The sequence below is a fragment of the Oncorhynchus mykiss genome, chromosome 17 (genome assembly GCF_013265735.2).
Source record: "Oncorhynchus mykiss isolate Arlee chromosome 17, USDA_OmykA_1.1, whole genome shotgun sequence".
NCBI classification, from domain to species: Eukaryota; Metazoa; Chordata; class Actinopteri; order Salmoniformes; family Salmonidae; genus Oncorhynchus; species Oncorhynchus mykiss.
Genome location: NC_048581.1, coordinates 84,043,705 through 84,187,883, shown reverse-complemented (window position 1 = coordinate 84,187,883; position 144,179 = coordinate 84,043,705). Strand labels below are relative to the sequence as shown.

Sequence of the window (144,179 nt, the reverse complement as noted above, 5' to 3'; positions counted from 1 at the left end):
AGCTATACGTCAAATAAGAACACTAGAGTGGCTCTTCAACCCCCCTCCCCCATTGCTTCCCTCCGTCTCTTTCTGATACACACACAAATCCTAGAGCCCAGCCACGTCCATCACACTGGGTTATTCTAGCTACACCTGCAGGATAAAAGCTGTGTCTGCCATCATCATTGTTGTCTCAGCCTCCAGTATTTATGCTGCAGTAGTTTATGTGTCGGGGGGCTAGGGTCAGTTTGTTATATCTGGAGTACTTCTCCTGTCCTATTCGGTGTCCTGTGTGAATCTAAGTGTGCGTTATCTAATTCTCTCCTTCTCTCTTTCTCTCTCTCGGAGGACCTGAGCCCTAGGACCATGCCCCAGGACTACCTGACATGATGACTCCTTGCTGTCCCCAGTCCACCTGGCTGTGCTGCTGCTCCAGTTTCAACTGTTCTGCCTTATTATTATTCGACCATGCTGATCATTTATGAACATTTGAACATCTTGGCCATGTTCTGTTATAATCTCCACCCGGCACAGCCAGAAGAGGACTGGCCATCCCACATATGCTCTCTCTAATTCTCTCTTTCTTTCTCTCTCTCGGAGGACCTGAGCCCTAGGACCATGCCCCAGGAATACCTGACATGATGACTCCTTGCTGTCCCCAGTCCACCTGACTGTGCTGCTGCTCCAGTTTCAACTATTCTGCCTTATTATTATTCGACCATGCTGGTCATTTATGAACATTTGAACATCTTGACCATGTTTTGTTATAATCTCCACCCAGCACAGCCAGAAGAGGACTGGCCACCCCACATAGCCTGGTTCCTCTCTAGGTTTCTTCCTAGGTTTTGGCCTTTCTAGGGAGTTTTTCCTAGCCACCGTGCTTCTTCACCTGCATTGCTTGCTGTTTGGGGTTTTAGGCTGGGTTTCTGTACAGCACTTTGAGATATCAGCTGATGTACGAAGGGCTATATAAAATAAATTTGATTGATTGATTGATTACCTGAGTCTGTCCAATTTGTCAGCCACGTCCATCAGAGAGGCCAGCCACGTCCATCAAAGAGAGCCCAGCCACGTCCATCAGAGAGCCCAGCCACGTCCATCAAAGAGAGCCCAGCCACCTCCATCAAAGAGAGCCCAGCCACCTCCATCAAAGAGAGCCCAGCCACGTCCATCAAAGAGAGCCCAGCCACGTCCATCAAAGAGAGCCCAGCCACCTCCATCAAAGAGAGCCCAGCCACGTCCATCAAAGAGAGCCCAGCCACGTCCACCAAAGAGAGCCCAGCCACGTCCACCAAAGAGAGCCCAGACACGTCCACCAGAGAGAGCCCAGACACGTCCACCAGAGAGAGCCCAGCCACGTCCATCAAAGAGAGCCCAGCCACGTCCATCAGAGAGAGCCCAGCCACGTCCATCAAAGAGAGACCAGACACGTCCACCAGAAAGAGCCCAGACACGTCCATCAAAGAGAGCCCAGCCACGTCCATCAGAGAGAGGCCAGCCACGTCCATCAGAGAGAGCCCAGCCACGTCCATCAGAGAGCCCAGCCACGTCTATCAGAGAGCCAAGCCACGTCCATCAGAGAGAGCCCAGCCACGTCCATCAGAGAGCCCAGCTACGTCCATCAAAGAGAGCCCAGCCACGTCCATCAAAGAGAGCCCAGCCACATCCATCAAAGAGAGCCCAGCCACGTCCATCAGAGAGCCCAGCCACGTCCATCAAAGAGAGCCCAGCCACGTCCATCAAAGAGAGCCAAGCCACGTCCATCAGAGAGCCCAGCCACGTCCATCAAAGAGAGCCCAGCCAAGTCCAGAGAGCCCAGCCCCGTCTATCAAAGAGAGCCCAGCCAAGTCCATCAAAGAGAGCCCAGCCACGTCCATCAAAGAGAGCCAAGCCACATCCATCAAAGAGAGCCCAGCCACGTCCACCAGAGAGCCCAGCCACGTCCACCAGAGAGCCCAGCCACGTCCACCAGAGAGCCCAGCCACGTCCACCATAGAGCCCAGCCACGTCCACCAGAGAGCCCAGCCACGTCCATCAGAGAGAGCCCAGCCACGTCCATCAGAGAGAGCCCAGCCACGTCCAACAGAGAGCCCAGCCACATCCATCAGAGAGCCAGGCCACGTCCATCAAAGAGAGCCCAGCTACGTCCATCAGAGAGCCCAGCCACGTCCATCAGAGAGCCCAGCCACGTCCATCAGAGAGAGCCAAGCCACGTCCATCAGAGAGAGCCCAGCCACGTCCATCAGAGAGCCCAGGCACATCCATCAGAGAGCCCGGCCACCTCCATCAGAGAGCCAGGCCACGTCCATCAAAGAGAGCCCAGCTACGTCCATCAAAGAGAGTCCAGCCACGTCAATCAGAGAGCCCAGCCACGTCCATCAGAGAGCCCAGCCATGTCCATCAGAGAGAGCCCAGCTACGTCCATCAGAGAACCCAGCCACGTCCATCAGAGAGCCCAGCCACATCCAGAGAGCCCAGCCACATCCATCAGAGAGCCCAGCTACATCCATCAGAGATCCCAGCTAAGTCCATCAGAGAGCCCAGCCACGTCCATCAAAGAGAGCCCAGCTACGTCAATCAGAGAGCCCAGCCACATCCATCAGAGAGCCCAGTCACGTCCATCAGAGAGCCCAGCCACATCCATCAAAGAGAGCCCAGCCACATCCATCAAAGAGAGCCCAGCCACATCCATCAAGGAGAGCCCAGCCACGTCCATCAGAGAGCCCAGCTACGTCCATCAGAGAGCCCAGCTACGTCCATCAGAGAGCCCAGCTACGTCCATCAGAGAGCGCCCAGCCACGTCCATCAGAGAGCCCAGCCACGTCCATCAGAGAGCCCAGCCACGTCCATCAGAGAGCCCAGCTACGTCCATCAGAGAGCTCAGCCACGTCCATCAAAGAGAGCCCAGCCACGTCCATCAGAGAGCCCAGCCACGTCCATCAAAGAGAGCCCAGCCACGTCCATCAAAGAGAGCCCAGCCACGTCCATCAGAGAGCCCAGCCACATCCATCAAAGAGAGCCCAGCCAAGTCCATCAAAGAGAGCCAAGCCACGTCCATCAGAGAGCCCAGCTACGTCCATCAGAGAGCCCAGCCACGTCCATCAAAGAGAGCCCAGCCAAGTCCATCAGAGAGCCCAGCCCCGTCTATCAAAGAGAGCCCAGCCACGTCCATCAAAGAGAGCCCAGCCACGTCCATCAAAGAGAGCCCAGCCACATCCATCAAAGAGAGCCCAGCCACGTCCACCAGAGAGCCCAGCCACGTCCACCAGAGAGCCCAGCCACGTCCACCAGAGAGCCCAGCCACGTCCATCAGAGAGCCATGCCACGTCCATCAAAGAGAGCCCAGCTACGTCCATCAGAGAGCCCAGCCACGTCCATCAGAGAGCCCAGCCACGTCCATCAGAGAGAGCCCAGCCACGTCCATCAGAGAGCCCAGGCACATCCATCAGAGAGCCCGGCCACCTCCATCAGAGAGCCAGGCCACGTCCATCAAAGAGAGCCCAGCTACGTCCATCAGAGAGCCATGCCACGTCCATCAAAGAGAGCCCAGCTACGTCCATCAGAGAGCCCAGCCACGTCCATCAGAGAGCCCAGCCACATCCATCAGAGAGAGCCCAGCTACGTCCATCAGAGAACCCAGCTACGTCCATCAGAGAGCCCAGCCACATCCAGAGAGCCCAGCCACATCCAGAGAGCCCTGCCACATCCATCAGAGAGCCCAGCTACATCCATCAGAGATCCCAGCTACATCCATCAGAGATCCCAGCTAAGTCCATCAGAGAGCCAGCCACATCCATCAAGGAGAGCCCAGCTACGTCCATCAGAGAGCCCAGCCACGTCCATCAAAGAGAGCCCAGCCACATCCAAAGAGAGCCCAGCCACATCCATCAAGGAGAGCCCAGCTACGTCCATCAGAGAGCCCAGCTACGTCCATCAAAGAGAGCCCAGCCACATCCATCAAGGAGAGCCCAGCTCCGTCCATCAGAGAGCCCAGCTACGTCCATCAGAGAACCCAGCTACGTCCATCAGAGAGCGCCCAGCCACGTCCATCAGAGAGCCCAGCCACGTCCATCAGAGAGCCCAACCACGTCCATCAGAGAGCCCAGCTACGTCCATCAGAGAGCCCAGCTACGTCCATCAAGGAGAGCCCAGCTACGTCCATCAGAGAGCCCAGCCACGTCCATCAAAGAGAGCCCAGCCACATCCAAAGAGAGCCCAGCCACATCCATCAAGGAGAGCCCAGCTACGTCCATCAGAGAGCCCAGCTACGTCCATCAAAGAGAGCCCAGCCACATCCATCAAGGAGAGCCCAGCTCCGTCCATCAGAGAGCCCAGCTACGTCCATCAGAGAACCCAGCTACGTCCATCAGAAAGCGCCCAGCCACGTCCATCAGAGAGCCCAACCACGTCCATCAGAGAGCCCAGCTACGTCCATCAGAGAGCCCAGCTACGTCCATCAGAGAGCCCAGCCACGTCCATCAGAGAGCCCAGCCAAGTCCAGCAGAGAGCCCAGCCACGTCCATCAGAGAGCCCAGCCACGTCCATCAGAGAGCCCAGCCACGTCCATCAGAGAGCCCAGCCACGTCCATCAAAGAGAGCCCAGCCATGTCCATCAGAGAGAGCCCAGCCACGTCCATCAGAGAGCCCAGTCACGTCCATCAGAGAGACAAGCCACGTCCATCAGAGAGACAAGCCACGTCCATCAGAGAGACAAGCCACGTCCATCAGAGAGCCCAGCTACGTCCATCAGAGAGACAAGCCACGTCCATCAGAGAGACAAGCCACGTCCATCAGAGAGACAAGCCACGTCCATCAGAGAGACAAGCCACGTCCATCAGAGAGACAAGCCACGTCCATCAGAGAGACAAGCCACGTCCATCAGAGAGACAAGCCACGTCCATCAGAGAGACAAGCCACGTCCATCAGAGAGACAAGCCACGTCCATCAGAGAGAGCCCAGCTACGTGCATCAGAGAATAAGTGAATCCACATGTAGTAGCTGAACAGAGACGGGAGACAGACAACACAGAGTCGGGAGGGTAGAGGTCAGGATAGATCTGGAGGTCTGGTCCAGCAGATACAGATACTGTGTGTTTGTGTGTGTGTGTCACTAATCTATCACACTGGGTTATTCTAGCTACACCTGCAGGATAAAAACTGTGTCTGCCATCATTCATTGTTACCCGAGTCTGTCCAATTTGTCATTTTTCAATGATGACCAGAACATATTGACAAATAAACTAAAATATTGTGTAACTAACATTGGAATGAGAACAGTATTTGGCAGAAGGCGTGTCAAATGGTGAAGTTAGACAGAGAGCCCGGCTACATGGTGAAGTTAGACAGAGAGCCCAGCTACATGGTGACAGTTAGACAGAGAGCCCAGCTACATGGTGAAGTTAGACAGAGAGCCCAGCTACATGGTGAAGTTAGACAGAGAGCCCAGCTACATGGTGACAGTTAGACAGAGAGCCCAGCTACATGGTGAAGTTAGACAGAGAGCCCAGCTACATGGTGAAGTTAGACAGAGAGCCCAGCTACATGGTGAAGTTAGACAGAGAGCCCAGCTACATGGTGACAGTTAGACAGAGAGCCCAGCTACATGGTGAAGTTAGACAGAGAGCCCAGCTACATGGTGACAGTTAGACAGAGAGCCCAGCTACATGGTGAAGTTAGACAGAGAGCCCAGCTACATGGTGAAGTTAGACAGAGAGCCCAGCTACATGGTGACAGTTAGACAGAGAGCCCAGCTACATGGTGAAGTTAGACAGAGAGCCCAGCTACATGGTGACAGTTAGACAGAGAGCCCAGCTACATGGTGAAGTTAGACAGAGAGCCCAGCTACATGGTGACAGTTAGACAGTCTCAGTATCTGAAGCAGACTAGCGATGATTTGAACATCTCTCTTTCTCAGATTTACTTAGGCATCCTGCACCTTGTTTCTATGGAAACAGACTAAAAAAAGGGCAGAGAAAGCGAGAGAGAGGAGGGGGGTGCTGAGAAGACACAAAAACGCTCTTAGGACAGAGTTAACACACATACACACACACACCTGGAAGAGTGCAGCATCAATGAATCACATGACTCTGGTCTGTCTGTCTCTACACCCCAGAGCCCAGGACACCAGCAGACCTAAACCCATTTATATATGCAGATAGATCTCTGTCTATACAGACCTAAACCCAGGTAGATATCTCTGTCTGTACAGACCTAAACCCATTTATATATGCAGATAGATATCTCTGTCTGTACAAACCTAAACCCATTTATATATGCAGATAGATATCTCTGTCTGTACAGACCTAAACCCATTTATACAGACAAACAGATATCTCTGTCCGTACAGACCCAAACCCATTTATATAGACAAACAGATATCTCTGTCCGTACAGACCCAAACCCATTTATATAGACAGACAGATATCTCTGTCCGTACAGACCTAAACCCATTTATACAGACAGACAGATATCTCTGTCCATACAGACCTAAACCCATTTATATAGACAGACAGATATCTCTGTCCATACAGACCTAAACCCATTTATATAGACAGGTAGATATCTCTGTCCGTACAGACCCAAACCCATTTATATAGACAGACAGATATCTCTGTCCGTACAGACCTAAACCCATTTATATAGACAGACAGATATCTCTGTCCGTACAGACCTAAACCCATTTATATAGACAGACAGATATCTCTGTCCGTACAGACCTAAACCCATTTATATAGACAGACAGATATCTCTGTCTCTACAGCGCAGGAGGCTGATCCTCATCAATAAGCCATATGACCTGACAGACCAGAATAGCACTCACTAACTCATCACAGGACAGACTTAAGTAAGGCCCATGCAACGGTGGAGACTGGGCTCAGGGGTCACTCAGGGTCAGATCAGTAGAACTGACTGTTGGTTGGTTGGGAACCCGTGGATATATCATGATCTGCCCTCAATACTGTCAATGCTGCAAGCTCATTACACTCGATGACAGCTCTATCTGAGACTGTGGTGGCAGAGAGCATTGGCCTGCACAGCACACACTCATGAATATACTCACAACACATCCACATCAAACACACACACACACACCAATAAACACACACACACACACAGGACGGACAAACACACACACACAGACACTCTGCCGCTCTCCATTCTGTGGATGGAAATTAGATTGTTGTGGAATAACTTAATTATAAACGGCCAACCTGAAGTGCTGAGCAATATCACTTAATAAAGCTGAGCGCATTGACACTAGGGAGAACACACAGTATACACACACACACACACACACACACACAGAGTGCACACACACAGTGCACACACACACACACACAGAGTGCACACACACACGACACACACACACACACAGAGTGCACACACACACACACACAGAGTACACACACACACACACACAGAGTACACACACACACAGAGTACACACACACACAGTACACACACACACACACACAGAGTGCCAAACACACACACACACACACACACAGAGTGCACACACACAGAGTGCACACACACACACACACACACACAGAGCACACACACAGAGTACATTCACACACACACAGAGTACACTCACACACACACACACACACAGAGTACACACACACACAGAGTACACACACACACAGTACACACACACACACACACAGAGTGCCAAACACACACACACACACACACACAGAGTGCACACACACAGAGTGCACACACACACACACACACACACAGAGCACACACACAGAGTGCATACACGCACACACACACACAGAGTACACACACACACACAGAGAGAGTACACGCACACGCACACACACACACACAGAGTACACACACACACACACACACAGAGTACACACACACACACACAGAGTACACACACACACACACAGAGTGCACACACACACACAGAGTACACACACACACACACAGTGCACACACACACACACAGAGTGCACACACACACAGAGTACACACACACAGAGTGCACACACACACAGAGTGCACACACACACAGAGTGCACACACACACACACAGAGTGCACACACACACACACACACAGAGTGCACACACACACACACACACAGAGTGCACACACACACACAGAGTACACACACACACACACAGAGTACACACAGAGTACACACAGAGTACACACTCACAGAGTACACACTCACAGAGTACACACTCACAGAGTACACACTCACAGAGTACACACTCACAGAGTACACACAGAGTACACACAGAGTACACACAGACACTGAGTACACACACACACACACAGAGTACACACACACACAGAGTACACAAAGAGTACACACACAGTACACACACAGTACACACACAGAGTACACACAGTACACACAGTACACACACAGAGTACACACAGTACACACACAGAGTACACACACACACACACAGAGTGCACACACACACACACAGAGTGCACACACACACAGAGTACACACACACACACACACACAGAGTACACACACACAGAGTACACACAGAGTACACACAGAGTACACAGTACACACCCACAGAGTACACACTCACAGAGTACACACTCACAGAGTACACACTCACAGAGTACACACAGAGTACACACAGAGTACACACAGACACTGAGTACACACAGACACTGAGTACACACACACACACACACACACACAGAGTACACAAAGAGTACACACACAGTACACAAAGAGTACACACACAGTACACACACAGTACACACACAGAGTACACACAGTACACACAGTACACACACAGAGTACACACAGTACACACACAGAGTACACACTACAGCTATAAAATGCAGGGATGCAAGACATTCTACTGGGTTGTGTTTCTCCTTCATGCTCAATACCGATTGGGTAGAGAATGAACACACCGGGTGTCCCAGGTCTATCGAATCAAATGAATCCCTGTATCAAACAGTTCCACTGAGCCTGTCGATTAACTACAAGTCAGCTTTGTTTGTGACCTGTTGATAACTGAGGGGTTATCTGATACACTGGATCACACTTAGTAAACAGGCTACTCCTCTCCAATCACAGGACACCCTCTTGTCCTTAGTTGACACAACAAACTTTTCCCTGGGGGAGAGAAGGACAGTTGCTGATGACAACTGCTGATGGCTATCATTGATTTATGTGGATAGGTCTTTCCCTTGTACTCTCTCTCTCCATCTCTCTCTATGCATGTCTCTCTCTCTATGCATGTCTCTCTCTCTCTATGCATGTCTCTCTCTCTCTATGCATGTCTCTCTCTCTCTATGCATGTCTCTCTCTCTCTCCCGCCATCTCTCTATGCATGTCTCTCTATGCATGTCTCTCTCTCTCTATGCATGTCTCTCTCTCGCTATGCATGTCTCTCTCTCTCTATGCATGTCTCTCTCTCTCTATGCATGTCTCTCTCTCTCTATGCATGTCTCTCTCTCTCTATGCATGTCTCTCTCTCTCTATGCATGTCTCTCTCTATGCATGTCTCTCTCTCTCTATGCATGTCTCTCTCTCCCGCCATCTCTCTATGCATGTCTCTCTCTCTCTATGCATGTCTCTCTCTCTCTATGCATGTCTCTCTCTCTCTATACATGTCTCTCTCTCTCTCCCGCCATCTCTCTACGCATGTCTCTCTCTCTCTGCCTAAACAGTGAGAAATATTACTATGAAAGTTGTTGTTATAGTTCCATAGTCTTCTGGTAGACTATGTGTATAGCTAGAATGGATAAGTTGTCATAGTTCCATAGTCTTCTGGTAGACTATGTGTATAGCTAGAATGGATAAGTTGTTATAGTTCCATAGTCTTCTGGTAGACTATGTGTATAGCTAGAATGGATAAGTTGTCATAGTTCCATAGTCTTCTGGTAGACTATGTGTATAGCTAGAATGGATAAGTTGTTATAGTTCCATAGTCTTCTGGTAGACTATGTGTATAGCTAGAATGGATAAGTTGTTATAGTTCCATAGTCTTCTGGTAGACTATGTGTATAGCTAGAATGGATAAGTTGTTGCTGTAGAATTATCCCAGTGTTCATAGAGTTATCACATTTAATCATTTTATCGCATATTAGTTGGCCCATTTCCTAAACATTAAAATTACATTTGTATGACATTTAACGTCTATTCTATTCTAAAAAAAAAAGGCCTTCATTATCAGTGGAAGCAGATGGACACTTCCCTCAGAGAGGAAGAGGAGAAGCAGATGGACACTTCCCTCAGAGAGGAAGAGGAGAAGCAGATGGACACTTCCCTCAGAGAGGAAGAGTAGTAGCAGATGGTCACTTCCCTCAGAGAGGAAGAGGAGAAGCAGATGGACACTTCCCACAGAGAGGAAGAGGAGAAGCAGATGGACACTTCCCTCAGCGAGGAAGAGGAGAAGCAGATGGACACTTCCCTCAGAGAGGAAGAGGAGAAGCAGATGGTCACTTCCCTCAGAGAGGAAGAGGAGAAGCAGATGGACACTTCCCTCAGAGAGGAAGAGTAGTAGCAGATGGTCACTTCCCTCAGAGAGGAAGAGGAGTAGCAGATGGTCACTTCCCTCAGAGAGGAAGAATAGAAGCAGATGGTCACTTCCCTCAGAGAGGAAGAGGAGAAGCAGATGGTCACTTCCCTCAGAGAGGAAGAGGAGAAGCAGATGGTCACTTCCCTCAGAGAGGAAGAATAGAAGCAGATGGTCACTTCCCTCAGAGAGGAAGAGGAGAAGCAGATGGTCACTTCCCTCAGAGAGGAAGAGGAGAAGCAGATGGTCACTTCCCTCAGAGAGGAAGAGGAGAAGCAGATGGACACTTCCCTCAGAGAGGAAGAGTAGTAGCAGATGGTCACTTCCCTCAGAGAGGAAGAGGAGAAGCAGATGGATGCTTCCCTCAGAGAGGAAGAGGAGTAGCAGATGGACACTTCCCTCAGAGAGGAAGAGTAGTAGCAGATGGTCACTTCCCTCAGAGAGGTAAAGGAGAAGCAGATGGACACTTCCGTCAGAGAGGAAGAGGAGAAGCAGATGGACACTTCCCTCAGAGAGAAAGAGGAGAAGCAGATGGACACTTCCCTCAGAGAGGAAGAGGAGAAGCAGATGGACACTTCCCTCAGAGAGGAAGAATAGAAGCAGATGGTCACTTCCCTCAGAGGAAGAATAGAAGCAGATGGTCACTTCCCTCAGAGAGGAAGAATAGAAGCAGATGGTCACTTCCCTCAGAGAGGAAGAATAGAAGCAGATGGTCACTTCCCTCAGAGAGGAAGAGGAGTAGCAGATGGACACTTCCCTCAGAGAGGAAGAGTAGTAGCAGATGGTCACTTCCCTCAGAGAGAAAGAAGAGAAGCAGATGGACACTTCCCTCAGAGAGGAAGAGGAGAAGCAGATGGACACTTCCCTCAGAGAGGAAGAATAGAAGCAGATGGTCACTTCCCTCAGAGAGGAAGAATAGAAGCAGATGGTCACTTCCCTCAGAGAGGAAGAATAGAAGCAGATGGTCACTTCCCTCAGAGAGGAAGAATAGAAGCAGATGGTCACTTCCCTCAGAGAGGGAAAAGGAGAAGCTAGTAGCCTTTTTTTTTGTTTCGCTCACCAAGCCAGGAGTTTTTGCATGGATGTCAACGAGATTGTGTTGAATTTGACAAAACATGTAATGACTTACTTGCTACGTGTGGCTTATTTGATTGATCGAATATAAGTTTTGTAATGATTAGGTTGGTACTATAAATATAGGACACGTGACATCCCGGGAAACTTTGACAAAAAAACACTTAATAAAGGAGTTGACAGGTCGTGTTTAGTTACCACAGCCACAAAGTCATAAACTCCGCATGCTTCTATAATTTATATTGTTTTAAAATGTCAATTTGAAATTGAACCATAACATTAACCACACTTCTAACCTTATACTATCCCTACTCATAACCTTAAATAAAAACCAAAAAGCACATTTTTGTTTCATACATTTTTAGGACATAGACAATTTTGACTTTGTGTCTGTGATAACTAGTGGAAACCGTTGTGCCTGTTGTTCACACGCGTATCTGTCCTCTCATTGGCTAGTATGGTCCCACCTGCTCTTGCCTCCTCCCGAATACCATCCATTTTTTAAAGACATTTATTTTCATTGTTAGAACAATATAATGAATCAGCTGTGTTTCCGTTCGTCACGAGACGCGTGTCTTCCGTCTGGTGTTCTATCCATGAGAGGTGGCGCGCGGCGGCGGAGATTGATGCAGGAGCAGATGAGCGGTTATGGGTTTTTATTGATTTACCGGCGCTCCCACGAGACCGAAGCATTGTTCGTTTTTCTCACGGCCTGTTAATTCGTTTCAATAATCCTGACATATTGTGAAATTATGCGACAAGGCAGACGCCGGTTACTATGCTTTGCCTATAATTCTCCTTTAATGTCATGATCATCTTGCACATGTCATTGTTGAGAGTTGACAGTGATAATGCAAAAAGAATGTAATATGCAAATGAGGGTAATTTCATGGGCACTGGGCCAAATAAATGTTGGGGTGGACAGATGGATCTCTGTTTAAAAATAGTCAAAAGAAAAGCACATCTGTTTCTGTTTGTATGACCGTTAACATTTTAGATGTACCCATAGCCTCTTACCAAATTCGTGAATAGACCTGGGTTTTCTGATTTCAGTCTGACTGTTCATGTGTGTGACGACCCTTTAAAGAGAACTGCAGCTATTTCAATTATAAAGCTATAGCGACACCTACTGGTGAACATGGTTCTGAACTGAACCTCCAATTGGAATTAAATCATAAAATAGCCCAACATGGCCATCGACCTTTTCACATCCTATTGTTGTAACATCGTCATGACATTGTCATGCATGATAGGCCTTCATATAGGCTATAAGACCACACCATTCTGTATACGTCTGGCCCTTCTTTGGACACTGTGTTAAACTAACCTCCAGACGAGCTTCAATGCCATACAACACTCCTTCCGTGGCCTCCAACTGCTCTTAAATGCAAGTAAAACTAAATGCATGCTCTTCAACCGATCGCTGCCCGCACCTGCCTGCCTGTCCAACATCACTACTCTGGACGGTTCTGACTTAGAATATGTGGACAACTATGGTTAGACTGTAAACTCTCCTTCCAGGTCTCTGCTGCTGGAACGAATGACAGGAACGAACTGCGAAAATCACTGAAGCTGGAGACTCATATGTCCCTCACTAACTTTAAGCATCAGCTGTCAGAGCAGCTTACAGATCATTGCACCTGTACAGAGCCCATCTGTAAATACCACACCCAACTACCTACCTCATCCCCATATTGTTATTATTTTGCTCCTTTGCACACCACATTCATCTTCTGCACATCTATCACTCCAGTGTTTAATTGCTAAATTGTAATTATTTCGCCATTATGGCCTATTTATTGCCTTACCTCCATAATCTTACCTCATTTGCACACACTGTACATATACTTTTCTATTGTGTTATTGACTGTACGTTTGTTTATTCCATGTGTAACTCTGTGTTGTTGTTTTTGTCGCACTACTTTGCTTTGTCTTGGCCAGGTCGCAGTTGTAAATGAGAACTTGTTCTCAACTGGCCTACCTGGTGAAATAAAAAAATAAATACAAATAAACTCACTAACTCGACTAACCAATGCCCCCGCACATTGACTCTGTACTGGTACCCCCTGTATATAGCCTCCACATTGACTCTGTACCAGTACCCCCTGTATATAGCCTCCACATTGACTCTGTACCAGTACCCCCTGTATATAGCCTCCACATTGACTCTGTACCGGTACCCCCTGTATATAGTCTCCACATTGACTCTGTACCGGTACTCCCTGTTTATAGCCTCCACATTGACTCTGTACCAGTACCCCCTGTATATAGCCTCCACATTGACTCTGTACCGGTACCCCCTGTATATAGCCTCCACATTGACTCTGTACCGGTACCCCCTGTATATAGCCTCCACATTGACTCTGTACCGGTACCCCCTGTATATAGCCTCCACATTGACTCTGTACCGGTACCCCCTGTTTATAGCCTCCACATTGACTCTGTACTGGTACCCCCTGTATATAGCCTCCACATTGACTCTGTACCAGTACCCCCTGTATATAGCCTCCACATTGACTCTGTACCGGTACCCCCTGTTTATAGCCTCCACAGTGACTCTGTACCGGTACCCCCTGTTTATAGCCTCCACATTGACTCTGTACCAGTACCCCCTGTATATAGCCTCCACATTGACTCTGTACTGGTACCCCCTGTTTATAGCCTCCACATTGACTCTGTACCGGTACCCCCTATTTATAGCCTCCACATTGACTCTGTACCGGTACCCCCTGTATATAGCCTCCACATTGACTCTGTACCGGTACCCCCTGTTTATAGCCTCCACATTGACTCTGTACCAGTACCCCCTGTATATAGCCTCCACATTGACTCTGTACCGGTACCCCCTGTTTATAGCCTCCACATTGACTCTGTACCGGTACCCCCTGTATATAGCCTCCACATTGACTCTGTACCAGTACCCCCTGTATATAGCCTCCACATTGACTCTGTACCGGTACCCCCTGTATATAGCCTCCACATTGACTCTGTACCGGTACCCCCTGTTTATAGCCTCCACATTGACTCTGTACCGGTACCCCCTGTATATAGTCTCCACATTGACTCTGTACTGGTACCCCCTGTTTATAGTCTCCACATTGACTCTGTACCAGTACCCCCTGTAGATAGCCTCCACATTGACTCTGTACCGGTACCCCTGTATATAACCTCCACATTGACTCTGTACCAGTACCCCCTGTATATAGCCTCCACATTGACTCTGTACCGGTACCCCCTGTATATAGCCTCCACATTGACTCTGTACCGGTACCCCCTGTATATAGCCTCCACATTGACTCTGTACCGGTACCCCCTGTATATAGCCTCCACATTGACTCTGTACTGGTACTCCCTGTATATAGCCTCCACATTGACTCTGTACCGGTACCCCCTGTTTATAGCCTCGCTATTGTTATTTTACTGCTGCTCTTTAATTATTTGTTACTGTTATTTTTATTTTCTACTTATCTATTCATTACTTAAAACTTATGTTTTCTTAAAACTACATTGTTGGTTAAGGCCTTGTAAGTAAGCAGTTGTATTCAACACAGGTGACAAATAACATTTCATTTGATTTGAAGTGTCTGAAACTCACCTGTGTGACATGGATGTTTTCAGATGCCTGAGTAGAGATGCCTGAGTAGAGATGTCGGAGTAGAGATGCCTGAGTAGGGATGCCTGAGTAGAGATGCCTGAGTAGAGATGCCTGAGTAGAGATGCCTGAGTAGGGATGCCTGAGTAGGGATGCCTGAGTAGAGATGTCGGAGTAGAGATGCCTGAGTAGGGATGCCTGAGTAGAGATGCCTGAGTAGAGATGCCTGAGTAGAGATGCCTGAGTAGAGATGCCTGAGTAGAGATGCCTGAGTAGGGATGCCTGAGTAGGGATGCCTGAGTAGGGATGCCGGAGTAGAGATGCCTGAGTAGGGATGCCTGAGTAGAGATGCCGGAGTAGAGATGCCTGAGTAGAGATGCCTGAGTAGGGATGCCTGAGTAGAGATGCCTGAGTAGGGATGCCTGAGTAGAGATGCCTGAGTAGGGATGCCTGAGTAGGGATGCCTGAGTAGGGATGCCTGAGTAGGGATGCCTGAGTAGAGATGCCTGAGTAGAGATGCCTGAGTAGAGATGCCTGAGTAGAGATGCCTGAGTAGGGATGCCTGAGTAGGGATGCCTGAGTAGGGATGCCTGAGTAGGGATGCCTGAGTAGGGATGCCTGAGTAGAGATGCCTGAGTAGAGATGCCTGAGTAGGGATGCCTAGGCTACTTTGCCTTTTCTCTGTAGACAACAAAATGATCAGTGTCATCGTCACCAAATGACTCTCACTATCAATATCCATGTCAACTGTACGAGTCTGCCTTTTATCCGTCCATGATCAATAAGTGAAAGTAGCCAAGCGTTTTCCCCGCTCCCCATCTGGTAGCCAGGGGGCGCGATGTCATTCTATTCCAAGGATCTGTTTCCCGCCATCAATTAATAATGATGACATTCTGAGAAATAATAGAGGCATTACCCACTAGGCCCATTTATTATGAGTGAGTTTTTTTACCTTTATTTAACTAGGCCAGTCAGTTAAGAACAAATTCTTATTTTCAATGACGGCCTAGGAACAGTGGGTTAACTGCCTGTTCAGGGGCAGAACGACAGATTTGTACCTTGTCAGGTGGGGGGGGTTTGAACTTGCAACCTTCCAATTACTAGTCCAACGCTCTAACCACTAGGCTACCACTAGGCAACCCTGCTGCCCCAATGAGTGAGTGAGTGAGTGAGTGAGTGAGTGAGTGAGTGAGTGAGTGAGTGAGTGAGTGAGTGAGTGAGTGAGTGAGTGAGTGAGTGAGATGAGAGAGTGAGATGAGAGAGTGAGATGAGAGAGTGAGTGAGTGAGTGAGATGAGAGAGTGAGAGGGTGTGTGAAACAGCGAAGGGACTCAGGGGGTATGCTAATGTTGTATAGAGCAGTCCTAACTCACTCATTTAAATTAATCAAAACAGGAACATTTAACATTTGGCTAGAAATTCAAAAGGAAATTATCTTAACAGAGAAAAATGTCCTGGAGGGGAAAATCAATCATTTCCAGGACCAGGGACATGTACTAGTCTGTGGTAACCTAAATGCCAGAACCGGACAAGAACCTGACACCTTCAGCACACATGGGGACAAACACCTGCCTGGAGGTGACAGCATTCCCTCCCCCATATGCCCCCCTAGGCACAACTATGACAACATAACCAACAAAAACGGGTCACAACTCCTGCAGCTCTGTCGCACGCTGAGTATGTACATGGTCAATGGTAGGCTTCGAGGGGACTCCTGTGGTAGGTACACCTATAGCTCATCTCTTGGCAGTAGTACTGTAGACTACTTTATCACTGACCTCAACCCAGAGTCTCTCAGAGCATTCACAGTCAGTCCACTGACACCCCTGTCAGATCACAGTCTACTTGAACAGAGCAGTACTCAATCTTGAGGCATCAAATCCAAAGGAACTGAGTAATATTAAATAAACTAAAATAACATTTATTCATGAAGCCCTTCTTACATCAGCTGATATCTCAAAGTGCTGTACAGAAACCCAGCCTAAAACCCCAAACAGCAAACAATACAGGTGTAGAAGCACGGTGGCTAGGAAAATATCCCTAGAAACTAAAGCTATAAGAAATGCTATAGATGGAAGGAATGTAGTGTGGAAACCTACCAAAAAACAATTAGGCAACAACAAATTGAATTTCTTTGAGCCAACATCCTGGGTAAAACGTTCCACTGTGATAGCGAAGGTGTAAACTGGGCAGGAGAAAGTCTAAACAGTTTATTTGACCTCTCAGCTTCCATAACAAATCTAAACATTTCAAACAGAAAACCAAAAGAAAATGAGCAACAAAAGGTGACAAATGGTTTGATGAAGAATGCAAAAACCTAAGAAAGAAATTGAGAAACCTGTCCAACCAAAAACATAGAGACCCAGAAAACCTGAGTCTACGCCTTCACTAATGGTAATAAAAAAAAATCTAATCAAATCAAAGTTTATTTGTCACGTGCGCCGAATACAACAGGTACAGCCTTACCTGTGAAAATGCTTACTCTAACCAATAGTGCAAAAAGGTGTTAGGTAAGTAAAGAAATAAAACAACAGTAAAAAGACTACTATATAGAGACTACTATATACAGTAGCGAGGCTATAAAAGACACCGGTTAGTTGGGCTGATTGAGGTAGTATGTACATGAATGTATAGTTAAAGTGACTATACATATATGATAAACAGAGAGTAGCAGTAGCGTAAAAGAGGGGTTGGCGTGTGGTGGGTGGGACACAATGCAGATATTCCGGTTAGCCAATGTGCCGGTTCACTGGCTGGTCGTCCCAATTGAGGTAGTATGTACATGAATGTATAGTTAAAGTGACTTTGCATATATGATAAACAGAGAGCAGCAGCGTAAAAAGAGGGGTTGGGGGGCACACGATGCAAATAGTCTGGGCAGCCATTTGATTACCTGTTCAGGAGTCTTATGGCTTGGGGGTAAAAACTGTTGAGAATCCTTTTTGTCCTAGACTTGGCACTCCGGTACCGCTTGCCATGCGGTAGTAGAGAGAACAGTCTATGACAGGGGTGGCTGGGGTCTTTGACAATTTTTTGGGCCTTCCTCTGACACCACCTGGTGTAGAGGTCCTGGATGGCAGGAAGCTTAGCCCCAATGATGTACTGGGCCGTACGCACTACCCTCTGTGGTGCCTTGCGGTTGGAGGCCGAGCAATTGCCATACCATGCAGTGATTCTCGATGTTGCAGCTGTAGAACCTTTTGAGGATCTCAGGACCCATGCCAAATCTTTTCAGTCTCCTGAGGGGGAATAGGCTTTGTCGTGCCCTCTTCACGACTGTCTTGGTGTGTTTGGACCATTCTAGTTTGTTGGTGATGTGGACACTAAGGAACTTAAAGCTCTCAACCTGCTCCACTACAGCCCCATTGATGAGAATGAGGGCGTGCTCGGTCCTCCTTTTCCTGTAGTCCACAACCATCTCCTTAGTCTTGGTTACGTTGAGGGATAGGTTGTTATTCTGGCACCACCCGGCCAGGTGTCTGACCTCGTCCCTGTAGGCTGTCTCGTCGTTGTCTGTGATCAGGCCTACCACTGTTGTGTCGTCTGCAAACTTAATGATGGTGTTGGAGTCGTGCCTGGCCATGCAGTCATTAGTGAACAGGGAGTACAGGAGGAGACTGACCACGCACCAGTATTGAGGATCAGCGTGGCAGATGTGTTGCTACCTACCTTCACCACCTGGGGGCGGCCCGTCAGGAAGTCCAGGATCCAGTTGCAGAGGGAGGTGTTTAGTCCCAGAATCCTTAGGTTAGTGATGAGCTTTGAGGGTACTATGGTGTTGAACGCTGAGCTGTAGTCAATGAATAGCATTCTCACATAAGTGTTCATTTTGTCCAGGTGGGAAAGGGCAGTGTGGAGTGCAATAGAGATTGCATCATCTGTGGATCTGTTTAGGCGGTATGCAAATTGGAGTGGGTCGAGGGCTTCTGAGATAATGGTGTTGATGTGAGCCATTACCAACCTTTCAAAGCACTTCAGGCTACGTATGTGAGTGCTACGGGTCTGTAGTCATTTAGGCAGGTTGCCTTAGTGTTCTTGGGCACAGGGACTATGGTGGTTTGCTTGAAACATGATGCTATTACAGACGCAATCAGGGACATGCTGAAAATGTCAGTGAAGACACCTGCCAGTTGGTCAGCACATGCCCGGAGCACACGTCCTGGTAATCCATCTGGCCCTGCAGCCTTGTGAATATTGACCTGTTTAAAGGTCTTAGGAATCACTGAAACAACACAGAAATACACTACAGAAAAAGAAGGAACAGCACGTCAGAAATCAGCTCAATGTAACTGAAGAATCCATTCAATCGAACCACTTCAGGGAACATCGGAAAACACTAAACAAACAACAACACGAAGAATTATCTTTCCAAGTGGAGATGTATGGATAAACCACTTCTCCAATCTTTTGGCTCTATAACAAAGAAAAAACAGCAAAAACATATAGATGATCAAATACAAATCTTAGAATCAACTATTAAAGACTACCAGAACCCACTGGATTATCCAATTACATTGAATGAACTACAGGACAAAATAAAAAACCAAAAAGGCCTGTGGTGTTGATGGTATCCTCAATGAAATGATCAAATATACAGACAACAAATTCCAATTGGCCATACTAAAACTCTCTAACATCATCCTTAGCTCTGGCATCTTCGCCAATATTTGGAACCAAGGACTGATTACCCCAATCCACAAAAGTGGAGACAAATTTGACCCCAATAACTACTGTGGGATATGCGTCAACAGAAAATCCTCTGCATTATCATTACATTTCCTCAGTGAAAAATGTACTGAGCAAATGTCAAATTGGCTTTTTACCAAATTATCTTACGACCGACCACATTTTCACCCTGCACACCCTAATTGACAAACAAACAAACCAAAACAAAGGCAAAGTCTTCTCATGCTTTGATGATTTAAAAAAAGCCTTAGACTTAATTTGGCATGAGGGTCTACTATACAAATGAATGGAAAGGGGTGTTGGGGGAAAAACATGATATTTTAAAATCCATGTACACAAACAACAAGTCTGCGGTTAAAATTGGCAGAAAACACACACACCTCTCTTTCCACAGGGCCGTGGGGTGAGACAGGGATGCAGCTTAAGCCCCACCCTCTTTAACAAATATATTGACGAATTGGCGCGGGCACTAGAACAGTCTGCAGCACCCGGTCTCACCCTACTAGAACCTGAAGTCAAATATCTACCATTTGCTGATGATCTGATGCCCAAGGAGTGTATACAGCAGCATCTAGATCTTCTGCACAGATTCTGCCAGACCTGGGCCCTGACAGTAAGACAAAAAATAATGGTGTTCCGAATAGGTCCAGTTGACAGGACCACAAGTACAAATTCCATCTAGACACCGTTGCCCTAGAGCACACAAAAAACTATACATACCTTGGCCTAAACATCAGCACCACTGGTAACTTCCACAAAGCTGGAAGGGCCTTCTATGCCATCAAAAGGAACATAAAATTTGACATACCAATTAGAATCTGGCTAAAAATACTTTAATCAGTCAAAGAGCCCATTGCCCTTTATGGTTGTGAGGTCTGGGGTCCGCTGACCAACCAAGAATTCACAAAATGGGACAAACACACTCTGCATGCATAATTCTGCAGAAATATCCGCAGTGTACAACGTAAAACACCAAATTATGCACGCAGAGCAGAATTAGGCCGATAACCACTAATTATCAAAATCAAGAAAAGAGCCGTTAAATTCTACAACCTCCTAAAAGGAAGCGATTCCCAAACCTTCCACAACAAAGCCATCACCTACAGAGAGATGAACCTGGAGAAGAGTCCCCTAAGCAAGCTGGTCCTGGGGCTCTGTTCACAAACACAAACACACCCCACAGAGCCCCAGGACAGCAGCACAATTAGACCCAACCAAATCATGAGAAAACAAAACGATAATTACTTGACACATTGGAAATAATTAACAAAAACGCTGAGCAAACTAGAATGCTATTTGGCCCTAAACAGAGAGTACACAGTGGCAGAATACCTGAACACGGTGACTGACCCAAAATTACGGAAATGTTTGACTATGTACAGACTCAGTGAGCATAGCCTTGCTATTGAGAAAGGCCGCCGTAGGCAGACATGGCTCTCAAGAGAAGACCGGCCATGTGCACACTGCCCAAAAAATGAGGTGGAAACTGAGCTGCACTTCCTAACCTCCTGCCCAATGTATGACCATATTAGAGACACGTATTTCCCTCAGATTACACAGATCCAATTTTGATAAACTCTCATATCTACAGGGTGAAATACCACAGTGTGCCATCACAGCAGCAAGATTTGTGACCTGTTGCCACAAGAAAAGGGCAACCAGTGAAGAACAAACACCATTGTAAATACAACCCATATTTATGATTATTTATTTTCCCTTTTGTATTTTAACCATTTGCACATCGTTACAACAGTATATATATATATATATATATATATATATATATATATATATATATATATATACATATACACATACATACATACATACTATGACAATTGAAAGTCCTCATTATTTTTGAACTTCTGTGAGTGTAATGTTTACTGTTAATTTCTATTGTTTATTTATCTTTTGTTTATTATCTACTTCACTTGCTTTGGCAACGTTAACTTATGTTTTCCATGCAAATAAAGTCCCTTGAATTGAATTGAGAGGTCAACCAGAAACGCGTTCAGCACTGGGAGCTGTCCATGGCCTTGAGTTTTCCCGAGCAGCAGCCGCTGAGCCACCTCAGGACTGGCAACGCATATACAACTCTCTCTAGTTACCTGTGCTTCTCTCCAATATTCTAAACGGAGGAATAGCCTACATCTATAAGTGATGGTTCGAGGGAGTGTAGGTTGAAAGAATCAAACTTTTCCAAAACCGGCTGCGTTTTCTCTCTCTCTGTCAGTCACTTGTAAACCTTCACAGAAACGCAATCCTCCCGCTCACTCTACTCACTCTCCTTCAGCATAGACGATATCTAGACAGCCATTATAGATATCTAGCAATAGTTTCTCCAAACGTCGCCATGCTCCCCGCACAGGAAGCAGACAAAATATACCACACCAACTACGTACGAAACGCAAGCGCAGTGGGCGTCCTGTGGACCATTTTTACTACCTGCTTTGCCACCTTGGTGATGGTGGTGTTCATACAGGTCAGTAGACAGATCTAGGATCAGATTCCCCTCCCCAATTCTAACTTTAAGCATTAGTGCGGTAAATGCACAGCTGACCAAAGATAAGGTTCTAGGGGCAACTTGACCCTAATCCGTTATGCTCCTACAGGTCAGCAGCCTAGACATTCATACATTTATCTTGAGGATTTTGACATTCAGGCAGCGGTATTTCAGTGTGAAAAAAATGTGTCCAAAGGCTGGGCACAGGCTTTTCCCCATGGCAACAAGGTCTATTTGTGCACGTCGTGAACATAACTTCACTCTCAGTCTTTTATCTACTTCTGAAAAGATGCCTTTGACATCACTGAGTGCACAACTTTTCCAGGGTTGTTCAAGAAATTAACCGAATGAGCTGTTCAGTTGAGCATTTCAGCACCAAGGACAGCTACATAGATGAAGAGGGTAGCTAGTTTTGTCACAAACTCTTAGTCTGGATAGCTATGTCCCCAAAAAAATTTTGAACTAACCCAAGATAGACCACAGCCTGTCGTTTCCAATGGGAACACATTGGTCAATAGTGGGCAGAACAAACAAGGAGGTGAGCAGAGCCAAACACAAGCTAGCAAGATCCTATTGGCACGTTCTTGCAAATATTAGCATGTTTTAGTTTTAGGAATGCCTACTCAGTGCAGTGTGCATGTGCAATACCTAAATTCGCCTTTGCATTCCTTCTAAACAATACCATTTTTAAAAACAAAGGGTAAAGTCTACAAAACTTAGTCCACACTGTTCATAATATATTCTAGTTTTAAGAACAGAAAACTGTATTTAGATCAAATGTTAAATTGATGAGTAAAGGTGCAGAATGTTGGCCAAAATCCATCTGGTTTCATCTTCCCCACTGCCGTCCACTGGGCTTCCTCTCACTACCATATTTGGTAGTGAGTGGAAACACCAAGCATGTCCAGTGTCAGGGTAGAGTGAGAGTGTGTTTCCAGTGTCAGGGTAGAGTGAGAGTGTGTTTCCAGTGTCAGGGTAGAGAGAGAGTGTGTTTCCAGTGCGAGGGTAGAGTGAGTGTGTTTCCAGTGCGAGGGTAGAGAGAAAGTGTAATTCCAGTGTCAGGGTAGAGAGAGAGTGTGTTTCCAGTGAGATGGCTGAGGTCTGGTGAGATGGCTGATGGCTGAGGTCTGGTGAGATGGCTGATGGCTGAGGTCTGGTGAGATGGCTGATGGCTGAGGTCTGGTGAGATGGGTGATGGCTGAGGTCTGGTGAGATGGCTGATGGCTGAGGTATGGTGAGATGGCTGAGGGCTGGTGAGATGGCTGATGGCTGGTGAGATGGCTGATGGCTGAGGTATGGTGAGATGGCTGAGGGCTGGTGAGATGGCTGAGGGCTGGTGAGATGGCTGATGGCTGGTGAGATGGCTGAGGGCTGGTGAGACGGCTGGTGAGATGGCTGAGGGCTGATGAGATGGCTGAGGGCTGGAGAGATGGCTGAGGGCTGATGAGATGGCTGAGGGATGGGGAGATGGCTGAGGGCTAGGGAGATGGCTGAGGGCTGGTGAGATGGCTGAGCTCAGGTGTGAATAATAGATTACGTTTATTTTTCTCATCAGACTTAAATTGTCAAGCAACCCCTTTCACTCCTGCATGTTGGTGTCTGTTGGTCTTGTTCAACTGTCTGTCTGTCCCTCCCCGTCCTCCGCCACCTGCAAGGTGATAAGCTATATAACCTGTCAATCTTTCTGCCCCGCTCCCTCACCAGCTACCTGCATGGTGATTGGCTGTATGATCTACCCGGACAGAGAGGAGGTGAAGAGTATGTGTGGACAGAGAACAGATAAGTACACCCTGGGTAACTGCACTGTGCGCTGGGCCTACATCCTGGCTATCATCAGCAGCATGGACTCTCTCATCCTCTCCTTCCTAGCTTTCTCACTGGGGAACAAACAGGACTAACTACTGCCTGACAACTTTCAGGTGGAGGGAAAAGAAAAATACTAAATGTATGGAGAGATGAGGAGGAAAGGTATGGAGGCAAGAGATTGTCCTGTCTCCCAAAGAGAAGGCATGGCCAACTACTGCCTGAAACCTTTTGGGTTGGAAGGGAAACAAAAAGGTATGGAAGGACTGGGAAGGTGTGAGAGGGTGAGATGGAGACACGTTGAAAAATGTAATTCTAAAATGGTACCTCAACCCTCTTCAGACTTTAAAAAAACTAGAAAGCAGAACAGTGGTGTAGAAAGAGAGAATAGAGAGAGAGAAGAGAGAGAGAGAAGAGAGAGAGAATAGAGAGAGAAGAGAGAGAAGAGAGAGAATATAGAGAGAGAGAGAATAGCGAGGAGAGAATATATATATATAGAGAGAGAGAGGAGAGAGAGAGGAGAGAGAGAGGAGAGAGAGAATAGAGAATAGAGAGAGAAGAGAAGAGAAAAGAGAGAGAGAGAATAGTGAGGAGAGAATATATAGAGAGAGAATAGAGAGAGAGAGTAAAGATGAAGTCTATTATAACCTCAATTCCAGAAGTGATGTTGATGGTGTGTGAGCAGAATGTTCCTCAAAAACAAGGCGTTCACAACATTAGTCTCTAGCTGTTGTCTCCATCATTAGTACTGGGTTCAGATCACCAGAGGGCCTATCACTGAGTGCCTAACGAGAGACTGGGACCACTTCAAACACGCCTCTATTAAAAATACATTTAAGCAAAGCAACTTTCCAAAACACCATGAGTTGTTGAGAGGTACAGTGCCTTCAGAAATAATTCATACCACTTGAATTATTGCACATTGTTGTGTCACGGCCCAAATTCAAAATGGATTACTTTTTTTTCTCACCCATCGACACACAATACCCTCTAACGACAAAGTGAAAACATGTTTTTAGACATTTTAGCAAATTGATAAAAATGTCCATAAGTATTCATACCCCCGAGTCAATACATTCATACCCCCGAGTCAATACATTCATACCCCCGAGTCAATACATTCATACCCCCGAGTCAATACATTCATACCCCTGAGTCAATACATTCATACCCCTGAGTCAATACATTCATACCCCCGAGTCAATACATTCATACCCCCGAGTCAATACATTCATACCCCCGAGTCAATACATTCATACCCCCGAGTCAATACATTCATACCCCCGAGTCAATACATTCATACCCCCGAGTCAATACATTCATACCCCCGAGTCAATACATTCATACCCCCCCGAGTCAATACATTCATACCCCCCGAGTCAATACATTCATACCCCCGAGTCAATACATTCATACCCCCGAGTCAATACATTCATACCCCCGAGTCAATACATTCATCCCCCCGAGTCAATACATTCATACCCCCCGAGTCAATACATTCATACCCCCCGAGTCAATACATTCATACCCCCGAGTCAATACATTCATACCCCCGAGTCAATACATTCATACCCCTGAGTCAATACATTCATACCCCCGAGTCAATACATTCATACCCCCGAGTCAATACATTCATACCCCCGAGTCAATACATTCATACCCCCGAGTCAATACATTCATACCCCCGAGTCAATACATTCATACCCCCGAGTCAATACATTCATACCCCCGAGTCAATACATTCATACCCCCGAGTCAATACATTCATACCCCTGAGTCAATACATTCATACCACCGAGTCAATACATTCATACCCCCCGAGTCAATACATTCATACCCCTGAGTCAATACATTCATACCCCCGAGTCAATACATTCATACCCCCGAGTCAAGACATGTTAAAATCACCTTTGGCAGCGATTACAGCTATGAGTCTTTCTGGGTAAGTCTAAGAGCTTTGCACACCTGGATTGTACAATATTTACACATTATTTTTTTAATTCTTCAAGTTCTGTTAAGTTGTTTGCTGATCATTGCAAGACATTGCCATAGATTTAAGCCGATTTAAGTCAAAACTGTAACTAGGCCACTCACAAACATTCAATGTTGTCTTGGTAAGAAACTCCAGTGTATATTTGGCATTGTGTTCAAATCAAATCACATTTCATTTGTCACATGAGCCGAATGCAACAGGTGTAAGTAGACCTTACAGTGAAATGCTTACTTACAAGCCGTTAAGCCGTTACTGTTAAGAAAATATTTATTAAATAAACTAAAGTAAAAAAAAAAAACAAGAATAAAAACAATAAAGAGGCTATATACAGGGTGTTACGGTACCCAGTCAATGTGGAGGCTATATACAGGGTGTTACGGTACCCAGTCAATGTGGAGGCTATATACAGGGTGTTACGGTACCCAGTCAATGTGGAGGCTATATACAGGGTGTTACGGTACCCAGTCAATGTGGAGGCTATATACAGGGTGTTACGGTACAGAGTCAATGTGGAGGCTATATACAGGGTGTTACGGTACCCAGTCAATGTGGAGACTATATACAGGGTGTTACGGTACCCAGTCAATGTGGAGGCTATATACAGGGTGTTACGGTACCCAGTCAATGTGGAGGCTATATACAGGGTGTTACGGTACCCAGTCAATGTGGAGGCTATATACAGGGGGTACCGAGTCAATGTGGAGGCTATATACAGGGGGTACCGAGTCAATGTGGAGGCTATATACAGGGGGTACCGAGTCAATGTGGAGGCTATATACAGGGGGTACCGAGTCAACGTGGAGGCTATATACAGGGGGTACCCAGTCAATGTGGAGGCTCTATACAGGGGGTACCGAGTCAATGTGGAGGCTATATACAGGGTGTTACAGTACCCAGTCAATGTGGAGAATATATACAGGGGTACAGAGTCAATGTGGAGGCTATATACAGGGGGTACCGAGTCAATGTGGAGGCTATATACAGGGGGTACCGAGTCAATGTGGAGGCTATATACAGGGGGTACCGAGTCAATGTGGAGGCTATATACAGGGGGTACCCAGTCAATGTGGAGGCTCTATACAGGGGGTACCGAGTCAATGTGGAGGCTATATACAGGGGGTACAGATACCGAGTCAATGTGGAGGCTACACTCTCCTGCAATCCCTTTCACCAATTTATATTTATATAAAAAGGTATTATTTACCTCAGATCTGTGATCCTCCGAGAGGCTAGCCAGAAATTAGCCAGAAGCTAGCCGGGAGCTAGCCAGAAGCTGGTCCAGAAGCTACTCTGAAGCTGGTTCAGGGGCTAGTTCAGAAGCTAGTTAGCTTATTTACTGGCTAATCGTTGGTACTCAGCTGACCACGGTTTGTGGTCATCGGCTGTCCTTTGGCTCGAGAATCTATCGCCAGTTTTGTACGGCGCGGTGCAGCGCGGCTCGGAGCGGAACATATCGGACCAATTTTTCTCTCCATGTCCCTGGATTTCGGCCGCTGGCTCTGGACGTCCATGCCTGGATCTCGCAGCTAGCTAGCTATCGGCTTTCGTCGATTCCGGAGCTAACATCAATTGTTCCGGAGCTAGCCAGCTGATGAGTTCCATCAATCACTCCTGGGCTGCAGTCATCTATCCGGACCCATTTTGCTGCCTACGCGGAGCCCCACCGGGCCTTCACGGCTAGACTGCCGACGTTGTCTACCCGAGGGAACTGTCCGGCTGGCTCCTCCGGCACAACGTTGCCTGAGCGCCCATCTGCGGCCTGCTAGCCGTTGGCTATCTTATCGGCTGCTATCTGAATAGACAAATCGGACAATTTTTATTTTATTTTTATTTATTTATTTTTCTTCTTGGGCCTCTATAACTATATATATTGTTTTTATTTTTGTTGTTGTTGTGTGATTTGGATTCATCCCCTCTACCACACGGAAACCCACTAATCTACTGACGGAACGCAAGAGTTGGCTAATAACAGACCTCCATCTTATGCTAGCTTGCTCCTATGCTAGCTTGCTACCGATTTAGCTGTCTAAATCGCCGTGACCCCCAACCAACCTCTCCACTCACTGGACCCTTTTGATCACTCGACTGAGCATGCCTCTCCTTCATGTCAATATGCCTTGTCCATTGCTGTTCTGGTTAGTGTTTATTGGCTTATTTCACTGTAGAGCCTCTAGTCCTGCTCATTATACCTTATCCAACCTATTAGTTCCACCACCCACACATGCAATGACATCTCCTGGTTTCAATGATGTTTCTAGAGACAATATCTCTCTCTTCATCAATCAATACCTAGGTTTACCTCCACTGTATTCACATCCTACCTTACCTTTGTCTGTACATTATACCTTGATGCTATTTTATCGCCCCCAGAAACCTCCTTTTACTCTCTGTTCCAGACGTTCTAAACGACCAATTCTTATTGCTTTTAGCCGCACCCTTATTCTACTCCTACTCTGTTCATCTGGCGATGTAGAGGTGAATCCAGGCCCTGCAGTGCCTAGCTCCACTCCTATTCCCCAGGCGCTCTCTTTTGACGACTTCTGTAACCGTAATAGCCTTGGTTTCATGCATGTTAACATTAGAAGCCTCCTCCCTAAGTTTGTTCTATTCACTGCTTTAGCACACTCTGCCAACCCGGATGTTCTAGCTGTGTCTGAATCCTGGCTTAGGAAGACCACCAAAAATTCAGACATTTTAATTCCAAACTACAACATTTTCAGACAAGATAGAACTGCCAAAGGGGGCGGTGTTGCAATCTACTGCAAAGATAGCCTGCAGAGTTCTGTCCTACTATCCAGGTCTGTACCCAAACAATTTGAACTTCTACTTTTAAAAATCCACCTCTCTAAAAACAAGTCTCTCACCGTTGCCGCCTGCTATAGACCACCCTCTGCCCCCAGCTGTGCTCTGGACACCATATGTGAACTGATTGCCCCCCATCTATCTTCAGAGCTTGTGCTGCTAGGCGACCTAAACTGGAACATGCTTAACACCCCAGCCATCCTACAATCTAAACTTGATGCCCTCAACCTCACACAAATTATCAATGAACCTACCAGGTACCTCCCCAAAGCCTTAAACACGGGCACCCTCATAGATATCATCCTAACCAACTTGCCCTCTAAATACACCTCTGCTGTTTTCAACCAAGATCTCAGCGATCACTGCCTCATTGCCTGCATCCGTAATGGGTCAGCGGTCAAACGACCTCCACTCATCACTCATCTTAAATAAACATGCCCCATTCAAGAAATTTTAGAACCAGGAATAGATATAGCCCTTGGTTCTCCCCAGACCTGACTGCCCTTAACCAACAAAAAAACATCCTATGGCATTCTGCATTAGCATCGAACAGCCCCCGTGATATGCAGCTGTTCAGGGAAGCTAGAAACCATTATACACAGGCAGTTAGAAAAGCCAAGGCTAGCTTTTTCAAACTGAAATTTGCTTCCTGCAACACTAACTCAAAAAAGTTCTGGGACACTGTAAAGTCCATGGAGAATAAGAACCCCTCCTCCCAGCTGCCCACTGCACTGAAGATCGGAAACACTGTCACCACTGATAAATCCACCATAATTGAGAATTTCAATAAGCATTTTTCTACGGCTGGCCATGCTTTCCACCTGGCTACTCCTACCCCGGTCAACAGCACTGCACCCCCCACAACAACTCGCCCAAGCCTTCCCCATTTCTCCTTCTCCCAAATCTGCTCAGCTGATGTTCTGAATGAGCTGCAAAATCTGGACCCCTACAAATCAGCCGGGCTAGACAATCTGGACCCTTTCTTTCTAAAATTATTTGCCAAAATTGTTGCCACCCCTATTACTAGCCTGTTCAACCTCTCTTTCGTGTCGTCTGAGATTCCCAAAGATTGGAAAGCAGCTGCGGTCATCCCCCTCTTCAAAGGGGGTGACACTCTTGACCCAAACTGCTACAGACCTATATCTATCCTACCATGCCTTTCTAAGGTCTTCGAAAGCCAAGTCAACAAACAGATTACCGACCATTTCGAATCTCACCATACCTTCTCTGCTATGCAATCTGGTTTCAGAGCTGGTCATGGGTGCACCTCAGCCACGCTCAAGGTCCTAAATGATATCTTAACCGCCATCGATAAGAAACATTACTGTGCAGCCGTATTCATTGATCTGGCCAAAGCTTTCGACTCTGTCAATCACCACATCCTCATCGGCAGACTCGACAGCTTTGGTTTCTCAAATGATTGCCTCGCCTGGTTCACCAACTACTTCTCTGATAGAGTTCAGTGTGTCAAATCGGAGGGTCTGCTGTCCGGACCTCTGGCAGTCTCTAAGGGCTCTTCAACCGATCGCTACCTGTACCTACCCGCCTGTCCAACATTACTACTCTGGACGGCTCTGACTTAGAATACGTGGACAACTACAAATACTTAGGTGTCTGGTTAGACTGTAAACTCTCCTTCCAGACCCATATCAAACATCTCCAATCCAAAGTTAAATCTAGAATTGGCTTCCTATTTCGCAACAAAGCATCCTTCACTCATGCTGCCAAACATACCCTTGTAAAACTGACCATCCTACCAATCCTCGACTTTGGCGATGTCATTTACAAAATAGCCTCCAATACCCTACTCAACAAATTGGATGCAGTCTATCACAGTGCAATCCGTTTTGTCACCAAAGCTCCATATACTACCCACCATTGCGACCTGTACGCTCTCGTTGGCTGGCCCTCGCTTCATACTCGTCGCCAAACCCACTGGCTCCATGTCATCTACAAGACCCTGCTAGGTAAAGTCCCCCCTTATCTCAGCTCGCTGGTCACCATTGCATCTCCCACCTGTAGCACACGCTCCAGCAGGTATATCTCTCTAGTCACCCCCAAAACCAATTCTTTCTTTGGCCGCCTCTCCTTCCAGTTCTCTGCTGCCAATGACTGGAATGAACTACAAAAATCTCTGAAACTGGAAACACTTATCTCCCTCACTAGCTTTAAGCACCAACTGTCAGAGCAGCTCACAGATTACTGCACCTGTACATAGCCCACCTATAATTTAGCCCAAACAACTACCTCTTTCCCTACTGTATTTAATTTATTTATTTATTTTGCACCCCCATTATTTTTATTTCTACTTTGCACATTCTCCCATTGCAAATCTTCCATTCCAGTGTTTTACTTGCTATATTGTATCTACTTTGCCACCATGGCCTTTTTGCCTTTACCTCCCTTATCTCACCTCATTTGCTCACATCGTATATAGACTTGTTTATACTGTATTATTGACTGTATGTTTGTTTTACTCCATGTGTAACTCTGTGTCGTTGTATGTGTCGAACTGCTTTGCTTTATCTTGGCCAGGTCGCAGTTGTAAATGAGAACTTGTTCTCAACTTGCCTACCTGGTTAAATAAAGGTGAAATAAAAAATAAAATAAATAAAATATACAGGGGGTACAGGTACAGAGTCAATGTGGAGGCTATATACAGGGGGTACAGGTACAGAGTCAATGTGGAGGCTATATACAGGGGGTACCGGTACAGAGTCAATGTGGAGACTATAAACAGGGGGTACTGGTACAGAGTCAATGTGGAGACTATATACAGGGGGTACAGGTACAGAGTCAATGTGGAGGCTATATACAGGGGGTACCGGTACAGAGTCAATGTGGAGACTATAAACAGGGGGTACTGGTACAGAGTCAATGTGGAGACTATATACAGGGGGTACCGGTACAGAGTCAATGTGGAGGCTATATACAGGGAGTACCGGTACAGAGTCAATGTGGAGACTATAAACAGGGGGTACCGGTACAGAGTCAATGTGGAGACTATATACAGGGGGTACCAGTACAGAGTCAATGTGGAGGCTCTATACAGGGGGTACCGGTACAGAGTCAATGTGGAGGCTATATACAGGGAGTACCGGTACCGAGTCAATGTGGAGGCTATATACAGGGGGTACCAGTACAGAGTCAATGTGGAGGCTCTATACAGGGGGTACCGGTACAGAGTCAATGTGGAGGCTATATACAGGGAGTACCGGTACAGAGTCAATGTGGAGACTATAAACAGGGGGTACCGGTACAGAGTCAATGTGGAGACTATATACAGGGGGTACCAGTACAGAGTCAATGTGGAGGCTCTATACAGGGGGTACCGGTACAGAGTCAATGTGGAGGCTATATACAGGGAGTACCGGTACCGAGTCAATGTGGAGGCTATATACAGGGGGTACCAGTACAGAGTCAATGTGGAGGCTCTATACAGGGGGTACCGGTACAGAGTCAATGTGGAGGCTATATATAGGGAGTACCGGTACCGAGTCAATGTGGAGGCTATATACAGGGGGTACCAGTACCGAGTCAATGTGGAGGCTATATACAGGGAGTACCGGTACAGAGTCAATGTGGAGGCTATATACAGGGGGTACCAGTACCGAGTCAATGTGGAGGCTATATACAGGGAGTACCGGTACAGAGTCAATGTGGAGGCTATATACAGGGGGTACCAGTACAGAGTCAATGTGGAGGCTATATACAGGGGGTACCGGTACCGAGTCAATGTGGAGGCTATATACAGGGGGTACAGGTACCGAGTCAATGTGGAGACTATATACAGGGGGTACCGGTACAGAGTCAATGTGTGGGGGCTATATACAGGGGGTACCGGTACAGAGTCAATGTGGAGGCTATATACAGGGGGTACAGGTACAGAGTCAATGTGGAGGCTATATACAGGGGGTACTGGTACAGAGTCAATGTGGAGGCTATATACAGGGGGTACCGGTACAGAGTCAATGTGGAGGCTATATACAGGGGGTACCGGTACACAGTCAATGTGGAGGCTATATACAGGGGGTTCCAGTACCGAGTCAATGTGGAGGCTATATACAGGGGGTTCCAGTACCGAGTCAATGTGGAGGCTATATACAGGGGGTACTGGTACAGAGTCAATGTGGAGGCTATATACAGGGGGTTCCAGTACCGAGTCAATGTGGAGGCTATCTACAGGGGGTTCCAGTACCGAGTCAATGTGGAGGCTATATACAGGGGGTACTGGTACAGAGTCAATGTGGAGGCTATATACAGGGGTTTCCAGTACCGAGTCAATGTGGAGGCTATCTACAGGGGGTTCCAGTACAGAGTCAATGTGGAGGCTGTATACAGGGGGTACTGGTACCGAGTCAATGTGGAGGCTATATACAGGGGGTTCCAGTACCGAGTCAATGTGGAGGCTATATACAGGGGGTTCCAGTACCGAGTCAATGTGGAGACTATATACAGGGGGTACTGGTACAGAGTCAATGTGGAGGCTATATACAGGGGGTTCCAGTACCGAGTCAATGTGGAGACTATATACAGGGGGTACTGGTACAGAGTCAATGTGGAGGCTATATACAGGGGGTTCCAGTACCGAGTCAATGTGGAGGCTATATACAGGGGGTACTGGTACAGAGTCAATGTGGAGGCTATATACAGGGGGTACAGGTACCGAGTCAATGTGGAGGCTATATACAGGGGGTACAGGTACCGAGTCAATGTGGAGGCTATATACAGGGGGTTCCAGTACCGAGTCAATGTGGAGGCTATATACAGGGGGTGCAGGTACCGAGTCAATGTGGAGATTATATACAGGGGGTCCCGGTACCGAGTCAATGTGGAGGCTATATACAGGGGGTACAGGTACCGAGTCAATGTGGAGGCTATATACAGGGGGTCCCGGTACCGAGTCAATGTGGAGTCTATTTACAGGGGGTCCCGGTACCAAGTCAATGTGCAGGGGTACAGGTTAGTTGAGGTTAGTGTTTTTGGTTATTTTCCTGCTGAAAGGTGAAATCATCTCCCAGTGTGGTGGAAAGCAGACTGAACCAGGTTTTCCTCTAGGATTTTTACTGTGCTTAACTTAACTATTCAGTATCTTTTTTCATCCTGAAAAACTCCCGGTCTTTAACGACTACAAGCATATCCATAACATGATGCAGCCACAACTATGCTTGAAAAGAAGGAGAGTGGTACTCAGTAATGTGTTGTATTACATTTGCCCCAAAAATAACACAATGTGTTTAGGACAAAAAGTTAATCGCTTTGCCACATTCTTTAAAGTATTACTTTAGTGCCTTGATGCAAGCAGCATGCATATTTTTTAAATATTCGTTATGTACAGGCTTCCTTCTTTTCACCGTCAATTAGATTAGTATTGTGGAGTAACTACAGTGTTGATCCATCCTCAGTTTTGTCCTATCATAACCATTAAACTCTGTAACTGTTTTGAAGTCACCATTGGCCTCATGGTGAAATCCCTGAGCGGTTTCATCCCTCTCCGGCAACTGAGTTATAAAGGACGCCTGTATCTTTGTGGTGACTGGGTGTTTTGATACACCATGCTCAAAGGGATATTCAATGTCTGAGCTCCCTGGTCTTTGTGGTGGAAAAGGTGTTTGAAATGTACTGCTCGACTGAGGGACTCCACATATTATTGAATGTCTGGGGTACAGAGACAAGGTCGTCATTCAAAAACCAGGTTATTAACCAAGTTACTATTATTGCACACATACAACTTGTGAAGCACATCTTTACTCCTGAACTTAATTATGCCTGTTGTAAATAAGTGGTTAAATACTAATTGACAATTCAGCTTTTCATTTTTAATTAATTTGTTAACAATTGTAATATATATAATTCCACTTTGCCATTATGGTGCATTGTGTTAAGGCCGGAGACGCAAAATCATCAATTTTACATTCAGGCTGTAACAACAACATGTTGGTGTGAACACAGGGCTCTGCATTAACTGGGAGAATATAACGTAGTATTGGCCTTATAGAAATGTGACAACATATTAGGAACACCTTCCTAATACTGAGTTGCACCCCCTTTGCCCTCAGCACAGCCTCAATTCGTCAGGGCACGGACTTTACAAGGTGTTGAAAGCATTCCACAGGGATGCTGGCTCCCATGCTTCCCACAGTTGTCAAGGTGCTTCTACACCTGCATTGCTTGCTGTTTGGGGTTTTAGGCTGGGTTTCTGTACAGCACTTTGAGATATCAGCTGATGTACGAAGGGCTATATAAATAAATTTGATTTGATGTCCTTTGGGTAGTAGATCATTCTTGATACACACAGGAAACTGTTGAGTGTGAAAAACCCAGCAGTGTTGCAGTTCTTGACACAAACCGGTGCGCTTGGCACCTACTACCACACCCTGTTCAAAGGCACTTACATCTTTTGTTCCTTGTCCATTCACCCTGTGAATGGCACACATACACAATCCATGTCTCAATTGTCTCAAGGCTTAAACATAATGAACCAGTCTCCTCCCCTTTATCTACACCAGGTATGAGCAACTGATGGTGGGGGACACAAAAAAACTAAACTCATCATGAGGGGCCGCAGTGGCTCCTGGGTCTGTGTATCCACATCCATAACGCCCTACACATTTTGTCCTAGGGTGTCGATTAATTTTACACAATGGACCCCATTCTGGTCAGTAATTCAACCAGGCTTTACTACAGGTTTAGATAGCTGGCCACTAGACTAACTTATCACTAGACTAAGTTACCACTAGACTAAGTTACCACTAGACTAAGTTACCACTAGACTAAGTTACCACTAGACTAACTTGCCACTAGACTAACTTGCCACTAGACTAAGTTACCACTAGACTAAGTTACCACTAGACTAAGTTACCACTAGACTAAGTTGCCACTAGACTAAGTTACCACTAGACTAAGTTGCCACTAGACTAACTTACCACTAGACTAACTTACCAATCTAAAACATGTTAGCTGACATGGGCTAATTGAGTGACTGTGTACAACCAACATTTCTAATTTGTGCAATATCCTATTCTTCTAAATCTCAACAGGAAGTTCCCAAAAAATACCAATCGTTTACTTCTTTTTGTTGTATTTGACCTTTTTCTTCCCAATTACGATCTTGTCTCATCGCTGCAACTCCCCAACGGGCTCTGGAGAGGCGAAGGTAGAGTCATGCGCCCTCCGAAACATGACCCGCCTGTCCCCGCTTCTTAACACCTGCCTGCTTAACCTGGAAGCCAGCCGCACCAATGTGTTGGACGGAGGAAAGAACGTGCAATCTGATGACCAAAGCCCGGCCCGCCACAACGAGTCGCTAGAGCGCTATGAGCCAAGTAACCCTCCCCTAACCGGGACAACACAGGGCCACGCCGCCCTATTGGATACCGCCTGGGATCAAACCCGGGTCTGTAGTGATTCCTCAATCACTGTGATGCAGTTCCTTAGACTGCTGTGCCACTCGGGAAGCCCAAACTTAATTTTGCATTTAAATGTTTTTTTTTACTCATTGGTACGCAGGCCACCAGCTGCCCATCCCTGATCTAGAGTGAAGTGGATTTAACAAGTGACATCAATAAGGGATCATAGCTGTCACCTGGTCAGTCTGTCATAGAAAGAGCAAGTGTTCCTAATGTTTTGTACACTCAGTGTATGTTCCATTCAGAAGAGAACGAGGCTAGTCTAGCAGAGGATGTAATAGAGAAATCATATTTTTTGTCATAGAAAGAGCAGGTGTTCCTAATGTTTTGTACACTCAGTTCCATTCAGAAGAGAACGAGGCGTGTCTAGCCCACACAGGATGTAATAGAGAACTGCCCCCTGCAGTTCTAGTCAGTAGGATACTCATCCAAACCACTAATGACTACTTATCTTCCTCCAAGTCTTCAACATGACCAAACTTTAGTCATGTAGTTTCTTCAGTGCAGTAGTTACTGTAGAATGTCCGTGGTGTACTAACAGATACCAGTGTGTAAAATGTTGTGAATACCACTAACTAGTGTGTAATAACCACAAATACCACTCCAATAGTATTGTCTTGCATCAGATCGCATGACAGCCTGCCCTCACTGTCGGCTGAGGAACGAGCGTCGCACACAAGTGAGGCCACCTGTCTGGAAGAGAATGCCCTCCTGATGTAACAGTCAGAGAGAACTGTTTCAGAGGCAGCCTGAGGTCATCGACCCCAGACTTACTACATACAACATTAACATGAGTGAAGGCTCAGAAGTGGTGTTGATTGAGTAAAGCCCAGCTAGTTGATAGGCAATATAAACCCCCGATACAAGGACCACAATAATTCATGTAGACCGGTGATAATAAAACATAGTAATAAGAATAATGTTCCAGACTAATATTTGCCGATCGTGTGTAATCACGTTTCTTCAGTGCTTTTCCTTTCCCCCAACCTGGGCTCGAACCATGGACCCTCTGAACATAGACAACTTTCACCCACCAAGCACCGGTACCTCGCAAGCACTTGACACATCGGCAACAGATGTTTTACTGGAATCTAGAAAATACTATACAGCATCCTAACAATTACAAGTCAGCCATTTTCAAAATGTTTTATTTTTTATTAAGTACAGAAAAGAGGCTCGATTTAGCAGTAAACAATCAAAGGCAGAGGAGGAGGAAGAGGCAAGGGGCGGTCAGGGAAAGAGAGAAGGGAGAGAGGCTTGTAGAAAAAGAGCAACAGGGGAGAGAGGGGGGGGGGGAGCCTTCAAAGCCTTATTCTAGCCTCATTATTATTACAATCCATGATTTAGTTTCTCTTTGATGCAGTTAAAACAGCAGACCACTGCAAGCGGGGCAACATCAGTATGAAAATATGCTTTAAAATGCAGCAAAAAAAACTAGCAAATGCGTCTCAAGGCATCAGTTGACATCCGAAACGACGCAGACATGTTCCGTTCCAAGTGGCACCCTATTCCCTATATAGTGCACCACTTTTGAACTGGGCCCTTAAGAATCTGGTCAAAAGTAGTGCACTATGTAGGGAATGGGTTGTCATTTGGGACGTAGGCAGTGTAAACGTACACCGTTGAAACAGCAGCTGTTCTGTAGAGGGAACGCAGAGAACCAAGGTCAACGTTTTGAGCACAGATATGTACAACACAGGGGTCCGTTCAAAATGGCACCCTGTTCCTAACTTTATAGGGAACAGGGTGGACATTTTTTGGAAGGCAACCACGACCTTCTGATTGGAAAATAAAAATCGGATGTTCTTGAATCAGATACAGTAGTACTCCCATTCTGATCATATTGTGAAAGTGGAACATTCTCATGATATTGTATCACACCATCTAGCTAACACCCAAATCATTTTTTTCCCTTTTCTTTCTGAGGCAAACCTTGTCTGGAACGTTAAACACCACAGGAGAGAACATATGAAACATGGTTATTCAGTAGCATTAGTCATGGTCTGTGGACCCATGCAGGTAACAGAAAGTAGTAAATTACATTTGGTTCATGGTACTATCCCCACGTTGTGCGAAGTGCTATTACAAAGCTGCTACCTGGAGTGTGACACCGAAGGACAGGGACGATCTTACGGAACCAGACGGTTCCATTCCGTTCAGGAAGTTTCAGTTCATTCACATCGGTTCCCAGTTCAGGAAGATTTCATGGAGAATCCTTAGAATCTATGACAGTCCAAACCTTCTTTATCGTATTCTAGGCAGCTATTCTTCCCCACAAACACAAAATAAAGATCCAAACTAACCTCTATCAATACTGTACATGAAAAAAAAAAACAATTCTGATGTGCTAGTCTAGTGGTACAGACAGTTGGTGTTCTGGAGATATGATCCATTGGAGGTCTGTAAGGTTTGATCTTAACTCTGACAGGTGTGTATATTCAATCAAACAAGACAAAAAACTGAAAAAAGACAGGATATTCTCAGAACAAAAAGAGTTACCTGGGTGTCATCGTTGGTACAGAGAGAAAAGACATTGATACTCAAGTGATATTCAGTCAGTTGAAACAAAGGAACCAAATAACAGACGAACAGATAAGAGTTCTACTGGATTATACCTAGGACACGAGGGTGTTCAGCCGTGTGGGTGTGTGTGTTGAACCACTAGGTGGAGATGCAGTCATAGTGAAAGCCCTGGCTCTCCGTTGAGGTGTGTGTTTACGTATGTTTGAATGTGTGTTTATGTACATGTCTGTCTGTATGTACTGCAATATGTGCTGCTTGTGGCTGTGGTAGCGCCGGGGATCCTCTAGGGGGCGATCCATGCGTGTCGGAGGCACTCCGCAGCCGTGGCTCTCTTCTCTGGTACCAGGTCTAACATCGGGAGCAGGAAGCTGGAGAAGGTAGCTGCCTCCTCTTTAGACCACTCATACTTCTCTACCAACACCTCCAACAGACCCCACGGCTTCAGCTTGGTGATGTGCCGGAGGTCCCCTACAAAGAGAGAGGGAGTTAACTCCACACATACCGCGGAAAGACATACACCGTCACACGTAGACACGGCTCAACTTTAAATCAAATCAAACTGGATTTGTCACATGCGTCGAATACAACGCAGTTAAGGAAATATTTACAAAAATATAGTAAAAAAAATAAATGTGAAAAAGAACAAACACTTTAAAGAGCAACATTAAAATAACAATAGCAAGATACAGGGGGGTACCAACCAGTACAGTGTCAATGTGCAGGGGCACTGGTTAGTTGAGGTAAAATGTCGGTAGAGTAATTAAAGTGACTATAGATAATAAACAGAGTAGCTGCAGCGTAACAATGGGAGAGGGGGGAGGGGGGGTTAGCTGTTCAGGAGTCTTATGGCTTAGGGGTAGAAGCTGTTAAAAAGCCTTCTGGACCTAGACTTGGCACTCTGTTAACGCTTGCCATGCGGTAGTAGAGAGAACAGTCTATGACTGGGGTGGCTGGAGTCGTTGACGATTTTTAGGGCCTTCCTCTGACACCGCCTGGTATAGAGGTCCTGGATGGCAGGAAGTTTGGCACCAGTGATGTACTGGGCCATACGCACTACCCTCTGTAGCGCCTTGCGGTCGGAGGCCAAGCAGTTGTCATAGTAGGCAGCAAACTTAATGGTGCTGGAGTCGTGCCTGGCCATGCAGTCGTGAGTGAACAGGGAGTAAAGTGGGGGACTGAGCAAGAAAGTTACCTATGCAAAGACCTTGTATAGGAAAGAGCAAAAAGACAGAAAAACATCACACACACTAACAGACACACACAAACACAGTAAGAAACAGCAGATGTAACTTTTGTTTACCTTTCTTGGTGAAGAATTCCTTGGAGTATTTTCCTGCTAGGATCAGCTTCCTAGGAACTTTACCCAGCAGCTCAATGATCAGCGCGATGTGGTCTACACACAGGATGAAGAGAGGAAGAGGAGGAGTGAATAAGACAACACAAGACATCCAGAATCCTCCTCGGGGAGACAGCAGCAGGATGACATGGGATGCCAGTGTCTAAAGTAGGGCCCTGTGTTTTGTGCAAACATGACATAGTTGGATTTATTTAAAAATCTATTTTTTTATTATCAAACTGACCCCTTTTCTTTTAATGTCAGACTGTCCTGCACCTCAGACAATTGCTTTTCGTTTTGGGGTAATTTTCACTTCTTGATTAAGCTTAAAATACAGGATAAAATCTTGCTATGTCACATAATCGCTCAAAACACACGGTCCCTAACTCTTAAAGGCGCAATCTGTAAGATTTAAATAAGAAGGGGAGGGGTGGAACATACCTTCATCTCTGGTGTAGTCCTGTCCGGAGTGAGGCTCAAACAGGTAGTCCCCTGTAGCCAGCTCAAAGGCCTGGTTAAAACACACAGTCACAACGGTTCATATAAAACACACAGTCACAACGGTTCACATAAAACACACAGTCACAACGGTTCACATAAAACACACAGTCACAACGGTTCACATAAAACACACAGTCACAACGGTTCACATAAAACACACAGTCACAATGGTTCACATAAAACACACAGTCACAACGGTTCACATAAAACACACAGTCACAACGGTTCACATAAAACACACAGTCACAACGGTTCACATAAAACACACAGTCACAACGGTTCACATAAAACACACAGTCACAACGGTTCACATAAAACACACTGTATAAACACAGTCAAAAGAACTTGTCCTTGTACCATTACTGTCCTGTCCTCTGTGTTTTCTCTCCATAACATCTCACATTCCTTTGTGGTTTAACTGCCTTCTGAATGTCAGCACACTCCTCCTGCCCTTCAAGGACGGCTGATCTCCTGTGTGTGTGTGTGTCCTTCAGGGAACGCTCTCCTTTATGCGTCTGTGTATGTAACTAATGAACTAGACCATAGCCAGCCCTTATTGTTGTTTTGAAACGCTCAGTCATACCGACAGGGTAGACTGATGACTAGCCAGCCGGGCAGCTCAATACAAGCCCATATCAAAGTACTGTCTGCTAGGCTAGTTAGACTTACTGAGGCTATACATTTACTGAGGTGTTTCAAGTTCCTGGGGGACCTCCTTAGGAAACTAACCCGTCTATTAAAACATGCTTGTATTTGTAAGTTGTAACAGGCATTCATTTTTTGTGGTGCAGTGAAATGACTTAGTCAACATCATACAGCCCTTCTGACCTACGGTATTTCTAACAGATGAAAAACACAGAAACATTCCACATTCATTTCAACTGACAGGAACACAGAAACAACTGACAGGAACACAGAAACAACTGACAGGAACACAGAAACAACTGACAGGAACACAGAAACATTCCACGTTCATTTCAACTGACAGGAACACAGAAACAACTGACAGGAACACAGAAACAACTGACAGGAACACAGAAACAACTGACAGGAACACAGAAGCAACTGACAGGAACACAGAAACAACTGACAGGAACACAGAAACAAGTGACAGGAACACAGAAACAACTGACAGGAACACAGAAACATTCCACGTTCATTTCAACTGACAGGAACACAGAAACAACTGACAGGAACACAGAAACAACTGACAGGAACACAGAAGCAACTGACAGGAACACAGAAACAACTGACAGGAACACAGAAACAACTGACAGGAACACAGAAACAACTGACAGGAACACAGAAACAACTGACAGGAACACAGAAACAACTGACAGGAACACAGAAACAACTGACAGGAACACAGAAACATTCCACGTTCATTTCAACTGACAGGAACACAGAAACAACTGACAGGAACACAGAAACAACTGACAGGAACACAGAAACAACTGACAGGAACACAGAAACAACTGACAGGAACACAAACATTCCACGTTCATTTCAACTGACAGGAACACAGAAACAACTGACAGGAACACAGAAACATTCCACATTCATTTCAACTGACAGGAACACAGAAACAACTGACAGGAACACAGAAACATTCCACGTTCATTTCAACTGACAGGAACACAGAAACAACTGACAGGAACACAGAAACAACTGACAGGAACACAGAAACAACTGACAGGAACACAGAAACATTCCACGTTCATTTCAACTGACAGGAACACAGAAACATTCCACGTTCATTTCAAATGACAGGAACACAGAAATATTCCACGTTCATTTCAACTGACAGGAACACAGAAACATTCCACGTTAATTTCAACTGACAGGAACACAGAAACATTCCACATTAATTTCAACTGACAGGAACACAGAAACAACTGACAGGAACACAGAAACAACTGACAGGAACACAGAAACATTCCACATTCATTTCAACTGACAAGAACACAGAAACATTCCACGTTCATTTCAACTGACAGGAACACAGAAACAACTGACAGGAACACAGAAACATTCCACGTTCATTTCAACTGACAGGAACACAGAAACAACTGACAGGAACACAGAAACATTCCACATTCATTTCAACTGACAGGAACACAGAAACAACTGACAGGAACACAGAAACATTCCACGTTCATTTCAACTGACAGGAACACAGAAACAACTGACAGGAACACAGAAACAACTGACAGGAACACAGAAACAACTGACAGGAACACAGAAACATTCCACGTTCATTTCAACTGACAGGAACACAGAAACATTCCACGTTCATTTCAAATGACAGGAACACAGAAATATTCCACGTTCATTTCAACTGACAGGAACACAGAAACATTCCACGTTAATTTCAACTGACAGGAACACAGAAACATTCCACATTAATTTCAACTGACAGGAACACAGAAACAACTGACAGGAACACAGAAACAACTGACAGGAACACAGAAACATTCCACATTCATTTCAACTGACAAGAACACAGAAACATTCCACGTTCATTTCAACTGACAGGAACACAGAAACAACTGACAGGAACACAGAAACAACTGACAGGAACACAGAAACATTCCACATTCATTTCAACTGACAGGAACACAGAAACATTCCACGTTAATTTCAACTGACAGGAACACAGAAACATTCCACATTCATTTCAACTGACAGGAACACAGAAACATTCCACATTCATTTCAACTGACAAGAACACAGAAACATTCCACATTCATTTCAACTGACAAGAACACAGAAACAACTGACAGGAACACAGAAACATTCCACGTTCATTTCAACTGACAGGAACACAGAAATATTCCACGTTCATTTCAACTGACAGGAACACAGAAACATTCCACGTTAATTTCAACTGACAGGAACACAGAAACAACTGACAGGAACACAGAAACAACTGACAGGAACACAGAAACATTCCACGTTCATTTCAACTGACAGGAACACAGAAACATTCCACATTCATTTCAACTGACAGGAACACAGAAACATTCCACGTTAATGTCAACTGACAGGAACACAGAAACATTCCACATTAATTTCAACTGACAGGAACACAGAAACAACTGACAGGAACACAGAAACAACTGACAGGAACACAGAAACATTCCACATTCATTTCAACTGACAAGAACACAGAAACATTCCACGTTCATTTCAACTGACAGGAACACAGAAACAACTGACAAGAACACAGAAACATTCCACGTTAATTTCAACTGACAGGAACACAGAAACATTCCACGTTAATTTCAACTGACAGGAACACAGAAACATTCCACGTTCATTTCAACTGACAGGAACACAGAAACATTCCACATTAATTTCAACTGACAGGAACACAGAAACATTCCACATTCATTTCAACTGACAAGAACACAGAAACAACTGATAGGAACACAGAAACATTCCACGTTCATTTCAACTGACAGGAACACAGAAACATTCCACATTCATTTCAACTGACAGGAACACAGAAACATTCCACGTTCATTTCAACTGACAGGAACACAGAAACATTTTGGGTTGATATTACATGCAGGAGGAGTGTGTGTGTGTGTTCACCCACCATAGCAGCAGTACTCCAGATATCAGCAGGCGTCCCGTAGCCCGCTCCCATCAACACCTCCAGAGAACGGTACTGGCGAGTTTGTATGTCATCTGTAAAGTGTTTGTGCTGAGGGATGGAGAGAGAGAAAAGGACAGAAAGATAAAGGGTTCACTGATCTGAAATGACTGGCATTAATAAAACTGTTGCTAATTCAGTCATTAGTTTCATCATCTGGAGTTGATGAGAAGTGAATCTTCCTGATTAATAATTAAAACCTCTTGAGGATCAAAACCTTTTTTCTTTTCAATTTTGGCCTAAAAACAACATACCCAAATCTAAGTGCCTGTAGCTCACGATCTGAGGCAAGGATATGCTGATTCATGATACCACTTGAAAGGAAACACTTTGAAGTTTGTGGAAATGTGAAACTAATGTAGGTAGGAAGTATTGAAGGATGCATTTAAATGTTTCTAAACAGTCTGGTCTAGGGTGGTCCAGTGGCCTAGGGTGGTCCAGTGGTCCAGGGTGGTCCAGTGGTCCAGGGTGGTCCAGTGGCCTAGGGTGGTCCAGTGGCCTAGGGTGGTCCAGTGGCCTAGGGTGGTCCAGTGGCCTAGGGTGGTCCAGTGGCCTAGGGTGGTCCAGTGGCCTAGGGTGGTCCAGTGGTCTAGGGTGGTCCAGTGGCCTAGGGTGGTCCAGTGGTCTAGGGTGGTCCAGTGGCCTAGGGTGGTCCAGTGGTCAAGGACCATCTTTCAGAATGTCTGATGTACTCACCACCCAGCAGGCGTTCCCCAGGTCAGCGATTTTGATCTGGATCTTGTCTGCATTGAGAGGTTCCAGAGGGTTGACCAACAGACTACCTGCTGCTACTTTATCTAGAGACGAGAGAGAGAGAGAACGAGAGATGGACAAGGAGAGAGGAACACAATGCATTAGCCAAGAGAACATACCTACATGACCAAAAGTAAGTGGACAGCTGCTCGTCAAACATCTCATTCCAAAATCCTGGGCATTAATATGGAGTTGTTCCCCCCTTTGCTGCTATAACAGCCTCCGCTCTTCTGGGAAGGCTTTCCACTAGATGTTAGAACATTCCTGCTATAACAGCCTCCGCTCTTCTGGGAAGGCTTTCCACTAGATATTAGAACATTCCTGCTATAACAGCCTCCGCTCTTCTGGGAAGGCTTTCTACTAGATGTTGGAACATGGCTGCAGGGACTTTCTTCCATTCAGCCACAAGAGCATTAGTGAGGTTGGGCCCTGATGTTGGGCGATTCGGCCTGGCTTGCAGTCGGCGAGCCAATTCCTCCCAAAGCTGTTTGATGGGGTTGAGGTCAGGGCTCTGTGCAGGCCAGTCAAGTTACTCCACACCAATCTTGACAAAACATTTCTCTACGGACCTCGCTTTGTGCACGGGGCGGCAGGTAGCCTAGTGGTTAGAGCATTGGACTAGTAACCGAAAGGTTGCAAGATCGAATCCCCGACAAGGTAAAAATCTGCCCTTCTGCCCCTGAACAAGGCAGTTAACCCACTGTTCCTAGGCTGTCATTGAGAAAAAAAAATGTGTTCTTAACTGACTTGCCTAGTCAAATAAAAGGTAAAATAAAAAAATGAATTCTCATTCTGAAACAGGAAAGGGCCTTTCCCAAACTTGCAACAAAGTTGGAAGCACAGAGTCGTCTAGAATGTCAATATTTCCCTTCACTGGAACTAAGGGGCCTAGCCCGAACCATGAAAATCCCCAGACCATTATTACTCCTCCATCTAACTTTACAGTTGGCACTATGCATTCGGTCAGGTAGCGTTCTCCATCATCCGCCAAACCCAGATTAGTCCGTAGGACTTCCAGATGGTGAAGCGTGATTTATCACTCCTGAGAACGCGTTTCCATGTAGCTCACAACGAACAGTTCTTGTGCTGACGTTGCTTCCAGAGGCAGTTTGGAACTCGGTGGTGAGTATTGCAACAGAGTACAGACGATTTTTACTCGCTTTCAGCACTCGGTGGTTCTGTTCTGTGAGCTTGTGTGGCCTACCACTTCATGACAGAGCCGTTGTTGCTCCCAGACGTTTCCACTTCACAACAGCACTTACAGTTGGCCGGGGAAGCGCTACCAGGGCAGAAATGTGACGAACTGACTTGTTGGAAAGGTGGCATCCTACAACGGCGCCACGTTGAAAGTCTCTGAGCTCTTCAGTAAAGGCCATTCTACTGCAATGTTTGTCAGTGGAGATTGCATGGCTGTTTGCTTGACTTTATACACCTGTCAGCAGCGGGTGTGGCTGAAATAGCAGAATCCACTCATTTGAAGGGGTGTCCACAAACTTTTGTATCACAGGAGGTTGGTGGCATCTGAATTGGGGAGGACAAGCTTGTAATAATGACTGGAGAGGAATCAGTGGAATGGTATCAAATACATCAAACACATGGTCTCCAGGTGTGAGACATGCCATTTGTCCTGTTCTGGCCATTATTATGAGCCGTCCTCCTCTCAGCAGCCTCCACTGTTATATATATACAGTGCCTTGCGAAAGTATTCGCCCCCCTTAAACTTTGCGACCTTTTGCCACATTTCAGGCTTCAAACATAAAGATATAAAACTGTATTTTTTTGTGAAGAATCAACAACAAGTGGGACACAATCATGAAGTGGAACAACATTTATTGGATATTTCAAACTTTTTTAACAAATAAAAAACTGAAAAATTGGGCGTGAAAAATTATTCAGCCCCTTTACTTTCAGTGCAGCAAACTCTCTCCAGAAGTTCAGTGAGGATCTCTGAATGATCCAATGTTGACCTAAATGACTAATGAGGATAAATACAATCCACCTGTGTGTAATCAAGTCTCCGTATAAATGCACCTGCACTGTAATAGTCTCAGAGGTCCGTTAAAAGCACAGAGAGCATCATGAAGAACAAGGAACACACCAGGCAGGTCCGAGATACTGTTGTGAAGAAGTTTAAAGCCGGATTTGGATACAAAAATATTTCCCAAGCTTTAAACATCCCAAGGAGCACTGTGCAAGCGATAATATTGAAATGGAAGGAGTATCAGACCACTGCAAATCTACCAAGACCTGGCCGTCCCTCTAAACTTTCAGCTCATACAAGGAGAAGACTGATCAGAGATGCAGCCAAGAGGCCCATGATCACTCTGGATGAACTGCAGAGATCTACAGCTGAGGTGGGAGACTCTGTCCATAGGACAACAATCAGTCGTATATTGCACAAATCTGGCCTTTATGGAAGAGTGGCAAGAAGAAAGCCATTTCTTAAAGAAATCCATAAAAAGTGTCGTTTAAAGTTTGCCACAAGCCACCTGGGAGACACACCAAACATGTGGAAGAAGGTGCTCTGGTCAGATGAAACCAAAATTGAACTTTTTGGCAACAATGCAAAACGTTATGTTTGGCGTAAAAGCAACACAGCTGAACACACCATCCCCACTGTCAAACATGGTGGTGGCAGCATCATGGTTTGGGCCTGCTTTTCTTCAGCAGGGACAGGGAAGATGGTTAAAATTGATGGGAAGATGGATGGAGCCAAATACAGGACATTTCTGGAAGAAAACCAAATAACAACTAAGACTTGTCTTCCAACAAGACAATGATCCAAAACATAAAGCAAAATCTACAATGGAATGGTTCAAAAATAAACATATCCAGGTGTTATAATGGCCAAGTCAAAGTCCAGACCTGAATCCAATCGAGAATCTGTGGAAAGAACTGAAAACTGCTGTTCACAAATGCTCTCCATCCAACCTCACTGAGCTCGAGCTGTTTTGCAAGAAGGAATGGAAAAAAATTCAGTCTCTCAATGTGCAAAACTGATAGAGACATACCCCAAGCGACTTACAGCTGTAATCGCAGCAAAAGGTGGCGCTACAAAGTATTAACTTAAGGGGGCTGAAAAATTTTGCACGCCCAATTTTTCAGTTTTTGATTTGTTAAAAAAGTTTGAAATATCCAATAAATGTCGTTCCACTTCATGATTGTGTCCCACTTGTTGTTGATTCTTCACAAAAAAATACAGTTTTATATCTTTATGTTTGAAGCCTGAAATGTGGCAAAAGGTCGCAAAGTTCAAGGGGGCCGAATACTTTCGCAAGGCACTGTATATATATAGAGTTTATTGTGCTGTCCACAAAAAGTCCCTGCGAAGAGAGGAAAGAGAGGGGGAAAACGAAGGAGATTGAAAGAGTACCGAAGAGGTGATATTAGAAGCACTTAAGGAGGTTAGTGGGGAGACTAACATACCACCTCGCCTACAGATAACGCTACAGATACCACCACAGACAACACTACAGATACCACCACAGATAACACTACAAATATTGCCACGCCCACAGATAACACTACAGATACCACTACAGATACCACCGCGCTTACAGACTACACTAGACAACACTACAGATACCACCACGCCTACAGACAACACTACAGATACCACCACGCCTACAGACAACTCTACAGATAACACTACAGACACCACCACGCCTCCAGACAACACTACAGACACCACCACGCCTACAGACAACACCACAGATACCACCACAGATACCACCACAGATACCACCACAGATACCACCACAGATACCTCCACAGATACCACTACAGACAACACTACAGATACCACTACAGACAACACTACAGATACCACTACAGACAACACTACAGATACCACTACAGACAACACTACAGATACCACTACAGACAACACTACAGATACCACCACAGATACCACTACAGATACCACCACGCCTACAGACAACACTACAGATACCACCACAGATAACACTACAGATACCACCACGCCTACAGATAACACTACAGATACCACCACGCCTACAGACAACTCTACAGATAACACCACGCCTACAGACAACACCACAGATACCACCACAGATACCACCACAGATACCACTACAGACAACACTACAGATACCACTACAGACAACACTACAGATACCACTACAGACAACTCTACAGATACCACTACAGACACCACCACGCCTACAGACAACACTACAGACACCACCACGCCTACAGACAACACCACAGATACCACCACAGATACCACCACAGATACCACCACAGATACCTCCACAGATACCACTACAGACAACACTACAGATACCACTACAGACAACACTACAGATACCACTACAGACAACACTACAGATACCACTACAGACAACACTACAGATACCACTACAGACAACACTACAGATACCACCACAGATACCACTACAGATACCACTACAGACAACACTACAGATACCACTACAGACAACACTACAGATACCACTACAGACAACACTACAGATACCACTACAGACAACACTACAGATACCACTACAGACAACACTACAGATACCACTACAGACAACACTACAGATACCACTACAGACAACACTACAGATACCACTACAGACAACACTACAGATACCACTACAGACAACACTACAGATACCACCACAGATACCACTACAGATACCACCACGCCTACAGACAACACTACAGATACCACCACAGATAACACTACAGATACCACCACGCCTACAGATAACACTACAGATACCACCACGCCTACAGACAACTCTACAGATAACACTACAGACACCACCACGCCTACAGACAACACTACAGACACCACCACGCCTACAGACAACACCACAGATACCACCACAGATACCACCACAGATACCACCACAGATACCACCACAGATACCTCCACAGATACCACCACAGATACCTCCACAGATACCACCACAGATACCTCCACAGATACCACTACAGACAACACTACAGATACCACTACAGACAACACTACAGATACCACTACAGACAACACTACAGATACCACTACAGACAACACTACAGATACCACTACAGACAACACTACAGATACCACCACAGATACCACTACAGATACCACCACGCCTACAGACAACACTACAGATACCACCACAGATAACACTACAGATACCACCACGCCTACAGATAACACTACAGATACCACCACGCCTACAGACAACTCTACAGATAACACTACAGACACCACCACGCCTACAGACAACACTACAGACACCACCACGCCTACAGACAACACCACAGATACCACCACAGATACCACCACAGATACCACTACAGATACCACTACAGATACCTCCACAGATACCACTACAGATACCACTACAGATACCACCACAGATACCACTACAGATACCACTACAGATACCACCACAGATACCACCACAGATACCACCACAGATACCACCACAGATACCACCACAGATACCACTACAGATACCACCACAGATACCACTACAGATACCACTACAGATACCACCACAGATACCTCCACGGATACCTCCACGGATACCACTACAGATACCACTACAGATACCACTACAGATACCACCACAGATACCACTACAGATACCACTACAGATACCACTACAGATACCACTACAGATACCACCACAGATACCACCACAGATACCACTACAGATACCACTACAGATACCACTACAGATACCACTACAGATACCACTACAGATACCACTACAGATACCACCAGATACCACTACAGATACCTCCACAGATACCACTACAGATACCTCCACAGATACCACTACAGATACCTCCACAGATACCACTACAGATACCTCCACAGATACCACTACAGATACCACTACAGATACCACTACAGATACCACTACAGATACCACTACAGATACCACTACAGATACCACCAGATACCACCACAGATACCACCACAGATACCACTACAGATACCACCACAGATACCACCACAGATACCACCACAGATACCACTACAGATACCACTACAGATACCACCACAGATACCACTACAGATACCACTACACATATCGGCGCACCGTCAGCTGGAGTGTATTCAGTGAGGTGAAACATTCAGAATGTTGCAGAAAGACACGTAAGGAGTAGATCTGACGATCATTTAATCTACATGTTAGAGACACGTGTGATCTACATGACACCTCTGTTCCATCTGAATGTTCTGGAACGCTGTGGCTTCCTGATGAAGTACCCAGCACAGTGCCACTTCTCCACCACTAACCGTTCCTCTCCTCCTCCTCCTCTTCATCCTCTATTCCAGGCATCACCTTAGTCTCCATCTCGCTCTCCTTCCCTTGCTCTCTCCCTTGTTTACCATCTGTACCAGGATCGTGTGGGTCACCGGGACCTTTGCCGTTGTACTCTGGGTAAGTTGCATTGACCGGCAGGTCACGACCCTCCGTGCTGGCGTTGAGTTTGTTGGCTTTCTGTTGGTCCTCTTCGTCTTTCTCCTCTTCTTCCTCAGTCCTCTGTACCTCCTGGCTTGCAGTGTCTTCCTCTCTGTGGCCATTGCAGGTCACCTCCATCCTGCTCTCCTCCTCCTCCTCTTTCTCTTCCGGTTTATCTGGACCTGGGTCAATGCAACAGATCAGTCAGTCAGTCACACGAATAGCAATCGATACACTGCCGTGATCGCCAAACGGAAGAAAACGGCCTGAAACAGGGAAGGTACTACGTCAACTTATGCAAGAACTGGCCGAAATGTTTTGCTGTAGCATGTCCTAATGTACACGATCCAGGTCACCAACTCTGGTCCCATGATATATGGTTAAAATAAACATATGCCTTTCAGTTCCTTTAAAAAAGGAAACAGAATCTAAGAGAGGTCCGCAGCATCGTTCTGAACTAGATTAAAGGTGAAGCACAGTCCCCGGGTGGGTTTACCTGCTGTGAAATCATTAGCTATGTCCTGTAGTGTGTCAGACAAGGGCGGGGGGGTGTCTGCAGTGGTCTCTTCCTCCCCCTCCTCCTCTTCCTCTCCTCCTTCCGGCGCTCCCTCCATCTCCTGAATCCTCTTCTCTAACATCTCTGCCTGCTTCTTCTGTTTCTTCTTCATCTTCTTCTTCTTGTTCTTAGACATCTTCACCGTCTGAGGGGCGAGGAGAGAGACGACGAGAGGGGCAAGGATGAGAGGAGAGGGACGACGAGAGGAGAGGGGCAAGGACGAGAGGAGAGGGACGACGAGAGGAGAGGGACGACGAGAGGAGAGGGACGACGAGAGGAGAGGGACGACGAGAGGAGAGGGACGACGAGAGGAGAGGGGCAAGGACGAGAGGAGAGAGGCAAGGACGAGAGGAGAGGGATGACGAGGAGAAGAGGGACGAGGAGGAGAGGGACGAGGAGGAGAGGGACGAGGAGGAGAGGGACGAGGAGAGGGATGACGAGGAGGAGAGGGACGAGGAGAGGGATGACGAGGAGAAGAGGGACGAGGCGAGGAACGAGGAGAGTTAAGGAGAGGGGTGATGAGAAGAGGGGGGAGAGAGGGGATGGATAAGGGGGAGAGGATACGGATAAGGAGAGGATACGGATAAGGAGAGGAGACGGATAAGGAGAGGAGACGGATAAGGAGAGGAGACGGATAAGGGGGAGAGGGATGAGGAGAGGATATCGATAATGAGAGAATGATAAAGGGGAGAGGGATAAGATGAGGAGGTAAGGAGAGGATATGGATAATGAGAGAATGATAAGGGGGAGAGGGATGAGATGAGGAGGGGGCAACGGGAGGGAGATTAAAATGAAAACATGGGAAGAGAGGGTGTAAGGTTTGGACTACTGTACCATTTGTAAAACCATTGCTCAGTGTGAACAGAACCACCCACTCCAACACATTATCTGGTAGATACAGCTGGTAGCAGCCACCACACACACAAAATAACATGCTTTCAGAAATAACACAAAGACTGATAGACTCACTGGTTTGGGTGCTGGAGCTGTGCTTACTGTGAAGAGAGAGAACATTTTAGTCAGTGTTATATCCTCAGCAAAATAACAACTAAACCAGCAGCAAAGGTGATAAGTCAAATCTGCCTCAGTAATTAGCATGCAGTTTCAGTCGTACAGTGTGCATGTACTTTGTGTGCGTGTGTGTGTGTGTGTACATGTGCTCTGATTCACACACAGCTGTTCTGACAACCTCTCCAGTGTCGTGGACCAGCGGGACTCTCACACCATCTCCGCCTGAGACGGTTATTTTTGCACCAAAACCCAGTGACTCACTGAACACCTATTTTTTTATAGCCTTCGTGGTTTTGCATAATGGATTGTTCTCTCATGTCTTCTCCTGTCTGTTGAATAATGGCCTGTTCTCTCATGTCTTCTCCTGTCTGTTGAATAATGGCCTGTTCTCTCATGTCTTCTCCTGTCTGTTGAATAATGGCCTGTTCTCTCATGTCTTCTCCTGTCTGTTGAATAATGGCCTGTTCTCTCATGTCTTCTCCTGTCTGTTGAATAATGGCCTGTTCTCTCATGTCTTCTCCTGTCTGTTGAATAATGGCCTGTTCTCTCATGTCTTCTCCTCTGTCTGTTGAATAATGGCCTGTTCTCTCATGTCTTCTCCTCTGTCTGTTGAATAATGGCCTGTTCTCTCATGTCTTCTCCTGTCTGTTGAGTAATGGCCTGTTCTCTCATGTCTTCTCCTGTCTGTTGAATAATGGCCTGTTCTCTCGTGTCTTCTCCTGTCTGTTGAATAATGGCCTGTTCTCTCATGTCTTCTCCTGTCTGTTGAATAATGGCCTGTTCTCTCATGTCTTCTCCTCTGTCTGTTGAGTAATGGCCTGTTCTCTCATGTCTTCTCCTGTCTGTTGAATAATGGCCTGTTCTCTCATGTCTTCTCCTGTCTGTTGAATAATGGCCTGTTCTCTCATGTCTTCTCCTCTGTCTGTTGAATAATGGCCTGTTCTCTCATGTCTTCTCCTGTCTGTTGAATAATGGCCTGTTCTCTCATGTCTTCTCCTGTCTGTTGGATAATGGCCTGTTCTCTCGTGTCTTCTCCTCTGTCTGTTGAATAATGGCCTGTTCTCTCGTGTCTTCTCCTCTGTCTGTTGAATAATGGCCTGTTCTCTCGTGTCTTCTCCTCTGTCTGTTGGATAATGGCCTGTTCTCTCGTGTCTTCTCCTCTGTCTGTTGGATAATGGCCTGTTCTCTCCTGTCTTCTCCTGTCTGTTGAATAATGGCCTGTTCTCTCATGTCTTCTCCTGTCTGTTGAATAATGGCCTGTTCTCTCATGTCTTCTCCTGTCTGTTGGATAATGGCCTGTTCTCTCGTGTCTTCTCCTCTGTCTGTTGAATAATGGCCTGTTCTCTCGTGTCTTCTCCTCTGTCTGTTGGATAATGGCCTGTTCTCTCGTGTCTTCTCCTCTGTCTGTTGGATAATGGCCTGTTCTCTCCTGTCTTCTCCTGTCTGTTGAATAATGGCCTGTTCTCTCGTGTCTTCTCCTCTGTCTGAGGCTGTTAGAGTTAGAACTACAGCAGCTCTCCCTCTCAATGTCACCCCTACCATTACAGATGGATCAGCATCAGACAGCTAGATAAAAGGGTCGTTTCATCACTTCAACACCACACCGGAACAAAGCCCAGTCTCATCTCAATCCATATCTACCATCAACTACTTTTATCACCAATCTAAACTCTAGGCTCAGTCTTTAGATATCAAGTCTCTCAGTAAATCGTCAGATGATTTGCCTCTGATGCTTGTGTGTCTGAATTTCCCTACAAAACTCTTGATGTACCAGCAAAACAGGAATCGAGACAATGAATGCATAACCTCAATGTTTTTTCCTATTTGTTCTGATCATTCTCCCAGACTGAAAGGCTGAATGTCTGGCTTGGCTTGGCAGGGCTCACTCTTTTTGTTCAGAACACTGGGACAAAGAACCATACAAAAAATATATGATCCTTTGAAGAGCTTAGAATTAGGAGCTTCCGAGTGAAAAGCACTAATTAATACAATCTCATTATTCACCAGCATGCCAAGCCCTGATGGTGATGCTATTATGTCCATGTTTATACAGCTTTCCAACACTGCACCGTGTTCATTCAAAATGGTGGATGTGAGGGGTCAGTTACCAGCAGCCATCTTCCTGACATAGTGTGTGTGTGTGTGTGTGTGTACCTGCGGAACCGGAGGGGGGTGGAGCTCCAGTCCTCTGCCATTCTGTTGCCTCGGCAGCCATCTTCTTGATGTAGGGCTCGTTGACCGTCAACAGGATGTTCTCTGGCTTGATGTCTGTATGGATGATCTTACACTTGGAGTGAAGGTAGTCCAGGCCCTGGAGAACCTACAGGAGGGCAGAGGATCGGTAAGACCACGGCTGTATCGGAGGGTTTCAACATTGAGGGAACATTCCCCAAATTCCAGTTGGAGGACTCCTGGAACCATGGAAACGTTTGGTAAAATTTCTGGAATTTTAAACCTGCATTCAATGACAATTACTAACAGTTTCAGCGTTAAAATTCTGTAGAGTCAAATGTTTGTTTTTGCAATCAAGACCTGGAACGCACCCAATGTGTGAGAAATAAGTTGTGTTGTTTTTACCTGTCGTATGATGCTCTTGACGCAGGGCAGAGGAAGGCCCTGGTAGTTAGACTTGATGATCCACTTCAGCAGGTGATGACCCAGAACCTCAAACACCATACAGACATCTGACAGGAGAGGTCAAGGACCTGTACAGGACTAGTACAGGACAGCATGGGAGAGGTGGGAAGCCTAACTCAAAACACACACCCCCTTGTCATTCGCCCTTATGCATTTGGCTTACACCTACGCAATATAAAATGTGAACACCTAAAAGATTCTGCAAAGAACCAATATGGAAGTGGGCACACCAACCCAGAACTCATTACCAACTCTTCAAGAAGCTAGGCATGCTGGGACGGAGTCTGGGCTGGTTGCCTGGACACCCAGCTGTGATCAGGATGTAACGGTCTCTAGCTAGGGGGGATAGAGAAACTGTCAGTACAATTGTGCTTCTGTGTGTGTCCTCTAGCTGGAATGTGTTGTGTTGCCAAACGTCCAGACAATGCTGGCCAAACGTCAGCAAGGCAGGGACACATCTGTAAACCACCAATAGTTAGTGGCAGGACTTGGGCAATGAATCTTTTAAGGCTCATAATATTGACCAATAGCAGGAATCTTGGAATATGCCGGTTCTCTCTTGATGTCAGTTTTCATACTATGTTGAACAGCAGTGTTGTCGTGGATGTTTAACTGAGGATACGAGTTCCGTTCATGCCAGAGATCTTGAAGTCATCCAGTAACTGAACTACCCTCTCCCTGCTGGGGTCCTTCTGGTCCGTGTTCCTGACCTGGAACACACATTAATACTAATCATATTGAGTAGAAGTGAGTGAGAGAGAGTGAGTGAGTGAGTGAGTGAGTGAGTGAGTGAGTGAGTGAGTGAGTGAGTGAGTGAGTGAGTGAGTGAGTGAGAGAGAGTGTATGTGTTCCTCACTGATCTCAGCAGCTTGATCTCATCCAGGGCTGTCTCAGTGTAATGCTCTGCACTCTTCACCACCTTCATGGCCACAAAACACTTCCCTCTAGAAATAACAGGACAACATTTGTTACACACTGAAACACACACTGAAACACACACTGAAACACACACTGAAACACCAATAAGCCTGTACCACTTTAACAGGCCTTGCCTCAGCACCATTTACACAGACAGAACTTACTGTATGTCCCAGGGCAACCACACAGTGGAACAGACATAACTTACTGTATGTCCCAGGCCAACCACACATTTACACAGACATAACTTACTGTATGTCCCAGGCCAACCACACATTTACACAGACAGAACTTACTGTATGTCCCAGGGCAACCACACGGTGGAACAGACAGAACTTACTGTATGTCCCAGGGCAACCACACGGTGGAACAGACATAACTTACTGTATGTCCCAGGCCAACCACACAGTGGAACAGACAGAACTTACTGTATGTCCCAGGGCAACCACACATTTACACAGACAGAACTTACTGTATGTCCCAGGCCAACCACACAGTGGAACAGACATAACTTACTGTATGTCCCAGGCCAACCACACAGTGGAACAGACAGAACTTACTGTATGTCCCAGGCCAACCACACATTTACACAGACAGAACTTACTGTATGTCCCAGGCCAACCACACATTTACACAGACAGAATTTACTGTATGTCCCAGGGCAACCACACGGTGGAACAGACAGAACTTACTGTATGTCCCAGGGCAACCACACATTTACACAGACAGAACTTACTGTATGTCCCAGGCCAACCACACATTTACACAGACAGAACTTACTGTATGTCCCAGGCCAACCACACATTTACACAGACAGAACTTACTGTATGTCCCAGGGCAACCACACAGTGGAACAGACAGAACTTACTGTATGTCCCAGGCCAACCACACAGTGGAACAGACAGAACTTACTGTATGTCCCAGGCCAACCACACAGTGGAACAGACAGAACTTACTGTATGTCCCAGGCCAACCACACAGTGGAACAGACAGAACTTACTGTATGTCCCAGGGCAACCACACAGTGGAACAGACAGAACTTACTGTATGTCCCAGGGCAACCACACAGTGGAACAGACAGAACTTACTGTATGTCCCAGGCCAACCACACATTTACACAGACAGAACTTACTGTATGTCCCAGGCCAACCACACATTTACACAGACAGAACTTACTGTATGTCCCAGGCCAACCACACATTTACACAGACAAAACTTACTGTATGTCCCAGGGCAACCACACATTTACAGACAGAATTTACTGTATGTCCCAGGCCAACCACACATTTACACAGACAGAACTTACTGTATGTCCCAGGCCAACCACACAGTGGAACAGACATAACTTACTGTATGTCCCAGGCCAACCACACATTTACACAGACAGAACTTACTGTATGTCCCAGGGCAACCACACATTTACAGACAGAATTTACTGTATGTCCCAGGCCAACCACACATTTACACAGACAGAACTTACTGTATGTCCCAGGCCAACCACACAGTGGAACAGACAGAACTTACTGTATGTCCCAGGCCAACCACACATTTACACAGACAGAACTTACTGTATGTCCCAGGCCAACCACACAGTGGAACAGACAGAACTTACTGTATGTCCCAGGCCAACCACACATTTACACAGACAGAACTTACTGTATGTCCCAGGGCAACCACACATTTACACAGACAGAACTTACTGTATGTCCCAGGGCAACCACACAGTGGAACAGACAGAACTTACTGTATGTCCCAGGCCAACCACACATTTACACAGACAGAACTTACTGTATGTCCCAGGGCAACCACACAGTGGAACAGACAGAACTTACTGTATGTCCCAGGGCAACCACACAGTGGAACAGACATAACTTACTGTATGTCCCAGGGCAACCACACAGTGGAACAGACAGAACTTACTGTATGTCCCAGGGCAACCACACAGTGGAACAGACAGAACTTACTGTATGTCCCAGGCCAACCACACAGTGGAACAGACAGAACTTACTGTATGTCCCAGGGCAACCACACATTTACACAGACAGAACTTACTGTATGTCCCAGGGCAACCACACATTTACACAGACAGAACTTACTGTATGTCCCAGGGCAACCACACATTTACACAGACAGAACTTACTGTATGTCCCAGGCCAACCACACATTTACACAGACAGAACTTACTGTATGTCCCAGGGCAACCACACAGTGGAACAGACAGAACTTACTGTATGTCCCAGGCCAACCACACATTTACACAGACAGAACTTACTGTATGTCCCAGGTCAACCACACATTTACACAGACAGAACTTACTGTATGTCCCAGGCCAACCACACGGTGGAGAAATGTCCCCAGCCCAGCTTCCTGATCACATGGTATCTACCATTGAACAGGTCTCCTATCTTCACATGGTGGTAACCTCCTGCAATAGTAACACATAATAGTTGGATGTGTGTGTGTGTTGTACCTCTACAGTAGTCAGTATGTGTGTGGTACCTCCACAGTAGTCAGTATGTGTGTGTGTATCATACCTCTACAGTAGTCAGTGTGTGTGTGTGTGTGTGTGTGTGTATCATACCTCTACAGTAGTCAGTATGTGTGTGTGTGTATCATACCTCCACAGTAGTCAGTATGTGTGTGGTACCTCCACAGTAGTCAGTATGTGTGTGTGTCTGTGTGTATCATACCTCTACAGTAGTCATTGGGGTCTTCCTGCTCCTCATCGTCAGAGCCCAGTATCTCCTCATCCTGGTCTGGAAGAGGAGAGTCATTCTGCTGGGACGCAGGGTCTGGCCTGGAGGGAGAGAGAGAGAGAGAGAGAGAGAGAGAGGGAGGGAGGGATAATTGAGAGAGAAGGGTGAAGGGGGACAGGAGGGAGAGAGGGGACAGGAGAGAGAGAGAAAGAGAGATGGAGAGACAGACGGCGAGAGAGAAAGATTAGACAAAGCTTATCTTTTTCATTCAAATCGCAGAAATTTCTCTAATTTTGTGCACAAGTTTATTTACATCCCTACTGGTGAGTATTTCTCCTTTCTCAAAACAATCAATCCAGCTTACAAGTGTGGCATATCAAGAAGCCTGGGACAATGTACTGGGACAATAAACGGCCACTTCAAAATGTACAGTTTAAAATGTAGTCTCCAAGATGAGGGAGTGTGCTATTGGCATGCTGACTGTGGTAATACCAGTCAGCAATGCTCATTTCTCTACCATAAGCCACCTCTAATGTTGCTTTAGAGAATTTGGCAGTATGTCCAACCGGCCTCACAACCACAGACCACACGTAACCCTGCTAGCCCAGGACCTCCACATCTGGCTTCTTCACCAGCGGGATGATCTGAGGGGTTGAGAAGTATTTCTGGAATAATGTCCCAGTGGGCATGCCTGGCTACAGGACTGTTTTGCTATTACAGACTGGAATATGTTCCGGGATTCTTCCGAAGGCATTGAGGAGTACACCACATCAGTCACTGGCTTAATCAATAATTGTATCGAGGACGTCCCCCCCCACAGTGACTGTACACACATACCCCAACCAGAAGCCATGGATTATACAGGCAACATTTGCACTGAGTTAACGGGTAGAGATGCCGCTTTCAAGGAGCGGGACCCTAACCCAGAAGCTTATAAGAAATCCTGTTCTGACTTCCAACGAACCATCAAACAGGCGAAGCGTCAATACAGGACTAAGATCGAATTGTACGACACCGGCTCTGACGCTCGTCAGATGTGGCAGGGCTTACAAACTATTACAGACTACAAAGGGAAGCACAGCCGAGAGCTGCCCAGTGACACGAGCCTACCAGACGAGCTAAATAACTTCCATAACTTCGCCTCGAGGCAAGTAACACTGAAGCACGCATGAGAGCGTCAGATGTTCCGGACGACTGTGTGATCACACGCTTATTGGTTGCAGATAGCAAGACCTATAAACAGGTTAACATTCACAAGGCCAGACGGATTACCAGGACGCGTACTCAGAGCATGCGCTGACCAACTGGCAAGTGTCTTCACTGACATTTTCAACCTCTCCCTGTCTGAGTCTAATACCAGCATAGTCCCTGTGCCCAAGAACACTAAGGTAAACTGCCTAAATGACTACTGACCCGTAGCACTCACGTCTATAGCCATGAAATGCTTTGAAAGGCTGGTCATGGCTCACATCAACACCATTATCCCAGAAATCCTAGACCCACTCCAATTTGCATACAGCCCTAACAGAGCCTCAGATGATGCAATCTCTATTACAATCCACACTGCCCTTTCACACCTGGACAAAAGGAACACTTATGTGAGAATGCTATTCACTAACTACAGCTCAGCGTTCAACACCACAGTGCCCTCAAAGCTCATGACTAAGCCAAGGACCCTGGGACTAAACACCTCACTCTGCAAGGACCGAGCACGCCCCCATTCTCATCGACGGGGATGTAGCGGAGCAGGTTGAGAGCTTCAAGATCCTTGGTGTCCACATCACCAACAAACTAACATGGTCCAAGCACACCAAGACGGTCATGAAGAGGTCACAACCAAACCTATTCCCCCTCAGGAGACAGAAAAGACTTAGCATGGGTCCTCAGATCCTCAAAAGGTTCTTCATCTGCACCATTGAGAGCATCCAGACGGGTTGCATCACTGCCTTGTATGGCATTTGCTCGGCCTCACTACAGAGGGTAGGGAGTACGGCCCAGTACATCACTAGGGCCAAGCTTCCTGCCATCCAGGACCTCTATAGCAGGCGGTGTCAGAGGGCCCTAAAAATTGTCATAGACTGCAGCCAACCTAGTCATAGACTGTTCTCTCTGCTACCACACAGCAAGCAGTACCGGAGCGCCAAGTCGAGGTCCAAAAGGCTTCTTAACAGCTTCTACCCCCAAGCCATAAGACTCCTGAACAGCTAATCAAATGTCTCCACAGACTATTTGTATTGCCCCCCCCCGCCGCTACTGTTTATTATCTATGCACAGTCACTTTAATAACTCTACCTACATGTACATATTACCTTGACACCGGTGCCTCCGCACATTGACTCTGTACCGGTACCCCCTGTATATAGCCCCACTATTGACTCTGTACCATTACCCCCTGTATATAGCCTCCACATTGACTCTGTACCGGTACCCCCTGTATATAGCCTCCACATTGACTCTGTACTGGTACCCCCTGTATAGAGCCTCCACATTGACTCTGTACCGGTATCCCCTGTATAGAGCCTCCACATTGACTCTGTACCGGTACTCCCTGTATAGAGCCTCCACATTGACTCTGTACCGGTACCCCCTGTATATAGCCTCCACATTGACTCTGTACTGGTACCCCCTGTATAGAGCCTCCACATTGACTCTGTACCGGTACCCCCTGTATAGAGCCTCCACATTGACTCTGTACCGGTACTCCCTGTATAGAGCCTCCACATTGACTCTGTACCGGTACCCCCTGTATATAGCCTCCACATTGACTCTATACCGGTACCCCCTGTATAGAGCCTCCACATTGACTCTGTACCTGTACCCCCTGTATAGAGCCTCCACATTGACTCTGTACCGGTACTCCCTGTATAGAGCCTCCACATTGACTCTGTACCGGTACTCCCTGTATAGAGCCTCCACATTGACTCTGTACCGGTACCCCCTGTTTATAGCCTCCACATTGACTCTGTATCGGTACCCCCTGTATATAGCCTCCACATTGACTCTGTACCGGTACTGAATATTGAAGACTCATGTTAAAAGGAACCACCAGCTTTCATATGTTCTCATGTTCTGAGCAAGGAACTGAAACGTTAGCTTTCTTACATAGCACATATTGCACTTTTACTTTCTTCTCCAACACTTTGTTTTTGCATTATTTAAACCAAATTGAACAGGCTTCATTATTTATTTGAGGCTAAATTGAATTTATTGATGTATTATATTAAGTTAAAACAAGTGTTCATTCAGTATTGTTGTAATTGTCATTATTACAAATAAAAATGTAAAATAAAAATGTTTATTTTTCATTTAAAATCGGACGATTAATCGGTATCGGCTTTTTTGGTCCTCCAATAATTGGTATCGGTGGTGAAAAGTCAGTCGGTCGACCTCTAGCCTATATATAGACTATCAACAGCAGTATAGTTTGAAACTTACTTCATGCAATTTTTTTCAACTATGGCCTTTTTGAGGAGAGAAGCATCGATCCATCCTATTGCTTGCTGAATGGCTATAAAAATAGGCTGCAGCTTTGACAATGATTTGAATGACGAGAGTGACATGTAACCTAGCTCTGCGGTGACGTGATCATATTGGCCAAACTGATACCTTACAAATGTAAAAACAGGCAGAGAGATATGTATTAATTCATTCACACAACGAATACACAGACCTGTCATTCACAGTGCACAGCCTGTCAGTGGCAGCTTCCCAGAAAACAATTTATATTGGTCAACAGCTTATGCTGCAAAAATATTAAAATATCAAACCTGTTCTGAATAAATAATTGACGGATTGTGGCAAGACGATATTTCACAATTGGTGTGAAGGACTTCATAAACAAAGACGTGGCTTCTGTTTGTTTATTTCTTCCTAATTATTCAGTCGAAAACAACAGACTTGGTGAGAAAGGGCCTTTAGTGAAAATAGACCTTTTTCAAGATGAAATCATGACAGGAGCGTTTGATTCTTATTAAAAGAGAGAGTCCAGACTGGCTACTTTAGGAAACTTTCTGAATGGACATAAAGGCCTATATAGAATCAGAATGGACATATAGGCCTATAGAGAGAATCAGAATGGACATAAAGGCCTCTATAGAGAATCATAATGGACATATAGGCCTATAGAGAATCAGAATGGACATAAAGGCCTATATAGAATCAGAATGGACATACAGGCCTATAGAGAGAATCAGAATGGACATAGAGGCCTATATAGAGAATCCGAATGGACATAGAGGCCTATATAGAGAATCATAATGGACATATAGGCCTATAGAGAATCAGAATGGACATATAGGCCTATAGAGAATCAGAATGCACATATAGGCCTATAGAGAATCAGAATGGACATAAAGGCCTATAGAGAGAATCAGAATGGACATATAGGCCTATAGAGAGAATCGGTGTTCACACAGCACCACCCCCTGTAAAAAGACCAGTCAATCAAAGCCACCAGTGTATGTCAGACACAAGAGCAAATATTATTTCCTTAAAACCTATTAAAAAAACCTAGGCCTACCCTTAGGCTTTCTGAAAGTAGGCTACAAGATAATGAATTGACAAGGAGAGTATGCAGGGAGACAGCTATGATATAGTATGAAGATGAAACTGACAACCATTCAAATGGAAATAAATACACGCAACATGTCCATAGCCTATTTATCAGCATAGATTAGTCTATACATAATTAACAGATTCCATATCATACCATGCCCGGAGGGATAGCATTGTCTATTTGACACAACACTGGCGTATTAAAGGGCTCAGAGCCAGAACCTTGTCGACTGCAGTTGAATAATTAAATGAATAAATCAGACGCACCCAACCTGTTTTAAAAGACCGCTTTATTTATTTTACTAGCAAGCCATGAACACGTGCACTGCATACAATAACGTCCACACATCAAAAGACTGAAGTGCCACAGCCTATAGCACTTCCACACCCCCGCGCATCTAGCCAATTAGCTGCTGGAGCATCAAACGACAGTTGGCATGAGGAGATGTAGAATGATTAAATAAGAGACAGACTTCAAAATTCGCAAAACAATTAGTTATAATCGTTAGTAAGCAATTGCGATATTAGGTCAAGTTTATCTAGATGGAAAATAAAGTTAATGAAAATAATGAAAAAATGAATGTATGACTATTTAAACAGCACTCATCCAGAACCGTCAGATAGACAGTGATTCAGTTAGTCACAGACCTAGCATATCATACACACTGTAGTTACCCAGACCTAGCATATCATACACTGTAGTTACCCAGACCTAGCATATCATACACACTGTAGTTACCCAGACCTAGCATATCATACACACTGTTGTTACCCAGACCTAGCATATCATACACACTGTAGTTACCCAGACCTAGCATATCATACACACTGTAGTTACCCAGACCTAGCATATCATACACACTGTAGTTACCCAGACCTAGCATATCAAACACACTGTTACCCAGACCTAGCATATCATACACACTGTAGTTACCCAGACCTAGCATATCATACACACTGTAGTTACCCAGACCTAGCATATCAAACACACTGTTACCCAGACCTAGCATATCATACACACTGTAGTTACCCAGACCTAGCATATCATACACACTGTTACCCAGACCTAGCATATCATACACACTGTTACCCAGACCTAGCATATCATACACACTGTTACCCAGACCTAGCATATCATACACACTGTTACCCAGACCTAGCATATCATACACACTGTTACCCAGACCTAGCATATCATACACACTGTTGTTACCCAGACCTAGCATAGCATACACACTGTTGTTACCCAGACCTAGCATATCATACACACTGTAGTTACCCAGACCTAGCATATCATACACACTGTAGTTACCCAGACCTAGCATATCATACACAGTGTTGTTACCCAGACCTAGCATAGCATACACACTGTTGTTACCCAGACCTAGCATATCATACACACTGTTGTTACACAGACCTAGCATATCATACACACTGTTGTTACACAGACCTAGCATATCATACACAGTGTTGTTACCCAGACCTAGCATAGCATACACACTGTTGTTACCCAGACCTAGCATATCATACACACTGTAGTTACCCAGACCTAGCATATCATACACACTGTTGTTACACAGACCTAGCATATCATACACAGTGTTGTTACCCAGACCTAGCATAGCATACACACTGTTGTTACCCAGACCTAGCATATCATACACACTGTAGTTACCCAGACCTAGCATATCATACACACTGTAGTTACCCAGACCTAGCATATCATACACACTGTAGTTACCCAGACCTAGCATATCATACACACTGTAGTTACCCAGACCTAGCATATCATACACAGTGTTGTTACCCAGACCTAGCATATCATACACAGTGTTGTTACCCAGACCTAGCATATCATACACTGTAGTTACCCAGACCTAGCATATCATACACACTGTAGTTACCCAGACCTAGCATATCATACACACTGTTACCCAGACCTAGCATATCATACACACTGTAGTTACCCAGACCTAGCATATCATACACACTGTAGTTACCCAGACCTAGCATATCATACACACTGTAGTTACCCAGACCTAGCATATCATACACACTGTTACCCAGACCTAGCATATCATACACACTGTAGTTACCCAGACCTAGCATATCATACACAGTGTTGTTACCCAGACCTAGCATATCATACACTGTAGTTACCCAGACCTAGCATATCATACACACTGTAGTTACCCAGACCTAGCATATCATACACACTGTTACCCAGACCTAGCATATCATACACACTGTTACCCAGACCTAGCATATCATACACACTGTTACCCAGACCTAGCATATCATACACACTGTAGTTACCCAGACCTAGCATATCATACACACTGTAGTTACCCAGACCTAGCATATCATACACACTGTTACCCAGACCTAGCATATCATACACACTGTTACCCAGACCTAGCATATCATACACACTGTAGTTACCCAGACCTAGCATATCATACACACTGTTGTTACCCAGACCTAGCATATCATACACACTGTAGTTACCCAGACCTAGCATATCATACACACTGTAGTTACCCAGACCTAGCATATCATACACACTGTAGTTACCCAGACCTAGCATATCATACACACTGTAGTTACACAGACCTAGCATATCATACACACGGTTGTTACCCAGACCTAGCATATCATACACACTGTTGTTACCCAGACCTAGCATAGCATACACACTGTTGTTACCCAGACCTAGCATATCATACACACTGTTGTTACCCAGACCTAGCATATCATACACACTGTTGTTACCCAGACCTAGCATATCATACACACTGTAGTTACCCAGACCTAGCATATCATACACACTGTAGTTACCCAGACCTAGCATATCATACACACTGTAGTTACCCAGACCTAGCATATCATACACACTGTAGTTACCCAGACCTAGCATATCATACACACTGTAGTTACCCAGACCTAGCATATCATACACACTGTTGTTACACAGACCTAGCATATCATACACACTGTAGTTACCCAGACCTAGCATATCATACACACTGTAGTTACCCAGACCTAGCATATCATACACACTGTAGTTACCCAGACCTAGCATATCATACACACTGTAGTTACCCAGACCTAGCATATCATACACACTGTAGTTACCCAGACCTAGCATATCATACACACTGTAGTTACCCAGACCTAGCATATCATACACACTGTTGTTACACAGACCTAGCATATCATACACACTGTAGTTACCCAGACCTAGCATATCATACACACTGTAGTTACCCAGACCTAGCATATCATACACACTGTTGTTACCCAGACCTAGCATATCATACACACTGTAGTTACCCAGACCTAGCATATCATACACACTGTAGTTACCCAGACCTAGCATATCATACACACTGTTGTTACACAGACCTAGCATATCATACACACTGTTGTTACCCAGACCTAGCATATCATACACACTGTAGTTACCCAGACCTAGCATATCATACACACTGTAGTTACCCAGACCTAGCATATCATACACACTGTTGTTACACAGACCTAGCATATCATACACACTGTTGTTACCCAGACCTAGCATATCATACACACTGTTGTTACACAGACCTAGCATATCATACACACTGTTGTTACCCAGACCTAGCATATCATACACACTGTAGTTACCCAGACCTAGCATATCATACACACTGTTGTTACCCAGACCTAGCATATCATACACACTGTAGTTACCCAGACCTAGCATATCATACACACTGTTGTTACACAGACCTAGCATATCATACACACTGTTGTTACCCAGACCTAGCATATCATACACACTGTTGTTACACAGACCTAGCATATCATACACACTGTTGTTACCCAGACCTAGCATATCATACACACCGTAGTTACCCAGACCTAGCATATCATACACACTGTAGTTACCCAGACCTAGCATATCATACACACTGTTGTTACCCAGACCTAGCATATCATACACACTGTTGTTACACAGACCTAGCATATCATACACACTGTTGTTACCCAGACCTAGCATATCATACACACTGTTGTCACACAGACCTAGCATATCATACACACTGTAGTTACCCAGACCTAGCATATCATACACACTGTTGTTACCCAGACCTAGCATATCATACACACTGTAGTTACCCAGACCTAGCATATCATACATACTGTTACCCAGACCTAGCATATCATACATACTGTTGTTACCCAGACCTAGCATATCATACATACTGTTACTCAGACCTAGCATATCATACATACTGTTGTTACTCAGACCTAGCATATCATACATACTGTTGTTACCCAGACCTAGCATATCATACATACTGTTACCCAGACCTAGCATATCATACATACTGTTGTTACCCAGACCTAGCATATCATACACACTGTTGTTACACAGACCTAGCATATCATACACACTGTAGTTACCCAGACCTAGCATATCATAAACACTGTTGTTACCCAGACCTAGCATATCATAAACACTGTTGTTACCCAGACCTAGCATATCATACACACTGTTGTTACACAGACCTAGCATATCATACACACTGTAGTTACCCAGACCTAGCATATCATAAACACTGTTGTTACCCATACCTAGCATATCATAAACACTGTTGTTACCCAGACCTAGCATATCATACACACTGTAGTTACCCAGACCTAGCATATCATACACACTGTAGTTACCCAGACCTAGCATATCATACACACGGTTGTTACCCAGACCTAGCATATCATACACACGGTTGTTACCCAGACCTAGCATATCATACACACGGTTGTTACCCAGACCTAGCATATCATAAACACTGTTGTTACCCAGACCTAGCATATCATACACACGGTTGTTACCCAGACCTAGCATATCATACACACTGTAGTTACCCAGACCTAGCATATCATAAACACTGTTGTTACCCAGACCTAGCATATCATACACACTGTTGTTACCCAGACCTAGCATATCAAACACACTGTTGTTACCCAGACCTAGCATATCATACACACTGTTGTTACCCAGACCTAGCATATCATACACACTGTTGTTACCCAGACCTAGCATATCATACACACTGTTGTTACACAGACCTAGCATATCATACACACTGTTGTTACCCAGACCTAGCATATCATACACACTGTAGTTACCCAGACCTAGCATATCATACACACTGTAGTTACCCAGACCTAGCATATCATACACACTGTTGTTACCCAGACCTAGCATATCATACACACTGTTGTTACACAGACCTAGCATATCATACACACTGTTGTTACCCAGACCTAGCATATCATACACACTGTTGTTACACAGACCTAGCATATCATACACACTGTAGTTACCCAGACCTAGCATATCATACACACTGTTGTTACCCAGACCTAGCATATCATACACACTGTAGTTACCCAGACCTAGCATATCATACATACTGTTACCCAGACCTAGCATATCATACATACTGTTGTTACCCAGACCTAGCATATCATACATACTGTTACCCAGACCTAGCATATCATACATACTGTTGTTACCCAGACCTAGCATATCATACATACTGTTACCCAGACCTAGCATATCATACATACTGTTGTTACCCAGACCTAGCATATCATACACACTGTTGTTACACAGACCTAGCATATCATACACACTGTAGTTACCCAGACCTAGCATATCATAAACACTGTTGTTACCCAGACCTAGCATATCATACACACTGTTGTTACCCAGACCTAGCATATCATACACACTGTTGTTACACAGACCTAGCATAGCATACACACTGTTGTTACCCAGACCTAGCATATCATACACACTGTAGTTACACAGACCTAGCATATCATACACACTGTAGTTACCCAGACCTAGCATATCATAAACACTTTTGTTACCCAGACCTAGCATATCATAAACACTGTTGTTACCCAGACCTAGCATATCATACACACTGTTGTTACACAGACCTAGCATATCATACACACTGTAGTTACCCAGACCTAGCATATCATAAACACTGTTGTTACCCAGACCTAGCATATCATAAACACTGTTGTTACCCAGACCTAGCATATCATACACACTGTAGTTACCCAGACCTAGCATATCATACACACTGTAGTTACCCAGACCTAGCATATCATACACACGGTTGTTACCCAGACCTAGCATATCATACACACGGTTGTTACCCAGACCTAGCATATCATACACACGGTTGTTACCCAGACCTAGCATATCATAAACACTGTTGTTACCCAGACCTAGCATATCATACACACGGTTGTTACCCAGACCTAGCATATCATACACACTGTAGTTACCCAGACCTAGCATATCATAAACACTGTTGTTACCCAGACCTAGCATATCATAAACACTGTTGTTACCCAGACCTAGCATATCATACACACGGTTGTTACCCAGACCTAGCATATCATACACACTGTAGTTACCCAGACCTAGCATATCATAAACACTGTTGTTACCCAGACCTAGCATATCATACACACTGTTGTTACCCAGACCTAGCATATCAAACACACTGTTGTTACCCAGACCTAGCATATCATACACACTGTAGTTACCCAGACCTAGCATATCATACACACTGTTGTTACCCAAACACAGACACACTGCTCGCTCACACATACTGGTCTCACCCAAACACACTGCTCACTCACACACACTGTTTTTACCCAAACACACTGCTCACTCACACATACTGGTCTCACCCAAACACACTGCTCACTCACAAATACTGGTCTCACCCAAACACACTGCTCACTCACACAAACACACTGCTCACTCATACACACTGGTCTCACCCAGAGGCAGGCGGCTTGTTGATGCTGATGCTTGTCCTCCAGCCTCATCATTGCTATGAAATATTACATCTACCGTATTACCCCTGAATAAGTAACCAACCATTCACACCACTTCAATTAAGAGGCTTAAAGACACACCAGTGAATTATTAAACCATTAACCCCACCTTTGTGGTAACAGCAGACCCCCAGTTCATTAAGTGGAAAAGATGGAATCCATTTTATATACGGTAGGCTACATTGGGGTTCATTAAAGAGGCTGTTGAAATATTGAAGGTGGAAGCGGAATGTAACCAGTCCAAACAAAGCTAGAGGGAGAGAGAGATGGGAAACCAGTCCAAACCGAGAGAGAGAGAGAGAGGGATGGGAAACCAGTCCAAACCAAGATAGAGAGAGGGAGGGATGGGAAACCAGTCCAAACCAAGCTAGAGAGAGGGAGGGAGAGAGAGATGGGAAACCAGTCCAAACCAAGATAGAGGGAGGGAGGGAGGAGAGGGAGAGATGGGAAACCAGTCCAAACCAAGCCAGAGGGAGGGAGGGAGAGATGGGAAACCAGTCCACACCAAGCTAGAGGGAGGGAGAGAGAGATGGGAAACCAGTCCACACCAAGCTAGAGGGAGGGAGAGAGAGATGGGAAACCAGTCCACACCAAGCTAGAGGGAGGGAGAGAGAGATGGGAAACCAGTCCAAGCCAGAGGGAGGGAGAGAGATGGGAAACCAGTCCAAACCAGAGGGAGGGAGGGGCAACCAGTCCAAACCAAGCTAGAGGGGGAGAGAGGGAGGAGAGGGAGAGATGGGAAACCAGTTCACACCAAGCTAGAGGGAGGGAGGGAGGGAGGGAGGGAGGGAGGGAGGGAGGGAGGGAGGGAGGGAGGGGAAACCAGTCCAAACCAAGCCAGAGGGGGGAGAGATGGGATTGTCCCTGTGTGTGGTAATATCACAGTACCAAAACATCATGATACTCACGATAAACATTTTAGAAAACCGTAGTACTGTTTCATATGATACTACCAACTTTTTCAGCCCTACCAACCCAAAGAACCTGCTGGCGCCTGTTTATAAAGTCAGTTTTGTTTATAAATTCAGTTGAATTGAAACAACAGCCTCCAGTCTCTTGTATGTTCAGGTCTAATCATATCCACTTCACTTTCATATCACGTGTGGCAGCTGTGATCAGCCATCCTCATCCTCAACCAGCCTTCACGCCTGCTTCTCTCCGTCCACTCTTCACACGCTTCATTTTATTTTGGGATATATCATTTAGCAGTGAAGGCGAGCAGGGACCCAGACGAGTCTTCTGTTAGATTTGTACATTGGTTACATAAGAGCAGAGCGAAAAGCGAGCATTGTTGATACATTGTATAATTTCATCGCATGTTATAATTAAGAGCACATATCAGACGGAGTAGACTGTGCAAGTTCACTGTCATGCTGCCTCAGTGTCAAGACTGAAAATGGGGCACAGGCAGGCCTGCAGTTTTACAGCAAAGAAAACGGATTGTTTCTATATATAATAATATAATAATGACCCATGTTACCAGAGGTCTTGTTTCTAGTCTAAACAGTTATATTAATGACCCATGTTACCAGGTCTTGTTTCTAGTCTAAACAGTTATATAATAATGACCCATGTTACCAGAGGTCTTGTTTCTAGTCTAAACAGTTATAGAATAATGACCCATGTTACCAGAGGTCTTGTTTCTAGCCTAAACAGTTATAGAATAATAACCCATGTTACCAGGTCTTGTTTCTAGCCTAAACAGTTATATAATAATGACCCATGTTACCAGAGGTCTTGTTTCTAGTCTAAACAGTTATATAATAGTGACCCATGTTACCAGAGGTCTTGTTTCTAGTCTAAACAGTTATATAATAGTGACCCATGTTACCAGAGGTCTTGTTTCTAGTCTAAACAGTTCTATTAATGACCCATGTTACCAGAGGTCTTGTTTCTAGTCTAAAAAGTTATATAATAATGACCCATGTTACCAGAGGTCTTGTTTCTAGTCTAAACAGTTATATAATAATGACCCATGTTACCAGAGGTCTTGTTTCTAGTCTAAACAGTTATATAATAATGACCCATGTTACCAGAGGTCTTGTTTCTAGTCTAAACAGTTCTATTAATGACCCATGTTACCAGGTCTTGTTTCTAGTCTAAACAGTTATAGAATAATGACCCATGTTACCAGAGGTCTTGTTTCTAGTCTAAACAGTTATATAATAATGACCCATGTTACCAGAGGTCTTGTTTCTAGTCTAAACAGTTCTATTAATGACCCATGTTACCAGGTCTTGTTTCTAGTCTAAACAGTTATAGAATAATGACCCATGTTACCAGAGGTCTTGTTTCTAGTCTAAACAGTTATAGAATAATGACCCATGTTACCAGAGGTCTTGTTTCTAGTCTAAACAGTTATATAATAATGACCCATGTTACCAGGTCTTGTTTCTAGCCTAAACAGTTATATAATAATGACCCATGTTACCAGAGGTCTTGTTTCTAGTCTAAACAGTTATAGAATAATGACCCATGTTACCAGGTCTTGTTTCTAGCCTAAACAGTTATATAATAATGACCCATGTTACCAGAGGTCTTGTTTCTAGTCTAAACAGTTCTATTAATGACCCATGTTACCAGGTCTTGTTTCTAGTCTAAACAGTTATAGAATAATGACCCATGTTACCAGAGGTCTTGTTTCTAGTCTAAACAGTTATATAATAATGACCCATGTTACCAGAGGTCTTGTTTCTAGTCTAAACAGTTCTATTAATGACCCATGTTACCAGGTCTTGTTTCTAGTCTAAACAGTTATAGAATAATGACCCATGTTACCAGAGGTCTTGTTTCTAGTCTAAACAGTTATAGAATAATGACCCATGTTACCAGAGGTCTTGTTTCTAGTCTAAACAGTTATATAATAATGACCCATGTTACCAGGTCTTGTTTCTAGCCTAAACAGTTATATAATAATGACCCATGTTACCAGAGGTCTTGTTTCTAGTCTAAACAGTTATAGAATAATGACCCATGTTACCAGGTCTTGTTTCTAGCCTAAACAGTTATAGAATAATGACCCATGTTACCAGAGGTCTTGTTTCTAGCCTAAACAGTTATAGAATAATGACCCATGTTACCAGAGGTCTTGTTTCTAGTCTAAACAGTTATAGAATAATGACCCATGTTACCAGGTCTTGTTTCTAGTCTAAACAGTTATAGAATAATGACCCATGTTACCAGGTCTTGTTTCTAGTCTAAACAGTTATATAATAATGACCCATGTTACCAGGTCTTGTTTCTAGTCTAAACAGTTATAGAATAATGACCCATGTTACCAGGTCTTGTTTCTAGTCTAAACAGTTATATAATAATGACCCATGTTACCAGAGGTCTTGTTTCTAGTCTAAACAGTTATAGAATAATGACCCATGTTACCAGAGGTCTTGTTTCTAGTCTAAACAGTTATATAATAATGACCCATGTTACCAGAGGTCTTGTTTCTAGTCTAAACAGTTATATAATAATGACCCATGTTACCAGAGGTCTTGTTTCTAGCCTAAACAGTTATAGAATAATGACCCATGTTACCAGAGGTCTTGTTTCTAGCCTAAACAGTTATATAATAATGACCCATGTTACCAGAGGTCTTGTTTCTAGTCTAAACAGTTATAGAATAATGACCCATGTTACCAGGTCTTGTTTCTAGTCTAAACAGTTATAGAAATGTGACCCATGTTACCAGAGGTCTTGTTTCTAGTCTAAACAGTTATATAATAATGACCCATGTTACCAGAGGTCTTGTTTCTAGTCTAAACAGTTATATAATAATGACCCATGTTACCAGAGGTCTTGTTTCTAGTCTAAACAGTTCTATTAATGACCCATGTTACCAGGTCTTGTTTCTAGTCTAAACAGTTATAGAATAATGACCCATGTTACCAGAGGTCTTGTTTCTAGTCTAAACAGTTATATAATAATGACCCATGTTACCAGGTCTTGTTTCTAGTCTAAACAGTTATATAATAATGACCCATGTTACCAGGTCTTGTTTCTAGTCTAAACAGTTCTATTAATGACCCATGTTACCAGAGGTCTTGTTTCTAGTCTAAAAAGTTATATAATAATGACCCATGTTACCAGAGGTCTTGTTTCTAGTCTAAACAGTTATATAATAATGACCCATGTTACCAGAGGTCTTGTTTCTAGTCTAAACAGTTATATAATAATGACCCATGTTACCAGAGGTCTTGTTTCTAGTCTAAACAGTTCTATTAATGACCCATGTTACCAGGTCTTGTTTCTAGTCTAAACAGTTATAGAATAATGACCCATGTTACCAGAGGTCTTGTTTCTAGTCTAAACAGTTATATAATAATGACCCATGTTACCAGAGGTCTTGTTTCTAGTCTAAACAGTTCTATTAATGACCCATGTTACCAGGTCTTGTTTCTAGTCTAAACAGTTATAGAATAATGACCCATGTTACCAGAGGTCTTGTTTCTAGTCTAAACAGTTATAGAATAATGACCCATGTTACCAGAGGTCTTGTTTCTAGTCTAAACAGTTATATAATAATGACCCATGTTACCAGGTCTTGTTTCTAGCCTAAACAGTTATATAATAATGACCCATGTTACCAGAGGTCTTGTTTCTAGTCTAAACAGTTATAGAATAATGACCCATGTTACCAGGTCTTGTTTCTAGCCTAAACAGTTATATAATAATGACCCATGTTACCAGAGGTCTTGTTTCTAGTCTAAACAGTTCTATTAATGACCCATGTTACCAGGTCTTGTTTCTAGTCTAAACAGTTATAGAATAATGACCCATGTTACCAGAGGTCTTGTTTCTAGTCTAAACAGTTATATAATAATGACCCATGTTACCAGAGGTCTTGTTTCTAGTCTAAACAGTTCTATTAATGACCCATGTTACCAGGTCTTGTTTCTAGTCTAAACAGTTATAGAATAATGACCCATGTTACCAGAGGTCTTGTTTCTAGTCTAAACAGTTATAGAATAATGACCCATGTTACCAGAGGTCTTGTTTCTAGTCTAAACAGTTATATAATAATGACCCATGTTACCAGGTCTTGTTTCTAGCCTAAACAGTTATATAATAATGACCCATGTTACCAGAGGTCTTGTTTCTAGTCTAAACAGTTATAGAATAATGACCCATGTTACCAGGTCTTGTTTCTAGCCTAAACAGTTATAGAATAATGACCCATGTTACCAGAGGTCTTGTTTCTAGCCTAAACAGTTATAGAATAATGACCCATGTTACCAGAGGTCTTGTTTCTAGTCTAAACAGTTATAGAATAATGACCCATGTTACCAGGTCTTGTTTCTAGTCTAAACAGTTATAGAATAATGACCCATGTTACCAGGTCTTGTTTCTAGTCTAAACAGTTATATAATAATGACCCATGTTACCAGGTCTTGTTTCTAGTCTAAACAGTTATAGAATAATGACCCATGTTACCAGGTCTTGTTTCTAGTCTAAACAGTTATATAATAATGACCCATGTTACCAGAGGTCTTGTTTCTAGTCTAAACAGTTATAGAATAATGACCCATGTTACCAGAGGTCTTGTTTCTAGTCTAAACAGTTATATAATAATGACCCATGTTACCAGAGGTCTTGTTTCTAGTCTAAACAGTTATATAATAATGACCCATGTTACCAGAGGTCTTGTTTCTAGCCTAAACAGTTATAGAATAATGACCCATGTTACCAGAGGTCTTGTTTCTAGCCTAAACAGTTATATAATAATGACCCATGTTACCAGAGGTCTTGTTTCTAGTCTAAACAGTTATAGAATAATGACCCATGTTACCAGGTCTTGTTTCTAGTCTAAACAGTTATAGAAATGTGACCCATGTTACCAGAGGTCTTGTTTCTAGTCTAAACAGTTATATAATAATGACCCATGTTACCAGAGGTCTTGTTTCTAGTCTAAACAGTTATATAATAATGACCCATGTTACCAGAGGTCTTGTTTCTAGTCTAAACAGTTCTATTAATGACCCATGTTACCAGGTCTTGTTTCTAGTCTAAACAGTTATAGAATAATGACCCATGTTACCAGAGGTCTTGTTTCTAGTCTAAACAGTTATATAATAATGACCCATGTTACCAGGTCTTGTTTCTAGTCTAAACAGTTATATAATAATGACCCATGTTACCAGGTCTTGTTTCTAGTCTAAACAGTTATAGAATAATGACCCATGTTACCAGAGGTCTTGTTTCTAGTCTAAACAGTTATAGAATAATGACCCATGTTACCAGAGGTCTTGTTTCTAGTCTAAACAGTTACAGAAATGTGACCCATGTTACCAGAGGTCTTGTTTCTAGTCTAAACAGTTACAGAAATGTGACCCATGTTACCAGAGGTATCGATAAAATGCAATTGTATTAGTTTTCCGTAGCTTAGCCAGCCGATGCCATAACCCCACCGCCATCATTAGGCACTCTATTCACAATGTTGACATCAACAAACCGCTCGCCCACATGACGCCATGCACGTGGTCTGAGGTTGTAACGCTGGTTGGACGTACTGCCAAATTCTCTAAAACGCCGTTGGAGGCGGCTTACTAACAATTCTCCAGCAACAGCTCCGGTGGACATTCCTGCAGTCAGCATGCCAATTGCACACTCCCTCAAAACTTGAGACATCTGTGGCATTGTGTTGTGTGACAAAACTGCACATTTTAGGGTGGCCTTTTATTGTCCCCAGCACAACGTTCACCTATGGAATGATTCGAGGTTGACCGATTATGATTTTTCATTGCCGATACCGATTATTGGAGGACCAAAAAAAAGCCAAGAAATATATATATATATATATAAAAAGAAAATGTAAGCGCCCATTTCTTTTATATATATTTGTAATAATGACAATTACAACAACACTGAATGAACTTATATTTTAACTTAAAATAATACATAAATAAAAACTATTTAGTCTCAAATAAATAATGAAGCCTGTTCAATTTGGTTTAAATAACACAAAAACAAAGTGTTGGAGAAGAAAATAAAAGTGCAATATGTGCCATGTAAAAAAGCTAACGTTTAAGTTCCTTGTTCAGAACATGAGAACATATGAAAGCTGGTGGTTCCTTTTAACATGAGTCTTCAATATTCCCAGGTAAGAAGTTTTAGGTTGTGGTTATTATAGGAAATGTAGGACTATTTCTCTACAACATTTGTATTTCATATACCTTTGACTATTAGATGTTCTTATAGGCAAAATAGTATTGCCAGCCTAATCTCGGGAGTTGATAGGCTTGAAGTCATAAACAGCGCAATGCTTGAAGCACAGCGAAGAGCTGCTGGCAAAACGCACAAAAGTGCTGTTTGAATGAATGCTTACGAGCATGCTTCTGCCTACCACCACTCAGTCAGACTGCTCTATCAAATCATAGACTTAATTATAATATAATAAACAAAACAGAAATACGAGCCTTAGGTCATTAATACGGTCAAATCTGGAAACTATCATTTCGAAAACAAAACGTTTATTCTTTCAGTGAAATACGGAACCGTTACGTATTTTATCTAAGGGGGAGCATCCATAAGTCTAAATATTCCTGTTACATTGCACAACCTTCAATGTTATGTTATAATTATGTAAAATTCTGGCAAATTAGTTCGCAACGAGCCAGGCGGCCCAAACTGCTGCATATACCCCGACTCAGCTTGCACAGAACGCAAGAGAAGTGACAATTTCCCTAGTTAATATAAATCCATGTTAGCAGGCAATATTAACTAAATATGCAGGTTTAAAAATATAGACTTGTGTATTGATTTTAAGAAATGCATTGATGTTTATGGTTAGGTACACATTGGTGCACCGACAGTGCTTTTTTCGCAAATGCATTTGTTAAATCAGGTTTGGCGAAGTAGGCTGTGATTCGATGATAAATTAACAGGCACCGCATCAATTATATCCAACGCAGGACAAGCTATATAAACTAGTAATATCATCAACCATGTGTAGTTAACTAGTGATTATGTTAAGATTGTTTTTTTATAAGATATGTTTAATGCTCACTAGCAACTTACCTTGGCTCCTTGCTGCACTCGCGTATCAGGTAGTCAGCCTGTCTCCTCGTGGAGTGCAATGTAATCGGCCATAATCGGCGTCCAAAAATGCAGATTACCGATTGTTATGAAAACTTGAAATCGGCCCTAATGAGACACGGGACCAACACTTTACATGTTGCATTTATATATTTTGTTCAGTGTATATCAAAAGTCTATTTCATTCCGGTGCTCCTTAAATTCTGTTTAGTGCCAATCGTTTTAGGGAGACAGTGTGGGGGAGACGGTGTGGGGGAGTCAGTGTGTCTTAACTGAAGAGTAAAGGTTTCATGCAGTATCTTCCTCCTACTGACACAATGACATGCAGATCAAAATGTTGGTATCCGTGACAAGCCTAGTGTGTGTGTGTGTCAGGTTGGTTGGGTTGGTTGGGGGTATGAATTATATAAAATCCTGAACAGGACTGACCAGGGGAAAAGACTTGTTTGAAATGGAAAGACAAGTTGTTAACACAGAGTCATAAACAAGAGAGAAAGCACTCAACGTTAACAACAGTTACCTCAGACAGGCTCCCGCCGACCACTAGACAATACACCGACGACCGGGATTCGTCTGCATCGCACGTTTGAAAAGAAAATGTTCCCGCGCTCGCAGGGGTGACATTCACCGTAAATGCTGCACATGTCAGCCCAATAGGAAACGACCTTTAAATGGCACATTGTCCAAGTCCCCGATAGCACTGAATCCCAGCCAGAATCTAAACCAGGGATTTCAGATCCTCCTCTCTCTGTCACAACTATCAGGGTAGACAGATTCAACTTCAACAAGAAATCATTTCAAGATGTTATGTGCTGCTGCCGGTGGCTAGGCAAGACACTCCCAAGAATGTCATATAGACATTCCAATTAGACACATGGGACCACAGTCCAACTAACTAGAATTCTATTCCTATGCCCTAGTTCTATTCAGAACCCAACCCACAGACATTCTAACACCACACACAGGCATCATGCTTCTAGAATATTCTTAACATTCTGATTCTATAGACAAAGACATGCCTTTAGAATGTTTACTATGTATTTTCCTTCTCCCATCAGAAGCTGTTCCACTGCCCACCAACCAATCAGCAACTAGCTAGGCCATACAGTCACAGCCTCACCATACTCAGAAGAACCAAACATCTGATCTGTGAGACCACTGTCAGGTTTTCCTGTCAGCTCAATGTCAGCTGTGACTGGCTAGCTGAGAGGGGCCAGGGGTCAAGTACAGCAGCACTATGTTGAACTTCAGGGACAATGACAAGGGATGTTTCTCAACTCATCTCCACTCGATTCCTTGCATGCCATCTCCTTGCATCCTTCTTAACCGTATTGGAGGATAAGTCCAAGGTCCCTTCCCTTGGACCTTCTCCAATAGTATATGTTTTAAAAAAGGAGGCGAAGTGAGAGGGTGCGAGGCATCAAGGAAATATAAAGAGAGAAAGAGCCAAGGTCATTGTCCACAGGGTTCCATCATCATACATAACCACACTAGCTGGTGGTAATATTCCTCTACTGGCTCTAACGCTGTAGGGGGGAGGTGGTATTTTTATCACGCACTTCCTTGGCAACCACTTACAGATAATTCTATTGCTATTCATCATCTTCACACCCACAGATATCACATAGAGGAACACTGCTCCATCTGTCTACACATCTTCCATCACTTCTCTTGATGATTGAGAAAAGATAACTCTGGAGTCGAGTAAATGTTTGAACAATAAGGCAGGAGAGGGTGCGTGCGTGCGAGTCCATGTGTGTCGCCTGCGCGGGCCAGTCTGGGCGCCTGGTATTGACGAGGGTTAAATCAATGTGAGCCTTGGCTTTCAGAAATGTTCCAGCCCACACACACCTTACGTTGTACAGCAGCAGGAGAAACACTGCCTGCATTCTGTTTATCAGTCTAACACAAACCAGAAATAGAATCCAAAACATTGTGACGTCGTCACGCACACGGCAAACAGGTCCTGTCAATGACACATCTCAGTATCCTGTCTCTTCCTTCAATGTTTGCTGCTGTGCTGTTGTCTCCCCCCCCCAACCCAAAGTTGAAGTCTGCTATATTCCGTCCCACCTCCGCTACATTCTCTCCCTCTAACACGGTCGTTATGGATGGGCCCCCCCAAAAAATCCTGAATTAAAATATTGATTGTAATGAAAATATGTAATGAAAATCTTAAAATGTTGATTGTGCAACACATAGAAAAAAAAGAAAAAAGATTTAAGATGTCTTTAGTGCATCAATGGTCTAGCCTATACCATGATGGCAAAAAAACAAACATTTGAGAGTGCGCTGAACTTGGTGCTAGCTGGAGTAGGCAGCTGGAGGTTGAACGTTTGAAGGACTAGGCAGCTGGAGGTTGAACGTTTGACGGACTAGGCAGCTGGAGGTTGAACGTTTGAAGGTTTGGCAGCTGGAGGTTGAACGTTTGAAGGACTAGGCAGCTGGAGGTTGAACGTTTGAAGGTTTGGCAGCTGGAGGTTTGAAGGACTAGGCAGCTGGAGGTTGAACGTTTGAAGGATTGGCAGCTGGAGGTTGAACGTTTGAAGGAGTAGGCAGCTGGAGGTTGAACGAATGAAGGGGTAGGCAGCTGGAGGTTGAACGTTTGAAGGATTAGGCAGCTGGAGGTTGAACGTTTGAAGGACTAGGCAGCTGGAGGTTGAACGTTTGAAGGACTAGGCAGCTGGAGGTTGAACGTGTGAAGGGGTAGGCAGCTGGAGGTTGAACGTGTGAAGGGGTAGGCAGCTGGAGGTTGAACGTTTGAAGGACTAGGCAGCTGGAGGTTGAACGTTTGAAGGACTAGGCAGCTGGAGGTTTAACGTTTGAAGGACTAGGCAGCTGGAGGTTGAACGTGTGAAGGGGTAGGCAGCTGGAGGTTGAACGTGTGAAGGGGTAGGCAGCTGGAGGTTGAACGTTTGAAGGGGTAGGCAGCTGGAGGTTGAACGTGTGAAGCGGTAGGCAGCTGGAGGTTGAACGTGTGAAGGGGTAGGCAGCTGGAGGTTGAACGTGTGAAGGGGTAGGCAGCTGGAGGTTGAACGTTTGAAGGGGTAGGCAGCTGGAGGTTGAACGTGTGAAGGGGTAGGCAGCTGGAGGTTGAACGTGTGAAGGGGTAGGCAGCTGGAGGTTGAACATGTGAAGGGGTAGGCAGCTGGAGGTTGAACGTTTGAAGGACTAGGCAGCTGGAGGTTTAACGTTTGAAGGACTAGGCAGCTGGAGGTTTAACGTTTGAAGGACTAGGCAGCTGGAGGTTGAACGTGTGAAGGGGTAGGCAGCTGGAGGTTGAACGTGTGAAGGGGTAGGCAGCTGGAGGTTGAACGTGTGAAGCGGTAGGCAGCTGGAGGTTGAACGTGTGAAGGGGTAGGCAGCTGGAGGTTGAACGTTTGAAGGGGTAGGCAGCTGGAGGTTGAACGTATGAAGGGGTAGGCAGCTGGAGGTTGAACGTGTGAAGGGGTAGGCAGCTGGAGGTTGAACACGTGAAGGGGTAGGCAGCTGGAGGTTGAACGTTTGAAGGACTAGGCAGCTGGAGGTTTAACGTTTGAAGGACTAGGCAGCTGGAGGTTGAACGTGTGAAGGGGTAGGCAGCTGGAGGTTGAACGTGTGAAGGGGTAGGCAGCTGGAGGTTGAACGTTTGAAGGGGTAGGCAGCTGGAGGTTGAACGTGTGAAGCGGTAGGCAGCTGGAGGTTGAACGTGTGAAGGGGTAGGCAGCTGGAGGTTGAACGTTTGAAGGACTAGGCAGCTGGAGGTTGAACGTGTGAAGGGGTAGGCAGCTGGAGGTTGAACGTGTGAAGGGGTAGGCAGCTGGAGGTTGAACGTGTGAAGGGGTAGGCAGCTGGAGGTTGAACGTGTGAAGGGGTAGGCAGCTGGAGGTTGAACGTTTGAAGGACTAGGCAGCTGGAGGTTTAAAGTTCGAAGGACTAGGCAGCTGGAGGTTGAACGTGTGAAGGGGTAGGCAGCTGGAGGTTGAACGTGTGAAGGGGTAGGCAGCTGGAGGTTGAACGTGTGAAGGGGTAGGCAGCTGGAGGTTGAACGTTTGAAGGACTAGGCAGCTGGAGGTTTAAAGTTCGAAGGACTAGGCAGCTGGAGGTTGAACGTTTGAAGGTTTGGCAGCTGGAGGTTGAACGTTTGAAGGTTTGGCAGCTGGAGGTTGAACGTTTGAAGGGGTAGGCAGCTGGAGGTTGAACGCTTGAAGGGGTAGGCAGCTGGAGGTTGAACGTTTGAAGGGGTACGGGACTATATAATGTTTGGGAACCACTGGTCTAGCCTATACTTCAAAATTCTAGTAAATCGACTTTGCGTTTGGACTGTCTGATGCATTCTGGATGGACTTCAAACGTTTTATCCAGGAGTCTGGGAGAGAACGTATAGGCCTAGGTGATGCCGTTGGATCATTGATTGTGCAGCGCAGCTTACCGTTAGCCTACAATTATAGTGAATTTGTACTTGAATAGCCTAGAAAGTAATAGTTTGTTTTTTTCCATAATTAATTAGGCTGACACATTATCTTTAGCTACAGAATCTAACCGCCGTGCGTTTCTATCCCTCTCCTTCATTGAGAGAGAGAGAGAGAGAGAGAGAGAGAGAGAGAGAGAGAACCCGTCAACAGTTGAATGAATTATGTTCCGTTGTGAAAACATGTTACTATCCAATGTTTGCATGACAATAAATCGGGAAACAGTCTGTCGTAACTGCCACAGCCGCACTCCAATCCTCACACCTGTCGGAGTGATGGAGGGTAAAACAAACACACCTGAACACCTGCCTCCGTTGATGCTTACCCAGCATGACACTACACAGGTCTAATCAGAAAGGAGAGAGATGATCATACAAATGTCATTGCCATTTCCCATCTCCATTGATGAGCAACCGTCACACGTTTGAGCATTTTTACCCAACACACACAGACACACCTCCTTCCTTTACTGTCCCGTTTCTGTCTAACCGTGACCTGATTCAAACATCAGAGCCAGAGCAACAAGACCTCCCCTGAGCACCATTACATACCCAGTTAGGTTAGAGCAATGATTCCCCACTCCAGTCCGCCAGTACACATGTTTATTGTAGACCCGGACAAACACACCTCATTCAACTGATCATGGTTGTGATGATTAACTGACAAGTTGAATCAGTTGTGCTTGACCGGGGTTACTGTTTAGGGGGGGGTACATGAGGACTGGAATTGGAAAACAGACTGTGTTTGCAGACAAACTCTCCTCTCCCTAAATCCCTGAACAGTCTCTCCCGCGTCCTCAAACCTGGAGGACCACCAGAGAGGACAGAGTCCAGCTGTTAGAGCTCACACACACTCACCGCAGGGGTACTTCAAGGACATGCAAGTGCAGAGACCCCCGACAGACTCTCTCTCCCCGCTTACCTGCAGGATGCTCGGACGCCCATGGAGGGAGGTAGAGAGGAGGGATGCAGGTGGGGGCCAGAGACCCTCTCTCCATGCACCAAAAGAGGACAGGAGAGGGGAATGAGATGGAGAGAAAGAGGGGGTGAGTGTGAGGAGTAAGAAGAGAGCAGACGGTAGTTGTTCGGGGAAAAAAAGAGGGGAGAAGTACAGGGAAAGAAAGAAAGAAGAGCACAGAAAGAAGGAGGAGAAGGGAGCAATGCAGAGAGAAGGATGAGAGAGGAGAAATCTGTGAGCATCAGTGTCACCACAGGCTCAGGCAAAGTAGAGCTCGACGCTGCTTCTCCCTCTCTCCCTCCCGCTCATTCACGCTCTCCCTCTCTGACAAGAAATCTCCTTGGCTGTAGTCAGTGCCTGGCCCCACCCCATATCCTCTCTGCTTAGCTCTGATTGGTTGACTCAGCCTCGCACTGCATTGCAGGTGAAGAACGCTCTCGCTTCCTCCTCCTCAGACCAAAACATCCCCTGCTCTCATTCCACCCAGTCCCTCTTCTATTTTCAACACATTCTCACCATCTGTACCATCTCTTTTCCAAATCGCTCTCCCATTTTCTCTTTCGCTCGGTGTACACTCCTCTCTGTCTGGCGTTATCTGACTGCTTCTATCTTCTCTTGTCGTACTGTGAGTGAATTCATATATTACTCAGTGGGGATGTGACGAATAGAACCATTTTCTTTAATGCTTAAAAATAAGTTTTCCGATAAGAACAATTTATTAGTATTCCACGTGAATTCACAATGCAGAATTTGGTCATATTGCGTAATGTCCACTAGGGAGCAATGAAGTTCTTTCTACAGCAGTCAAGGGCTGAATCTAAAACCCAACACTTTGCCCCTAAAGGCGTCCGCATGCTTCCCAGCCGAAACAGTTTGGTAGAGTTTGTGCATATGTTATGACATTGATGTTTTTCCTCATTTTGGACTTCGGTGAGGGATTTAATCGGCTGTTTGGGAACACATTTTCTGGAGCCGAAGCCTACGCCCCTTCATCGGTGATCGGTCAAAAGTAGGGATTCCTCAAAGTATTGTCATTCAACAAGAGACGACTCGTATTGCACCAAACAGTAAAATTGCACGATTAAGAACTCTTTGGCCAAAATATCAATGAGATTTCTTGAGTTATCTTAGATGAATTCTGACCATTCTGAGGTAGCGTATACTGGCTACCGTTATATTGACAAAACGTAGTATTGTCGATTTATTTTCAATTATTTTTAAAGTGAATGTCTTTTGAGTATGGGAGCACAGTAGTTTGGTTGTGTTAGGAAAATGAGGCGTCGGACATTTGACCTGGAGCATTTTAAATTAACCGGCATTTGAGAAATGTATCAGACCCATATGCTCTGGGTGCTTAACCTGATTAGGGAGTCCACCCACAGTGCTCAGAATGACAGAAACCATATTTATATTATGGTAATTCATTCAATTAACAGAACATGCAAGTCGAGGATGCAATGATGTGCGCTCCTTCTTAGCAAATTCTGATAGCCACTTTGAAGATGTTAGAATGACTGTCCACATTTACTTTTCCACAGCCAACATGATGAGTAACTTACAGCAAAATCACTAGCCTGTCAATCTATTACCCACCATAGTGGAAAAGTTTCCCTATTCTATTGCCTATTCCAAACAGACCCTGGTACAGCTGTCGGACGATGGATCCCAAATTCATTCAACCAGTAGTCCTAGTTGGACTACATTTTTTAAAAAAATCATATTTAAAAAGCAATGAGTCTGATGCCACAGATCAGACTACTAAAACGATTATTTCTTAACATAAGTAGGGATGCACAATATATTGGTGAACATATCGATTTCGGGCGATATTAGCCAATGTCTAGTTGGCTAATGTGTAGTTTTAACGCCCCGATGTACAAAACCGATGTCAAAGCTGACGTGCATACCTATATACCATAGGTACACGACATAATACACAACGAAATAAACGGTAATAAAGCATCATTTGTTCAACCGCAACTTCTGGGGTAGCTAGCTTTAGCTTGGTACCTAGCTAGCACCAATACAACCAGCCTGAAAATAATTACCAGTAGAACCTGCTGTCATTTTCATTATTCTTAGCAATGATTTAGGAATCCTTGTGAGTAAGTATTAGCTATTTATTGTTCGCCTATTGAAATTGAACTTCAGTTCATGAAAATAAATAGCTAGTCAGCAACATAACCCTGTTGCCCAAAGCTAACATTAGAAGCAGCCAGGTAGCTTCATCTGGCTAGTGAAGCTTGACTGCACCGGGTTATATGTTGTGAAGCTAGCCACAATAAGGATTAGGTACTAGCGGAATTTGCTGTTTGCCTTCAAAGTAAGGCATAATTCTAATATTTGTATTCATTTGCATTACTGTCAATGACATACTTGTATTTGAAGGCAAAACACAAATTGCAAATGAATACAAATAGTAGAATTAAGCCATACTTTTATTTTGTAGGCTAAACGCAAAGTCCACAACTGTGGCTAATCCTTATTGTGGCTAGCTTCACATAGATGAGTCTGACCATTAATCAATTAAGAACTGTCTTATAATTTAGGGTTATTTTCGATGACACCTAGCTATGTAGTTAGCTAGCTAACTATAGCTACTGAAACAGATGTGTTATTTGACGTGTATCTTCTTTGACACACAAAGACCCAAACAGCGTTCCATAGAAATCCTGGTTGAGAATAAAACGACTGAACAAATGAACAATGAAACAGCACAGCAAGTAAGTGAAAGAAATAGGTTTTGATTATGTTTTACTGGTAAATTGGGACATACGTAAATGCCAACAAAATAACATTTTGGTCAGTGTGGTGTGTAACCTTAAACTAGGCAAGTCAGTTAAGAACAAATTCTTATTTACAATGACGGCCTGACAACGCTGGGCCAATTGTGCACGGTACTATGGGACTCCCAATCACTGCCGGATGTGATGCAGGATCATATCACCTGCACCCTACCTGACACCTTAGACCCACTACAATTTGCTTACCGCCCCAATAGGTCCACAGACGACGCAATCGCTATCACACTGCCCTAACCCATCTGGACAAGAGGAATACCTGTGTAAGAATGTTGTTCTTTGACTACAGCTCAGCATTTAACACCATAGTACCCTCCAAACTCGTCATTAAGCTCAAGCTCGAATCCCTCCCTGTGCAACTGGGTCCTGGACTTTGACGGGCCACCCCCAGGTGGTGAGGGTAGGAAACAACATCTCCACCCTGCTGATCCTCAACCCTGGGGCCCCACAAGGATGCATTCTCAGCCCTCACACTCAACGTCAACAAAACAAAGGAGATGATCGTGGACTTCAGGAAACAGCAGAGGGAGCACCCCCCTATCCACAGCGACGGGACAGTAGTGGAGAAGGTAGAAAGTTAAGTTCCTTGGCGTACACATCACGGACAAACTGAAATGGTTCACCCACACAGACAGCGTGGTGAAGGCGGCGCAACAGCGCCTCTTCAACCTCAGGAGGCTGAGGAAATTAGGCTTGTCACCAAAAACACTCAAACTTTTACAGATGCACAATCGAGACCATTCTGTCGGGCTGACAGCAACTGCTCCGCCCACAACCGTAAGGCTCTCTCTACATTACTCATCTCATATGTGTATACTGTACTCTATACTAGAGGTCGACCGATTAATCGTAATGGCCGATTAATTAGGGCCGATTTCAAGTTTTCATAACAATCGGAAATCTGTATTTTTGGACACCGATTTGGCCGATTTTTCCCCCCACACATTTATTTAATCTTTATTTAACTAGGCAAGTCAGTTAAGAACACATTCTTATTTTCAATGACGGCCTAGGAACGGTGGGTTAACTACCTCGTTCAGGGGCAGAACGACAGATTTTCACCTTGTCAGCTCGGGGGATTCAATCTTGCAACCTTACAGTTAACTAGTAGTACAGTTAACTAGTCCAACGCTCTAACCACCTGCCTCTCATTGCACTCCACGAGGAGACTGCCTGTTACGCGAATACAGTAAGCCAAGGTAAGTTGCTAACTAGCATTAAACTTATCTTATAAAATCAATTCAATCAATCATAAATCACTAGTTAACTACACATGGTTGATGATATTACTAGTTTATCTAGTGTGTCCTGCGTTGCATATAATCGATGCGGTGCGTATCGTTGCTCCAATGTGTACCTAACCATAAACATCAATGCCTTTCTTAAAATCAATGCACAGAAGTATATATTTTTAAACCTGCATATTTAACTAAAAGAAATCCAGGTTAGCAGGCTAAATTAACCAGGTGAAATTGTGTCACTTCTCTTGCGTTCATTGTACGCAGAGTTAGTGTATATGCAACAGTTTGGGCTGCCTAATTTGGCAGAATTTTACGTAATTATGACATAACATTGAAGGTTGTGCAATGTAACAGGAATATTTAGACTTATGGATGCTCCCCCTTAGATAAAATACGGAACGGTTCCGTATTTCACTGAAAGAATAAACGTCTTGTTTTCGAGATGATAGTTTCCGGATTCGACCATATTAATGACCTAAGGATCGTATTTCTGTGTGTTATTATGTTATAACTAAGTCTATGATTTGATAGAGCAGTCTGACTGAGCGGTGGTAGGCAGCAGCAGGCGCGTAAACATTCATTCAAACAGCACTTTCGTGTGTTTTGCCAGCAGCTCTTTGTTGTGCGTCAAGCATTGCGCTGTTTATGACTTCAAGCCTATCAACCCCCGAGATGAGGCTGGCAATACTATAGTGTGTGGTGTGTTGGTGTAACCGATGTGAAATGGCTAGCTAGTTAGCGGGGTGCGCGCCAATAGCGTTTCAAGCGTCACTCGCTCTGAGACTTGGAGTGGTTGTTCCCCTTGCTCTGCATGGGTAACGCTGCGAGGAGAGGGATGGAAGCTATACTGTTACACTGGCAATACTAAAGTGCCTATAAGAACATCCAATAGTCAAAGGTTAACTTCTTAAGGTATAGGGGGCAGCATTTTCACTTTTGGATAAATAGCGTGCCCAATTTCAACTTCCTGCTACTCATGCCAAGAATATAAGATATGCATATTATTCATAGATTTGGATAGAAAACACTCTAAAGTTTCTAAAACTGTTTGAATCATGTCTGTGAGTATAACAGAACTTATGTAGCAGGCAAAACCCAGAGGACTAACTGTTCAGATTTTTTTTTGTTTTTAGGTCTGTCTGTTCACTGAGTTCTCATTGGCAAACGATATTTCTTAGCAACTTGTTTTCAGTTCCTACTGCTTCTACTGGATGTCACCAGTCTTTGGAATTTGGTTGAGGTTATTCATTTGTGCAATGAAGAAGTAGGGCCATCCTAGAAAAGGGTAATGCTGTTGAGAGTTGGCCAAGACTTGAAAAGTAGCGTTAGTTTCCTCTCGTCCTCTATTGAAAACGGACCAGTCTTCAATTTGTTCGATTATTAACGTTTAAAAATTCCTAAAGTTGTATTACAAAAGTAGTTTGAAATATTTTGACAAAGTTTATAGGCAACTTTTGAAATATTTTTTAGTGACGTTACGCGTTTTGGAAGCCGTTTTTTTCTGGATCAAACGCATCAAATAAATTGACAATTTGGATATAATCGAACAAAAGGACCAATTGTGATGTTTATGGGACCTATTGGAGTGCCAACAAAAGACGCTCGTCAAAGGTAAGGCATGTTTTATATTTTATTTCTGCGTTTTGTGTAGCGCCTGCAGGGTTGAAATATGCTACCCTTTTTGTTTACTGTTGTGCTATCATCAGATAACAGCTTCTTTTGCTTTCGCCAAAAAGCCTTTTGAAAATCTGACATGTTGGCTGGATTCACAACGAGTGTAGCTTTAATTGAGTATCTTAAATGTGTGATTTAACGAAAGTTTGATTTTTACATCAATTTATTTTATTTGCCGCGCTGCATTTTCCCTGGTTATTGGCCAAGTGGGACGCAAGCGTCCCCTATACCAGAAGACGTTAAAGAAAGCAGAATTCTGCATTAACGCGACTCCTGACTCAAAACGTATTTAGAAAATGGATTATTCAGAAGCAGCATTGCGGCCAAGCCCTTACTTGACAGATCACTCTTCAGTCAGACTAAAACATCCAATTAACACTCATTAAGAGCAGTCCCAATTTAGGCCACTCCATCAGTGCTTTATCAACAACTAGGCCCAATCAGCCATTAATCAGGTATTCATTTCTTCCATTACTGGCTAAATAGATATCATGTATTCTATGTCCCAAATGCCACCCTATATAGTACACTACTTTTAGTAGCGCACTATATAGTATATAGTAGTAGTGCACTATATAGGAGGGTCATTTGGGATGCACACATACATACAGAATGTTGTGGCTGTATTATTCCCTCCAGACTGTGGTTAAAAGTGATTGTGAAATGTCAAGTGTGCACCCCCACCACCTAAACGCCAGAGGAATCAATGCCTCAACAGCTGAGCTCAATGCTGAGACAAACAGCAGAGAGACAAACAGCAGAGAGACAAACAGCAGAGAGACAAACAGCAGAGAGACAAACAGCAGAGAGACAAACAGCAGGGTAATAGCTGGAGGTGTTAGAGCTAGGCTAGCTACCAGCTATTCAAACCACTGGATATATGCTAACAACATTAAAAGCTGGTACTCTACCAAAGTCTTGCTATGCCGATGCAGCACAGAGAAACAGCAACGAGGGAAAAAGCAGAGCAGGGCAATAGCTGGAGCCGGATGTGTTGGCTCCGCTACCTGGCTGCCATTCCAAGTTAAACCACCTGAGATATGCTAACATTTCACATAAAACAACTTGTCAGGTCAACAAACATGACATCTTGATCTCCCTGTGCATCGTGAGCCCTGAGAAGACCTACAACAAACACCTCAGCAGAAATGCTAAATGTTCTGAAGATTCTGACTGAATGAGCTTAACTTCTGGCAGAGAAAACACGAGAATGTGACTCACCAGCTAGACCAAGAGGCGGCCTATCAGTCAGTCAGCTAGTCAGTCAGCTAGTCAGTCAGTCAGTGAGCCGGCCAGCGAGCCCGCCAGTCAGCGAGACAACCAGCCAGCCACCCAGCCCGGAGACAGCCAGTCAGCTAGCCCGGAGACAGCCAGACAGAGAAACAGTCGGCCAGTGAGCCAGTGAGACAGTTGGTCAGTGAGACAGACGGCCCGCGAGCCAGTCAGTCAGCGAGCCAGCCAGCCAGTCAGCTAGCCTGGAGACAGTTGGCCAGTGAGCCAGTCTGGAGACAGTCGGCCAGTGAGCCAGCGAGACAGTTGGCCAGTGAGCCAGTCGGCCAGTGAGCAAGCGAGACAGTCGGCCAGTGAGCAAGCGAGACAGTCGGCCAGTGAGCAAGCGAGACAGTCGGCCAGTGAGCAAGTGAGACAGTCGGCCAGTGAACCAGCGAGACAGTCGGCCAGTGAACCAGCGAGACAGTCGGCCAGTGAACCAGCGAGACAGTCGGCCAGTAAGCCAGTCGGCCAGTGAGCCAGCGAGACAGTCGGCCGGTCGGCCAGTGAGCCAGCGAGACAGCCAGCCAGCCAGTCAGGCAGCCAGGAGACAGCCAGTCAGGCAGCCAGTCAGCGAGACAGTCGGCCAGTCAGCGAGACAGTCGGCCAGTCAGCGAGACAGTCGGCCAGCCAGCCTGCGAGACAGTCAGCCAGCCAGCCAGCCTGCGAGACAGCCAGCCTGCGAGACAGCCAGCCAGCCTGCGAGACAGCCAGCCAGCCTGCGAGACAGCCAGCCAGCCTGCGAGACAGCCAGCCAGTCTGCGAGACAGCCAGCCAGTCTGCGAGACAGCCAGCCAGTCTGCGAGACAGCCAGCCAGCCTGCGAGACAGCCAGCCAGCCTGCGAGACAGCCAGCCAGCCTGCGAGACAGCTAGCCAGTCAGCCAGCCAGCCAGCCTGCGAGACAGTCAGTCAGCCAGACAACAGTAGTTCTGTAGCCTTCTATCTGCACACACAGTCTGCAGTGCTCCTTCCTCAACCCACCCCCTACCACCCTTTCTCCTCATGTCCTAACAAACTCCCTCTCACTGCTTGGGGCTTGGTTACACTAGCTCGCTCTCTGCAGTCCAACACACACACACACACACACACACACACACACACACACACACACACACACACACTGCAGAAAGAAATGGGTTATATAATGAGCAGGAGCAGCAGCTATGCAGAAAGAGAGAGAGAAAGGGGGAAGATAGAAAGTTAGGGGGGAAAGAGATCATATGAGAAAGAGGCCAAGAGGGAAAGGGAAGAGAGATGAAGGGGGGGGGATTGAGAGACAAGAGAGAGGAGGGAAATGCAGCAGAGAATTACAGTGTGTTAGAAAAACACTGCAGTAACACACAGTCCAATGCCCTGGATACCACAACTGGAACTGACTGGTCTTCCCATTCTAAATCTGTGGGACAATGGTCAGCATTGGGAGGCAGGGAAAGAAAGCAGTGATGGGCAACTTAGATGGGGGTGGGGGCCACAGCGGGGGACCACAGCGGGGGGTGGGGGCCACAGCGGGGGGTGGGGGCCACGGCGGTTGCGTACTCACATCCATGCCCACACATCAAATCCAAATGTATTGGTCACATGCGCCGTATATTTACAGTGAAATGCTGACTTACAAGCCCTTAACAAACAATGCAGTTTTAAAGAAAAATAAGCGTGAATTATTTACTAAAAGTTTTTAAAAATGTGTCCCGTGTTCATTTGGTCGACAAAAATATTTTTCAGCTGCAATTTACGACAGTAACTGACTAAATGGACCAAGAAATAACTATAACTAAACGAAAATGATTATTAATTTTGAGTGATGAAAATGAGACTAAATTATCTGTGTGACTAAAATCTGACAAATAAGTGGACTGGACAATAGTTATTGGAGACATTGAGAGCTTTTCAGTTTGTTTGGTCCAATCCAAAGCATATTTGACTTTAGCAGAGTTGTATGGCTTTCTCAATGCAATGCTATTATCGGTGGAAAATAAATACCATGCCTAGGTCATTCATGAGTCACCTCTGCCCAGCAACCGTTCTCCAATCTGCTAGCAAAAAAAAGACTGATGCAAATAAGGCACTTTTTTTTTTTTATCCTCAGTTGCACACAAGGACAGAAACCTGACTTAAGCTTTTGGACAACCCCCACTGAATCAGAGAGGTGTGGGTGGCTGCCACCACTGCTCTTCCCACAATGGGCGTCAAGGGAGCTGTTGTTGTTAACTGCCTTGCTCAAGGGCAGAACCAGAGATTTTTCAACGTGTTGGAGATTTTCTCCAAACGATTTCCGAGGGAGTGTGCACAATAAACTATTCTGTGTGGATCGGTTAACGAAGAAACAGGTCCTCCTATATGCTTAACTTCTTGAGTGTAGGGGGCAGGATTTTTGTTTTTTGGCAAAAAAAACATACCCATTTGAAACTGCCTATTTCTCAGGCCCAGAAGCTAGAATATGCCTATAATTGTCAGATTAGGATAGAAAACACTTTAAAGTTTCCAAAACTGTCAAAATATTGTCTGAGTATAACAGAACTGATATTGCAGGCGAAAACCTGAGGAAAATCAAACCAGGAAGTGCTGTTTTTCCTGAAAGCTCTCTGTTCCATTGGATGACTTGCCTCCATTTAAAGTGATATCAACCAGATTCCTTTTCCTATGGCTTCCTCAAGGTGTCAACAGTCTTTAGACATAGTTTCAGGCTTTTATTTTGAAAAAATGAGCAAGAAAGATATCACGCCAGTGGATAGTGGGGCAGCCATGGTCTCTCCCTCTCCTATTGAAAAAGAGACAGTCCCGGTTGATATAATATTGATTATATATTTTAAAAACAACCTGAGGATTGATTATAAATAACGTTTGACATGTTTCTGTGGACATTACGGATACTATTTGGAATTTGTCTGCGATGTCGTGACCGCTCGAGCCTGTGGATTTCTGAACAGAACGTGCCAAACAAATGGGAGGGATTTTGGATATTTAAAAAAAAACATTTATTGTGTAACTGGGAGTCTCGTGTGAGCAAACAACCGAAGATCAAAGGTAAGCGATCTATTGCTTTTCTGACTTTCGTGACCAATCTACTTGACTGCTAGTGTTTGTAATATTTTGTCTACTGAGAGAGAAGTTCTTACACAAACGCTTGTTATGCTTTCGCCAAAAAGCTGTATTGAAATCTGACACGCCAGGTGGATTAACAACAAGCTAAGCTGTGTTTTGCTATATTGCACTTTTTAGTAATTTAATTAGAATTTGGCGCGCTGCAATTCAGCGGGTGTTGATGAAAATTATCCCGCTAAAGGGATGGATGCGTCAATACGTTAATTTAGAGTTATTTGTGCAAATTTAGTTGAGATACAAACGTTGGGCTATATGTTTAGATGTCTAATACATTCTGAGGCTGCATGATGAGACTAATGAGAAATTGAAAAAAGTTGCATGAAAGACATGAGCTCTGCTTCGTTTCTTGTGCAGGCGGTACACACTTCCATCAGTCGCTCATTACCAATTTAACAAGCACTTGATAATATTCTCACCAGGCCTCGAATTTCCCGGCGGCATCCCCCTTGTCTGGCTGCCAATCACCGCGCTCTGAAGCACCTCTCAATCACATAGCTCTCTCAGATATCGCAATTCTTATTATCAAATGCCTGTCACGTGATCGGGCCCTTCTCACCGTCATCTCAGCTACTTATTTATTTAACTGGGCAAGTCAGTTAAGAACAAATTCTTATTTACAATGACGGCCTAGGAACAGTGGGTTAACTGCCTTGTTCAGGGGCAGAATGACAGATTTGTACCTTGTCAGCTCAGGGATATTCCCTTCCCCAGTTTGGGGAAGTTGGCTGTCTTTGTTAGGAAGAAATGGTCTTGACACAGTTCGCAACGAGCCAGGTGGCCCAAACTGCTGCATATAGCCTGACTCTGTTGCACAGAACGCAAGAGAAGTGACACAATTTCCCTAATTAAAAGAAATTCATGTTAACAGGCAATATTAACTAAATATGCAGGTTTAAAAATATATACTTGTGTATTGATTTTAAGAAAGGCGTTGATGCTTATGTTTAGGTAAACATTGGTGCAACGACAGTGCTTTTTTGGCGAATGCGCTTGTTAAATCCCCCATTTGGCAATGTGGGCTTTGATTCAATGATAAATTAACAGGCACCGCATCGATTATGAGCAACGCAGGACAAGCTAGTTAAACAAGAAATATAATCAACCATGTGTAGTTAACTAGTGATTATGTTAAGATTGTTTTTTTATAAGATATGTTTAATGCTAGCTAGCACCTTACCGTGGCTCCTTGCAGCACTCGCATAACAGGTAGTCAGCCTGCCACGCAGTCTCCTCGCGGAGTGCAATTGGCCATGATCGGTGTCCAAAAATGCCGATTACCGATTGTTATGAAAACTTGAAATCGGCCCTAATTAAATCGGCCATTCCGATTAATCGGTCGACCTCTAGTTGGAGGCGGCTTATGGTAGAGGAATTAACATTCAATTATCAGGCAACAGCTCTGATGCACATTCCTGCAGTCAGCATGCCAATTGCCCGCTTCCTGAAAACTTGAGACATCATGTCATTGTGTTGTGACAAACTTGCACATTTTAGAGTGGCTTTTTATTATCCCCAGCACAAGGTGCACCTGTGGTAATGATCATGCTGTTTTAATCAGTTTCTTGATATACCACACCTGTCAGGTGGATGGAATATCTTGGCAAAGGAGAAATGCTCACTTACAGGGATGTAAACACATTAGTGCACAAAATTGGAGAGAAACACTTTTTTGCGCATATGAAACATTTCTGGGATTGTTTATTTCACTTTACATGTTGCATTTATATTTTTGTCCAGCGTAAATGAGATTTCTGTATTTTAGTTTAAATACATTTGCAAACATTTCTAAAAACATGGTTTTCAATGTGTCATTATGGGGTATTTTGTGTAGATGGGTGAGAATTTCATTTAAGGTTAGTGAGGCAATTCAAATGTGATGACTAAAATGTGACTAAAACAAAATAACATTTAGCTGACTAAAACGGCCCACTGTCATTTTGACAATAACTAGACTAAATCGTTATTTAAATGACAAATGTGACTAAGACTTAATTCTATTTTAGTCTAAAAAAAGCGCCAAAATTAGGCCTAACAGGGATGGAGTCAGAGCCGGCCCTAGATTTTTTGAGGAGAAAGAGAGAACAAGAGACTAGAGGAGAGAGGGATGAGGGCAGAAAGAGAGAGAGAGAGAGAAAGAGGAGGGAGGGGGGGAGGAGCGAGCGGGAGGGTGGGAGGGGAGCAATTGAGAACGAGAGGGATGGGATAATCAAGTCTTACTTAATAAAAACAGTCAAATCTGCCACTCACTTGCACCTCAGGCCGGTGGCCAGCTTGACCACGGTGGTATTGAGAGAGACGATCCAGTCAAGGAGCCACATGGCCCAGGAGACTCTCGGCCAGGCTAACCAAGGAACGGTGCTCTAATCTGGGGCTCGCTCACAACGCCGCTCCCCTCTCCGGCTCTCCTCTTCTCTGTACCACACCAGAACTGAACACACTGCGCTGCCTGCTCAGCTAATATTACTGAGCTACTGAGGTAGGGGGGGGGGGGGTGAGAGAGGAAGAGAGAGAAAGGGAGGGGAGGGTGCGCAGGGAGGGAAGAGAGAGAAAGGGAGGGGAGGGTGAGGAGGGAGCGAAGCGAGCAGGACTCAGACAGACGAATGGGAGGGGGAAAAGAGAGGCAAGTTGTGAGAAATGAGAGAAGAGTGAATGAGAGAGAGGGGGCAAGGTAAGAGGCAAAGGGAGAGAGGGCGAGGTAAGAGGCGAAGGGAGAGAGGAAGAGGTAAGAGGCGAAGGGAGAGAGGGCGAGGTAAGATGCGAAGGGAGAGAGGGCGAGGTAAGAGGCGAAGGGAGAGAGGGCGAGGTAAGATGCGAAGGGAGAGAGGGCGAGGTAAGATGTGAAGCGATGGGTAGAAGATGGGAACGTAAAGAAAGTTGAAGTTGTGTTGTGTAGACCATCTTAGGACAACCAGACAAAGCCTGAGGACGGAAGGCAGCGTCTTTCCCCCTGAGCCCGGGAAAAAAAGTAGGTGTGTGTGTGTGCGCACCGTGTGAGAGACAGTGAGATCTGCAGTATCCCAAAAAGACAGCCAAACAGACTAGGCAGACACGCAGTCCCTCTTCATACTGAAGCTACCAAGACCCTAGGCACTAGTTACAAGGATTGGGATTGGTGTGTGTGTACCATAGTGTTCTCACTTCGGCAGCCTTACGTAACAGAGTCCTCTGAGGGCCGGGGCTCAGCCGTTTGGAGAGCAGCCGCCAACCTAGACACTTTTTCATTTAACCCTCATTTTACCAGGTAAGTTGACTGAGAGCACATTCTCATGTACATCAACGACCTGGGGTATAGTTACAGGGGATGAATGAGCCAATGGGAAGCACACACACGCGCTTTAGAGAGCAAACCCCATCCCCAATCAACTTCACAAGTGTCCTGAAACTAATCCAAGCCTCTCTGGGACCACAAAACTCTGTTCCAGGGGGCGACGCTCCATGATATCTAATGATGCCCGAAGACAACACACCATCTATCTCTGTCGGTCGGTCGGTCGGTCAGTCCTCTACATACAACACAACCCTACAGCTCCACTGGCCTTCAGGCCCTATGAGCACTGCTATCTCCCTCAGAACCCAAAACACCAGAGCAGTTGAGTATGTGTGAGCTGTAGATTCAAGCCGTCTCCCTGAATCTCAAAAGGCAGAGCTCTGGCTAGAGAGCCGTCTCCCTGAATCTCAGAGGCTAGAGGTGTACATAGAGTAGCCAGCCAGGCCCCACTGGTTCGTCATGTGTTTATGCCCTATAAGCTCTATTTTTGTGGCCTCTGGTACATTCTAATGCCTCGACTCCATCTGAAAAGTACAACACTGAGTTCACCTCCCAGATTAGAAAAATGTTGTGGTATTGTGTAGAAAGACATGACTTTTGAATTTAAAAATGACTGAAAATGTATGAATTCAGTGCGTTGGTTATTTTGGATATTGTCTACGTCTAGATGATCATGGTTGTGTTTCCCAAAAGCATTGTCCCATTCAGATCATTTAGTTTCAGTGGAATTAACATATGCACCAAAGATCTTAGTACTGCCATGTTTTAGGGAAATCCAACCACGGGCTATTTTCTAACTAAGATAACATTAAAACACTTAACTTGTCTTCTCTTGAGATTAACCCCTAGAGAGTCTATTTCCTTAGCCCCTCAGAAATCTAATTAGCATAATAATACTAAATCCACATCTGCCAGTTTAAGCTACATCCGCCGATGTTCCCCTTCCAACATCTGAGGTGAAAGGTGACAGAGCTAAAGCGAAGTTTGTCAGACCGTGAGAGATCACGAATAAAACGTCTGTAGCGTCCAAACGGTTTGGGCCTAGAAACTATTACGACCCATCAGCGTCACGGGACTAGTCTGAAGTCGGTACATCCGATCTGCTATCAGTACCATCCAAACGGTTTGGGCCTAGAAACTATTACGACCCATCAGCGTCACGGGACTAGTCTGAAGTCGGTATATCCGATCTGCTATCAGTACCATCCAAACGGTTTGGGTTACACACTAATATGGAGAGTCTCACACAAACGTGTAAATGTCGGTTGTTTTGTTCTAGGACACCCACAAGCCTCACAAGACTAGTCTGAAGGTAGCTGGGTACCAGTTGAACACATTCATGGAAGTATATATGGGAGATAATATAGTGCTTAAAATAGGAGGTTAAATACATTTGGGGAAATGGTTTCCGGATCTTTCTTATACATCTCAGATATAGGACAGACAAAACTTCATTTAGATTTTTGGGGGGACAGTCCGTTTATCCATGTATGATGCTGTTTTTCAATGCATTTATGAGCTAGACGCATTAAGGTCAAAATCAATGTTTCATCAAATAATTGTTTTATACCTTAAAACTACAAATCAAATAGTCATACCAAGGATCATTTAGCTATCTTAAAACAATTCCATATGTTATGTTAGTAGAAACCCGCTCCCCTGGCTTAGACTCTAAGGTTTTAGTCTTATTTACACGTTTACTGCAAGATATGAAATGCCACAATCTTTGTTTTTCAAATTATGTATTTTATTAAAACAGAAAAATTAAGTAAATAGCCCACATTCTAAAAATAAATTGATCGTTTTCTTTTTCCAGGTTTCCATTCTTACCAATTTGTACTCACTCTCTAAATACGAAGTGGAAAATGTAGCTGGCTAAAAAAAATGTGTAAGCAGCTGATTAGCCGGCGCTAATGAAAACACTGGTGTATGTATGGGGGGGGGGGGGGCACAATGGGGACAGGCTGAAGACAGATGTGTCTCTAATGAAAAGGCTCTTGGCCGTTAACCCTGTAGTGATAGCAGCCAGAAGTTCCCTCCAGACACAGGAGGTATTCAGTGATAAGAATGACTATCGTCATGGGAACACCACTGTCATCAGGAACAATGTCAACGGTCGTTTAAATATATTCATTATTTCATTAATGATCAGTAACAGCAGCACTCAGGACTGGCGACTTATCTACTACCCCGGAGGTATATAATCACACACACACACACACACACGTCCATATTATGGCAAGAACAGCTCAAATAAGCAAAGAGAAACGACAGTCCATTACATTTAGACAATTTCAATAATTTTGAAAGTTTCTTCAAGTGCAGTCTCAAAAACCATCAACGTCACACCTTGATCCGTTTCACCTGTCTTTGTGCTTGTCTCCTCCCATCTTCCCCATTATCCGTGTCTTTGTGACTCCGTGTGGGTGAACGGATGATCTCCGCGTGTGTGGTTCCCACCGTGAAGCAGGAGGTGTGATGGTGTGGGGGTGCTATGTTGGTGACACTGTCTGTGAGTTACTTAGAATTCAAGGCACACTTAACCAGCATGGCTACCACAGCATTCTGCAGCGATACGCCATCCCATCTGGTTTGCACTTAGTGGGACTATAATTAGTTTTTCAACAGGACAATGACCCAAAACACCTCCAGGCTGTGTAAGGGCTATTTGACCAAGGAGAGTGATGGAGTGCGGCATCAGATGACCTGGCCTCCACAATCACCTGACCTCAACCCAATTGAGATGGTTTGGGATGAGTTGGACCGCCGAGTGAAGGAAAAGCAGCCACAAGTGCTCAGTATATGTGGGAACTTCTTTTTTTATTCTTTACTTAACCTTTATTTAAGTAGGCAAGTCGGTTAAGAACAAATTCTTATTTATAACGACGGCCTACCAAAAGGCAAAAGGCCTCCTGCGGGGAGGGGGCCTGGGATTTTAAAAAAATATTTAAAATATATACCATATAAATATAGGACATAACACCCATCACAACAAGAGAGAGACAACACTACATAAAGACAGACCTAAGACAACAAGGCAGCAAAACATGACAACGTGGTAGTAACTAGAGGTCGACCGATTAATTAGGGTCGAATTCAAGCTTTCATAACAACCGGTATTTTTGGATGCCGATTATGGCAGATTACATTGCACTCCACGAGGACACTGCGTGGCAGGCTAACCACCTGTTAGCGCAGCAAGGAGCCAAGGTAAGTTGCTATCTAGCATTAAACGTATCTTAGAAAAAACAATCAATCTTAACATAATCACTAGTACCCTTTTGTGACTAGGGGGCAGTATTTTCATTTTTGGAAAAATAACGTACCTAAAGTAAACAGGATATTTTGTCAGGACACGATGCTAGAATATGCATATAATTGCCTCGTGTTTTGAAAGCTCTGCGTTCCAATGCGTCCCTATTGAGCAGTGAATAAGCTATCAACCAGATTACTTTTTCTACGTATTCCCCAAGGTGTCTACAGCATTGTGATGTAGTTTTACGCATTTATGTTGAAGAACACCCGTAAGCGGCTACATTGTGTAAGTGGTCACCTGATGACTCTGAGTGACTCTTGCGTAAAATACAGAGGTAGCCATTTTTCCTTTCGCTCCTACTGAAAAAACAATTGTCCCGGTGGATATATTATCGAATAGATATTAGAAAAACACCTTGAGGATTGATTATAAACAACGCTTGCCATATTTCTGTCGATATTATGGAGCTAATTTGGAATATTTTTCTGCATTTTCGTGACCGTAATTTCCGGTCGATTTCTCAGCCAAACGTGAAGAACAAAAGGAGCTATTTCGCCTACAAAAATAATATTTTTGGAAAAAATGAACATTGGCTATTTAACTGGGAGTCTCATGAGTGAAAACATCCGAAGCTCATCAAAGGTAAACGATTTAATTTGATTGCTTTTCTGATTTCCGTGACCAAGTTAGCTGCTGCCAGCTGGACAAAATGCTATGCTAGGCTATCGATAAACTTACACAAATGCTTGTCTAGCTTTGGCTGTAAAGCATATTTTGAAAATCTGAGATGACAGGGTGATTAACAAAAGGCTAAGCTGTGTCTCAATATATTTCACTTGTGATATAGGAATATTTTCTAGGAATATTTATGTCCGTTGCATTATGCTAATTAGTGTCAGTCGATGAGTACGCTCCCGCATGCGGGATGGGGAGTCACTAGAGGTTAACCGCGGTGCTTGTTAATTTATCATCACACCAAACAGGTGATGATTTAACAAGCGCATTCGCAAAAAAAAGCACCGTCGTTGCACCAATGTGTACCCAACCATAAACATCAAAGCCTTTCTTAAAATCAATACACAAGTATATATTTTTAACCTGCATATCAAGTTAAAAGAAATTCATGTTAGCAGGCAATATTAACTAGGGAAATGGTCACTTCTCTTGCGTTCTGTGCAAGCAGAGTCAGGGTATATGCAGCAGTTTGGGCAGCCTTGCTCGTTGCGAACTGTGTGAAGACCATTTCTTCCTAACAAAAAATGTAATTAATTTGCCAGAATTGTACATAATTATGACAGAACATTGAAGGTTGTGCAATGTAACAGCAATATTTAGACTTATGGATGCCACCCGTTAGATAAAATACGGAACGGTTCCGTATTTCACTGAAAGAATAAACGTTTTGTTTTCGAAATGATAGTTTCCGGATTTGACCATATTAAATGACCTAAGGCTCGTATTTCTTTGTGTCTATTATATTATAATTAAGTCTATGATTTGATATTTGATAGAGCAGTCTGACTGAGCGGTGGTATGCAGAAGCAGGCTTGTAGCATTCATTCATCCTGCGTTTGCCAGCAGCTCTAAGCAATGCTTGAAGCAGCGCTGTTTGACTTCAAGCCTATCAACTCCCGAGATTAGGCTGGCAATACTATATTGCCTATAAGAACATCCAATAGTCAAATATATATGAAATACAAATGGTATAGAGAGAAAGTCCTATAATAAGTACAACCAAAAACTTCTTAACTGGGAACCACCAGCTTTCATATGTTCTCATGTCCTGAGCAAGGAACTTAACCTCTCATGGGTAGGGGAAGGCATTCGGAATTTTGGATGAAAAGCATGCCCAAATTAAAACGCCTGCTACTAAGGCCCAGAAATTATGATATGCATATAACTGGTAGATTTGGATAGAAAACACTCTAAAGTTTCCAAAACTGTTAAAATAGTGTCTGTGAATATAACAGAACTGATTTAGCAGGTGAAAACCCGAGAAAAATCAATTCAGGAAGTAGTTTTTTTTGTGGTAGTTTTCTACTCAATGCCATTACAGTATCCATTGACTTAGGACTCCATTCGCAGTTCCTATGCCTTCCACTAGATGTCAATAGTCTTTAGAAATCGTTTCAGGCTTGTATTCTTATAAATGAGGGAGTAACACCAGTCTGAACGAGTGGACCCTACCGTGTCGCAGAGCTTTTTCATGCGCATGTGCATTTCTTGTTTACCTTTTATATTGACAACGTTATTGTCCGGTTGAAATATTATTGATCATTTAGGCTAAAAAACAACCTGAGGTTTGAATACAAACATCATTTGACATGTTTCTATGAACTTTACGGATACAATTTGGATTTTATGTCTGATTGTTTTGACTGCGTTTGAGCCTGTGGATTACTGAAGAAAACGCGCTAACAAAACGGAGGTTTTTGAATATAAAAGGACTTCATCGAACAAAAGGAACATTTACTGAGTAAATTAATGTCTTCTGATTGCCACCATATGAAGATCATCAAAGGTAAGGGATTCATTTTCTCTATTTCTGAGTTTTGTAACACTTCTGCTTGGCTGGTTACTGTTTGTAATAATTTGTCAACTGGGCTATGTTCTGGGCTAGGTACGCTTTCGCCGATAAGCATTTTATAAATATGACACTGTGGTTGGTTTAACAAGAAGTTCATCTTTAAACCTATGTACAGTGCCTTGCGAAAGTATTCGGCCCCCTTGAACTTTGCGACCTTTTGCCACATTTCAGGCTTCAAACATAAAGATATAAAACTGTATTTTTTTGTGAAGAATCAACAACAAGTGGGACACAATCGTGAAGTGGAACGACATTTATTGGATATTTCAAACTTTTTTAACAAATCAAAAACTGAAAAATTGGGCGTGCAAAATTATTCAGCCCCTTTACTTTCAGTGCAGCAAACTCTCTCCAGAAGTTCAGTGAGGATCTCTGAATGATCCAATGTTGACCTAAATGACTAATGATAATAAATACAATCCACCTGTGTGTAATCAAGTCTCCGTATAAATGCACCTGCACTGTGATAGTCTCAGAGGTCTGTTAAAAGCGCAGAGAGCATCATGAAGAACAAGGAACACACCAGGCAGGTCCGAGATACTGTTGTGAAGAAGTTTAAAGCCGGATTTGGATACAAAAAGATGTCCCAAGCTTTAAACATCCCAAGGAGCACTGTGCAAGCGATAATATTGAAATGGAAGGAGTATCAGACCACTGCAAATCTACCAAGACCTGGCCGTCCCTCTATACTTTCAGCTCATACAAGGAGAAGACTGATCAGAGATGCAGCCAAGAGGCCCATGATCACTCTGGATGAACTGCAGAGATCTACAGCTGAGGTGGGAGACTCTGTCCATAGGACAACAATCAGTCGTATATTGCACAAATCTGGCCTTTATGGAAGAGTGGCAAGAAGAAAGCCATTTCTTAAAGACATCCATAAAAAGTGTTGTTTAAAGTTTGCCACAAGCCACCTGGGAGACACACCAAACATGTGGAAGAAGGTGCTCTGGTCAGATGAAACCAAAATTGAACTTTTTGGCAACAATGCAAAACGTTATGTTTGGCGTAAAAGCAACACAGCTGAACACACCATCCCCACTGTCAAACATGGTGGTGGCAGCATCATGGTTTGGGCCTGCTTTTCTTCAGCAGGGACAGGGAAGATGGTTAAAATTGATGGGAAGATGGATGGAGCCAAATACAGGACCATTCTGGAAGAAAATCTGATGGAGTCTGCAAAAGACCTGAGACTGGGACGAAGATTTGTCTTCCAACAAGACAATGATGCAAAACATAAAGCAAAATCTACAATGGAATGGTTCAAAAATAAACATATCCAGGTGTTAGAATGGCCAAGTCAAAGTCCAGACCTGAATCCAATCGAGAATCTGTGGAAAGAACTGAAAACTGCTGTTCACAAATGCTCTCCATCCAACCTCACTGAGCTCGAGCTGTTTTGCAAGGAGGAATGGAAAAAAAATTCAGTCTCTCGATGTGCAAAACTGATAGAGACATACCCCAAGCGACTTACAGCTGTAATCGCAGCAAAAGGTGGCGCTACAAAGTATTAACTTAAGGGGGCTGAATAATTTTGCACGCCCAATTTTTCAGTTTTTGATTTGTTAAAAAAGTTTGAAATATCCAATAAATGTTGTTCCACTTCATGATTGTGTCCCACTTGTTGTTGATTCTTCACAAAAAAATACAGTTTTATATCTTTATGTTTGAAGCCTGAAATGTGGCAAAAGGTCGCAAAGTTCAAGGGGGCCGAATACTTTCGCAAGGCACTGTAAAATATGTTTTGTTTTCTGAATTTTTATAATGAGTATTTCTGTAATTGACTTTGCCGCTCTGAAATCTCACTGGCTGTTGGCCAGATGGGACGCTAGCGTCCCACATACCCTAGAGAGGTTAAACGTTATCTTTTTTTACATGACACATACTGCACTTTTACTTCTCCAACACTGTGTTTTTGCATTATTTAAACAAAAAAATTGAACATGTTTCATTATTTATTTGAGACTAAATTGATTTCTATTTATGTATTACATTAAGTTAAAATAAAAGTGTTCATTCAGTATTGTTGTAATCATCATTATTACAAAACATATAAAAATATGCCGATTAATAGGTATAGGCTTGTTTTGGTCCTCCAATAATCGGTATCGTTGTTGAAAAATCATGATCGGTCAACCTCTAGTAGCAACTCAATAACATGGTACAAATATTGGGCAAAGTCAACAGCACAAAGGTCAAGAAGGTAGAGACAATAATACATCATACAAAGCAGCTACAACAGTCAGTAAAACTGTTCAAGACTGTTGGAAAAGCATTCCTCATGAAGCTGATTGAGAGAATAGCAAGAGCTTGCAAAGCTGTCAACCATGCAAAGGGTGGCTGCTTTGAAGAATCTCAAATATAAAATATTTTGATTTGTTGTTTTAACACTTTTTTGGTTACTACATGATTCCATATGTGCTATTTCATAGTGTTGATGTCTTCACTAATATTCCATAATGTAGAAAATACTATAAATAAAGAAAAACCCTTGAATGAGAAGGTGTGTCCAAACTTTTGACTGGTACTGTATATTTATGAGAAAAAATACATTTGAAAAAAAAACACTAACAAGATTTTAACCTCTATAAAGCATACTTTTACATTTGAATGATGTCTATAATTATACCTAACACTTGCTTGTGCCTAACCGGGTGGAAATTGCTGAGTGAGACATACAAACTAACATGAAACATAGATTAAACTGAGTGTTTATTTATTCAGCTTTGAAATGATTCCCTCCAAAGAAATGACACTTCCTGAATGTGTCGTCATTGTCGGAAGGGGTTGTTTTCTTACGGGAGAATTACAAACTAACAGGGTGGATAGGGATATCAGGGACACAGAAAATCTTCATAAAAATAAGAATAAATATAATACGTTTTGACAAGACAAGGGACATAAAATGAATAAAGATATACATATTTTAGGCTTAAATTTCTCATGGAAGCTGATGAATACTACCCAGGGAAAAACACCAGACATCCGCTGAAATAAAGTGTTCATAAGGCATAAAATTACCTTTCAAGAACCACATTTTACACTAAATAAGAAGAAATATGTCCTGGGGACGGAAAAGGCACCGCGTGGTAGGAATGACAACCACACAACATCAGGATGAGGAATGCAATGCTTTTTAAAAAATGTTTTAACTAACACCAGGCAGCTACCAATTTTGCTCTGCCCTGATGTACCCCTGATGTACCCCCTCATGTGCATTTTACCAGTAGGCCTATGGTCTCATGTGTCTTCTCAATTACCCCATTTGGATAGGCTAAATACCCCCAGGGGTCCCATTACACCTGGTTGGGAACCACTGTACTATATGACAAAAAGTATGTGGACACCTGCTTGTCGAACAACTCATTCACAAATCATGGACATTAATATGAAGTTGCTCCTGTGAAGATTGCATGGCTGTATGTTTGATTATATACAACTTTCAACAACGGTTGAGGCTGAAATAGCCAAATCTACTAATTTGAAGGGGAGGCCACATACTTTTACATATAAAAAGTATATATAGTCATCAATCAAACATATTTATAATTCCTATTTTACATCAGCAGATGTCAAAGTGCTATACAGAAATATAGTGTACATAAATGATTGCTTTATCTAATGTTCACCAGTTCCATGTCTGGACTGTCATGGCAGTGCATGACTGCCCGCGTGCTGCCCAGCTGACCCTACACTTTCAAATCAGTTATGCACAGCCTTTACAAAAAAAGATGAATGCTTTGAATCTGCCGTGGACTGTGGTATTTTGAACGCAGTAATTGGAGAATAACTGCAGTTATACTGCACTCTTGACTGCAATATTTTTTTTCGTAAGGGAGAGAAGCACTCGACAGTTCATATGGCTAACCAACAAAAGTTACTAGCTAGGTACTCACTTTTTGCCGGGTTTCTTAGTCTTTGTCCTTTTCTTCCTCGCCTGCAGTGCAAGAACTGTCACGGGGATAGATGACAAAATACCATTTAATTCAGGAGAACCCCCACTTTCATGAAAATATTAGTTAGCTAGCAGGCGGTGTATCGAGCTAGCTAGTTACATATAATATTGATCGCAGGCTATAGCCAAAACACCAGTGAGACTTTTTGCATAGCGAAAACCAGGGATACAAAGTGGTTGCATAAATTACAAGTGTGGAGGTAACTAAAATAGCAGCACATATACTGATAACTATCGCTAGCGATAACGGCAGTTGCTAAAAATGGACAGACTAGTTATAGTTAACAGATGGGTTTTGTTTATTCAATTACACAAACGAGTTTAATAATTTGTTTATAAACGTCAGAAATCAGGATGAAGCAAACTGAGATGGTCGACGTTGATTTGGACTCATGCTGAAAACACCAGGGCACGCCTGACGCCCAAACCGATATTTATTTCCAGAATGTAGTTATACAATCTGAGTATGGGTGATGTTAAAGCAGTGGTTAGTTTTAGTTTTGCTAGTCTGTTTAAGCGTCAGCGGTGTCCTTAGCCCCCCCCCCACTCAAGCACTGTGCAAATTAGCAATGCTAGCTAGCTTTTACAGCTCATTTTAGTTAGCATGTGGTGGCTAGCCAGCTACAACGCGTGGTTCGCTATTGTTCAGTTTAGCAAAAACTGCTCGGCCTTGACAACACCTTTAATAACAGTCATATGTCCAAAATCAACAGTCTCAGTATGTTGGCGTATTACTGTGCGAATTCACTGATACTATTCATTTAGCATCCCTATTCTTTGGGCAGGTTACCTTTCCTTTCCATGCTGTAAGCGAGGCGGCTGGAGTTCAGCAGTAGGTTTTTAGTGTAGCAGTCTGCGCATGCGTACTTTCACAAGGAAAAGTTCTACTAACTTTCACTATTGGCCACGCCCACCTATTGTCCTTGCCCCTTGGTAGACCTCTTTAAACAAAATAATAATTTATGTCAAATATATCCTATTAGAAAATAAATGTGTTTAGGGATCATATTGCTTTATGATTATATCGAATCGTATTACCTGAATAAACCGTAGTATTGGTTCACTTGCCCCAAAAATCGATAATCATTAATCAACCAGATGTGGCCTACTGTAGGCCAAGTCTAGGTCTACTTTATTTGTAACAGAAGTTTGTCATGCATTTGATCTATTCTGTACATTTTCCACACGCCTTCGTGGCATGCAGGTTGGATGATGCACTGTCAAGTGCCAACCTGACCAACACCAGTCTAGTAGCTGCACCTAGTGGTACCAGTATGCACACACACAGATCAGTACAAGTATAGATTCTTAAATGGCTCGTTTCCCCTGTTCATCTGAGGTAAAAGTGTTACTTTCCTACTATATATGTCAGGGGAGGGGGAACATGTCGTTGTCGCTAACAATGACCAGGAAAATCGTAAGTGACTTGCTTCAGCTAGTTTCATCTTGATAACAGTAGTGAGGGTAAGTTAGTACGGTCAGGTACGGCATCCCGTCAAAATCAATCCTGGGGATACGCCGTACCGGTAAAACGTGAGCCTATTACAATCAATGCAACATTACTAATAAACTATAGGCTATTATACCATTATTTATGTCAACCGCATGAAACATTTACGAATTGACTGGAAACCGGGTGATATATGCTACAAATTGTGTTGCGGTTTCAGGAGATGAGTGGTGGAGACGCTCCAGCTAAAGGCAAGATCAGTGGCCGAGAACGAGGCGCGCGTGGACCGTGGATGCATCAATTCCGGCTACAAGTGTAGGCAATCGCATAATGTCATTACAATGTCTCTTTCCATTCATCAAATTGCGGATGCGCAAGTGCTCTGTTGGGGTTAGGATGCTGAAATTATTTTGTGAGTGGCCATGTGCGGGTAGCCTGCAGGAGCGCCTTTGTTATTAAGTTATTGTTTGACAATCAGATGAAAACGTCATGAATGGTTGTGTTCATGCCACATTAAAAAGGCCCCTAAAGTAAGCTTCTTAAAAAAAAGCTGTTGATTGTTTTAAATTGCATAGCCTATAGTCAGAAGGGCCCACAATTTTGGCAGTGCCTGCTGCAAATACACGGAACTAAAATATAAATGCAACATGTAGTGTTGGTCCCATGTTTCATGAGCTGAAATAAAACATCCCAGACATTTTTCCACATGCACAAAAATATTATTTCTCTCACATTTTGTGTATAAATTGGTTTACATACCTGTTAGTGAGCATATCCTCCTTTACCAAAGGAATCCATCTAGCTGACGGGTATGGCATATCAAGAAGCTGATTAAACAGCATGATCATTACACAGGTGCACCTTGTGCTGGGGACAATAAATTGTCACTCTAAAATGTGCAGTTTTGTCACGCAACACAATGCCACAGATGTCTCAAGTTTTGAGGGAGCGTGCAATTGGCAAGCTGACTTCAGGAATGTCCACCACAGCTGTTGACAGATCATTTATTGTTCATTTCTCTACCGTAAGCCACCTCCAACATAATTTTTGAGAATTTGGCAGTACGTCCAGCCGGCATTTCACCCGCAGACCACGTGATTGTGGTCGTGTGGGCGAGCGGTTTGCTGATGTCATCGTTGTGAACAGCTGGCTCCATGGTGGCGGTGGGCTTATGACGAGATCCTGCGGCCCATTGTGAGGCCCATTTTCTTTAAGGTATGTGTGAACAACATGCATATATGTGTTCCCACATTCTGGGACTCATCCACAAACAGGACCAAGCCTGGCCTGCTGAGGAGTGACGGACTCCATCCTAGCTGGAGGGGTGCTCTCATCTGACCTATGAACATAGACAGGGCTCTAACTCCTTAAGCTCCACAATGAGATAGGATGCATGCCAGTCTGCAAGCTGTCCAGCCTGCCAGCTTAGTGGAGTCTGCCACTAACATAGTCAGTGTAGTCAGCTCAGCTATTCCCATTGAGACCCTGTCTGTGACTCGATCTAGGTTGGGCAAAACTAAACATGGCGTGTTTAAAGTGTTTGTACCATTTACGATAGCAAATTTAAAGCTTCTAGACATGAAATCTCTGCAGCCTACTCAATCACTTTTTATAGCTACTGTTTACAGGCCTCCTGGGCCATATACAGAGTTCTCTGAATTCCTATCGGACCTTGTAGTCATGGCAAATAATATTCACATTTTTGGTGACTTTAATATTCACATGGAAAAGTCCACAGACCCACTCCAAAAGGCTTTCGGAGCCATCATCGACTCAGTGGGTTTTGTCCAACATGTTTCCAGACCTACTCACTGCCACAGTCATACTCTGGACCTAGTTTTGTCCTGTGGAATAAATATTATGGATCTTAATGTTTTTCCTTATATTCCTGGACTATCGGACCACCATCTTATTACATTTGCAATCGCTTCAAATAATCTGCTTAGACCCCAACCAAGGAGCATCAAAAGCCGTGCTATAAATTCTCGGACAAGCTAAAGATTCCTATATGCCCTTAGAGACTCTCTCCACCTATCCAAGGACGTCAGAGTACAACAATCGGTTAACCACCTAACTGAGAAACTAAATGTAACCTTGCGCAATACCCTAGATGCAGTCGCACCCCTAAAAACAAAAACCATTAGTCATATGAATCTAGCTCCCTGGTATTCAGACAATAACTGAGCCCTGAAGGAGGCTTCCAGAAAATTGGGATGGAAATGGTGCTCCACCAAACTGGAAGTTTTCCGAATAGCTTGGAAAGACCGTACAATATCGAAGAGCCCTCACTGCTGCTCGATCATCCTATTCTTCCAACTTAATTGAGGAGAATAAGAACAATCCTAAATGTATTTTTGATACTGTCATAAAGCTAACTAAAAAGCAACATTCCTAAGAGAGGATGGCTTTCACTTCAGCAGTGATAAATTCATGAACCTCTTTGATGAAAAGATCATTAGAAAGCAAATTACGGACTCCTCTTTGAATCTGCGTATTCCTCTAAAGCTCAGTTGTCCCGAGTCTGCACAACTTAAACAGGACTTAGGATCAAGGGAGACACTCACGTTTTTAATCCTATATCTCTTGACACATTCATGAAAATAGTCATGGCCTCTAAACCTTCAAGCTGCATACTGGACCCTATTCCAATTAAACTACTGAAAGAGGTGCTTCCTGTGCTTGGCCCTCCTATGTTGAACAAAATTAACAGCTCTCTATCCACCGGATGTGTACCAAACTCACAAAAAAATGGCAGTAATAAAGCGTCTCTTGAAAAAGCCAAACCTTGGCCCAGAAAACTTAAAAACGATCGAACTGAATTGAATCTCCCATTCCTGTCAAAACGATGTGAACAAGCTGTTGTGCAGCAACTCATTGAATTCCTGAAGACACACAATTTAGACCCCATCATGGTATTGAAAGAGGTAAATTAGCGTTTAATGGCACCAGACCGAGGCTCTGCATCTGTCCTCGTGACCTAGACCTTAGTGCTGCTTTTGAAACCATCGATCACCACATTCTTTTGGAGAGATCGGAAACTGTAATTGGTCTACTCGGACAAGTTCACTATATATTTTACCTCTTGGTGATGTCATTCAGAAACATAATGTCAACTTTCACTGCTATGCGGACGATACACAGCTGTACATTTTGATGAAACATGGTGAAGCTCCACAATTGCCCTCCCTGGAAGCCTGTTTTTCAGACATAAGGAAGTGGAAGGCGGCAAATGTTTTACTTTTAAACTCGGACAAAACAGAGATGCTAGTTCTAGGTCCAAAGAAAGAGATCTTCTGTTGGACCTTCTGTTGGATCTTCTGTTGGACCTGACAATTAATCTAGAATAAAACTGTGAAGGACCTGTGTGTTACTCTGAACCCTGATCCCTCTTTTGACGAACATATCAAGAATATTTCAAGGACAGCTTTTTTCCATCTTCATAACATTGCAAAAATCAGAGACGTTTCGTCCAAATATGATGCAGAAAAGCTAATCCATGCTTTTGTCACTTCAAGATTAGACTACTGCAATGCTCTACTTTAACGGAATAAGGCACTAAATAAACTTCAGTTAGTGCTAAACACGGCTGCTAGAATCTTGACTAGAACCCAAAAAATTTGATCATATTACTCCAGTGCTAACCTCTCTACATTGGCTTCCTGTTAAGGCAAGGGCTGATTTCAAGGTTTTACTGCTAACCTACAAAGCATTACATGGGCTTGCTCCTACCTATCTCTCAGATTTAGTCCTGCTGTATATACCTACAAGTACGCTACAGTCACAAGACACAGGCCTCTTTATTGTCCCTAGAATTTCGAAGCAAACAGCTGGAGGCAGTGTTTTCTCCCACAGCGCTCTATTTTTATGGAAGGTTCTGCCTATCCATGTGAGAGATGTAGACTCAGTCTCGACCTTTAAGTCTTTATTGAAGACGCGTCTCTTCAGTAGGTCCTATGATTGACTGTAGTCTGGCCCAGGGGTGTGAAGGTGAACGGAAAGGCACTGGAGCAACGAACCGCCCTTGCTGTCTCTGCAAGGCCGGTTTCCTCTCTCCACTGGGATTCTCTGCCTCTAACCCTATTACGGGGGCTGAGTCACTGGCTTGAGTGGGTTGAGTCACTGATGTGATCTTCCTGTCTGGGTTGGCGCCCCCTCGGTTTCGTGCCACCTCGGTTTCATGCCGGGGGGAGATCTTTGTGGCTATACTTAGCCTTGTCTCAGGGTAGTAAGTTGATGGTTTGAAGATATCCTTCTAGTGGTGTGGGGGCTGTGCTTTGACAAAGTTGGTGGGGTTATATCCTGCCTGGTTGGTCCTGTCCGGGAATATCGTCGGACAGCTCCACAGTGTCGCCCGACCCCTCCTGTCTCAGCCGCTAGTATCTACGCTGCAGTAGTACTTCTCCTGTCTTATCCGGTGTCCTGTGTATATTTAAGTATGCTCCCTCTAATTTTCTCTCTCTCCCTGGGACCACGCCTCAGGACTACCTGGCCTTATGCCTCCTTGCTGTCCCCAGTCCACCTGGTGGTGCTGCTGCTCCAGTTTCAACTGTTCTTCCTGCCGCTATGGAACCCTGACCTGTTCACCGGACGTGCTACCTCGTCCCAGACCTGCTGTTTTCGACTCTCTCTACTGCACCTGCTGTCTCTATCTCTGAAAGCTTGGCTATGAAAAGCCAACTGACATTTACTCCTGAGGTGCTGACCTGTTGCACCCTCTACAACCACTGTGATTATTATTATCTGACCCTGCTTGTCATCTATGAACATTTGAACATCTTGGCCATGTTCTGTTATAATCTCCACCCGGCACAGACAGAAGAAGACTGGCCACCCCTCATAGCCTGGTTCCTCTCTAGGTTTCTAATCTCCACCGGCACAGCTAGAAGAGGACTGGCCACCCCTCAGAGCCTGGTTCCTCTCTAGGTTTCTTCCTAGGTTCCTGCCTTTCTAGGGAGCTTTTCCTAGCCACCGTGCCTCTGCATCGGCATTGCTTGCTGTTTGGGGTTTTAGGCTGAGTTTCTGTACAGCACTTTGTGACATCGGCTGATGTAAAAAGATGTTGATTGATGTGAAATCTATAGATTAAGGCCTAATACATTTATTTCAATTGACTGATTTTCTTATATGAACTGTAACTCAGTAAAATCTTTGAAATTGGTGCAGGTTGCATTTTTTTTGTTCAGTATAGATGATTGTTGAGTTGCGACTGCCAGTGAAAAGCAGAGACCCAGCCAGGCATTCCGCAATATTTAAAAATACTACCGCGGGAAAACTGTTTGGAAAGCAAATGGCTATTGCTGTAAAGAGGTGACAATGAAAAGACTCCAATCTGTCTTTTAGTTATCAAAATTCTCAACTTAATTGATCAAACAGTGGCCTATCTTATTGGCGCCAGCGGAGAACATCGGCCATATCCCCAGTGAGTGTGCACATTCACTGTCTTTGTCATTGTGTCAGTGCAAATCTTGTTTGTTTTTGGACAGTAATGTCCTCCTCCAGGTTAGATGGACGTCATATTGTATTTGTGTCTCCCCTTTTCACAGGCCGATTAGATGGATCAGACCTTGTTTTTATTGATCTGTTTGTCAGTGTCAGCAGAGAAGGCTACCCTGTCATTTTTGTAGTATAAAAAAAATGTGAGCGCGCACTTGAATGTCCTGTACTGGTAAGAAATGACATCTATATCTACATCCCTGCTTGATACCATGTCTTGTTCTGAGGTGTTTTGACTGATTTTATGTCACTGCTAATGTGGAAAAATTTGCAATTTAGCTAACCAAGAACTAACAATTTATTTGAGAGACAAGTGCTCATTGTGCATGTTTACTTATGTTTTCAATAAACATTGGAGACAAAATATAGTTGACATGTTGTCAACAATCTGTTTTCCCCCATAGTTGCATGCGTGTTTTTGTTGTTGTTGCTAAATAACCAACCCATCGCCTCATAGTCCGCACCAAGATAACACAGTAAACATAAATCCGGGACACTCAAATTAGTGGTGCTCGACTCCAGAATTTTTGGAGTTGACTGTGGTTGGAGTGGAAAGAAGTTGACTCTTGCTCAACTCTCAAAACATGCTGAAATGGATGTCTGAGTGTGCCCCTGGCTATCCATCAAAAAAAAAAAAAAAAAAAAGAAAATTGTGCCATCTGGTTTGCTTAATATAAGGAATTGAAATGTAAACTTTGAGTTTTGATACTTACAGTGGCTTCGGAAAGAATTCAGACCCCTTGACTCTTTCCACATTTTATTACGTTTCAGCCTTATTCTAAAATGGATTTAAAAAATAATAATTCTCAGCAATCGACACACAATACCCTTTAATGACAAAGCAAAAACAGGTTTTAAGAAATGTTTGCCAATGTATTAAAATTTAAAAACAGAAAACCCTTATTTACATAATTATTCAAACCCTTTGCTATCAGACTCGAAATTGAGCTCAGGTGCATCCTGTTTTGATTGATCAGCTTTGAGATGTTCCAACAACTTGAATGGAGTCCACCTGTGGTAAATTCAATTGAACGGACATTATTTGGAAAGGCACACACCTGTCTATATGAGGTCCCACAGTTGACAGTGCATGTCAGAGCAAAAACCAAGCCATGAGGTCGAAGGAATTGTCTGTAGAGCGCCGAGACAGGATTCTATCATGGCACTAATCTGGAGAAGGAGGAAACCTGGCACCATCTCTAAGGTGAAACGTGGTGGCTGCATCATGCTGTGGGGATGGATGGTTTTCAGCAGCAGGGACTGGGAGACTAGTCAGGATCTAGGCGAAGATTAATGGAGCAAAGTTCAGAGAGATCTTTGATGAAAACCTGCTCTAGAGTGCTCACGAGCTCAGACTAGGGCAAAGGTTCACCTTTCAACAGGACAACAACCCTAAGCACACAACCAAGATAATGCAGGAGTGGCTTCGGGACAAGTCTCTGAATGTCCTTGAGTGGACCAGCCAGAGCCTGGACTTGAACCCAATCAAACATCTCTGGAGAGACCTGAAAATAGCTGTGCAGTGACGCTCCCCCATCCAATCTGACCGAGCTTGAGAGGATCTGCAGAGAAAAATGGGAGAAACTCCCCAAATACAGTTGTGTCAAGCTTGAAGCGTCATACCCAAGAAGACTCAAGGCTGTAATTGCTGCCGAAGGTGCTTCAACAAACTACTGAATAAAGGGTCTGAATACTTATGTAAATGTGAAATGTCAAAAAAATGTTTTTGCTTTGCCATTATGGGGTATTGTGTGTAGATGTGGGAAAAAAATTTGTAATCAATTTTAGAAGAAGGCTTTAACGTAACAAAAAGTGGAAAAAGTCAATAGGTCTGAATACTTTCCGAATGCACTGAAGTATATATTAGCAATTACATTTACTTTTGATACAGTACCAGTCAAAAGTTTGGACACACCTACTCATTCAAGGGTTTTTCTTTATTTTTACAATTAAAGACATCAAAACTATGAAATAACAAATATGGAATCATGTGGTAACCAAAAAAGTGTTAAACAAATCGGAATATATTTTAGATGGTAGATTCTTCAAAGTAGTCATCCCTCTGCCTTGATGACAGCTTTGCACACTCTTGGCATTCTCTCAACCAGCTTCACCTGGAATGCTTTTCCAACAGTCTTGAAGGAGTTCCCACATATGCTGTGCACTTGTTGGCTGCTTTTCCTTCACTCTGCAGTCCAACTCATCCCAACCATCTGAATTGGGTTGAGGTTGGGTGATTGTGGAGGCCAGATCATCGGATGCAGCACTCCATCACTCTCCTTCTTGGTCAAATAGCCCGTACACAGCCTGGAGGCGTGTTGGGTCATTGTCCAGTTGAAAAACAAATGATAGTCCCACTAAGCGCAAACCAGATGGGATGGCGTATCGCTGCAGAATGCTGTGGTAGCCATGCTGGTTAAGTGTGCCTTGAAATCGAAATAAATCACAGACAGTGTCACCAGCAAAGCACTCCCACTACATCACACCTCCTCCTCCGTACTTTACAGTGGGAATCACACATGCAGGGATCATCTGTTTACCTACTCTGCGTCTCACAAAGACATGGTGGTTGGAACCAAATTTGGACTCATCAGACCAAAGGACATATTTCCACCGGTCTAATGTCCATTGCTTGTGTTTCAATTCGACCAAGAAAGCCTGATTCAAGCAGTCTCCTCTGAACAGGTGATGTTGAGATGTGTCTGTTACTTGAACTCTGTGAAGCATTTATCTGGGCTGCAATCTGAGGTGTAGTTAACTCTAATGGACTTATCCTCTGCAGCAGAGGTAACTTTGGGTCTTCCTTTCCTGTGGCGGTCCTCATGAGAGCCAGTTTCATCATAGCGCTCGATGGTTTTTGCAGCTGCACTTGAAGATTGACTGACCTTCATGTCTTAAAGCAATGATGGACTGTCATTTCTCTGGTTTTCGGTCGGTTGCGTGTAGAATAGCTCAGCCTACTCATTGATCGCCCCTACTTTAGTGAACTTGGCGAAACTTTGCAAGCCTTCTCTACAGCAGCTACCACAACCTCTTTTCTGTGACATCCAATCCATTTCTGCAGTTTAATTGACAACCATGGCTATGAATGCTAACCCACCTTACTGAAGCACATATTCTTCCCATCACTCTCTCTTGGTCTCTGCCTATCCACAGGAATCCTCTCAGGATCCCTCATCCTGTATCCATCTTCCTCTACCACTCTCTATACTGCTTCTGCATAAACACTTTTTGTACTACTGTAACCCTGGCAACCTCAACCTGCCTTTCTCTCACCGAACACCTCTGATCTCTAAACCAATGGACACAAGTATAACAAGTATTTTCAGAACAAAAGTTCTCACAAGATAACTTACACTTTCTAAATTGACCTTATCGGGAAAATACTTTACATCAAAACTCAGCGGGACAGAAAAGGTATTCTCCAAACGCAGGCATCACAGACGTCAGGAATTTTACATTTCAACTGATCTTGCTCAACACTTCATTATCACTCCATTCAATGGTGCCCTGCTCCGGTGAGCAAAACACGTCACATTTCTTGTCCCTAATCGCGCCCGCTCCCTCTGGACTGAAGAAACACAATAAATCAGCGCTAATCCACTCCCAGTTACTCTCACCAACTCAACAGTACCCAACCTCATCTCCATCCAATCAGACACCACATATGGGTCAGCCAAAATGCAAGGATCCAAGCGCTTCCCCCTACACACAGCTCCTTCTCCGCAGTCATCACTGCACCTGCCACAACAATTACTTCTCCCTCACTCTCCTCACATTCCCTTTGCTTCTCTATCTCTTCCAAAAGGTCTGTGTGCTCTTCCATTCCGTATTCCATCAAAACATATTCCAATTTTCGCCATCTTCCAAAACCTCCATCCCCTTGTTCCCAAAAAACGAAATACTTGTGAACCTCTAAATACAAATCTTAACCCGATAGCTAGCTATATGGCACGTGTCAAAATCATTTCCACCCTCATAGTCTACCCGTAAGAAAATGATTGCAGGCAGAGTGCAGTGTAACTACAGTACGTTTTTTTTACTGCAGTAATTTTGCAGTGTAACTACAGTTACAGTGCAGTATAACTGCAGTGCACTATGTACCATATTTTTTTAATTTTACCTTTAATTAGCTAGGCAAGTCAGGTAAGAACAAATTCTTATTTTCAATGATGGCCTAGGGACTGCCTTGTTCAGGGGCAGAACAAAAGAGTTGTACCTTGTCAGCTCAGGGATTTGATCTAGCAACCTTTCGGTTACTAGTCCAATGCCCTAACCGCCAGGCTATTCTGCACATCTACCATTCCAGTGTTTAATTGCTATATTGTAATTACTTCGCTACCATGGCATTATTATTGCCTTATGAGGAATCCTACCTCATTTGCACATACTTTATATAGACTTTTTCTGCTGTATTATTGACTGTTTGTTTATTCCATGTGTAACTCTGTGTTGTTGTATGTGTCAAACTGCTTTGCTTTATCTTGACCAGGTCGCAGTTGCAAATGAGAACTTGCTCTCAACTAGCTAACCTGGTTAAATAAAGGTAAAATAAAATAAATAAATAAATGGTGACCAGTAAGCTGAGATAAGGTGGGGCTTTACCTGGCAGAGACTTGTAGATGACCTGGAGCCAGTGGGTTTGGCGACGAGTATGAAGTGAGGGCCAACCAACGAGAGCGTTGGTGGGTAGTATATGGGGCTTTGGTGACAAAACGGATGGCACTGTGAAAGACTGCATCCAATTTGTTGAGTAGAGTGTTGGAGGCTATTTTGTAAATGACATCGCTGAAGTCGAGGATCGGTAGGATGGTCAGTTTTACGAGTGTATGTTTGGCAGCATGAGTGAAGGATGCTTGGTTGCGAAATAGGAAGCCGATTCTAGATTTAATTTTGGATTGGAGATACTTAATGTGAGTCTGGAAGGAGAGTTTACAGTCTAACCAGACACCCAGGTATTTGTAGTTGTCCACATATTCTAAATCAGAACCGTCCAGTGTAGTGATGCTGGACTGGCGGGAAGGTGCGGGCAGCGATCGGTTGAAGAGCATGCATTTAGTTTTACTTGCATTTAAGAGCAGTTGGAGCCCACGGAAGGAGAGTTGAATGGCATTGAAGCTCGTCTGGAGGGTTGTTAACACAGTGTACAACGAAGGACCAGAGGTTTACAGAATGGTGTCGTCTGCGTAAAGGTGGATCAGAGATCTGCCAGAGCTCCGGACAACAGGCCCTCCGATTTGACACACTGAACTCTATCAGGGAAGTAGTTTGTGAACCAGGCGAGTCAATCATTTGAGAAACCAAGGCTGTTGAGTCTGCCGATAAGAATGTGGTGATTGACAGAGTCAAACGCCTTGGCCAGGTCGATGAATACGGCTGCACAGTAATGTCTCTCATTGATGGCGGTTATGATATTGTTTAGGACCTTGAGCATGGCTGAGGTGCACCCGTGACCAGCTCTGAAACCAGATTGCATAGGGGAGAAGGTACGATGGGATAAGAAATGATCGGTAGTCTGTTTGTTAACTTAGCTTTCAAAGACCTTAGAAAGGCAGGGTAGGATAGATATAGGTCTGTAGCAGTTTGGGTCTAGAGTGTCTCCCCCTTCGAAGAAGGGGATGACCGCGGCAGCTTTCCAATCTTTGGGAATCTCAGACAGAGAGAGGTTGAACAGACAGGCTAGTGATATGGGTTGCAACAATTTCGGCAGTTCATTTTAGATAGAGGGTCCAGTTTGTCTAGCCCAGCTGATTAGTAGGGGTCCAGATTTTGCAGCTCTTTCAGAACATCAGCTATCTGGATTTGGGTGAAGGAGAAATGGGGAGGCTTGGGCGAGTTGCTGTGGGGAGTGGAGGGCTGTTGATCGGGGTAGGGGTAGCCAGGTGGAAAGCATGGCCAGCCGTTGAAAAATGCTTATTGAAATTCTCAATTATACTGGATTTATCGATGGTGACAGTGTTTCCTAGCCTCAGTGCAGTTGGCAGCTGGGAGGAGGTGCTCTTATTCTCCATGGACTTTACAGTGTCCCAGAACCTTTTTGAGTTTGTGCTACAGGATGCAAATTTCTGCTTGAAAAAGCTAGCCTTAGCTTTCCTAACTGCCTGTGTATATTTGTTCCTAACTTCCCTGAAAAGTTGCATATCACAGGGGCTGTTCGATGCTAATGCAGAACACCACAGGATGTTTTTGTGCTAATCAAGGACAGTCAGGTCTGGAGAGAACCAAAGGCTATATCTGTTCCTGGTTCTAAATTTTTCGAATGGGGCATGCTTATTTAAGATGGTGAGGAAGGCACTTTTAAAGAGTACCCAGGCATTCTCTACTGACGGGATGAGGTCGATATCCTTCCAGGATACCCGGGCCAGGTCGATTAGAAAGGCCTGCTCGCTGAATGGCTTTAGGGAGCGTTTGACAGTGATGAGGGGTGGTCGTTTGACTGCAGACCCATTACTCATGCAGGCAATGAGGCAGTGATCGCTGAGATCTTGGTTGAAAACAGCAGAGGTGTTTTCTCCTTAATCGCCATCTTCTCCTTCACCAGATCTTCCAGAAGGCTTGTGCAATCCCCACTCCAAATTTATTCAGAATATGTTCTACTTTCTCCCTTTTCTCCTTTTTCTCCATCTTACAAAACCTCCATCCCCTTGTTCCCAAAAAACAAAATACTTGTGAATCTCTACATATAAAAGCATACATTAAATCTTTAACATTATAACTTGAAAATAAAATGCATATTCATCATTTCAATAAGGAAAGAGCAATACCAATATTAATGGCCATTAGGCTCAGACAACAACCACTTCAAGACGCTATGGTCTGATTGCTCATCATAAAGACACCATGATAATTAATAGAGTCCAAGTATTTGTGTGTGTCTGGGGGGGGGGTGGGGGGGTCAGTGACTTGAGGGGGAGGCAGAACCCGTGGAGGCAGCCACAGGCAAGTAGCAGGAAGAGGGAGGCCATGTGGGATTGGGCCAGGCACATCCTGGTGTCAGGCCAGGGTGTCCTCAGTCACTGTCCAAGAGCCTCAGGCTGAATGGGAGACAGAGAAAAGATGAGGGTTAGTGACAGCATGGCTAAGATCATAGTACACCACATGTACTGGAGGTAAAGAATAATCAATAGTGTTGCTGTGGACACTGGATAATCTGACTAACACACACACACACACACACCTGTTTGACCTCGCTGTAATACAGTAGGCCTGCTTATGTTACTTTTCTGAGTCAATTCAGCTAGCATTCAAAGTCCTGTGTTTGTGTTAACCATGGCAACCAGCATTGTTAATAAAGAGGTGTACAGAAAGATAATCAGCCTCTGTGTCTGGATTCTTTCCTCTGAATGTATATTTCTTGTCAGCCAGGTCCATCTTTTAAAAAAAACACAATTTCATTCAATCTGAGTAAAATAAGGAGCCTATTGCTTCAGTCCTTCAGTTGTATTTATGTTTTATTTTCACTTGTTGTTTCCTGGTAAATAACTAGCAACCATGGATAACCACAAGGATAATAAGGTGAGGAAACAGTCCATGTCAGCCAGCCCCATCTTTTTAGAGAAACACAATTTATTTCCATCTCTAGTTAGGTAAAATAAATTGTTTTGTTCCAGAAGAATGCGTTAAACAGCGCCACACTCAGGCAGAAAACGGAATGTTCTATTCTCGGCTACGTTCATCTTATCAAAGAAAACACAATTTAATTATATTTCTGTTTGAGCAAAATAAGTTGTTTTATTGTGATCACAAGAAAATCCTAACAGTTCAGGCAAAGAGCATCACAGTCAAGCAGACAAATCAGAATGTTCTATCATAAAGTGAGAACAATTCCTTTTCCCTGGCTACTTAGAAGTACTACAACTGTAAATGAATAGACGACATTCACTGCTATAAACCTGTCTCCAATATAAACGCATGTCACCAAATAATTGATTATGAAGGTCTACAGTAGCCTCAACAGAACTCTGTAGGGTAGCACCATGGTGTAGCCTGAGGACAGCTAGCTTCCTTCCTCCTCTGCATACATTGACTTTAATACAAAACCTAGGAGGCTGATGGTTCTCTCCCCCTTCCATAGACTTACACAGTAATTATGACAACTTTTGAAAGACGTCCTGCAACATATCAGAGCTCTTGCAGCATGAACTGACATGTTGTACACCCAATCAAATGATCAGAGAATGAAGCATAAGCTTCAGCTAGCTAGCACTACAGTGCATAAAATGTTGTAAGTAGTTGACTCACAGAGAGAGAAAGACTATAGTTGAACAGTTTTGAAAAAATTAATTTCTTCCATAATGAAGGAGAAGCAATAGAGTTAGAGTTATTTTTCAGTTTCACGTATTTAGCTAGCAAACACAACTAGCTAGTTTAGCCTACTCAAACACCCTGCTCAAATGGAGGGGTGCTATGTTAGCTAGCTGGCTATGACTATCCAACACAACACTGGAACTCTTCCAAGTCAAGGTAAGCTTTTGGTTTTACTAATTTATTGCCACTGGGGCCTGCCGGTGTAAGTGCTAAACTGCTTACTGACTGTACACTCTAAAGTTACTGCATGATTGTAGTGGGTTTACTTACGTGTTAGTTCTATTAGCTATGCTGCATATGAAGTTACTTTAGCTAATATGGTGACAACGAGGTAGGCTGTGTGTAGTGGTTATGATATGGCTTGCCTGGTCACATAAAGCTGATGTGTTGTGCATTGAAGTCCAAAAAAGAAGTGAAACGGTGAGGCGGGAGAGCCCATAGATGTGAGAAGGAATACTACGTGGCTGCTATGAAAGTGAACTGTGTTTACGCATGATCAGGGGTGTATTCATTCCAGCAAATCTGTTGCAAAACATTTCTTAAACGGAAGCAAATGGAAGGAAACAGGAAAAAAACAACATACCTGAATTTGTCCAATAGAAACTCTTGTTTGCTGTTGGACTACTGATTACACCCTAGACCAGCTAGATGCAGGCAACAGTGTGCAAGGCAGTATTGAATGTGTCACTGTCTGTCCATGTGTCACTGTTTGTTGCCTCAAATGTTTCTCTTAACCCGTGTGCACCTACGTTGTAAATTTTAGTTCATAAGCTAGGTTGTAGCAACCTCATGATGGGTGAAAAGAAGGGGTAGGTTTGTGGGGAATCAAATGACCATGAATATAATAAGAAACCTTAGTGCTGGCTTAAGGCTGGTAGCAACCAGTATAGAATGTCCGGTCAGAACAAGGATGAGACAGATGTCCAGGTTAAGGGGAGTTTATTAATGGAACATTTCCACACTCACACACACATCAAACACTCATCTGACCACTCATGGTTCAGATAACTGAGAATCACGTCCAGTGATAACTTAACTATGTGCTTGTTTAGATGCATACACAAATAAATATCAGACATACAGGGATTCAGTCCATAGGAGGAAAAGTTCAGTTGGGGGGAAAACTGTGGAAGAGCTTATCAGGACGGGGAAAGCACAGACTAAGACTAACTGAAACTGAAGTCCTGGGATTAAAGGCCACTGATGGGCTGAAGGAGATGTGGTGATAAGTATTTGGCATGACTTTGACCAATAAGACACTAACAAAAGTGGGGGTCCTCTGAATGGGAGACTAAGCTGCCCAACTAGAACTAACCAGAAAGGATGGCTAGAATCAGCTGACTGAGGCTGGCCATTTTAACAATGGGTAGAGGGAACATTTTAGTATCATGTAGTAGCCTAAACCTGTCGATGTTACCTTGAACTGGGTGAATGGAATATAAATGACAGTCATCCAAAATGCTGTAATAGAAATAAGGCCATGCTCATGAAAGCAATCATTGTCCTCCCTCATCTTAAACAGCACCGACCGCCAAACACATCATATGGAAGTATTCCCTTTGTAAAATTATAGTATTTATTATAAGCATTAGTAGTATATTTTTCTTCTACTGTACGGTGCATTCGGAAAGTATTCAGACCCCTTGACTTTTTCCACATTATGTTACAGCCATAATTCTAAAATTGATTCCATAGTTTTTGTTCCCCCTCATCAATCTCCACACAATACCCCACGTTGACAAGCAAAAACAGATTTTGTGAAATGTTTGCACATTTATGAAAATAAAAAAAAACGGAAATATCACTTTTACTTAAAAGTATTCAGACCATTTACTCAGTACTTTGTTGAAGCACCTTTGGCAGCAATTTACAGCCTCGAGCCTTCTTGGGTATGTCGCTACAAGCTTGGCACACCTGTATTTGGGGAGTTTCTCACATTCTTCTCTGCAAATCCTCTCAAGCTCTGACAGGTTAGATGAGGAGCATTGCTGCACAGGTATTTTCTGGTCTCTTGAGAGATGTTTGATCGGGTTCATGTCCGGGATCTGGCTGGGCCACTCAAGGACATTCAGAGATTTGTCCCGAAGCCACTCCTATGTTGTCTTGGCTGTGTGCTTAGGGTCGTTGTCCTGTTGGAAGGTGAACCTTCACCCCAGTCTGAGGTCCTTAGCACTCTGGAGCAGGTTTTCATCAAGGATCTCTGAACTTTGCTCCGTTCATCTTTCCCTCGATCCTGACTAGTCTCTCTGTCCCTGCCGCTGAAAAACATCTCCACAGCATGATGCTGCCACCACCATTCTTCACCGTAGGAATGGTGCCAGGTTTCCTCCAGACGTGACGCTTGGCATTCAGGCAAAATAGTTCAATCTTGGTTTCATCAGACCAGAGAATCTTGTTTCTCATGGTCTGAGAGTCCTTTAGGTGCCTTTTGGCAAACTCCAAGCTGGCTGTCATGTGCCTTTTACTGAGGAGTGGCTTCCATCTGGTCACTCCACCATAAAGGCCTGATTGGTGGAGTGCTGCAGAGAAGGCTGTCCTTCTGGAAGGTTCTCCCATCTCCACAGATGAACTCTGATGCTCTGTCAGAGTGGCCATAGTGTTCTTGGTCACCTCCCTGACCAAGGCCCTTCTCCCCCGATTGCTCAGTTTGGCCGGGCGGCCAGCTCTAGGAAGAGTCTTGGTGGTTGCAAACTTCAACCATTTAACCATTTGCATCAGAATTGTTTTGGTACTCTTTCCCAGATCTGTGCCTCGACACAATCCTGTATTGGAGCTCTACGGACATTTCCTTCAACCTCATTGCTTGGTTTTTGCTCTGACATGCACTGTCAACTGTGGGACCTCATATAGACAGGTGTGTGCCTTTCCAAATCATATCCAATCAATTGAATTTACCACAGTTGGACTCCATTCAAGTTGTGGAAACATCTCAAGGATGAACAATGAAAACATTGTGGATTCAGACTCATAGCAAAGGGTCTGAATTGTTCCTTATTTTTTTATCAATTTGAAAACATTTTTGAAAAACTGTTTTTGCTTTGTGATTATTGCAAACATTTCAGAAAAATCTTGTTTTTGATTCGTCATTATGGGGTATTGTATGTAGATTGATAAGGAAATTGTTTTAATTTAATCCATTTTAGAACAAGGCTGTAGTGTAACAAAATGTGGAAAAAGACAAGGGGTCTGAATACTTTGCGAATGCACTGTATATACTGTATACCATACATCGCCATAACGTTTCCTGCCTACTGCTGTGTAAAATCACCTCAGACTTCAAAACTTTGTCTTTGAATACAAACCATGTCTACTTATTTGCTATATTGACAGACTAATCTACTGTTTAAATTGAAACATGTTTAAATGCCAGCAAAGTGTAAATGATTCACTAACTCCCTGCATCATTTGTTTTAGCAGTAAGTCTTAATGAAGCTAGTTTATCCAAATATATTTAATGAATTGATCAAGAAGTTAAAGTCAACACTTAATTGGTTTCTAATGCAGCTGGAATCATTTAGTCACTTGACAGTACACTTGTAAAAAATAGGATATAAAACACCATTATTTACATATGTACAACAGCTAGCAGTATCAATAGCACAATGCAGTTGTGAGCATACTAGGCATTATGTAGTGTACTACAACATCAGTCTAACTGAATATGGATGTTGTGTTGGTTGAATGTTCCAGGCATTTTCCAGAATGTTCTTCAGATGGTGAACCTCTTCTTTTGTTGGGTGATAGCAGCTGGTTTAGCAGGCTTTGGCGCTGTGGCGATGTTCGAAGGGATGTTGGATTTGAGGGCTGTTCCTTGTAGACAACCGTCGGGTCGTTGCTGCACTCCACAGCCAGGTGGACAAGTTTCTCTATACATTCTTCAGCACCCCCAAAAAATGTTTTTTGTGCTGAAATTCTCTTAAATTAAGACTGATCATGAGGATGTGTTGTGTAACCACACAATAAACTATGTTCATCTGTAAACACAAAAGGGTACAGTAGACTGGTATGTGTTTTGTTACACTCAGAGTCAATAATGGGGCATTGTAATGGGCTGTCAGGAAACTGGGCGTCACTACTTCACAGGAGAGACATTTGAACGTGAAATGACTTATGGAACATGTGAACTTTCACGGGCCTTAATAACAAACTTGTATGCCATCTGTAAATACGAATACAAATGTTAAATTACGAACCTAGTTGGTTTAGCGATGGAAAAAGTCAGGAACCTTCCCGCTAGCCATGATTGGCTGAGATAATTGATGGGCTGGACATGCCGAGAGATGAGTTTGGATTGGTCTGCCATGTAGCACACTTCTGTCTATAATATGACCTGGTTAGTATGTGTTGGTAATCCTTTATAATGCTGCTTTTTTGAAAGAGATCATGAAGAACTGCAAAAGTGTTGTTATGGCTCTACACTTTCTGGGGGACTGAGTTTTGAAATCCTTGGAAAGGCCGGTGGAAGCAGAATATGACAGGTAAGGAGATGGAGAAAATTCAGGCGTTTGATTGCAAATGGAATCAGTTGTATAATACACGTGTCTCCGGATTACATCTTCAAACTAAGGGCAACCATGGCATCTGTGACAGAGAGGGAAAAGCGTTCATCCATGTGAAGAGAGTCTAGTTAGCTACATTTTCAGATATTATACGTTTCTAATTTTGTCAGAAAGTAATTTTTTTTGCAAGTTAAACCGTACTGTTAGCTAGCTATCTAACTTTACGTGTATTATCTGTGTAGTAATATTATTCATATCTCAGAGCCATTTGCATTGGTAGTTATAGCCTAGCTAGCTAACATTGAACCTAGTTGGTTAGCTTTAGCTACCTGTAGATTCATGCAGGGTGGTAACGTTATGAGTTGGGATTATGGTACATTGTTTAGCTACAAGACTCCACTATGCAAGTAACCATGTCAATGTACCGTATCCCACGCATGTGACAAATACACTTTTCTTTATTTGATATAGTGTGTTTACCAGAGATGGTCATGTAAAGAACAACATGACCTGTACCAAAGTCAAATTAGGATATAACGTTAGGCCAACGAGACAGTGTCCAAGTTCTAAAATTCTCCGGTAGAATGCCCTGCTTTTATTTCGGCACACTCACAGTAAGTAACAGTAAGCTATTTTCTGTAATTAGCTCGCCATTAACTTGTAAATAATGATCTTGTTGTGAGTTTATTTTCCTGTAATAACGAGTACAAATGAGCTAAAGTGAAGACGTTGTCAGCTATATGATATGGCCATTATTTGAACTGGCTAGCCAGCTAACTTAACGTTACCTAGCTAGCTAACAAGCTAGAAATGAACCAAAACATTGTTTAGAAAGTTGCTTTATTTTGCCTGGTTTTCTAGATTGACATATACTAAATTCGTTTTTAACAGATGGGTTTATTGGTGCAGATGTTATGCAGCCTGTTGTTTTTGTGTTTATACTTTTTCGTAACGCCAACGATAAGTTTTATATCGGACGACAATAGAATGTTCATGATGTCACTGCGACAACTGTATACAGACATGTCGATCAGTGGCGATTTTAGCATGTAAATCTTGGTGAGGCCCCAAAAAGAAAAATGTGGGATGCATGCCAGCAAAGCCACTACACAACACAACACTAAACAATACATTAATTACACTATAGCGGTGCCCACAAACTGTTAGAGCCTACATAAAGCTATCCCAACAGCAGAGTCCCAACAGCAGTCCCAACACCTTACCACTGCTACAGTACACCTGGCTATCAGCGGAGCCTTGTCTGGCAGCAAAACAGTTCATTCAGTCTCATTTACTGCCTTTTAAAAAAACAGCTGCAATGGCTGACTTGCTTAAACAAATGTGGTTTCTACTGACAGTTGAGAAGTACAAACTAAGGCATAAGGGGACAACATGGATAAGAGGCAATCCGTAATTAAAATTAAGACCTTAATGAGCGAGCTAGGACGGACGTAGTCAATATAACTATTTGTTCAGCACTTTTAAAATGTACAGCGACAGCATTCAGAACATGGGCCATTCTTAGTGTTCTCCCTGTACACCAAGTCATAACCGTAGGATAAATAAAGCGGGCATATAAGCAGACAATTAAAGCTCTTAAAATATTTGATGATTACATTTCTCAAAAACAGGTCATAGGCTACATGTGCACCACCAAGTCAGAACAGTAGGCAAAATTTAAGAAGTGAAAATAGACCATAAAATACATTTTTGAACTCACCTTGTTGTGCTGTGCTCACTTGAACAGGAAGGTGACGCAGAGGATTTTTGTGGGCAAATTTTGTCATCAAACTTTGACATCAAAGTCTGGCATTCTCTGGATTTATGGTGCTTTCAAGACAACTAGGGTCTCAAAGAAAAAAAGGTTGAATCATGATGGCATCATTGATCTTCAGGTCGTAGCTCTAGAAAGAGGTCAGAGTTCGCGATTTACATTTCAGACTTGAATGAAAGTTCAAAACATATTTTCCCAGTTGTAGCTCGTTTATCCCGATTTCCTATTTGTCGTGAACGCACTAAAGTCAGTGTGCCATTCAGAGTTAACAGTTGTGTTGTGCATGGCACAAATCATACTTCATTGACAGCATGGCCAATGTTGAATGTTTATCATTTTAAACTAGGAAAAGAGACCCTTAATCTTAAACTTGGGACCACACAGCCACTCCACTGAATAGCAGGCAAATGATTGCTTTGCAATGATTGCAGTTAGCCACTGATTCCTTCCAGACCACTCATTGCGGAATAGTCGATTTCCAAATGGTTGTGTAATGTTTATGTCCAATGGCCGATGAGCACTGGTACGTTTTATCTATAATTTCTCTTCATAACAGGATTTAACAGGATTTGTCAGTGGATTGTTGACTTGATTCATGATGATGACTGCTAGCTAAGTATGATGTTGACATGATCATTCCAATCAAAGCTACAGTAGATCTAACGTGATTTGACGTCATTTTATCTCTGGCCAATGACCTTGAGCCTTCTTGGATGGGCACTTCTAATGTAACTCTATGGCAGCACCCAAGGGGCTAGAATTTTCAAGCTCTACCCTTAGACCACCACCACAGAAAGCTGAAGCACCTGCATTTTGGAGCTGCCTTACTCAAGAAAACAAAAAAGAGACCATGTTTGTATGCAGATCAATTTTTTTATTATATCAAAAGAAATATATACAGTGCCTTGCGAAAGTATTCGGCCCCCTTGAACTTTGCGACCTTTTGCCACATTTCAGACTTCAAACATAAAGATATAAAACTGTATTTTTTTGTGAAGAATCAACAACAAGTGGGATACAATCATGAAGTGGAACGACATTTATTGGATATTTCAAACTTTTTTAACAAATAAAAACTGAAAAATTGGGCGTGCAAAATTATTCAGCCCCTTTACTTTCAGTGCAGCAAACTCTCTCCAGAAGTTCAGTGAGGATCTCTGAATGATCCAATGTTGACCTAAATGACTAATGATGATAAATACAATCCACCTGTGTGTAATCAAGTCTCCGTATAAATGCACCTGCACTGTGATAGTCTCAGAGGTCTGTTAAAAGCGCAGAGAGCATCATGAAGAACAAGGAACACACCAGGCAGGTCCGAGATATTGTTGTGAAGAAGTTTAAAGCCGGATTTGGATACAAAAATATTTCCCAAGCTTTAAACATCCCAAGGAGCACTGTGCAAGCGACAATAGTGAAATGGAAGGAGTATCAGACCACTGCAAATCTACCAAGACCTGGCCGTCCCTCTAAACTTTCAGCTCATACAAGGAGAAGACTGATCAGAGATGCAGCCAAGAGGCCCATGATCACTCTGGATGAACTGCAGAGATCTACAGCTGAGGTGGGAGACTCTGTCCATAGGACAACAATCAGTTGTATATTGCACAAATCTGGCCTTTATGGAAGAGTGGCAAGAAAGCCATTTCTTAAAAATATCCATAAAAAGTGTTGTTTAAAGTTTGCCACAAGCCACCTGGGAGACACACCAAACATGTGGAAGAAGGTGCTCTGGTCAGATGAAACCAAAATTGAACTTTTTGGCAACAATGCAAAACGTTATGTTTGGCGTAAAAGCAACACAGCTGAACACACCATCCCCACTGTCAAACATGGTGGTGGCAGCATCATGGTTTGGGCCTGCTTTTCTTCAGTAGGGACAGGGAAGATGGTTAAAATTGATGGGAAGATGGATGGAGCCAAATACAGGACCATTCTGGAAGAAAACCTGATGGAGTCTGCAAAAGACCTGAGACTGGGACGGAGATTTGTCTTCCAACAAGACAATGATCCAAAACATAAAGCAAAATCTACAATGGAATGGTTCAAAAATAAACATATCCAGGTGTTAGAATGGCCAAGTCAAAGTCCAGACCTGAATCCAATCGAGAATCTGTGGAAAGAACTGAAAACTGCTGTTCACAAATGCTCTCCATCCAACCTCACTGAGCTCGAGCTGTTTTGCAAGGAGGAATGGGAAAACATTTCAGTCTCTCGATGTGCAAAACTGATAGAGACATACCCCAAGCGACTTACAGCTGTAATCGCAGCAAAAGGTGGCGCGACAAAGTATTAACTTAAGGGGGCTGAATAATTTTGCACGCCCAATTTTTCAGTTTTTGATTTGTTAAAAAAGTTTGAAATATCCAATAAATGTCGTTCCACTTCATGATTGTGTCCCACTTGTTGTTGATTCTTCACAAAAAAATACAGTTTTATATCTTTATGTTTGAAGCCTGAAATGTGGCAAAAGGTCGCAAAGTTCAAGGGGGCCGAATACTTTCGCAAGGCACTGTACATTGTTTGCCAACTGATATGATCTTCCCCACCTGCCCTGAATGACGTGTCACCACTGATGTCAGTAGTATAAACCAGCTTTTAGTCTTGAAATCTTTGGTTGTTTAGTACACTACCGTACTCACTGTTTATCACATGGCTTCACACGTGAATCCTTAAAGAGATGGGTGGGGCTAAGGCTTAAGAGGATGTGAACGATGCTGAATGGGTGTAGACAAAGAAGAGCTCTCTAGTAGGTGTGCCAAAACATCCACAGGCCATTTTCTCAAAAGTGGGGTAACAAGTTTAGAAACTTTTAAAGCAGAATTACTTTCTCATTGTTCCTCAACTACAGTGTATGATATACCATTTTCTAACTCTGAGTCTCTACTTTTATCCAATGTACCTAATTTCAAATTTTGCTACACAGGACCCGAATCCAGACGGTGGGTCACAAATAAGCAAATAGGCCTGAAACAGTCTGCCACAGATGTGAAAACTTTACAGTTGGCACTATGCGTTCAGGCAGGTAGCGTTCTCTTGGCATCCGCCAAACCCAGATTCGCCCGTCGAACTGCCAGATGTTGAAGCGTTATTCATCACTCCAGAGAACACGTTTCCACTGCTCCAGAGTCCAATTGTCGGCGAGCTTTACACCACTCCTGCCAACGCTTGGCCTTCGGCATGGTGAGCTTAGGCTTGTGTGTGGCTGCTCGGCCATGGAAACCAATTTAATGAAGCTCCCAATAAGCAATTATTGTGCTGACGTTGCTTCCAGAGGCAGTTTGGAACTCGGTAGTGAGTGTGCCAACGCTACACGCTTCAGCACTCGGCCGTCCCGTTCTATAAGCCTACCACTTCGCGGCTGAGCCGTTGTTGCCCGTAGACATTTCCACTTCACAAAAACAGCACTTAAGAGTTGACCAGGGCAGCTCTAGCAGGGCAGAAATTTCACTAACTGACTTGTTGGAAAGGTGGCATCCTATGACAGTGCCATGTTGAAAGTCACTGATCTCTTCAGTAAGGCGATTCTACTGCCAATATTTGTATGGCTGTGTGTCAAATGTTATACACCTGTCAGGAACGAGTGGGACTGAAATAGCCGAAACCACTCATTTGAAGGCGTGTCCATATACTTCTGACCATTTGTGTATTTATATATATATATATATATATATATATAAATAAATAAATAAACTCAGCAAAAAAAGAAATGTCCCTTTTTCAGGACACTGTCTTTCAAATATAATTTGTAAAAATCTATATAACTTCACAGATCTTCACTGTAAAGGGTTTAAACAATGTTTCCCATGCTTGTTCAATGAACCATAAACAATTAATGAACATGAACCTGTGGAACGGTCGTTAAGACACTAACAGCTTACTGACGGTAGGCAATAAGGTTACAGTTATGCAAACCTAGGACACTAAAAGAGGCCTTTCTACTGACTCTGACAAACACCAAAAGAAAGATGCCCAGGGTCCCTGCTTATCTGCATGAATGTGCCTTATGCATGCTGCAAGGAGGCATGAGGACTGCAAATGTAGCCAGGGCAATAAATTGCAATATCCGTACTGTGAGACGCCTGAGACAGCGCTACAGGGAGACAGGACGGACAGCTGTTCGTCCTCGCATTGGCAGACCACGTGTAAAACATATGGAATCATGCAGAAACCAAAAAAGTGTTAAACAAATCAAAATATATTTTAGATTTGAGATTGTCAAAGTTGCCACCTTTTGCGTTGATGACAGCTTTGCACACTCTTGGCATTCTCTCAACCAACTTCATGAGGTAGTCCTGTAATGCAATTAACAGGTGTGCCTTGTTAAAAGTTAATTTGTGCAATTTCTTTCCTTCTTAATGCGTTTGAGTCAATCAGTTGTGTTGTGACAAAGTAGTGGTGGTACACAGAAGATAGCTCTATTCGGTAAAAGACCAAGTCCATATTATGGCAAGAACAACTCAAATAAGCAAAGAGAAACGACAGTCCATCATTACTTTAAGACATGAAGGTCAGTCAATCCTGAATATTTCAAGAATTTTGAAAGTTTCTTCAAGTGCAGTCGCAAAAACCATCAAGGTGTCACACCTTGATCTGTTTCAACTGTCTTTGTGCTTGTCTCCACCCCCCTCCAGGTGTCTCCCATCTTCCCCATTATCAACAGTGTACTTATACCTGTGTTCTCTGTTTGTCTGTTGCCAGTTCATTTTGTCTGTCAAGCCTACCAGCGGTTTCCCCCTTACTCCAGTCTTTTTTCTATAGTTCTTGTTTTCTAGCCTGCCTTTCAGTAACACCGCCCTGGATTATTGACTTTTGCCTGCCCTGACCCTGAGACTACCTGCTGTTCTGTACCTTTTGACTCTGATCTGGATTACTGACCTCTGCCTGCCCTTGACCTGTCGTTTTGCCTGCCCCTCTTCTAGTAATACACTTTTGTTAATTCGACACTGTCTGCATCTGGGTCTTCCCTAAAACGTGATACAAGCGCTATGATGAAACTGGCTCTCATGAGGACCGACACAGGAAAGGAAGACCCAGAATTACCTATGCTGCAGAGGATAAGTTCATTAGAGTTACCAGCCTCAGAAATTGCAGCACAAACTTCAGACTTCATGTAACAGACACATCTCAACATCAACTGTTCAGAGGAGACTGCGTGAATCAGGCCTTCATGGTTGAATTGCTGCAAAGAACCACTACTAAAGGACACATATAAGAAGAAGAGACTTGCTTGGGCCAAGAAACACGAGCAATGGACATTGGACCGGTGGAAATCTGTCCTTTAGTCTGATGAGTCCAAATTTGAGATTTTTGGTTCCAACCGCGGTGTCTTTGTGAGACACAGAGTAGGTGAACGGATGATCTCCGCATGTGTGGTTCCCACCGTGAAGCATGGAGGAGAAAGTGTGGGGGTGCTTTGCTGGTGACACTGTAAGTGATTCATTTAGAATTCAAGACATACTTAACCAACATGGCTACCACAGCATTCTGCAGTGATACGCCGTCTGGTTTGCGCTTAGTGGTGCTCAGCATATGTGGGAACTCCTTCAAGAATGTTGGAAAAGCAGTACAGGTGAGGCTGGTTGAGAGAATGCCAAGAGTGTGTAAAGCTGTCATCAAGGCAAAGGGTGTATACTTTTAAGAATCTCAAATATAAAATGTATTTTGATTTGTTTAACTCTTTTTTGGTTATTACATGATTCCATATGTGTTATTTCATAGTTTTGTTGTTTCACTGTTCTACAACGTAGAAAATAGTCAAAATAAATTAAAACCCTTGAATGAGTAGGTGTGCCTAAACTTTTGACTGGTACTGTATATGTTTATATAACTTATTTTATTGAATTAAAGTCAGACAGCCATCCAGACCTTCCTAGGACCATGCAAATGTCCTTTGTCTAATAAACTTGCATTTGTCTCAATCTGGTGGTCGGCGGCATCATTACATCCACTTATATCACTTCACTGCAACGTTAGGTCAAAGGGGAGGGATTTTTTAAAATCCAGCTCGACTGCTTAATGGTACAGATATGGCAAAGCAATCGCTGAATAGCTTTCATAGCTCTACGATAAACAATGCGACCTATACACTTCCTTAAACCTAAAATAAATAAAGAAGTCATTTTGTGTGGAAGTCAAACATTTGTTTTACGTCGGATATTGCATATGCTCAGAACGATAAAATGGAGACCTTTACATATAAAGAAGGGCCCTTCTCCCCTTGGGATGCATCTGCAGTCCTCATGCACACTGTTTAAATAGCCCAAATGTTAATTTAGACTTTCACAGCAAAAAAATCTCCCAATTTCCATCTTGTCCCATCGCTGCGACTCCCCAACGGGCTCGGGAGGTCTACTCTTGTGTCCTCCAAAACATGACCCGCCAAACAGCGCTTCTTAACACCCGCCCGCTTAACCCGGAAGCCAGCCGCACCAATGTGTCAGAGGAAACACCGTTCAGCCTGCAGGCGCCCGGGCCGCCACAAGGAGTCACTAGAGCACAATGAGACAAGTAACGATGGCGGGCCAATTGTGCGCCGCCCTACAGGACTCCTGATCATGGCCAGTTGTGATACATTTAATAGAGTTTGACTATCACTAATGTCATGATGTCATGATATATTTGGTAAAGTAATAAAAACTGTCAAATATATTTGGGTAGATGTTCCTAAAAACAGATTTATAACTATATATGGACATATTATAAAGTAGGAAAAGGCTTTTTCATTAACATGTATTTGATTCTATTGTTAGGTTCTAAATAAACATTTATAAAAGCTTTAACCAAGTTCATTCACCCACCGGGTCATACAGCTGCATAAGACATGGTACAGTGCCTTGCGAAAGTATTCGGCCCCCTTGAACTTTGCGACCTTTTGCCACATTTCAGGCTTCAAACATAAATATATAAAACTGCATTTTTTTGTGAAGAATCAACAACAAGTGAGACACAATCATGAAGTGGAATGACATTTATTGGATATTTCAAACTTTTTTAACAAATCAAAAACTGAAAAATTGGGCGTGCAAAATTATTCAGCCCCTTTACTTTCAGTGCAGCAAACTCTCTCCAGAAGTTCAGTGAGGATCTCTGAATGATCCAATGTTGACCTAAATGACTAATGATGATAAATATAATCCACCTGTGTGTAATCAAGTCTCCGTATAAATGCACCTGCACTGTAATAGTCTCACAGGTCCGTTAAAAGCGCAGAGAGCATCATGAAGAACAAGGAACACACCAGGCAGGTCCGAGATACTGTTGTGAAGAAGTTTAAAGCCGGATTTGGATACAAAAAGATTTCCCAAGCTTTAAACATCCCAAGGAGCACTGTGCAAGCGATAATATTGAAATGGAAGGAGTATCAGACCACTGCAAATCTACCAAGACCTGGCCGTCCCTCTAAACTTTCAGCTCATACAAGGAGAAGACTGATCAGAGATGCAGCCAAGAGGCCCATGATCACTCTGGATGAACTGCAGAGATCTACAGCTGAGGTGGGAGACTGAGGCCATAGGACAACAATCAGTCGTATATTGCACAAATCTGGCCTTTATGGAAGAGTGGCAAGAAGAAAGCCATTTCTTAAAGATATCCATAAAAAGTGTTGTTTAAAGTATGCCACAAGCCACCTGGGAGACACACCAAACATGTGGAAGAAGGTGCTCTGGTCAGATGAAACCAAAATGGAACTTTTTGGCAACAATGCAAAACGTTATGTTTGGCGTAAAAGCAACACAGCTGAACACACCATCCCCACTGTCAAACATGGTGGTGGCAGCATCATGGTTTGGGCCTGCTTTTCTTCAGCAGGGACAGGGAAGATGGTTAAAACTGATGGGAAGATGGATGGAGCCAAATACAGGACCATTCTGGAAGAAAACCTGATGGAGTCTGCAAAAGACCTGAGACTGGGACGGAGATTTGTCTTCCAACAAGACAATGATCCAAAACATAAAGCAAAATCTACAATGGAATGGTTCAAAAATAAACATATCCAGGTGTTAGAATGGCCAAGTCAAAGTCCAGACCTGAATCCAATCGAGAATCTGTGAAAAGAACTGAAAACTGCTGTTCACAAATGCTCTCCATCCAACCTCACTGAGCTCGAGCTGTTTTGCAAGGAGGAATGGGAAAAAATTTCAGTCTCTCGATGTGCAAAACTGATAGAGACATACCCCAAGCGACTTACAGCTGTAATCGCAGCAAAAGGTGGCGCTACAAAGTATTAACTTAAGGGGGCTGAATAATTTTGCACGCCCAATTTTTCAGTTTTTGATTTGTTAAAAAAGTTTGAAATATCCAATAAATGTTGTTCCACTTCATGATTGTGTCCCACTTGTTGTTGATTCTTCACAAAAAAATACAGTTTTATATCTTTATGTTTGAAGCCTGAAATGTGGCAAAAGGTCGCAAAGTTCAAGGGGGCCGAATACTTTCGCAAGGCACTGTATCATCAGTGGTAGTATATATACCCCAATTTGGGTGAAGCTTTCTCCTTCCCTCGAACATGACATCTTTATTGCTAAGCAGGAAGTTTATTGATGCGGGCAATAAACTGTTCCTTCTCCCTTAATGTGACCTGACCTCCATTCCTCACTAAACCACATCTCTCCACCTTTTATCTTATCAGTGACTGCAACTATGTGATTGCCTTTCCTTTACTCAGTACATTCCAAGCTTAATTGCCTCCACCATATACATTCCTCCTACAGATAACCATTAACTTCTGTTGTAGAAAGCAGACTATGCCACTCCTCATTTCCATAGAATACCAGATAATGAACAATATTTCAAGTTTAGGAGTCAGAACCCATCATATTTGTATATTTTTTATTATACTTTGGTGTAATAGGCCATCATTGTAAATAAGAATTTGGCCTTAACTGACTATCCCAGTTAAATAAAGGTTGAATAAATAAAATACTAGATCATATGGGTTGAAAAGTTTTTTTTATTCTCAGACATAAATAAACAATTCTAGGTGAAAGGCCTTCTAAGGGGGGGGGGGGGGGGGGGCACTACTATATTAATTAAACATTGCCCTCTTACTAGATTGATGACTAAAAGTTCCTCGGTGTACACATCACTGACACACTGAAATGGTCCACACCACACAGACAGTGTGGAGAAGAAGGCTCAACAGCGCCTCTTAAACCTCAGGAGGCTGAAGAAATTTTGCTTGGCACCTAAAGCGCTCACAAACTTTTACAGATGCACAATTGAGAGCATCCTATCGGGCTGTATCACCGCTTGGTATGGCAACCGCAACCACAGGGCTCTCCAGAAGGTGGTGCGGTCTACCTGCCCTCCAGGACAGCTACAGCACCCGATGTCACAGGAAGGCCAAAAAGATCAAGGGCAACAACCACACAAACTGCTGCCTGTTCACCCTGTTATTATCCAGAAGGCGAGGTCAGTACAGGTACATCAAAGCTGGGACAGAGAGACTGAAAAACAGCTTCTATCTCAAGGCCATCAGACTGCCTATATAAATAGACTTGAAATCACCGGCCACTTTAATAAAAGGAACACTAGACACTTTAATAATGTTTACATATCTCGCATTACTCATCTCGTATGTATATACTGCATTGTATACCATTCTACTGTATCTTAGTCTATGGTGCTCTGACATTGCTCCTCCATATATTTATATATTCTTAATTACATTCCTTTACTTAGATTTGTGTGTATTGGGTATATGTTGTGAAATTCTTAGATATTACTTGTTAGATACTACTGCACTGCTGGAGCTAGAAACACAAGCATTTCGCTACACCCACAATAACATCTGCTAAACACGTGTATGTGACCAATAAAATTTTATTTGATTTAAAAGCCAGAGGTCCCTCCTCTCTGACCTTCTCCTCCAATGGGTTTTGAGAAGGAGGTGAGGATAGAGGATGCGAGGATATGCAAGACAGAGAGTGAATACAAAGGCTGTGTTTGAGAGGATCAAAACCGTAAGAGGCTGCAGTTGCACACTATAGCGTTTTTTGTCCGAAGGCAAAAAAGCCCGACATCCCTAGGGGTTCCTGCTGATTGTACGGAGATTGTGACAGCCGGTTAAATGGCATCCCTTGAAAAGGCAATAACAAGATGTATGTCAGGAGAAGTGCAGTATTATCACAAGGAGAAGTATACTTGGAATGGAGGGAAAAAGAGAGGCAGCGGAGGTCTAAGAGAGAGAGGGAGGTAGAAGGTGAGCTTGAGTCGGTTAAAAATGGCAGAAAAAAGGGAGATGGTTTGTTAAAGAAGAACGGTAGAAAGTGTAAACAGAGTGAGCTGAAGACGAGGAGACATGGATGTGAATGAGGTCGAAGTATCGGAGGTGGTAGGTATGGTGAAGATCTCGGAGCCTGAGGCTTGCAGCGAGGGTCAGGATAAAGTCTGTGACAGTAGGAGTCTGTGACAGTAGGAGTGAAGTTTGTGGAAAAAGTGGACCCTTGCCTTTTGGCTGATCCATTTGTGGTTTCAAGGTGGGTGAAAACAGAGTTGGGTGCTGTGGAATCGGTGAGGGTAACCAGAAAAGGTATTGTGATAATTGTTTGTTTCTGCTGGTCAGAGGGAGAAGGTGCTCCGCGTTAAACGAATGGGGGCAAGAAATGTGAATGGTTTTGCTCTCAAGAAAAGGGTGCCATTGAAAGGAGTGATTACTTGGGTAGCAGTAAATGTAGAAGTTGACCAACTGAAGGGGAAGATTCTCAGTGCTTGTGATGCTTGTCGTTTGGTGCAACGCAGACAGGGTGGTGTGAGTGGTGAAACAGAAGAGTCATTGTCTGTTCTTTTGAGTTTTGATGTTGAGTCTTTGCTCGACAAAGTGATGTTAGGATATATAAGTTATCCTGTAGAAGTTTTTATGCCGAATACATTACGTTGTTACAGGTGTCAAGCTTATGGGCATGTGGCAGCAGTGTGTAGGAGGGAGGTTCCTAGATGTTCCTATGTGGCAGCAGTATGTAGGAGGGAGGTTCTTAGGTGTTCCTATATGGCAGCAGTATGTAGGAGGGAGGTTCCTAGGTGTTCCTATGTGGCAGCAGTATGTAGGAGGGAGGTTCCTAGGTGTTCCTATGTGGCAGCAGTGTGTAGGAGGGAGGTTCCTAGGTGGGAGAAGTGTGTAGAAGGGCATGAGACAAAGGAATGTGTAGCATTGGGGAAAGTGCGAGAGTGGCAGGTTGACGTTTCCAGAGTTAGATTAGTACAGAAGTTGTCATATGCTGAGGCAGTGAAGAAAGTAGAGGAAGATGGGTCAAGAGGGAGGGATCCTGAGGGGAGTGGTGTGAGTAGTAGATCTGTACCAGTACAGAGGGATGAACCAACAAGTGATATATGTTTAAATTAAGATTGGATTTTTAGCATTTATACCAATGGTTATCAACTGTACTGCAGGGATGGAACGTAAGTCGCAGAACATTGAGGTTGTGGTGGCAGCTGCAGGGAGGTATTTTGGTGTGCGAGACTTGACATCAGAAGAGTTACACACGGAACCAAAACCGGCTGCGCGCGTGCGCCATCGTGTGCCATCGTGCATAAATGTATTTTGTCAACCCACACCAAACGCGATCATGACACGCAGGTTAAAATGTCAAAACAAACTCTGAAACAATTACATTAATTTGGGGACAGGTCGAAAAGCATTAAACATGTATGGCAATTTAGCTAGCTAGCTTGCACATGCTAGCTAATTTGTTCTATTTAGCTAGCGTGCTGTTGCTAACTAATTTGTCCTGGGATATAAACATTGAGTTGTTATTTTATCTGAAATGCACAAGGTCCTCTACTCCGAGAATTAATCCACACATCAACCGAATCGTTTCTAGTCATCTCTCCTCCTTCCAGGCTTTTTCATCTTTGAACTTATATGGTGATTGGCATCTAAACTTTCATAGTATTACCACAACGACCGGCAAAACAGTTCATTTTTCAATCACCCACGTGTTTATAACCAATGAGGAGATGGCACGTGGGTACCTGCTTCTATAAACCAATGAGGAGATGGGAGAGGCAGGACTTGCAGCGCAATCTGCGTCAGAAATAGGAATGACTTCTACCGTTGGCGCGCGCGAGCAGTGTGGGTGCAATAATTGAATAACATGGATTTCTACATTTATTTTGCAACACTCGCGCGCATGCGACGTGTCCGGTCGGCATGTAAGTGGTGGTGCTCCATCCTTTCAGGTTGTTGGACTGAGGTAGGACTAAATAGATTTAAATAGTGGAGTAGGGTGGTGTTATTTTGAATTTGTGAGTGCAGTGTTAGATGGTAGAGTATTCGTTTTTTTTTTTTTAAGCAAAGTATATGGGCGTTATACTCCAATCTAATAGGGGGCGGTAATACAACATTTATTGGATGCCAACCGCCTTTAAACCTCATCAAAGAAGATCACAACCGTAATGTATCATGGGTAAATTGTGACTGACTGATATACAAATAGTAATGAGTAGTTATTTCTGATGGAAGGTGATTTGTAGATCAGTTATTCGGCTGCACTGTCGAGCAAGCCCATATCTCCGGTTGATGAGATCTAGGCGTGCCGCATTTACTCGTCTAGTCACGATTGAGGAACCGTCGACATAAATTATCTGTCTTCCGTTTCACGGACGCTGTTGAAGGTGTTTAACTATGTCTCCAAGAGATATAGAACAACAGACATTTGATATTATTAGGTGCTTCTTTGAAGAGGAGCAGAACCCAGTATGTAATCGGAAGGTGTACGGAGGAATTGAGTCTGATGGACCTGGCGATGGTAATAATTTCACAATGAGAACTGTCATTTCTTCAGGCATATTATGTTGATTAAATTGAAACACAGTCTACTCAACAGGAGGCTAGGGTTTTCTTATTTTGAATCGGAATTTGTTTTTCAATGCTCGGTTTGGTTGGATCCTCTCCAGAACCGAAGTTCGTCAGTAAGACTGGAGAGAGTAAGATTGAGTACCTGCCACTGTTTTCTACCCTAATCATACAGTAAAGTTAGGATTTGGGGATGGTAAACTGATCCCAGATCATGAATGACTTACAGATCACCTGACGTGTTTTGCAGATGACGGGTTTGACCCAGTTGTAATAGCTGATAAACTGAGGGAACTTGGAGATGATTTTGAAGTTAAGTTTATCCAGCCTCATATCAGAAAACTCCAACAAGCAGTTGCAGACAAGGTAAGCTTACTGTTTGTTCTATGAGGCCGTGTTAGGAGGATACATTGGCACTGGTGTTGTTGGTCTTGGACCGGCGAACCGTGCCAATATATCCTCCAAACACCGGCTTCGATGGCATTCTCACTTTTATACTACGGGTTACCAACATATTCAAATAATGATTGACATATTTTCATTAAAGTTATTTTGATTATTGTATTCATACTATTTCATCTTTCCACAAGATTTAGTCCCGAAACAAATCTAGGGTTGCTACCTAAACCGGCTGGTCGTTTGTTCTATTGGTTCGGTTGCCAGAAACACGACCCAGTCATTGTCTTTGTTCTGTATGTATGGACGTGACCCAGTCGTTGTCTTTGTTCTGTATGTATGGACGTGACCCAGTCATTGTCTTTGTTCTGTATGTATGGACGTGACCCAGTCATTGTCTCTGTTCTGTATGTATGGACGTGACCCAGTCATTGTCTCTGTTCTGTATGTATGGACGTGACCCAGTCATTGTCTCTGTTCTGTATGTATGGACGTGACCCAGTCATTGTCTCTGTTCTGTATGTATGGACGTGACCCAGTCATTGTCTCTGTATGTATGGACGTGACCCAGTCTTTGTTCTGTATGTATGGACGTGACCCAGTCTCTGTTCTGTATGTATAGACGTGACCCAGTCATTGTTCTGTATGTATGGACGTGACCCAGTCATTGTCTCTGTTCTGTATGTATGGACGTGACCCAGTCTCTGTTCTGTATGTATGGACGTGACCCAGTCTTTGTTCTGTATGTATGGACTCGACCCAGTCATTGTTCTGTATGTATGGACGTGACCCAGTCTTTGTTCTGTATGTATGGACTCGACCCAGTCTTTGTTCTGTATGTATGGACGTGACCCAGTCTCTGTTCTGTATGTATGGACGTGACCCAGTCTCTGTTCTGTATGTATGGACGTGACCCAGTCTTTGTTCTGTATGTATGGACTCAACCCAGTCGTTGTCTTTGTTCTGTATGTATGGACTCGACCCAGTCTTTGTTCTGTATGTATGGACGTGACCCAGTCTTTGTTCTGTATGTATAGACGTGACCCAGTCTTTGTTCTGTATGTATAGACGTGACCCAGTCTTTGTTCTGTATGTATAGACGTGACCCAGTCTTTGTTCTGTATGTATGGACGTGACCCAGTCATTGTTCTGTATGTATGGACGTGACCCAGTCATTGTTCTGTATGTATGGACGTGACCCAGTCTTTGTTCTGTATGTATAGACGTGACCCAGTCTTTGTTCTGTATGTATGGACGTGACCCAGTCTTTGTTCTGTATGTATAGACGTGACCCAGTCTTTGTTCTGTATGTATAGACGTGACCCAGTCATTGTTCTGTATGTATGGACGTGACCCAGTCTTTGTTCTGTATGTATGGACGTGACCCAGTCTTTGTTCTGTATGTATGGACGTGACCCAATCATTGTTCTGTATGTATGGACGTGACCCAGTCTTTGTTCTGTATGTATAGACGTGACCCAGTCTTTGTTCTGTATGTATAGACGTGACCCAGTCATTGTTCTGTATGTATGGACGTGACCCAGTCTTTGTTCTGTATGTATAGACGTGACCCAGTCATTGTTCTGTATGTATGGACGTGACCCAGTCATTGTTCTGTATGTATGGACGTGACCCAGTCTTTGTTCTGTATGTATAGACGTGACCCAGTCATTGTTCTGTATGTATGGACGTGACCCAGTCATTGTTCTGTATGTATGGACGTGACCCAGTCTTTGTTCTGTATGTATAGACGTGACCCAGTCTTTGTTCTGTATGTATGGACGTGACCCAGTCTTTGTTCTGTATGTATGGACTCGACCCAGTCTTTGTTCTGTATGTATGGACGTGACCCAGTCTTTGTTCTGTATGTATAGACGTGACCCAGTCTTTGTTCTGTATGTATAGACGTGACCCAGTCTTTGTTCTGTATGTATAGACGTGACCCAGTCTTTGTTCTGTATGTATGGACGTGACCCAGTCTTTGTTCTGTATGTATAGACGTGACCCAGTCATTGTTC

The 144,179-nt window shown here is 43.9% G+C and overlaps 2 protein-coding genes across 7 annotated transcripts in view; one reads left to right on the top strand and one right to left on the bottom strand.

Moving 5' to 3' along the window:
- Positions 1 to 37,493: 37,493 nt before the first annotated feature.
- Positions 37,494 to 108,331, bottom strand: LOC110494755 (SRSF protein kinase 1). Of its 4 annotated transcripts, XM_036950806.1 has the most exons (16): positions 108,237 to 108,331; positions 107,388 to 107,442; positions 59,385 to 59,491; positions 59,011 to 59,119; positions 56,633 to 56,720; positions 56,399 to 56,486; positions 55,717 to 55,823; positions 55,294 to 55,459; positions 53,098 to 53,123; positions 52,069 to 52,273; positions 51,407 to 51,754; positions 45,076 to 45,176; positions 44,323 to 44,430; positions 40,662 to 40,731; positions 40,185 to 40,277; positions 37,494 to 39,352 (listed from the first exon to the last, which is right to left on the bottom strand). In XM_036950806.1, exons 1-16 carry the CDS (start codon positions 108,247 to 108,249, stop codon positions 39,168 to 39,170), a joined length of 1,869 nt encoding a protein of 622 aa, XP_036806701.1. In that variant the 5' UTR covers positions 108,250 to 108,331; the 3' UTR covers positions 37,494 to 39,167. The 4 variants fall into 4 exon arrangements, with proteins under 4 accessions (XP_036806701.1, XP_036806699.1, XP_036806700.1 ...); XM_036950804.1 differs by lacking the exons at positions 107,388 to 107,442; positions 108,237 to 108,331 and adding an exon at positions 84,257 to 84,525; XM_036950805.1 differs by lacking the exons at positions 107,388 to 107,442; positions 108,237 to 108,331 and adding an exon at positions 84,257 to 84,525 and having other exon boundaries at positions 51,500 to 51,754.
- Positions 108,332 to 141,345: 33,014 nt separating this feature from the next.
- The window catches only part of LOC110494754 (bcl-2-like protein 2), a 14,174-nt gene continuing 11,340 nt past the window's right edge, over positions 141,346 to 144,179 (top strand). Inside the window, exons 1-2 of one of the 3 annotated variants that reach the window (XM_021570084.2) lie at positions 141,346 to 141,718; positions 142,016 to 142,131. In XM_021570084.2, coding sequence (XP_021425759.1) covers positions 141,595 to 141,718; positions 142,016 to 142,131 — 240 coding nt within the window. In that variant the 5' untranslated portion in view covers positions 141,346 to 141,594. Of the gene's footprint in view, positions 141,719 to 141,823; positions 141,897 to 141,994; positions 142,132 to 144,179 lie in introns of those variants that run through there. The other 2 variants (XM_036950802.1, XM_036950803.1) reach the window with 2 other exon arrangements.

Coding starts and splice junctions, on each gene's coding strand:
- LOC110494755 (XM_036950806.1), bottom strand. Junction 59,492..107,387: donor ACTAAGAAACCCGGCAAAAA/GTGAGTACCTAG, acceptor CTCTCCCTCCAG/GCCAGACCCTGCGTCCCAGC. Junction 51,755..52,068: donor AGCTAATGATTTCACAGCAG/GTAAACCCACCC, acceptor GCATTGACCCAG/GTCCAGATAAACCGGAAGAG.